Source organism: Cololabis saira, chromosome 18, assembly GCF_033807715.1.
Source record: "Cololabis saira isolate AMF1-May2022 chromosome 18, fColSai1.1, whole genome shotgun sequence".
Lineage (NCBI taxonomy): Eukaryota > Metazoa > Chordata > Actinopteri > Beloniformes > Belonidae > Cololabis > Cololabis saira.
In genome coordinates this window covers 36449669-36593847 of record NC_084604.1, presented here as the reverse complement: position 1 = coordinate 36593847, position 144179 = coordinate 36449669, and the positions used below count along the sequence as shown (strand labels likewise).

The following is a 144179-nucleotide window of genomic DNA, read 5'->3' as shown; positions in this document are numbered from 1 at the left end:
CAATTTATGTACCTTTATTATAAATAAGAATTCCCAAAACCCATTAACTAGTCAACATCTTTATTGGCCAAAGCTGATTCAACATCTTGTATGCAAACTGGTAAAGGACACATCTCTGCCAGGCTTGAGACATCTTAGCATTTCCTGCAGAAGTCTAGGAGGCAGCTTGGAAGACCTTTTTCTGCTGCACAGAACCATGGTTGTCAGAAGCATGCTCTTTCAAGTAGTGGATGGCCTGAGAGTAGTCTTTGCCAGTCTCATGGTGCTGGCTGAAGGTAGTCTGGGTGCCAGGAGGGTACAGGCCATACAGGAGGTTGTAGTCAAAGTATGGATAGGGGTAAGCTGAGAAACCAGACACACCAAACTGGGGAACCACCACACTTGTGAATCCCTGCTGTCCTTGGTCCAGTAGGTCAGCAGGGTAGCCAAATTCTTCCGTCTGCTGCTGGAAGTTGCCAAGTTCAGCTTCCCTCGTAACACTGGACGCTTCTCCTGCCTGGAAGCTCGGTTCAGGTTGTGGTAGAGGGGCTGGGAGTAGAAAGTCACTGGCACCCATGGTCTGGGCATCATCTGCTGCTTCAGTCAGGCTTTGGGGAGGAACAGCCCACTGGGTTTCTGTGGAAAAACAAGTCAGAATAAACTACCCAACTACAATAGTACTATGGCTCTACAGAATTTGGTGGACGAGACTGACCAGCTCCAGCTGGTCCTGGACCAACAGCTCCTGCTTGAAAGGGTACAGCCGAACCTGAGACAACATAGCCAGGCTGAAAGGGTACAACTGAGGCAGTGCCGACAGCTCCAGTCTGAAGGGGCATAGCAGACCCAGAACTGACGGCTCCAGTCTGAAGGGGCATAGTAAAGCCAGTACTGACGGCTCCAGTCTGAAGGGGTATAGCAGACCCAGAACTGACGGCTCCAGGCTGAAGGGGCATAGTAAAGCCAGTAGTGACGGCTCCAGTCTGAAGGGGTATAGCAGACCCAGAACCAACATAGTATCCCACAGCAGGTGCAGTTGAGTCCAGGCTGCTCACTACTGGAGTTGTGTAGCCAACATGATGATGGGGGCTAGCATCTTGGACAAATACTGGTGCAGAGACCAGTCTAGGAGCATTGTACAGTACTGGTGCTGAACGACCTGTGGATGCTCCCTGGTAGGAGGCAAAGTTACCACCAGCACTGCCGTCACCACCACTCTGTTGGTGAGATTTTGATCCTGAGGAAAGAAAAACAGATTTAAGCCAAGTGTGATACAACTACACGTCGTGTTTTCAGCAGATCAAAGCCTACCTTTCAAATGCATCCCACATGACGTTTCAAACAACAATGAACAGAGGGAAACCCTGAAAGCGTTAAAAACAAGAACACAAACGAATTAGAAACTTCCAGAACCAGCCGGAAACAGTTACTTCAAACCAAGACCTCAACAAACCTCAGGAAGAAGCCTGCAGTCTTCATAGTGAAAGCCAGAAGTAAAGAAAGGAGCACGGCTGATAGTTTTTAGATGTTGCCAGAGACCAGTTCTGACCAATCACAGCTTAACGGGCCAACGACACACAGCTGCTGTTGTCTGCCTTCCAGTAACCGTTGTCACCTCAGCTGATGTTCCAACTGTCTACATTTACATTGCAGTATATCTGACTCCACCTTTAAAACCAAACTTAAACATTTTGGGTAGTTAATGTAAACTCTGTTAATGTAATCATAGCTGTAGCTACAGGCCGAGACTAAAACGGTTCATCTTAAAGATAGCTTAATCATAGGTCTACTGCTGACATCCTGACCTGCAGTTCCACCCTTTGACCACCTCAGTGTCTGCTGTTTACAGCTGTTTGTATAGTCATCCCTGGAGTGCCCTAGTTAGCCATTGTGTCTCTCCTTTCTCTGTCTGTCCTCTTTTCCTGCTCTGCCCAGCTGGCCTTCGGCAGACGGATCCCCCCTTATGAGCTAGGTCCTGCTCAAGGTTTCTTCTCTCGTAAGGGGGAGTTTTTTCTTAGCACTGTTTGGCTTTAGGTTTTTTTGCCACTAGGAGTTTTCCCTCCATTTATGTAATATTTGCTTGGGGGTCATGTTCTGGGTCTCTGGAAAGTGCCTGGATACAATGAAGTTTGTTTTCAGTAAGTAACAATCACATTAAGGTAGGTGGAGTAAACTGATCATAAACTACATTTTCATGGACAACGGCAAACTGATTGACTAACCAAATTAAGACAACATTCTGATAACTTTTACATGACTTGGTTTAAATGTATTCCCTTCATAATCCAGCTTTACGTTCTTGAGTGGCTATGATTTTAGCACTTTCCAAATCTCGTGGATGAGGCAGCTTTTCAACAGAGGGTCAAATGAATAAAATGTTAATATTTCACCTTAGTGTTGGTGTTAATGCACTAATCCTCCTCAAATGCTCAGACTCCTTTACATGCATCTTGCCCCCGTACAGGTCTTTCACTCCTGACAAATTCACATTTTTAGGTTTAATATTTTCATGTCAGTTCAATGCTGTCTGGATCTACACCACCATGGCCAGCTTTGTGAAATGTCTTTTTTAGAGAGGCTTTAACGTGTTAGCATAAAGAGACATTTTAACGGAAAAACAAAAACGGGATGGGAATTCCCCAGTCGTATGTGTGTAGGCATAGCTATATAGAACATTTGAACCATTGCCTGCACATGCATGTGGTAGTACACCATGTACGGTCCTGTGGTAATGTTTGCTGTATTGGTGAAACGCTTGGCGTGTAGCTATCCCACTGCAGGCTTATATTAGCCATCTGCTTCTCCCCATTTGACTAAACCAACCATCTGCAAGCCATTCAAGTCAAAGTATGAGCAACAGCCACTCTTGGACTGCACAGCTATGCTTCCACCCTCAGGATATGACATGCAATGCCCAACTTTTGGTGTGTGGCAAGTAGGGCAACCTGCAGTACATTCCCAATTTGCATTGGTAAGTTTAGTTTACCTCCCCATTTAGTCAGCTAGTTTTAAGTTGTCTGTTAACCAAAGACTCTGGTCACAGGTGGAATGACCAAGAGTGCCAACATGTAGCTGCAAGGCGAGTCCTTTCCAGACCAACTTATTCTGTGGAATTGGCCTACAACACAGCAGGTCCCAATACAGTCTAGTGACCTCTAGACAGGCCTTGCCCAGGTCCTCACTGGTCCCCCAATTTATGTACCTTTATTATAAATAAGAATTCCCAAAACCATGTACTAGTCAACATCTTTATTGGCCAAAGCTGATTCAGCATCTTGTATGCAAACTGGCAGAGGACATGTCTCTGCCAGGCTTGAGACATCTTAGCATTTCCTGCAGAAGTCTAGGAGGCAGCTTGGAAGACCTTTTTCTGCTGCACAGAACCATGGTTGTCAGAAGCATGTTCTTTCAAGTAGTGGATGGCCTGAGAGTAGTCTTTGCCCTTCTCATGGTGCTGGCTGAAGGTAGTCTGGGTGCCAGGAGGGTACAGGCCATACAGGAGGTTGTAGTCAAAGTATGGATAGGGGTAAGCTGAGAAACCAGCCACACCAGACTGGGGAACCACCACACTTGTGAATCCCTGCTGTCCTTGGCCCAGTTGGTCGGCAGGGTAGCCAAATTCTTCCGTCTGCTGCTGGAAGTTGCCAAGTTCAGCTTCCCTCGTAACACTGGACGCTTCTCCTGCTTGGAAGCTAGGTTCAGGTTGTGTTAGAGGGGCTGGGAGTATAAAGTCACTGGCACCCATGGTCTGGGCATCATCTGCTGCTTCAGTCAGGCTTTGGGGAGGAACAGCCCACTGGGTTTCTGTGGAAAAACAAGTCAGAATAAACTACCCAACCACAATAGTACTATGGCTCTACAGAATTTGGTGGACGAGACTGACCAGCTCCAGCTGGTCCTGGACCAACAGCTCCTGCTTGAAAGGGTACAGCCGAACCTGAGATAACATAGCCAGGCTGAAGGGGTACAACTGAGGCAGCTACAGTCTGAAGGGGCATAGCAGACCCAGAACTGATGGCTCCAGTCTGAAGGGGCATAGTAAAGCCAGTAGTGACGGCTCCAGTCTGAAGGGGTATAGCAGACCCAGAACCAACATAGTATCCCACAGCAGGTGCAGTTGAGTCCAGGCTGCTCACTACTGGAGTTGTGTAGCCAACATGATGATGGGGGTTAGCATCTTGGACAAATACTGGTGCAGAGACCAGTCTAGGAGCATTGTACAGTACTGGTGCTGAACGACCTGCGGATGCTCCCTGGTAGGAGGCAAAGCTACCACCAGCACTGCCGTCACCACCACTCTGTTGGTAAGATTTTGATCCTGAGGAAAGAAAAACAGATTTAAGCCGAGTGTGATACAACTACACGTCGTGTTTTCAGCAGATCAAAGCCTACCTTTCAAATGCATCCCACATGACGCTTCAAACAACAATGAACAGAGGGAAACCCTGAAAGCGTTAAAAACAAGAAAACAACCGAATTAGAAATTTCCAGAACCAGCCGGAAACAGTTATTTCAAACTAAGAACTCAACAAACCTCAGGAAGAAGCCTGCAGTCTTCATAGTGAAAGCCAGAAGTAAAGGAAGGAGCGCGGCTGATAGTTTTTAGATGTTGCCAGAGACCAGTTCTGACCAATCACAGCTTAACGGGCTAACGACACACAGCTGCTGTTGTCTGCCTTCCAGTAACCGTTGTCACCTCAGCTGATGCTCCAACGGTCTACGTTTACATTGACCACAATAATCCAATCATAATCAGAACAAGGAAAGACTCGGATTAACAAACTTTCATGTAAATTAAAAAAGTAATTAAGTCTCTTTGCCGTAACGTATCACCGCAATTCCTGTTTGTTGTTTGCAGTCTGTTGCTGTTTGCACGGTGTCACGGGCTCTGATTCTTCAAATCTTTCTGCAAAGCTAGAACAGTTTATTATTCATCGTTGATAGGCGATAATAAAAGTAACCCACTTTTCTGTTCAGCACTGTAGCCAGGCTGACAAAAAGTCCCAACTCTGTTGAGCCATGAATTCCTGCAGCTCTCAGTGGTGAAGACTTCCTGAGCTTCTTAAACAGAAAAAAATAATCAAAATTAGAGAAGAAATAAACCAGGACCACCCGGTAGCAGCTGTGGGCATTTGTTCAAATTTAGCGACTTCCTCAGGCTCTGACTTGCCTCTAGAGTCTAGACTGTTTCGATCCTGTAGACCTCCTTAGCCAAGCATACAAAGGTTTGGTGGACAGCATCCTCCCAACCAGTATCACTGTGTGCTACGGTAATACCACCCAGGCAGAGAGGATGGCTCTTCAGAGGGTGATCAAGACTGCAGAGAGGATTATAAAAACAAAACGTACCCCTATGGACACCATTTACACACAACGCTGCATGAAGAAGGCACATAGCATCATCAGAGACACACATCACACAAACTCCTCAAACATACTGTAAACACTCTACATTACAGCCTTAGAAGAGCAGAACGAACAGTATCATCACGCGAAAGAATTTTACAACAGTTTCTACCCTGCTGCAGTGAAACTGATGGAAAAAGCAAAGTACCATCAGACCTCTTGACTAATCTACCTCTGGCCATTGACAATCAACTGGCAAACCGGGGAGTATTGTGGTCAGTAAACGTCGTGGATAGTTGGAGCATCAGCTGAGGTGACAACGGTTACTGGAAGGCAGACAACAGCAGCTGTGTGTCGTTGGCCCGTTAAGCTGTGATTGGTCAGAACTGGTCTCTGGCAACATCTAAAAACTATCAGCCGTGCTCCTTCCTTTACTTCTGGCTTTCACTATGAAGACTGCAGGCTTCTTCCTGAGGTTTGTTGAAGTCTTGGTTTGAAGTAACTGTTTCCGGCTGGTTCTGGAAGTTTCTAATTTGGTTGTGTTCTTGTTTTTAACTCTTTCAGGGTTTCCCTCTGTTCATTGTTGTTTGAAGCGTCATGTGGGATGCATTTGAAAGGTAGGCTTTGATCTGTTGAAAACACGACGTGTAGTTGTATCACACTTGGCTTAAATCTGTTTTTCTTTCTTCAGGTTCAAAACAGAGTGGTGGTGACGGCAGTGCTGGTGGTAACTTTGCCTCCTACCAGGGAGCATCCACAGGTCGTTCAGCACCAGTACTGTACAATGCTCCTAGACTGGTCTCTGCACCAGTATTTGTCCAAGATGCTAGCCCCCATCATCAGGTTGGCTACACAACTCCAGTAGTGAGCAGCCTGGACTCAACTGCACCTGCTGTGGGATACTATGTTGGTTCTGGGTCTGCTATACCCCTTCAGACTGGAGCCGTCAGTACTGGCTTTACTATGCCCCTTCAGACTGGAGCCGTCAGTACTGGTTTTACTATGCCCCTTCAGACTGGAGCCGTCAGTTCTGGGTCTGCTATGCCCCTTCAGACTGGAGCCGTCAGTTCTGGGTCTGCTATGCCCCTTCAGACTGTAGCTGCCTCAGTTGTACCCCTTCAGCCTGGCTATGTTGTCTCAGGTTCGGCTGTACCCTTTCAAGCAGGAGCTGTTGGTCCAGGACCAGCTGGAGCTGGTCAGTCTCGTCCACCAAATTCTGTAGAGCCATAGTACTATTGTTGTTGGGTAGTTTATTCTGACTTGTTTTTCCACAGAAACCCAGTGGGCTGTTCCTCCCCAAAGCCTGACTGAAGCAGCAGATGATGCCCAGACCATGGGTGCCAGTGACTTTCTACTCCCAGCCCCTCTACCACAACCTGAACCTAGCTTCCAGGCAGGAGAAGCTTCCAGTGTTACGAAGGAAGCTGAACTTGGCAACTTTCAGCAGCAGACGGAGGAATTTGGCTACCCTGCCGACCAACTGGGCCAAGGACAGCAGGGATTCACAAGTGTGGTGGTTCCCCAGTTTGGTGTGGCTGGTTTCTCAGCTTACCCCTATCCATACTTTGACTACAACCTCCTGTATGGCCTGTACCCTCCTGGCACCCAGACTACCTTCAGCCAGCACCATGAGAAGGGCAAAGACTACTCTCAGGCCATCCACTACTTGAAAGAGCATGCTTCTGATAACCATGGTTCTGTGCAGCAGAAAAAGGTCTTCCAAGCTGCCTCCTAGACTTCTGCAGGAAATACTAAGATGTCTCAAGCCTGGCAGAGATGTGTCCTCCTCCAGTTTTCATACAAGATGCTGAATCAGCTTTGGCCAATAAAGATGTTGACTCGTACATGGTTTTGGGAATTCTTATTTATAATAAAGGTACAGAAATCGGGGGAACAGTGAGGACCTGGGCAAGGCCTGTCTAGAGGTCACTAGACTGTATTGGGACCTGCAGGCCAAATCCACAGAAAAAGTGGGTCTGGAAAGGACTCGCCTTGCAGCTACATGTTGGCACTCTTGGTCATTCCACCTGTGACCAGAGTCTTTGGTTAACAGACAACTTAAAACTAGCTGACTAAATGGTGAGGTGAACTAAACTTACCAATGCAAATTGGGAATGTAGGTTGCACTACTTACCACGCACCAAAAGTTGGGCATTGCATGTCATATCCTGAGGGTGGAAGCATAGCTGTGCAGTCCAAGAGTGGCTGTTGCTCATACTTTGACTTGCAGATGGTTGGTTTAGTCAAATGGGGAGAAGCAGATGGCTAATATAAGCCTGCAGTGGGATAGCTACACGCCAAGAGTTTCACCAATACAGCAAACATTACCACAGGACCGTACATGGTGTACTACCACATGCATGTGCAGGCAATGGTTCAAATGTTCTATATAGCTATGCCTACACACATCTGAATGGGGAATTCCCATCCCATTTTTGTTTAAAATGTCTGCACGTTACAGAATTTTTTTTCAAAAAGACATTTCACAAAGCTGGCTATGGTGTAGATCCAGACAGCATTGAACTGACATGAAAATATTAAACCTAAAAATGTGAATTTGTCAATAGTGAGACTCGTACGGGGGCAAGATACATGTAAAGGAGTCTGAGCATTTCTGAGGATTAGTGCATTAACACCAACACTGAGGTGAAATATTAACATTTTATTCATTTGACCCTCTGTTGAAAAGCTGCCTCATCCACAAGATTTGGAAAGTGCTAAAATCATTGCCACTCAAGAATGTAAAGCTGGATTATGAAGGGGATACATTTAAACCAAGTCATGTAAAAGTTATCAGAATGTCTTAATTTGGTTAGTCAATCAGTTTGCCGTTGTCCATGAAAATGTAGTTTATGATCAGTTTACTCTACCTACCTTAATGTGATTGTTACTTACTGAAAAAAAACTTCATTGTATCCAGGCACTTTCCAGAGACCCAGAACATGACCCCCAAGCAAATATTACATAAATGGAGGGAAAACTCCTAGTGGCAAAAAAACCTAAAGCCAAACAGTGCTAAGAAAAAACTCCCCCTTGAGAGAGAAGAAACTTTGAGCAGGACCTTGCTCATAAGGGGGGATCCGTCTGCCGAAGGCCAGCTGGGCAGAGCAGGAAAACAGGACAGACAGAGAAAGGAGAGACACAATGGCTAACTAGGGCACTCCAGGGATGACTATACAAACAGATGTACACAGCAGACACTGAGGTGGTCAAAGGGTGGAACTGCAGGTCAGGATGTCAGCAGTAGATCTACGATTAAGCTATCTTTAAGGTGAACCGTTTTAGTCTCGGCCTGTAGCTACAGCTATGATTACATTAACAGAGTTTACATTAACTACCCAAAATGTTTAAGTTTGGTTTTAAAGGTGGAGTCAGATATACTGCAATGTAAACGTAGACAGTTGGAGCATCAGCTGAGGTGACAACGGTTACTGGAAGGCAGACAACAGCAGCTGTGTGTCGTTGGCCCGTTAAGCTGTGATTGGTCAGAACTGGTCTCTGGCAACATCTAAAAACAAGCAGCCGTGCTCCTTCCTTTACTTCTGGCTTTCACTATGAAGACTGCAGGCTTATTCCTGAGGTTTGTTGAGGTCTTGGTTTTAAGTAACTGTTTCCGGCTGGTTCTGGAAGTTTCTAATTCGGTTGTGTTCTTGTTTTTAACGCTTTCAGGGTTTCCCTCTGTTCATTGTTGTTTGAAACGTCATGTGGGATGCATTTGAAAGGTAGGCTTTGATCTGTTGGAAACATGACGTGTAGTTGTATCACACTTGGCTTAAATCTGTTTTTCTTTCCTCAGGATCAAAATCTCACCAACAGAGTGGTGGTGACGGCAGTGCTGGTGGTAGCTTTGCCTCCTACCAGGGAGCATCCACAGGTCGTTCAGCACCAGTACTGTACAATGCTCCTAGACTGGTCTCTGCACCAGTATTTGTCCAAGATGCTAGCCCCCATCATCAGGTTGGCTACACAACTCCAGTAGTGAGCAGCCTGGACTCAACTGCACCTGCTGTGGGATACTATGTTGGTTCTGGGTCTGCTATACCCCTTCAGACTGGAGCCGTCAGTACTGGCTTTACTATGCCCCTTCAGACTGGAGCCGTCAGTACTGGCTTTACTATGCCCCTTCAGACTGGAGCCGTCACTACTGGCTTTACTATGCCCCTTCAGACTGGAGCCGTCAGTACTGGTTTTACTATGCCCCTTCAGACTGGAGCCGTCAGTTCTGGGTCTGCTATGCCCCTTCAGACTGGAGCCGTCAGTTCTGGGTCTGCTATGCCCCTTCAGACTGTAGCTGCCTCAGTTGTACCCCTTCAGCCTGGCTATGTTGTCTCAGGTTCGGCTGTACCCTTTCAAGCAGGAGCGGTTGGTCCAGGACAAGCTGGAGCTGGTCTGTCTCGTCCCCCAAATTCTGTAGAGCCATAGTACTATTGTGGTTGGGTAGTTTATTCTGACTTGTTTTTCCACAGAAACCCAGTGGGCTGTTCCTCCCCAAAGCCTGACTGAAGCAGCAGATGATGCCCAGACCATGGGTGCCAGTGACTTTCTACTCTCAGCCCCTCTAACACAACCTGAACCTAGCTTACAGGCAGGAGAAGCTTCCAGTGTTACGAGGGAAGCTGAGCTTGGCAACTTCCAGCAGCAGACGGAAGAATTTGGCTACCCTGCCGACCAACTGGGCCAAGGACAGCAGGGATTCACAAGTGTGGTGGTTCCCCAGTTTGGTGTGTCTGGTTTCTCAGCTTACCCCTATCCATACTTTGACTACAACCTCCTGTATGGCCTGTACCCTCCTGGCACCCAGACTACCTTCAGCCAGCACCACGAGAAGGGCAAAGACTACTCTCAGGCCATCCACTACTTGAAAGAGCATGCTTCTGACAACCATGGTTCTGTGCAGCAGAAAAAGGTCTTCCAAGCTGCCTCCTAGACTTCTGCAGGAAATGCTAAGGTGTCTCAAGCCTGGCAGAGATGTGTCCTCTGCCAGTTTGCATACAAGATGCTGAATCAGCTTTGGCCAATAAAGATGTTGACTAGTACATGGTTTTGGGAATTCTTATTTATAATAAAGTATATCTGACACCACCTCCACCTTTAAAATCTAACTTAAACATTTTGGGTAGTTAATGTAAACTCTAGTGCAGTGGTCCTGGTCCTTGAGAGCAGCTGTCCTGCATGTTTTTGATGTTTCCCTGCTCCAGTAAACCCTGATACAGATGACTGTCACCAACAGAACTGTGCAGACCTGGAGGAAAGATTGGTGATGACCACTAATTAGAATCGGGTGTGTTGATGCAGGGAAACATCAAAAACATGCAGGACAGCAGCTCTCGAGGACCAGGAGTGAGGACCACTGCTCTAGTGTCAGGGCCAGTAATCGTAGCTACAGGCCGAGACTAAAACGGTTAATCTTAAAGATAGCTTAATCATAGATATACTGCCATAGGCCTACTGCTGACATCCTGGCCTGCCATCCCTGGAGTGCCCTAGTTAGCCATTGTGTCTGTCTCCTTTCTCTGTTCTTTCTGTCTGTCCTCTTTTCCTGCTCTGCCCAGCTGACCTTCGGCAGACGGGTCCCCCCCTTATGAGCTAGGTCCTGCTCAAGGTTTCTTCTCTCATAAGGGAGTTTTTTCTTAGCACTGTTTGGCTTTAGGTTTTTCTGCCACTAGGAGTTTTCCCTCCATTTATGTAATATTTGCTTGGGGGTCATGTTCTGGGTCTGTGGAAAGTGCCTGGATACAATGTTTTCAGTAACAATCACATTAAGGTATGTAGAGTATACCGATCATAAACTACATTTACATGGACAATGGCACACTGATTATTCCATCCATTATACCTGCTTTATCCTTTGCAGGGTCACGGGGGTCTGCTGGAGCCTATTTTTCAGGCGAGAGGCAGGGGTTACACCCTGGACAGGTCGCCAGTCCATTGCAGGGCCACATAGACAACCCATAGACATATATAAAGGCTAGATGACTCGTCCGCGCTGCTGCGACGTCGACACACGGCAGCCATCTTGCCACAGGAGAGCTCACTCACTTTAACATTGTGTTTAATGGTGCATGTACTGCAAAACAACCTTAACTTACTCAATTCTCAACAGATTTTCAAACAGTTTGGTTTCTTATGAACGTCAGAGATGTAGTTATGACACTGCATACTTGTGAATAATTATAAACATTGAAAAAGGTACTTTTATATGAAAATAACCAGAAACAGATAGCTATGACATGGTATTTATATTAAATGAATATTTCTATAGTATTCTTAGTAATATTTATATTTACATTATAACATATATACATATATTATTACCTTATAACATGTGTGTGTGTATATATATATATATATATATATATATATATATATATATATATATATATATATACATACATACATTATAACATGTTTATATATTATTACATTGTTTTTTATATTATGACATAACATGTGTGTATATATATACATGTTATAAAGTAATAATATATGTATATATGTTAAAATGTAAATATAAATATTACTAAGAATACTATAGAAATATTCATTTAATATAAATACCATGTCATAGCTATCTGTTTCTGGTTATTTTCATATAAAAGTATGTTTTTCAATGTTTATAATTATTCACAAGTATGCAGTGTCATAACTACATCTCTGACGTTCATAAGAAACCAAACTGTTTGAAAATCTGTTGAGAATTGAGCAAGTTAAGGTTGTTTTGCAGTACATGCACCATTAAACACAATGTTATGAGTGAGCGAGTCTCCTGTGGCAAGATGGCCGCCATGTATGCATTGGCAGCAGTGCGGACGAGTCATCTAGCCATTATATATGTCTATGAGACAACCAGACACACTTACACCTACGGGCAATTTAGAATCTCCAATTAACCTAGCATGCATGTTTTTTGGACTGTGGGAGTAAACGCACGCAAGCACGGGGAGAACATGCAAACTTACTCCACACAGAAAGACCCTGCTGGGCCTGGGAGTCAAACCAGGGACCTTCTTGCTGTGAGGGAACAGTGCTAACCACTAAGCCACCGTGCTGCCGCTGATTATTGACTAACCAAATTAAGACAACATTCTGATGAAAACTTTTACATGACTTGGTTTAAATGTATTCCCTTCATAATCCAGTTTTACATTTATTATGGAGTTGAGACGATTTTAGCACACTTTCCAAATCTCGTTGTGGATGAGGCAGCTTTTCAACAGGGTCAAAAATGAATAAAATGTTAATATTTCACCTCGGTGTTGGTGTTAATGCACTAATCCTCAAATGCTGAGACTCCGTTACATGCATCTTGCGCCCGTACGAGTCTTTCACTCCTGACAAATTCACATTTTTAGGTTTAATATTTTCAGGTCAGTTCAATGCTGTCTGGATCTACACCATGGCCAGCTTTGTGAAAGGAAGCCTCTAACTAGGTGTTGTGCTAGCATAAGAGACATTTTAACAGAACAAAAACGGGATGGGAATTCCCCATTCAAATGTAGGCATAGCTATATAGAACATTTGAACCATTGCCTGCACATGCATGTGGTAGTACACCATGTACGGTCCTGTGGTAATGTTTGCTGTATTGGTGAAACTCTTGGCATGTAGCTATCCCACTGCAGGCTTTTAGCCATCTGCTTCTCCCCATTTGACTAAACCAGCAACCATCTGAGAGCCATTCAAGCCAAAGTATAAGCAACAGCCACGCTTGGACTGCACAGCTATGCTTCCACCCTCAGGATATGACATGCAATGCCCAACTTTTGGTGCGTGGGAAGGTAGTGTAACCTACATTCCCAATTTGCATTGGTACGTTTAGCTTACCTCAGCATTTTGTCAGCTAGTTTTAAGTTGTCCGTTAACCAAAGACTCTGGTCACAGGTGGGATGACCAAGAGTGCCAACATGTAGCTGCAAGGCGAGTCCTTTCCAGACCAACTTATTCTGTGGAATTGGCCTACAACACAGCAGGTCCCAACACAGTCTAGTGACCTCTAGACAGGCCCTCACTGGTCCCCCAATTTCTGTACCTTTATTATAAATAAGAATTCCAGAAACCATGTACTAGTCAACATCTTTATTGGCCAAAGCTGATTCAGCATCTTGTATGCAAACTGGCAGAGGACACATCTCTGCCAGGCTTGAGACATCTTAGCATTTCCTGCAGAAGTCTAGGAGGCAGCTTGAAAGACCTTTTTCTGCTGCACAGAACCATGGTTGTCAGAAGCATGCTCTTTCAAGTAGTGGATGGCCTGAGAGTAGTCTTTGCCCTTCTCGTGGTGCTGGCTGAAGGTAGTCTGGGTGCCAGGAGGGTACAGGCCATACAGGAGGTTGTAGTCAAAGTATGGATATGGGTTAGCTGAGAAACCAGCCACACCAAACTGGGGAACCACCACACTTGTGAATCCCTGCTGTCCTTGGCCCAGTTGGTCGGCAGGGTAGCCAAATTCTTCCGTCTGCTGCTGGAAGTTGCCAAGTTCAGCTTCCTTCGTAACACTGGAAGCTTCTCCTGCCTGGAAGCTAGGTTCAGGTTGTGGTAGAGGGGCTGGGAGTAGAAAGTCACTGGCACCCATGGTCTGGGCATCATCTGCTGCTTCAGTCAGGCTTTGGGGAGGAACAGCCCACTGGGTTTCTGTGGAAAAACAAGTCAGAATAAACTACCCAACCACAATAGTACTATGGCTCTACAGAATTTGGTGGACGAGACTGACCAGCTCCAGCTTGTCCTGGACCAACGGCTCCTGCTTGAAAGGGTACAGCCGAACCTGAGACAACATAGCCAGGCCGAAGGGGTACAACTGAGGCAGTGCCGACAGCTCCAGTCTGAAGGGGCATAGCAGACCCAGAACTGACGGCTCCAGTCTGAAGGGGCATAGCAGACCCAGAACTGACGGCTCCAGTCTGAAGGGGCATAGTAAAGCCAGTAGTGAAGGCTCCAGTCTGAAGGGGCATAGCAGACCCAGAACCAACATAGTATCCCACAGCAGGTGCAGTTGAGTCCAGGCTGCTCACTAATGGAGTTGTGTAGCCAACATGATGATGGGGGCTAGCATCTTGGACAAATACTGGTGCAGAGACCAGTCTAGGAGCATTGTACAGTACTGGTGCTGAACGACCTGTGGATGCTCCCTGGTAGGAGGCAAAGTTACCACTAGCACTGCCGTCACCACCACTCTGTTGGTAAGATTTTGATCCTGAAGAAAGAAAAACAGATTTAAGCCGAGTGTGATACAACTACACGTCGTGTTTTCAGCAGATCAAAGCCTACCTTTCAAATGCATCCCACATGACGCTTCAAACAACAATGAATAGAGGGAAACCCTAAAAGCGTTAAAAACAAGAACACAACCGAATTAGAAACTTCCAGAACCAGCCGGAAACAGTTACTTCAAAACAAGACCTCAACAAACCTAAGGAAGAACCCTGCAGTCTTCATAGTGAAAGTCAGAAGTAAAGGAAGGAGCACGGCTGATAGTTTTTAGATGTTGCCAGAGACCAGTTCTGACCAATCACAGCTTAACGGGCCAACGACACACAGCTGCTGTTGTCTGCCTTCCAGTAACCGTTGCCACCTCAGCTGATGCTCCAACTGTCTACGTTTACATTGACCACAATACTCCAATCATAATCAGAACAAGGAAAGACTCGGATTAACAAACTTTTATATATAAAAATGTATTTATTTATAATTTTGATGATTGAATTGTTTATTGGTTTCATAATATATTCTAATTTTTTGAGATTTTCTATTTGGGGTTTTCATAAACTGTGAGCCATAATCACCAAAATTATAACAAATAAAGGCTTGAAATATCTCACTTTGTATGTAGTGGGAAATAATATTTGTTTCACCTTAAGTTGAATTTACTACGAATGAAGTTTTGCAATATATTCAAATTTTCCGACCTCCACCTGTATATTATTACACAAATAAATAAGAGCATAATATGTGTCTGTATTGGTTCAATACGGAACGCAACTTTTAATTCCCAATTACGGAACAATTCCGTATTTCAAAGGACGGGTGGCAAGCCTACATAAACCTGTCCGAGCCATCAAGGAGGAGTTCCACAGGATTGCAGGTGAATGATGTAGAGATCTGTTAAATTAATTCTACATTATATTCTGTGCTGCGGTTACTCTTTTTTTGAAAAACATGTTCAAATTCGCCGTATGCGCGCATTAAAATCTCTAATTCCATTCGGGTGAAAAAGGACACGGCGTGAAGTATGTGGATCTTCAGATGCAAACTAATGTTTCCTCAAAGGGATTTTGTAAATTGAAATGTTAAATAAAGTTTAAAAAAAAAAAAACGAAAAAGTATGTGGATCTTTTGTTGTCGCCGGTTGCCATAGTGGCTCGTCGAATCAGGGCTCCATTGATGCTGGCTTTTTATAGTTGTGGTGCATGCGCTTAACTCCAGGTGAAACTACTTAGAGTTGAGTAAATTAACTCAAATGCGCTGTTCTGGAAACGAAAATCAGAGTTTCCGATCTCAGAGTAGATCAACTAAGAGTTCAGGATTAGATTCAGAGTTTGCAACAGTTCACGCAATGAACTGTGGGTAATTCCCTTTCCAAAAGTCTGCGGAGATGCCGACTTACGGTAAGTGAGCAGTAAGGGCTCAAAATGTCTGCCGGGAGCCCTCGCGCACTTAACGACTTTAGGAATGGGACAGCCCTAAACACTTGAGCGCGAACGTAGGTGTGTGAGTCTGTGAGGGTGGAGATTGGAATTCAGCCTAAACGTAGACAGTTGGAGCATCAGCTGAGGTGACAACGGTTACTGGAAGGCAGACAACAGCAGCTGTGTGTCGTTAGCCCGTTAAGCTGTGATTGGTCAGAACTGGCCTCTGGCAACATCTAAAAACTATCAGCCGTGCTCCTTCCTTTACTTCTGACTTTCACTATGAAGACTGCAGGCTTCTTCCTGAGGTTTGTTGAGGTCTTGGTTTGAAGTAATTGTTTCCGTCTGGTTCTGGAAGTTTCTAATTTGGTTGTGTTCTTGTTTTTAACGATTTCAGGGTTTCCCTCTGTTCATTGTTGTTTGAAGCGTCATGTGGGATGCATTTGAAAGGTAGGCTTTGATCTGCTGAAAACACGACGTGTAGTTGTATCATACTCAGCTTAAATCAGCTCAGTACGAGCGGAGGGGGCAAAGGCTGTGGCGGCTAGAGAGCCAGAGGACAGCGACTAATCAAAATCTGCATTGACACACGCACCTCCATTGCAAATTGGATTGCATGCAAAAAGAGACTTGGACATAAAAATAACTGAACAGTGGACACAGTAGTAAATCACAGGAACGGTGATCAGGATGAGTGGACTGGACATGTGTACAAACATACATGCTATCTGGACTGTGAAGGATGAAATTAGACAAATTGCTATATGGTAAACTATGTATCTTACTGAATTCTGTTGTTGATGTGATCATGAATCTTACATAGAACGGGGTGGGACTTTGATAAGCGTCAGCTTCTCCCGTACCCTTTTCGTCATGTGTTGAGTATGCAATGTATAATGTTCTGGAGATGAAATGTGTCTATATAAACATGCCGAAATAAACGAAAAAAAAAAAAAATCTGTTTTTCTTTCTTCAGGATCAAAATCTCACCAACAGAGTGGTGGTGACGGCAGTGCTGGTGGTAACTTTGCCTCCTACCAGGGAGCATCCGCAGGTCGTTCAGCACCAGTACTGTACAATGCTCCTAGACTGGTCTCTGCACCAGTATTTGTCCAAGATGCTAACCCCCATCATCATGTTGGCTACACAACTCCAGTAGTGAGCAGCCTGGACTCAACTGCACCTGCTGTGGGATACTATATTGGTTCTGGGTCTACTATGCCCCTTCAGACTGGAGCCTTCACTACTGGCTTTACTATGCCCCTTCAGACTGGAGCCGTCAGTTCTGGCTTTACTATGCCCCTTCAGACTGGAGCCGTCAGTTCTGGCTTTACTATGCCCCTTCAGACTGGAGCCGTCAGTTCTGGGTCTGCTATGCCCCTTCAGACTGGAGCCGTCAGTTCTAGGTCTGCTATGCCCCTTCAGGCTGGAGCCATCAGTTTTGGGTCTGCTATGCCCCTTCAGACTGGAGCTGTCGGCACTGCCTCAGTTGTACCCCTTCAGCCTGGCTATGTTGTCTCAGGTTCGGCTGTACCCTTTCAAGCAGGAGCTGTTGGTCCAGGACAAGCTGTAGCTGGTCTGTCTCGTCCACCAAATTCTGTAGAGCCATAGTACTATTGTGGTTGGGTAGTTTATTCTGACTTGTTTTTCCACAGAAACCCAGTGGGCTGTTCCTCCCCAAAGCCTGACTGAAGCAGCAGATGATGCCCAGACCATGGATGCCAGTGACTTTCTACTCCCAGCCCCTCTACCACAACCTGAACCTAGCTTCCAGGCAGGAGAAGCGTCCAGTGTTACGAGGGAAGCTGAACTTGGCAACTTCCAGCAGCAGACGGAAGAATTTGGCTACCCTGCCGACCAACTGGGCCAAGGACAGCAGGGATTCACAAGTGTGGTGGTTCCCCAGTCTGGTGTGGCTGGTTTCTCACCTAACCCCTATCCATACTTTGACTACAACCTCCTGTATGGCCTGTACCCTCCTGGCACCCAGACTACCTTCAGCCAGCACCATGAGAAGGGCAAAGACTACTCTCAGGCCATCCACTACTTGAAAGAACATGCTTCTGACAACCATGGTTCTGTGCAACAGAAAAAGGTCTTCCAAGCTGCCTCCTAGACTTCTGCAGGAAATGCTAAGATGTCTCAAGCCTGGCAGAGATGTGTCCTCTGCCAGTTTTCATACAAGATGCTGACTCAGCTTTGGCCAATAAAGATTTTGACTAGTACATGGTTTTGGGAATTCTTATTTATAATAAAGGTACAGAAATTGTGAGGACCTGGGCAAGGCCTGTCTAGAGGTCACTAGACTGTATTGGGACCTGCTGTATTGTAGGCAAATTCCACAGAATAAGTTGGTCTGGAAAGGACTTGCCTTGCAGCTACATGTTGGCACTCTTGGTCATCCCACCTGTGACCAGAGTCTTTGGTTAACAGACAACTTGAAACTAGCTGAGGTAAGCTAAACGTACCAATGCCAATTGGGAATGTAGGTTGCACTACTTACCCACGCACCAAAAGTTGGGCATTGCATGTCATATCCTGAGGGTGGAAGCATAGCTGTGCAGTCCAAGTGTGGCTGTTTATACTTTGCCTTGCAGATGGTTGCTGGTTTAGTCAAATGTGGAGCAGCAGATGGTTATTAAGCCTGCAGTGTGACAGCTACACGCCAAGAGTTTCACCAATACAGCAAACATTACCACAAGACCGTACATGTTGTACTACCGCAGGCAATGGTTCAAATGTTCTATATAGCTATGCCTACATTTGAATGGGGAATTCCCATCCCGTTTTTGTTTTTCTGTTAAAATGTCTCTTATGCTAGCACAACACCTAGTTACAGGCTTCCTTTCACAAAGCTGGCCATGGTGTAGATCCAGACAGCATTGAACTGACATGAAAATGTCATGTCAGAAAATATTAAATCTAAAAATGTGAATTTGTCAGGAGTGAAAGACCCGTTCGGGGGCAAGATGCATGTAAAGGAGTCTGAGCATTTGAGGAGGATTAGTGCATTAACACCAACACTGAGGTGAAATATTAACATTTTATTCATTTTTGACCCTTAGTTGTTGAAAAGCTGCCTCATCCACGAGATTTGGAAAGTGTGCTATAATCGTCTCAACTCAAGAATAAATGTAAAACTGGATTATGAAGGGAATACATTTAAACCAAGTCATGTAAAAGTTTTCATCAGAATGTTGTCTTAATTTGGTTAGTCAATCAGCGGCAGCACGGTGGCTTAGTGGTTAGCACTGTTCCCTCACAGCAAGAAGGTCTCCGGTTCGACTCCCAGGCACAGCAGGGTCTTTCTGTGTGGAGTTTGCATGTTCTTCCCGTGCTTGCGTGGGTTTCCTCCCACAGTCCAAAAAACATGCATGCTAGGTTAATTGGTGATTCTAAATTGCCCGTAGGTGTGAGTGTCTGGTTGTTTGTCCATGTGGCCCTGCAATGGACTGGCGACCTGTCCAGGGTGTAACCCCTGCCTCTCGCCTGAAAAATAGCTGGGATAGCAGACCCCCGTGACCCTGCAAAGGATAAAGCAGGTATAATGGATGGATGGATGGAATAATCAGTGTGCCATTGTCCATGTAAATGTAGTTTATGATCGGTATACTCTACATACCTTAATGTGATTGTTACTTACTGAAAAAAACTCCATTGTATCCAGGCACTTTCCACAGACCCATGAACATGACCCCCAAGCAAATATTAAATAAACTTAAACAATGGAGAAAAACCTAAAGCCAAACAGTGCTAAGAAAAAACTCCCTTACGAGAGAAGAAACCTTGAGCAGGACCTAGCTTATAAGGGGGGACCCGTCTGCCGAAGGTCAGCTGGGCAGAGCAGGAAGAGAATAGAGAGAAAAGAAAAAGAAGAGACACAGACACAATGGCTAACTAGTGAACTACAGGGATGACTATACAAACAGATGTACACAGCAGACACTGAGGTGGTCAAAGGGTGGGACTGCAGGCCAGGATGTCACCAGTAGGCCTATGGCAGTATCTCTACGATTAAGCTATCTGTAAGATTAACCGTTTTAGTCTCGGCCTGTAGCTACGATTACTGGCCCTGACACACTAGAGCAGTGGTCCTCGAGAACCGCTGTCCTGCATGTTTTTGATGTTTCCCTGCATCAACACACCTGATTCTAATTAGTGGTCATCACCAATCTTTCCTCCAGGTCTGCACAGTTTTGTTGGTGACAGTCATCTTTATCAGGGTTTACTGGAGCAGGGAAACATCAAAAACATGCAGGACAGCTGCTCTCAAGGACCAGGGGCCTCATGTACTAAGAGTGCGGCGCACAAAAAACGTGCGTACGCCACTTTCAACGCTCACGGTCGGATGTACAAAGAATGACGTGAACGTAGAAAGCTGCGGTTCTTCACTCACACACCAAGGCTGTTGTACGCACTTTTCTGAGGTTTTGTCCGTTGGCGACACTCACTGGTGATGCAGTGAAGTGCAGAATATGAGGAAACATGACGTCAACAATAAGTTCACGACCACGTGAAGGACATGACAGTCCCCACATCACCAGATAAATTACACAAGAGTGGAGCTGCAACAATCTCACAATCAACCACATGATCTGAACAAACAACTAAAGGAGCTCAACGATGGAACCTGCAAATCCCGATGGAGCTTTGGCTCCGTTAGAGGAACCTGCTGATGGCAGGATCAGGAGCGAGTCCTCAGGCACCAGACTGATCTGCTGGTCCAGGACTAAGACTGGACCATCAGCTGGTTTAGTCTGGACCTGCTGGTCCAGGACTAAGACTGGACCATCAGCTGGTTCAGGTACCAAGAGGATCTTCTGGATCTCTGCCCTGAACTGGACCAGCTGCTCCGGTTCAGACCAACATGATGCTTCAGCTGGAGCTGCAGGTCGGACATCTGTCTGTCGTCATGACGACCGTATGGGAGGACTACTGATAAAAGCCAGATCCTAAACATCCCATAACTGTGTCTGGACAGAAATACATTAAAATTAATTTTGAAGCAAAAACCGCGTTGTGCCAAAAAGTGATTGCCTGCCAGAATCTGATTTCTTCTGATTTCTGGCCGCAGGAGCGCGCACAGCAGCCCGCTGAACGACAGCGCTAAACCGTCAGATTTCAGATTATGAAGCTCAAGAATGAGATCAAGTCATATTTAGGCAGAAACAACCTTTCATTAACTGTATTTGGCCTTCAATCACTTTTTGGCACGACACCTGTCTCTCCTCCTGCGGATGCAACACTCCGAGTTACAGCAATTTTGCTCTTTATTTCTCACGTTTGCACCTCGATAATCCCGTCGGCACAAATTGTCTTTATTTCTGCAGCGGAGGAATCAGATCGTAATGCTTCATGTTTTAAATATAAATGTATTTTGTTCACATTGTTATACTTATGAGAGGGGTGATCGCGGACATCCATAATGTGTAAGACTATTTAAAAGTGTACATTGGTCTTAATCCGTTAGTATATAATATGCATGACAATAAACAACGAGGAGCCGTTTTTCATCCACCAAAAATTCTGGTGTCGGTTCTTAAAATACAAACAAGAAAAGCAGAGTGTAATGATGCACTAACGCTGCCCATAAACATTAACAAACCCGTACGATCATAATAAAACCACAACTCTTCACCGAACGCAACGTAAAGCAAAGAACAGCATAATTTAGGTGTCAAACTGAATCCCAGAAGGGCCGGTGTCCTGCATGTTTTAGATGTTTCCCTGCTTTAACACACCTGATTCTAATTAATCATCATCACCAACTTGTCATCAAAGTCTGGATAGTTCTGTTGATGACACAGTCACTTGTATCATGGTGCAATGAAGCAGAGAAACATCTAAAACCTGCAGGGACACCGGCCCTTGAGGACTGGAGTCCGACACCCCTAAATGCCCCAAAATGAATTATTTATTCCAGCTCAGAGCATTTTCTTGTTAGGATGAGCGGTTTTTAATGGATAATTATCTTCATATCATATTCAAACATATATTTGAGGGAGGAGACAAGGCGGAGTGTTGTGCTCCCGCATGTGCGCTCAAATCCACGCTGATTGGGATGTACAGAGAAACCTGCGTGGATTTGGGCGTACGCACAGCTTTGTACATATGAATTTTTGCGGTCTTGTTAATTCCACGCACGGATTCACGTTGAAATCCACGCACTCTTAGTACATGAGGCCCCAGGAGTCAGGACCACTGCACTAGAGTTTACATTAACTACCCAAAATTTTTAAGTTAGATTTTAAAGGTGGAGGTGGTGTCAGATGTGTGTAGGTTACTGGAAGGCAGACAACAGCAGCTGTGTGTCGTTAGCCCGTTAAGCTGTGATTGGTCAGAACTGGTCTCTGGCAACATCTAAAAACTATCAGCCGTGCTCCTTCCTTTACTTTTGGCTTTCACTATGAAGACTGCAGGCTTATTCCTGAGGTTTGTTGAGGTCTTGGTTTGAAGTAACTGTTTCCGGCTGATTCTGGAAATTTTAATTCGGTTGTGTTCTTGTTTTTAACGCTTTCAGGGTTTCCCTCTATTCATTGTTGTTTGAAGCTTCATTTGGGATGCATTTGAAAGGTAGGCTTTGATCTGCTGAAACCACGACGTGTAGTTGTATCACACTTGGCTTAAATCTGTTTTTCTTTCCTCAGGATCAAAATCTCACCAACAGAGTGGTGGTGACGGCAGTGCTGGTGGTAGCTTTGCCTCCTACCAGGGAGCATCCACAGGTCGTTCAGCACCAGTACTGTACAATGCTCCTAGACTGGTCTCTGCACCAGTATTTGTCCAAGATGCTAGCCCCCATCATGTTGGCTACACAACTCCATTAGTGAGCAGCCTGGACTCAACTGCACCTGCTGTGGGATACTATGTTGGTTCTGGGTCTGCTATACCCCTTCAGACTGGAGCCGTCACTACTGGCTTTACTATGCCCCTTCAGACTGGAGCCGTCAGTTCTGGGTCTGCTATGCCCCTTCAGACTGGAGCCGTCAGTTCTGGGTCTGCTATGCCCCTTCAGACTGGAGCTGTCGGCACTGCCTCAGTTGTACCCCTTCAGCCTGGCTATGTTGTCTCAGGTTCGGCTGTACCCTTTCAAGCAGGAGCTGTTGGTCCAGGACAAGCTGGAGCTGGTCTGTCTCTTCCACCTAATTCTGTGGTACTATTGTGGTTGGGTAGTTTATTCTGACTTGTTTTTCCACAGAAACCCAGTGGGCTGTTCCTCCCCAAAGCCTGATTGAAGCAGCAGATGATGCTCAGACCATGGGTGCCAGTGACTTTCTACTTTCACCCCCTCTACCACAACCTGAACCTAGCTTCCAGGCAGGAGAAGCGTCCAGTGTTACGAAGGAAGCTGAACTTGGCAACTTCCAGCAGCAGACGGAAGAATTTGGCTACCCTGCTGACCTACTGGGCCAAGGACAGCAGGGATTCACAAGTGTGGTGGTTCCCCAGTTTGGTGTGTCTGGTTTCTCAGCTTACCCCTATCCATACTTTGATTACAACCTACTGTATGGCCTGTACCCTCCTGGCACCCAGACTACCTTCAGCCAGCACCATGAGAAGGGCAAAGACTACTCTCAGGCCATCCACTACTTGAAAGAACATGCTTCTGACAACCATGGTTCTGTGCAACAGAAAAAGGTCTTCCAAGCTTCCTCCTAGACTTCTGCAGGAAATGCTAAGATGTTTCAAGCCTGGCAGAGATGTGTCCTCTGCCAGTTTTCATATAAGATGCTGACTCAGCTTTGGCCAATAAAGATTTTGACTAGTACATGGTTTTGGGAATTCTTATTTATAATAAAGGTACAGAAATTGGGGGACCTGGGCAAGGCCTGTCTAGAGGTCACTAGACTGTATTGGGACCTGCTGTGTTGTAGGCAAATTCCACAGAATAAGTTGGTCTGGAAAGGACTCTCCTTGCAGCTACATGTTGGCACTCTTGGTCATCCCACCTGTGACCAGAGTCTTTGGTTAACAGACAACTTAAAACTAGCTGAGGTAAGCTAAACGTACCAATGCCAATTGGGAATGTAGGTTGCACTACTTACCCACGCACCAAAAGTTGGGCATTGCATGTCATATCCTGAGGGTGGAAGCATAGCTGTGCAGTCCAAGTGTGGCTGTTGCTTATACTTTGCCTTGCAGATGGTTGCTGGTTTAGTCAAATGTGGAGCAGCAGATGGTTATTAAGCCTGCAGTGGCATAGCTACACGCCAAGAGTTTCACCAATACAGCAAACATTACCACAAGACCGTACATGGTGTACTACCACATGCATGTGCAGGCAATGGTTCAAATGTTCTATATAGCTATGCCTACATTTGAATGGGGAATTCCCATCCCGTTTTTGTTAAAATGTCTCTTATGCTAGCACAACACCTAGTTAGAGGCTTCCTTTCACAAAGCTGGACATGGTGTAGATCCAGACAGCATTGAACTGACCTGAAAATATTAAACCTAAAAATGTGAATTTGTCAGGAGTGAAAGACCCGTACGGGGGCAAGATGCATGTAAAGGAGTCTGAGCATTTCTGAGGAGGATTAGTGCATTAACACCAACACTGAGGTGAAATATTAACATTTTATTCATTTGACCCTCTGTTGAAAAGCTGCCTCATCCACGAGATTTGGAAAGTGCTAAAATCATTGCCACTCAAGAACGTAAAGCTGGATTATGAAGGGAATACATTTAAACCAAGTCATGTAAAAGTTATCAGAATGTTGTCTTAATTTGGTTAGTCAATGATCAGTTTGCCGTTGTCCATGAAAATGTAGTTTATGATCAGTTTACTCCACCTACCTTAATGTGATTGTTACTTATTGAAAAAAAACTTCATTGTATCCAGGCACTTTCCAGAGACCCAGAACATGACCCCCAAGCAAATATTACATAAATGGAGGGAAAACTCCTAGTGGCAGAAAAACCTAAAGCCAAACAGTGCTAAGAAAAAACTCCCCCTTACGAGAGAAGAAACCTTGAGCAGGACCTAGCTCATAAGGGGGGATCCGTTTGCCGAAGGCCAGCTGGGCAGAGCAGGAAAAGAGGACAGACAGAGAAAGGAGAGACACAATGGCTAACTAGGGCACTCCAGGGATGACTATACAAACAGCTGTACACAGCAGACACTGAGGTGGTCAAAGGGTGGAACTGCAGGTCAGGATGTCAGCAGTAGACCTACGATTAAGCTATCTTTAAGATGAACCGTTTTAGTCTCGGCCTGTAGCTACAGCTATGATTACATTAACAGAGTTTACATTAACTACCCAAAATGTTTAAGTTTGGTTTTAAAGGTGGAGTCAGATATACTGCAATGTAAACGTAGACAGTTGGAGCATCAGCTGAGGTGACAACGGTTACTGGAAGGCAGACAACAGCAGCTGTGTGTCGTTGGCCCCTTAAGCTGTGATTGGTCAGAACTGGTCTCTGGCAACATCTAAAAACAAGCAGCCGTGCTCCTTCCTTTACTTCTGGCTTTCACTATGAAGACTGCAGGCTTATTCCTGAGGTTTGTTGAGGTCTTGGTTTGAAGTAACTGTTTCCGGCTGGTTCTGGAAGTTTCTAATTCGGTTGTGTTCTTGTTTTTAACGCTTTCAGGGTTTCCCTCTGTTCATTGTTGTTGTTTGAAACGTCATGTGGGATGCATTTGAAAGGTAGGCTTTGATCGGTTGAAAACACGACGTGTAGTTGTATCACACTTGGCTTAAATCTGTTTTTCTTTCCTCAGGATCAAAATCTCACCAACAGAGTGGTGGTGACGGCAGTGCTGGTGGTAGCTTTGCCTCCTACCAGGGAGCATCCACAGGTCGTTCAGCACCAGTACTGTACAATGCTCCTACTTTGGACTGGTCTCTGCACCAGTATTTGTCCAAGATGCTAACCCCCATCATCATGTTGGCTATACAACTCCATTAGTGAGCAGCCTGGACTCAACTGCACCTGCTGTGGGATACTATGTTGGTTTTGGGTCTGCTATGCCCCTTCAGACTGAAGCCGTCAGTTTTGGGTCTGCTATGCCCCTTCAGACTGGAGCCGTCAGTTTTGGGTCTGCTATGCCCCTTCAGACTGGAGCTGTCGGCACTGCCTCAGTTGTACCCCTTCAGCCTGGCTATGTTGTCTCAGGTTCGGCTGTACCCTTTCAAGCAGGAGCTGTTGGTCCAGGACAAGCTGGAGCTGGTGAGTCTCGTCCACCAAATTCTGTAGTACCATAGTACTATTGTGGTTGGGTAGTTTATTCTTACTTGTTTTTCCACAGAAACCCAGTGGGCTGTTCCTCCCCAAAGCCTGACTGAAGCAGCAGATGATGCCCAGACCATGGGTGCCAGTGACTTTCTACTCCCAGCCCCTCTACCACAACCTGAACCTAGCTTCCAGGCAGGAGAAGCTTCCAGTGTTACGAAGGAAGCTGAACTTGGCAACTTCCAGCAGCAGACGGAAGAATTTGGCTACCCTGCCGACCAACTGGGCCAAGGACAGCAGGGATTCACAAGTGTGGTGGTTCCCCAGTTTGGTGTGGCTGGTTTCTCAGCTTACCCCTATCCATACTTTGACTACAACCTCCTGTATGGCCTGTACCCTCCTGGCACCCAGACTACCTTCAGCCAGCACCATGAGAAGGGCAAAGACTACTCTCAGGCCATCCACTACTTGAAAGAACATGCTTCTGACAACCATGGTTCTGTGCAGCAGAAAAAGGTCTTCCAAGCTGCCTCCTAGACTTCTGCAGGAAATGCTAAGATGTCTCAAGCCTGGCAGAGACGTGTCCTCTGCCAGTTTGCATACAAGATGCTGAATCAGCTTTGGCCAATAAAGATGTTGACTAGTACATGGTTTTGGGAATTCTTATTTATAATAAAGGTACAGAAATTGGGGGACCAGTGAGGACCTGGGCAAGGCCTGTCTAGCGGTCACTAGACTGTATTGGGACCTGCCGTGGTGTAGGCCAATTCCACAGAATAAGTTGGTCTGGAAAGGACTCGCCTTGCAGCTACATGTTGGCACTCTTGGTCATCCCACCTGTGACCAGAGTCTTTGGTTAACAGACAACTTAAAACTAGCTGACAAAATGCTGAGGTAAACTAAACTTACCAATGCCAATTGGGAATGTAGGTTACACTACTTCCCCACGCACCAGAAGTTGGGCATTGCATGTCATATCCTGAGGGTGGAAGCATAGCTGTGCAGTCCAAGCGTGGCTTTTGCTTATACTTTGACTTGACTGGCTTGCAGATGGTGGTTGGTTTAGTCAACTGGGGAGCAGCAGATGTCTATAAGCCTGCAGAGGGATAGTTACACGCCACAAGTTTCACCAATACAGCGAACAGGACTGTACATGGTGTACTACCATGTGCAGGCAATGGTTCAAATGTTCTATATAGCTATGCCTACACACATCTGAATGGGGAATTCCCATCCTGTTTTTTTTTTTTCAAGGCATTCTTTCAAAAAGACATTTCACAAAGATGGCCATGGTGTAGATCCAGACAGCATTGAACTGACAAAATATTAAATGTAAAAATGTGAATTTGTCAGGAGTGAAAGACTCGTACGGGGGCAAGATGCATGTGAAGGAGTCTGAGCATTTCCGAGGAGGATTAGTGCATTAACACCAACACTGAGGTGAAATATTAACATTTTATCTATTTTTGACCCTCAGTTGAAAAGCTGCGTCATCCACGAGATTTGCAAAGTGTGCTAAAATTGTCTCAACTCAAATGTAAAGCTGGATTATGAAGGGAATACATTTAAACCAAGTCATGTAACATTTTTCATTAGAATGTTGTCTTAATTTGGTTACTGTGATGGTCGCAGATGCGCCCACACCACGGCAACCACCAACACCGTCTGCCTGTCGGTAACCCCTCCCGTTCACACTCAGTTTGCTTTATTAGTATAATTTACACATTGCACATTAGGACCTGCACACATCACAACATGATCAGTAAACAAACACGACAGTCTTGATTTCATACGTCATAGACTATTTTAAGCACATCATGGTCACACATTTGCTAGTGCACACATGTGTTGACTATGGGTTTGCTTTTGTTAATTCTGTTTATTTCCCATGCCCACTGTGGGGGTCCTGAGTCTGGACAACTCGGCATCCCAGTGGTGTGCGTCAGCGACTGGTGTCCGGGCGGAAACAGCAAAAGCAGGGGCAGAAAGGTTCCTCCAGTTTAAGACCTGCTGGGCACGATCCATCTGCTTTGCAGTCGTGGGGCGATTGAAGATTTTATGTTTGATCCAAGTTAGATAAATGTATATATGTAAATATTAGTTTTAAGTGGTTATTTCTGTAGAAAGATTTAGTTTGTCTTTTCCACAATGTTTTGTTCCTTTTGTAAGCTTAAATGATTTGGTAATTACCCCCAGGCAAATATTACATAAATGGAGGGAAAAGTCCTAGTGGCAGAAAAACCTAAAGCCAAACAGTGCTAAGAAAAAACTCCCCCTTGAGAGAGAAGAAACTTTGAGCAGGACCTAGCTCTTAAGGGGGGACCCGTCTTCCTGTTCCTGCCCAGCTGGCCTTCGGGAAAGAGAATAGACAGAGAAAGGAGAGACACAGACACAATGGCTAACTAGGGCACTCCAAGGATGACTATAAACAGATGTACACAGCAGACACTGAGGTGGTCAAAGGATGGAACTGCAGGTCAGGATGTCAGTAGATATACGATTAAGCTATCTTTAAGATGAACCGTTTTAGTCTCGGCCTGTAGCTACAGCTATGATTACTGGCCCTGACACACTAGAGTTTACATTAACTACCCAAAACGTTTGGTTTTAAAGGTGGAGTCAGATATACTGCCCCCCCCCCCCATTTCTGTACCTTTATTATAAAAAAAAAAAGAATTCCCAAAACCATGTACTAGTCAAAATCTTTATTGGCCAAAACTGATTGAGCATCTTGCATGAAAACTGGCAGAGGACACATCTTAGCATTTCCTGCAGAAGTCTAGGAGGCAGCTTGGAAGACCTTTTTCTGCTGCACAGAACCATGGTTGTCAGAAATATGCTCTTTCAAGTAGTGGATGGCCTGAGAGTAGTCTTTGCCCTTCTCATGGTGCTGGCTGAAGGTAGTCTGGGTGCCAGGAGGGTACAGGCCATACAGGAGGTTGTAGTCAAAGTATGGATAGGGGTAAGCTGAGAAACCAGCCACACCAAACTGGGGAACCACCACACTTGTGAACCCCTGCTGTCCTTGGCCCAGTTGGTCGGCAGGGTAGCCAAATTCCTCCGTCTGCTGCTGGAAGTTGCCAAGTTCAGCTTCCCTCGTAACACTGGAAGCTTCTCCTGCCTGGAAGCTAGGTTCAGGTTGTGGCGGAGGGGCTGGGAGTAGAAAGTCACTGGCACCCATGGTCTGGGCATCATCTGCTGCTTCCGTCAGGCTTTGGGGAGGAACAGCCCACTGGGTTTCTGTGGAAAAACAAGTAAGAATAAACTACCGAACCACAATAGTACTACGGCTCTACAGAATTTGGTGGACGAGACTGACCAGCTCCAGCTGGTCCTGGACCAACAGCTCCTGCTTGAAAGGGTACAGCCGAACCTGAGACAACATAGCCAGGCTGAAGGGGTACAACTGAGGCAGTGCCAACAGCTCCAGTCTGAAGGGGCATAGCAGACCCAGAACTGACGGCTCCAGTCTGAAGGGGCATAGCAGACCCAGAACTGACGGCTCCAGTCTGAAGGGGCATAACAGACCCAGAACTGACGGCTCCAGTCTGAAGGGGCATAGTAAAGCCAGTACCGACAGCTCCAGTCTGAAGGGGCATAGTAAAGCCAGTAGTGACGGCTCCAGTCTGAAGGGGTATAGCAGACCCAGAACCAACATAGTATCCCACAGCAGGTGCAGTTGAGTCCAGGCTGCTCACTACTGGAGTTGTGTAGCCAACATGATGGGGGTTAGCATCTTGGACAAATACTGGTGCAGAGACCAGTCTAGGAGCATTGTACAGTACTGTTGCTGAACGACCTGTGGATGCTCCCTGGTAGGAGGCAAAGTTACCACCAGCACTGCCGTCACCACCACTCTGTTGGTGAGATTTTGAACCTGAAGAAAGAAAAACAGATTTAAGCCAAGTGTGATACAACTACACGTCGTGTTTTCAACAGATCAAAGCCTACCTTTCAAATGCATCCCACATGACGCTTCAAACAACAATGAACAGAGGGAAACCCTGAAAGAGTTAAAAACAAGAACACAACCAAATTAGAAACTTCCAGAAGCAGCCGGAAACAGTTACTTCAAACCAAGACCTCAACAAACCTCAGGAAGAAGCCTGCAGTCTTCATAGTGAAAGCCAGAAGTAAAGGAAGGAGCACGGCTGATGTTTTTAGATGTTGCCAGAGACCAGTTCTGACCAATCACAGCTTAACGGGCTAACGACACACAGCTGCTGTTGTCTGCCTTCCCGTAACCGTTGTCACCTCAGCTGATGCTCCAACTGTCTACGACGTTTACTGACCACAATACTCCCCGGTTTGCCGGTTGATTGTCAATGGCCAGAGGTAGATTAGTCAAGAGGTCTGATGGTACTTTGCTTTTTCCATCAGTGTCACTGCAGCAGGGTAGAAACTGTTGTAAAATTCTTTCGCGTGATGATACTGTTCGTTCTGCTCTTCTAAGGCTGTAATGTAGAGTGTTTAAAGTATGTTTGAGGAGTTTGTGTGATGTGTGTCTCTGATGATGCTATTTGCCTTCTTCATGCAGCATTGTGTGTAAATGGTGTCCATAGAGGGACGTTTTGTTTTTATAATCCTCTCTGCAGTCTTGATCACCCTCTGAAGAGCCATCCTCTCTGCCTGGGTGGTATTACCGTAGCACACAGTGATACTGGTTGGGAGGATGCTGTCCACCAAACCTTTGTATGCTTGGCTAAGGAGGTCTACAGGATCGAAACAGTCTAGACTCTAGAGGCAAGTCAGAGCCTGAGGAAGTCGCTAAATTTGAACAAATGCCCACAGCTACTACCGGGTGGTCCTGGTTTATTTCTTCTCTAATTTAATTATTGTTTTCTGTTTAAGAAGCTCAGGAAGTCTTCACCACTGAGAGCTGCAGGAATTCATGGCTCAACAGAGTTGGGACTTTTTGTCAGCCTGGCTACAGTGCTGAACAGAAAACGTGGTTTACTTTTATTATCGCCTATCAACGATGAATAATAAACTGTTCTAGCTTTGCAAAAGCTAAGTTTAGACTAAAAAGATTTGAAGAATCAGAGCCCGTGACACCGGGCAAACAGCAACAGACTGCAAACAACAAACAGGAATTGCGGTGATACGTTACGGCAAAGAGACTTAATTAGTTTAAAGTTGCTATTTACATGAAAGTGTGTTAATCCAAGTCTTTCCTTGTTCTGATTATGATTGGATTATTGTGGTCAATGTAAACGTAGACAGTTGGAGCATCAGCTGAGGTGACAACGGTTACTGGAAGGCAGACAACAGCAGCTGTGTGTCGTTAGCCCGTTAAGCTGTGATTGGTCAGAACTGGTCTCTGGCAACATATAAAAACTATCAGCCGTGCTCCTTCCTTTACTTCTGGCTTTCACTATGAAGACTGCAGGCTTCTTCCTAAGGTTTGTTGAGTTCTTAGTTTGAAATAACTGTTTCCGGCTGGTTCTGGAAATTTCTAATTCGGTTGTTTTCTTGTTTTTAACGCTTTCAGGGTTTCCCTCTGTTCATTGTTGTTTGAAGCGTCATGTGGGATGCATTTGAAAGGTAGGCTTTGATCTGCTGAAAACACGACGTGTAGTTGTATCACACTTGGCTTAAATCTGTTTTTCTTTCCTCAGGATCAAAATCTTACCAACAGAGTGGTGGTGACGGCAGTGCTGGTGGTAGCTTTGCCTCCTACCAGGGAGCATCCGCAGGTCGTTCAGCACCAGTACTGTACAATGCTCCTAGACTGGTCTCTGCACCAGTATTTGTCCAAGATGCTAACCCCCATCATCATGTTGGCTACACAACTCCAGTAGTGAGCAGCCTGGACTCAACTGCACCTGCTGTGGGATACTATGTTGGTTCTGGGTCTGCTATACCCCTTCAGACTGGAGCCGTCACTACTGGCTTTACTATGCCCCTTCAGACTGGAGCCGTCAGTTCTGGGTCTGCTATGCCCCTTCAGACTGGAGCCGTCAGTTCTGGGTCTGCTATGCCCCTTCAGACTGGAGCTGTCAGTTCTGGGTCTGCTATGCCCCTTCAGACTGTAGCTGCCTCAGTTGTACCCCTTCAGCCTGGCTATGTTGTCTCAGGTTCGGCTGTACCCTTTCAAGCAGGAGCTGTTGGTCCAGGACCAGCTGGAGCTGGTCAGTCTCGTCCACCAAATTCTGTAGAGCCATAGTACTATTGTGGTTGGGTAGTTTATTCTGACTTGTTTTTTTTTCCCACAGAAACCCAGTGGGCTGTTCCTCCCCAAAGCCTGACTGAAGCAGCAGATGATGCCCAGACCATGGGTGCCAGTGACTTTATACTCCCAGCCCCTCTACCACAACCTGAACCTAGCTTCCAGGCAGGAGAAGCGTCCAGTGTTACGAGGGAAGCTGAACTTGGCAACTTCCAGCAGCAGACGGAAGAATTTGGCTACCCTGCTGACCAACTGGGCCAAGGACAGCAGGGATTCACAAGTGTGGTGGTTCCCCAGTCTGGTGTGGCTGGCTTCTCAGCTTACCCCTATCCATACTTTGACTACAACCTCCTGTATGGCCTGTACCCTCCTGGCACCCAGACTACCTTCAGCCAGCACCATGAGAAGGGCAAAGACTACTCTCAGGCTATTCACTACTTGAAAGAACATGCTTCTGACAACCATGGTTCTGTGCAGCAGAAAAAGGTCTTCCAAGCTGCCTCCTAGACTTCTGCAGGAAATGCTAAGATGTCTCAAGCCTGGCAGAGACATGTCCTCTGCCAGTTTGCATACAAGATGCTGAATCAGCTTTGGCCAATAAAGATGTTGACTAGTACATGGTTTTGGGAATTCTTATTTATAATAAAGGTACAGAAATTGGGGGACCAGTGAGGACCTGGGCAAGGCCTGTCTAGAGGTCACTAGACTGTATTGGGACCTGCTGTGTTGTAGGCCAATTCCACAGAATAAGTTGGTCTGGAAAGGACTCGCCTTGCAGCTACATGTTGGCACTCTTGGTCATTCCACCTGTGACCAGAGTCTTTGGTTAACAGACAATGTAAAACTAGCTGACTAAATGGTGAGGTAAACTAAACTTACCAATGCAAATTGGGAATGTACTGCAGGTTGCCCTACTTACCACACACCAAAAGTTGGGCATTGCATGTCATATCCTGAGGGTGGAAGCATAGCTGTGCAGTCCAAGAGTGGCTGTTGCTCATACTTTGACTTGACTGGCTTGCAGATGGTTGGTTTAGTCAAATGGGGAGAAGCAGATGGCTAATATAAGCCTGCAGTGGGATAGCTACACGCCAAGAGTTTCACCAATACAGCAAACATTACCACAGGACCGTACATTGTGTACTACCACATGCATGTGCAGGCAATGGTTCAAATGTTCTATATAGCTATACCACACATCTGAATGGGGAATTCCCATCCCGTTTTTGTTTTTCCGTTAAAATGTCTCTTTATGCTAACACGTTACAGGCCCCCTTTCAAAAAGACATTTCACAAAGCTGGCCATGGTGGTGTAGATCCAGACAGCATTGAACTGACATGAAAATATTAAACCTAAAAATGTGAATTTGTCAGGAGTGAAAGACCCGTTCGGGGGCAAGATGCATGTAAAGGAGTCTGAGCATTTGAGGAGGATTAGTGCATTAACACCAACACTGAGGTGAAATATTAACATTTTATTCATTTGACCCTCTGTTGAAAAGCTGCCTCATCCACGAGATTTGGAAAGTGCTAAAATCATTGCCACTCAAGAACGTAAAACTGGATTATGAAGGGAATACATTTAAACCAAGTCATGTAAAAGTTATCAGAATGTTGTCTTAATTTGGTTAGTCAATAATCAGTTTGCCGTTGTCCATGAAAATGTAGTTTATGATCAGTTTACTCCACCTACCTTAATGTGATTGTTACTTACTGAAAAAAAACTTCATTGTATCCAGGCACTTTCCAGAGACCCAGAACATGACCCCCAAGCAAATATTACATAAATGGAGGGAAAACTCCTAGTGGCAGAAAAACCTAAAGCCAAACAGTGCTAAGAAAAAACTCCCCCTTACGAGAGAAGAAACCTTGAGCAGGACCTAGCTCATAAGGGGGGATCCGTCTGCCGAAGGCCAGCTGGGCAGAGCAGGAAAAGAGGACAGACAGAGAAAGGAGAGACACAATGGCTAACTAGGGCACTCCAGGGATGACTATACAAACAGATGTACACAGCAGACACTGAGGTGGTCAAAGGGTGGAACTGCAGGTCAGGATGTCAGCAGTAGGCCTATGGCAGTACATCTACAATTAAGCTAGGTTTTAGTCTTGGCCTGTAGCTACAGCTATGATTACATTAACAGAGTTTACATTAACTACCCAAAATGTTTAAGTTTGGTTTTAAAGGTGGAGTCAGATATACTGCAATGTAAACGTAGACAGTTGGAGCATCAGCTGAGGTGACAACGGTTACTGGAAAGCAGACAACAGCAGCTGTTTGTCGTTGGCCCGTTCAGCTGTGATTGGTCAGAACTGGTCTCTGGCAACATCTAAAAACTAGCAGCCGTGCTCCTTCCTTTACTTCTGGCTTTCACTATGAAGACTGCAGGCTTCTTCCTGAGGTTTGTTGAGGTCTTGGTTTGAAGTAACTGTTTCCGGCTGGTTCTGGAAGTTTCTAATTTGGTTGTGTTCTTGTTTTTAACGCTTGTTTTTAACGCTTTCAGCGTTTCCCTCTGTTCATTGTTGTTTGAAACGTCATGTGGGATGCATTTGAAAGGTAGGCTTTGATCTGTTGAAAACACGACGTGTAGTTGTATCACACTTGGCTTAAATCTGTTTTTCTTTCCTCAGGATCAAAATCTCACCAACAGAGTGGTGGTGACGGCAGTGCTGGTGGTAGCTTTGCCTCCTACCAGGGAGCATCCGCAGGTCGTTCAGCACCAGTACTGTACAATGGTCCTAGACTGGTCTCTGCCCCAGTATTTGTCCAAGATGCTAACCCCCATCATCCTGTTGGCTACACAACTCCAGTAGTGAGCAGCCTGGACTCAACTGCACCTGCTGTGGGATACTATGTTGGTTCTGGGTCTGCTATGCCCCTTCATACTGGAGCTGTCACTACTGGCTTTACTATGCCCCTTCATACTGGAGCCGTCAGTTCTGGCTTTACTATGCCCCTTCAGACGGGAGCCGTCAGTTCTGGGTCTGCTATGCCCCTTCAGACTGGAGCCGTCAGTTCTAGGTCTGCTATGCCCCTTCAGACTGGAGCCGTCAGTTTTGGGTCTGCTATGCCCCTTCAGACTGGAGCTGTCGGCACTGCCTCAGTTGTACCCCTTCAGCCTGGCTATGTTGTCTCAGGTTCGGCTGTACCCTTTCAAGCAGGAGCTGTTGGGCCAGGACCAGCTGGAGCTGGTCAGTCTCGTCCACCAAATTCTGTAGAGCCATAGTATATTGTGGTTGGGTAATTTATTCTGACTTGTTTTTTTTTCCCACAGAAACCCAGTGGGCTGTTCCTCCCCAAAGCCTGACTGAAGCAGCAGATGATGCCCAGACCATGAGTGCCAGTGACTTTCTACTCTCAGCCCCTCTAACACAACCTGAACCTAGCTTCCAGGCAGGAGAAGCGTCCAGTGTTACAAAGGAAGCTGAACTTGGCAACTTCCAGCAGCAGACAGAAGAATTTGGCTACCCTGCTGACCTACTGGACCAAGGACGGCAGGGATTCACAAGTGTGGTGGTTCCCCAGTTTGGTGTGGCTGGTTTCTCAGCTTACCCCTATCCATACTTTGACTACAACCTCCTGTATGGCCTGTACCCTCCTGGCACCCAGACTACCTTCAGCCAGCACCATGAGAAGGGCAAAGACTACTCTCAGGCCATCCACTACTTGAAAGAACATGCTTCTGACAACCATGGTTCTGTGCAACAGAAAAAGGTCTTCCAAGCTGCCTCCTAGACTTCTGCAGGAAATGCTAAGATGTCTCAAGCCTGGCAGAGATGTGTCCTCTGCCAGTTTTCATACAAGATGCTGAATCAGCTTTGGCCAATAAAGATTTTGACTAGTACATGGTTTTGGGAATGCTTATTTATAATAAAGGTACAGAAATCGGGGGAACAGTGAGGACCTGGGCAAGGCCTGTACTAGACTGTATTGGGACCTGCTGTGTTGTAGCCCAATTCCACAGAACAAGTGGGTCTGGAAAGGACTTGCCTTGCAGTTACATGTTGGCACTCTTGGTCAATCCACCTGTGACCAGAGTCTTTGGTTAACAGACAACTTAAAACTAGCTGACTAAATGGTGAGGTAAACTAAACTTACCAATGCAAATTGGGAATGTAGGTTGCACTTCTTACCACGCACCAAAAGTTGGGCATTGCATGTCATATCCTGAGGGTGGAAGCATAGCTGTGCAGTCCAAGAGTGGCTGTTGCTCATACTTTGACTTGAATGGCTTGCAGATGGTTGGTTTAGTCAAATGGGTAGAAGCAGATGGCTAATATAAGCCTGCAGTGGGATAGCTACACGCCAAGAGTTTCACCAATACAGCAAACATTACCACAGGACCGTACATTGTGTACTACCACATGCATGTGCAGGCAATGGTTCAAATGTTCTATATAGCTATGCCTACACACGTACGACTGGGGAATTCCCATCCCATTTTTGTTTTTCTGTTAAAATGTCTCTTTATGCTAACATGTACATAAATGGAGTGGGAAAACTCCTAGTGGCAGAAAAACCTAAAGCCAAACAGTGCTAAGAAACCCCCCCCCCCCCCTTGAGAGAGAAGAAACTTAGAGCAGGACCTTGCTCATAAGGGGGGACTCGTCTGCTGAAGGCCAGCTGGGCAGAGCAGGAAAAGAGGGCAGACAGAGAAAGGAGAGACACAATGACTAACTAGGGCACTCCAGGGATGACTATACAAACAGATGTACACAGCAGACACTGAGGTGGTCAAAGGGTGGAACTGCAGGTCAGGATGTCAGCAGTAGATCTACGATCTTTAAGATTAACCGTTTTAATCTCGGCCTGTAGCTACAGCTATGATTACTGGCCCTTACACACTAGAGTTTACATTAACTACCCAAAATGTTTAAGTTTGGTTTTAAAGGTGGAGTCAGTTATACTGGTCCCTGTGGAAACAGCCACTGCTTCGAAACAATGGCTGAAGCTCCAGCCGGCCGAGTTAGTTGTGGGCGTGGTTTCAGCAGCGGAGGCCAACCTATGGAAAAGATTCTGAACGGTTCGTAGAAGTCACATGACACTGGACGGCTCATCCGGGCGGCTGTACAGACACTGCAGAATTTGGTTGCTTTCCACCTTCTCTGTGTTGGCAGGCTGAGGGGAGACCACTTTATATATGTTAAAGCAAGAAAAAACGTGTTTTTCATAATAGGTCCCCTATAAGTCTCACCTAAAATGGCCGCAAGGAAAAGACTACAAACCCAGCGGGCTTGGAGGTGTGAACAAAGTGCGGCGCCTGAAACGGCGCGCGTCCAGGAAACTGTGATCTGCCGGCGGGCCTTGATGACGTCACCCATGGGCGTGGTAGTGGGGGGAAAAGTCGACCTGACTACCCAGGGCCCGAGTAGAGAGAGGGGCCCATGAAAATCCTGATTTTTTTTTTTTGTGATGTTTTTATTTCAAATTAATTAGTCTTATTTATTTCAAAAATATTGATAACATCAAATGAGAGAAGGAACTTAATGTCACAGTTCTCCCAACATATTAGACATTCTGGGGCCCCCCTCTTGGAGATGCAAAATGGTTTAGTCCGCCCAACAACGACCGGCAACAGGTCAGACAGTGCGCCCAGAGATCAGAGACCTGTGTGCAGGACATCATGCCGCCCAAAAAACATAAATCGGGCTATCAGAAAAAGAAAGAGAGGAAACAAAAAGAAAGACGGCAGAACGAGGGGAGGCAGCTGCTGACTGCTTTCTTTCCCAAAGGTGAACCAAGTTAGCTTGTCATGCAAAGTCTAATTAAAGTTTAACATAGTCCACTCCACAGTAATATTCATGTAAATAACAGTAAAATACGTTATAAATGGAGCGTTTTTGGAGAACTTTGTATTGCTTTGAGAATTTTCTGCACACTTCCTGTCACAGTTGCAGGGGGTGAACGGGCTTTCAGCAAGTTGAAGCTGGTTAAAAACTACGTTAGATCAACAATGGGCCAGGATAGACTGAACAGCCTTGCCATTCTGTCGATTGAAAGCCAATTAGCCAAACAATTGGACTTTACAGATCTTATTAATGACTTTGCAAACAAAAAGACCCGTCAGTGGGCATTTAGTGGGATGTAAATTACATCTTTACATTTCATGTCAGCAAGCCTTTATTTCTTTTTCTGCAAGATGAAAAACAATTTGACAGTTGACATTTTGTACTATTGCAGGCTCTATTGATAAGATGACATAGGCCTTTGATGTAAAAAACAGAAACCAGTCACAACTTCTTTTTTACACATTGAAACTTAATATTTTTCTGTTCATTTCTACTGTACCTTCTCATTACATTTGATTTGATTCTGAGTGTACAGTTGTCTCTTGTTCTCCTGTTCAAGAATAAATGTTTTACATCAAAATTTGCACGAGTGTCATGGATCAAAATGTTAGTACACAAACCAGATGTAGCCTAATGTTTTAGGTATTTGAGCACAAGTAGGCCAAATGCATCAATTCAGAACCACTCATCAATATAATCTGATCTGATTGTAGTTGATTGTAGTAGATTGTATAAATACACCGAGCCGAACCGAGCCGAGGGCTTTCCCCAACAACCTGGAAAAGTTTGCAGACCCGGAACCAAGGGAGGCGTGAGGTTCCTGTTTTGGTTAGTCAGTTAATTTAGCGGTGTAAAGAAATTGTGTTTAATGTAACGTTGTATGCATATTATTCTGTAATGCCGGCTACTACATGCAGCGCGGCTTGTTTATTTTTGTGGCGCCGTTTCACCAGTTATTCGCGGTTTAAATACCGTGTCCGCCATTCTCTTTCATTTCATGTGGCGTGACGAGGGCGCCGCCATCTTGGTCGGGGCACGCAAAGCCACGTTGTTTTGAGACACACGCAGTCGATCGGAAGATTTGCATCACATGATTTATTGTTTTGATTTATCTCCTTTACGTAGTTAACGGTTTATTGTTATTTTTCTTTATAGTTAGTGTTTTGTGTTTTCCTATGTAGTGAGCCATCGGAATTTTTCCAAGGTGTCGCTTTTTCATCTGCTTGACATCTAATGTAAATAAATTCTGATTGATGTTAATGAGAGAAGTTGTTTGTGTTTGTTTTGCACATGTTTTGTTACAAATGCTGGTTTGACCGGAGTCAGTGTTAAACTCGTAACTGCCTTCAATATTGTTCTGTAGAATAATCCATACTTTGAGACTGATTCTGCTGTTAAAGTTATCATTTTCCTGGTGAGACCAGGTGGTGCCCCGTTTTGATTAAGTCATTTTGATGATTTAATTTGATAAATAATCGGGGGCGTCAGCAGCACACAGCAGACATCCACGTAGGCAGGTGGAAGCAGCAACGGGATGACCGGGGATGGGGGGGGGGCCAGAACGCAGGCCAGAACGCAGCTCCCGAGGCTCCGGCCTGCAAACATGCACAAAAAAGAGAAAAGGGGGGCAAGCACAAGAAACTACAGGAGCGATGGACAAAACGATAAGAGATGGATGGATCTGCATCCGTATTTTCATTCTGTAAATTGATCACATTTTGGTTGGTAGGCTGCTAAATCGAAGGTAAACCTCCTCTTCGCCAGTTAGTACTATATTTTAATTACTTGATGACTGAATATTCTGTGAAAAACCAAAAAAATCGTTGACGATGCACGCAATGAGGCACCTGTGATTTATTTATTTATTTCCAACCATCCTGTAGATAAGTGTATTTACAAAATAACACAGCAAATGAGAGCAAACTAACTAAAGTCCATGATTTTACACATTTTTGCACAGCTTTTAATGTTGTTTTTTTCCTTCGAGAGATCAAATCATTGACACCTGTTTCAACTGATTCTGTGATTCTCTATGAAGTTTATCTGCGGGCCTGATACATTGGAATTTTTATATTTTTGTGTTGTCAGATTCACGTCTCTCGGCTACACATATTTGAAAGGTGCCAAGTGAACAACATCAGCTGCTCTGCTGTTATTTAAGTGTTTATTAAAGTTGTCTATAGTAGCTTTGAACGGGAACAGCTTGGCCTCTGCTCCAGCTACCCGCCATCGTCTCCACTTCAACTGTTCTCAATCTTCGGCCCCTTTTTATAATATCCCCCCATTTTATGAAAAGAAAAAAGCCCCCCCCCCAAAAAGCTATTTTTCTTTCTAGAATTAGGGCCAGGCAGAATAAAAATAATATTTTAGAGGAGGAAGATTTTTTTTTTCGTTATGCACTTCAAGAAAAGTACAATTTTGAGAAAAAAGTCGAAATGCTGAGAAAAAAGTCAACATTTTCGTGAATATGGTTGAACAACAAGGTTCAGAATATAAGAATTGGCTTTACGATATTGACTTGAAACACATATCACACATATGCAGTTGCATAACTTCAGAAACTTTCCACTCCAAGGATGTAAATTACCGTATTTTCTGGACTATAAGCTGCTACTTTTTTCATAGGTTTTCAACCATGCAGCTTATACAAAGGTGCGGCTATTCTGTGGATTTTTCTTCCACCGCTCGGGGCGCTTTAACCGGAATTAAAACTAAGACAAAATAAATGCAAAGAAGAATACGCTACTTCTGATTTAGCAGATAGAAGTAGGTAGAAACAGATTTCAAACAGATAAATAGATAAATAAATACCGGTTATTTTCTCTTGGTTCTGTCCCGTTTTAATCAGCAAAGTTGCTGCCGTGTTAAAAGACACTGTTAGGAAAGGATCTATTTAAGTACAAACATGTACATCATTTACAGTTCAAAATCCTTCTGTACATGTAGTAAATATCTAATCTAACAACATAAATATCTGCGGTTTGCATATCTTTTTTTTTTAAATAGAGCGGATGCGGCTTGTATATCTTTTTTTAATATTTTTTTAAAAAATAGAGCGGATGCTGCTTATATGCAGGTGCGGCTTATAGTCCAGAAAATACGTTAGTTAGTTACTGCTGCTGCTGCATAGCTGTCAGTCGCTCTGCTAACTGGATTTGATGGGCCAGAGGAGACATTTCCACTTTATTCACAAAATTGTATTTCAACATTAATCTCGACATTTCGACTATTCACGAAATTTCGACTTTATTCTCGAAGTGCACAATAAAAAAAAATCTTCCCCTCTCAAATATTTTTTCTGCTGCATGGCCCTAATATTCTTCAGTAATTTTGAGATAAATTCCTTCAGGCTTTGGGTTTTTCTCGTAAATGTTTATGCTTTCATTCCACACGCCCACATGAACAAAGAAAATCCCTGATAAAAACTAAACAAGGAAAAAGAGAGCAATGATTAAACCTGTTTAGCCACCTCAGCCCATGTGTGTGTGTTTGTGTGCGTGCGTGTGTGTGTTTGTGTGCGTGCGTGTGTATGTGTTTGTGTCTGTTTGTGTGTGTGTGTGCGGGCCCCTTACAGGATTTCAGGAAGTTCTTTTTCTAAAGCTTTTGAAGCCTCTCTGCTCTGCAGGTGACCAGTATGTCGTTGTCTCTCACAAACAGAGGAGCATCACACGAGAACGAAGGAAGTTATGGTAAGAAGACAGATTCTTCTTACTTCTATTAACGTTGGATTATTTCCAAGTAGTTGATCATTTACACTCTGATCTCTTTTAGCGAGTTAAGATTGAGAAAGAAGTCCATGAAATCTGAATGTTCGGCATGATCATTGATGATAAATTAAGTTGTCTAGTTATCACTGAAGTTCTTTATTCATTTAGGTTTAAATACATTAATTGTTATTTTTAAAGTTGTTATTGCAGTGCATCTTTATGCACTTTGGAGACTTTAACCTCCAAGTATCTGAGTAAAAACTAATGTAAATGTTTTATTTTGCATAAAATATTCTGTCTTTTCATCAGTGTGAACTCACAAAGTCTCTCTGAAAAGCTGAGTCACTAGTGGGTCAAGAGTTATTTAAAGGAGCATTATGGAGCTAAAACAAGTCCATGGTCTGTCATTAGATGTAAACTTTCATCAGGGATGAAAACAAAGTGAAATCGAAGCAGTTTTGGGTTGTAATGAAACAAATGTTTGCAGAGAGATTGTAAAAGTAATTCCCCTTGTGATTGTCTGCACTAACAGAAGTCATTTTCAGTTTGTGTATGTGCAGAAAGTGCGTGAGAAAGCACTGTTTGTGCAACAACAGACCTGGTGTGAATCTTCTTATTAAACTCTTAACATGAATGGAAAAAGAAAAGTCCAAATATGAATGGAAAAAGAAAAGTCCAATTTTGCGAGGTTCCTTAAAAGTATATCTTTAAAAGTATCTTAGATACGACTGAGCTGTGAAGTACGATGCTGCGATTTCATCTAATCCGATTCCTGGTCCTCGAGGGCCGAGTCCTGCATGTTTCAGATGCTACCCTGCTTCTGATTCCATTAAAGATCATTATCAGCATGTCAACACGATCTAAAAACATCTAAAACATGCAGGACGGGAGGTCCTGAGGACCAGGAATCGCTCCCCCCGTGATCTAATCAGTTCTTGCTCAGCGATGCTGAGATCTGGGCCGATGATCTTCTGGAAATATTTACTCAGAGTGACTGGTGTCTCAGAGTGATCAATTACACGCATGTTTTCTATGTAAACCTTTATCTTGTTTATTTGTTTATTTATAGGATCCCCATTAGCTGATGTCGCAACATCAGCTATTCTTCCTGGGGTCCCCAATGCAATTTTAAAAGAACGTAGTCCACACATACACACATTTATCACTGTTACGGACCACTGTAACACCGAGTCATAATATACACTAACAGCAAACTTTAAGTCTAAAATACATCAGTGGTGAAAAAAAAAAAAAAAGGAATCATACAGTCATACCAATACCACGAAGTATAACCAACAAATAAATTTCTGTAATAAATTATAGCATGTGATATATTTGTTACTCATTGAATTTTATGTAAAAAGTATTTTGCTTTTAAAACTGTGTTTTGATGTAATATTTCTGATGTTATAAGGTAATGCGTTCCATCCTGTGATAGCTCTGTATATAACAGTATTAAAAAAGTTTAAAAAAGTTTGTTCTTGGCTTAGGTGCCAGTAAATGATCGTAACATGATTGTCTGGTTGGATATTTATTGACGTTTCTAGTGAACACTATCTGATCTGCGAAATATTGTGGTTTTTTACTATTAATCAGTTTCCTCATGAAAGTAAGGAGACTTAATTTTAATCTGTCTACAACCAACAGCCATGATACATGCTGATACATTTTTAAGATATTTGCGTGCAGTGAACAATTTAAAGCAATTCTAGCTGCTTTGTTCTGTGCAATTTGAAGTTTATTGACATCTTTGGTGCCTGCAGATGACCAAATCATTGGGCAATAGTCCAGATGGGACAAGACTAGAGTGTTAATTACTTGGTTCAGAGTATCCGGTTCAACATACTTGGAGCACTGTCTTGTTACTGTAATACTTTTACCCATTTTCTTCGTAATGTGATCGATTTGTTCTGACCATGAAAGTTTGTTATCCAATACTATTCCAAGTAACTTGATCTTGTTAACTTGCTCAATTTGTGTTCCATCAACTGACAGCTGTAGTTGAGGATCATTTACTAATGCATGTCTGGAACCAAATATCATGCTTTTTGTTTTAGAGATATTTAACACCCATTTATTTTTATGCACCCAGTCAACCACTTTCTCGAGTTCGATATTCAAGATTTCAATAGCTCAATATTTGTCGGTGCAGCACTGTACATGGTCGAATCATCCGCATACATGACAACTTTTGCATTCTTCAACACTAATGGAAGATCATTTGTAAAAATTTAGTAAAAAATAGGACCAAGGCAGCTCCCCTGTGGTACCCCACAGTGCAGCTCCTTGCTGTCAGACAGGCTGCCATTAAAAAAAACACTCTTTGCCTTCTGCAGCTCAAGTAACTTCTCACCCAGGACAATACATTTGGTTTAAAACCATAAACTCTCAGTTTTTCAAGCAAAAGACAGTGATCAATAACGTCAAAAGCAGCACTAAAATCTAGCAGTAAAAGTACTGCTACTTTTAGGTTTTAGTCAACAGCTGTGACGTTTGTGTGAAGCAGTAACGTTTACCTGCTAACTGGTTGAAATGAAATTATTTTCTTTCCATGTGTAAAATATCCAAGCACAGCGTTAAATTTGTATTTAACCGTCACAATCTGTTGATTGTTTTTCCAAGAATGACCGTTAATGAGTTATGGGACAGCGGTTCCTTTGTCTGCACTGCACCTGTTAACTTAACGACAGCACGACAACGGCACCTCGGTCTCGTTGTGCCAACAAAAGCACATTAAACTGCACTCAGATGAGTTTGTCCGTAGTGGTAATTAAAAGTACACGAACCGTCACGGCAGATGAATTTGGGCCTAATCTGGACTGCTTTTGTTCAAGCACAGAGCCGTCAGTCATGTGATGGTCATGCTAAAATGATTTTCAGACCCATGGCTGTTTAACGGCATCTAAACACAGAGGTGTCAAGTAACAAAGTACAAATACTTTGTTACCTTACTTAAGTAGAAATTTTGGTTATCTATACTTCACTGGAGTAATTATTTTTCAGACGACTTTTTACTTTTATTCCTTACATTTTCACGCAATTATCTGTACTTTTTACTCCTTACATTTTAAAAACAGCCTCGTTACTCTATTTCATTTAGGCCTTTAATAAAAACTATCCAGTTAAATTGCTCCATCCGGATAGAGTGAATTTGGTTGTGGTTGTTTCAGATGTTCTTGTCCAGTTTTGTTCTTACATCCGTTCCCTCAGATTCCTGCAACTAAACTTGGATGTACATTCCAATAAAGGTTAGGATAAATGATAACATGAACATGAAGTTTGACTTTTTGCACCATTACAATACTTATAGGCAACTAGTCATCATATCTCCTGCTCTCTGAAACACATGTTAATGCTCAATAGTACACATATATGCTTCTTTAATATATTTATATTAACACATGTTAATGCTCAATAGTTCACATATATAGTTCTTTAATATATTTACATTATACTAAGATGCTTCATTTTCAATGGCTTTTGTCCTTAATGGCTTTTTTCCCCCTTACATTACTTTTACTTTTATACTTTAAGTAGTTTTGAAACCAGTACTTTTATACTTTTACTTGAGTAAAAACCTTGAGTTGATACTTCAACTTCTACAGGAGTATTTTTAAACTCTAGTATCTATACTTCTACCTGAGTAATGAATGTGAATACTGAAGACACCTCTGTCTAAACGTTTGTTTGAGTTCTCCCTCCTGCTGGGTTTGTATGGAGGTAGATTTGTGTCTTTATTATTCAATCAAAAAAACGATTGCTTCACTAGAAATATATATATTTTCAATAAAAAAAAAATCACTTCAATCAAAACAAAAATTTTCAATCAAAGAAAAAAAGTGTTTGAATAACAAAAAATATTTAAGACTCAAAAAAATGCATTTGAACACTGTCTTTCTTTGGTTGGAAATGTTTTCTTTGATAGAAGTGAAGTTTTTTTAGTTTGAAGCAACTATTTTGATTGTAGTAGTGTTGTTTTGTGTTTGGGCCATACTGTATTATGGGTAGGACATTTATGTCTTTATCATTTAATCAAAAAGGAAGGTGCTTAAAAAAAAAAACAATTTCAATAAAAAAATACTTTTTCAATCAAAGTGTTTGAAGTGAAGTTTTTGTGTTGGAAAGGCATTAAACACAGATTTGAGGAGGTACATTAGGACCAAACCTGGATTCTGGCAGTGATGGGAAAAAAGTGCTTCTCATACTTGATGAAAACAAAACTGCTGCGGACCTCAGGATACAGCCTTGGCCGACTAAAGCACTCTTTTTTTAGACACTTTTTATTTTTATTTATTTATTTAAATTTTTCTATCTTTGTATTTATTTTATTATTTATAATATTTTTATTATTTATTTATTTATTTAATTATTATTTATATATTTTATTTTTACCTTTTTATCTTTATATGGGTGTCTCTTTTTTGGGGTGTTTGATTTGTATATGACAGTGCTGTGTGAGTGAGATGGAGATGTCAATTCCCCCCAGGGAACCTCTCGAAGGGATTCATATAGTCGTCTGAATCTGAATCTGAGACTCGTACTCCCATACGCCCAAACTAAGATTAGCGGTGGGAACACCAATGTTTCGTCTACTAGAATGCATCATCCTCTACGCTTTAAGATCAGTATCTTCCTCTGTTTCATTGTCATTCTGCATCGAGACGCCTGATGTATGTTCTGACCCTTCTGCATGAAACCGTTTAATTAAATCTACTAAAATCTGAATCATCTTTCAAGTACCGGTATTATTCTTGGTAACTTAGATACTCAGTTTCAGTAGAGGAGATTCAGGAGATTGACCTAGTTGGAAAGAACGTGTTCAAGACGTTTAGCAGGTTTTTCCACCACACTGACGATGAGATGACCATGCAGGTTTGAACAGGTTACATAGTCACCTGTCTTGAAAAGATAAGAATAATTAAAGCTGCAAGCAGCGATGAACGGGCCCTCGCACTCATGGCCACCGCCCCCCATAAGCATATCAGAAATGACACCACCCACGACTTCCTATGTTAAACCATTCAAAAGTTATGGCTGAAAATAAGAACTATGAAATATCGACCAATCAGAAGAAGGGGCTTGGCTAATTTGCGAGGCCTGGCTTGGCATGCCAAAATTTGGTGACTTTTGGGGAACTATCAAATATGGACCAATCAGATGAAGGGGGGGCGCGCTTTTTGGCATCTAGCGTTGCCACGGTAATGCTTTTGAAAGAGAAATGTAATGTGCGTCGTCGCAGGATGTAAACGCACATTTTGATGTATAACACACCTGGGTGAACGTTACGGTTCGGGGCGTATTAACTGCCGAAGGAATGGCATAAATTGCGTCAAAATTACGCGATTAATTCAAAATGTTCAAAATGGCCGACTTCCTGTTTGGTTTGGGCCATGGCGCCAAGAGACTTTTCTTTAAGTTGTGACATGATACAGGTGTGTACCGATTTTCGTGCATGTACGTCAAACCGTATTGTGGGGCTTGAGGCACAAAGTTTTCTAGGGGGCGCTGTTGAGCCATTTTGCCACGCCCATTAATGTAAACCATTAAATATCACATTTTTCACCAGGCCTGACTTGGTGCAAAATTTGGTGACTTTTGAGGCACGTTTAGGGGGAAAAAAGGCCTTCCTTTCGTCAGAAGAAAAATTCCTACGGATACAATAGGGCCTTTGCACTGTCAGTGCTCGGGCCCTAAAAAAGGGGCTGGCATGGCGGATAGTCACCTTTGTCATCCAGTGGGTCGCGCCAGGGCTGTGTTTTATCACCAATTTTATTTGTTTCATATACAAAAGTGTGCCATGAGCGACATGCGGGGCATCGCAGACGCACGTTTGCTGATGACTCTGTTGTTTCTCTAGTGAGCCGTGACAGTCTGGACTGTTGCCCGGCGGAGGCAGAAGTCTTAGACTGGTGTAAGTCTTTCCCTTTTTATCTCTGAGCCAAAACTAGAGGTAATTGTTGACTTTGGGAGAATTCCCGCTTTCACACTGACACTTTCTCTGCTGTTGAAGGCGATCAGGCAGTGGAACTGTGAACCTCGGTTTGAGGCCGTGTGGAATCAAATCAAATCAAATCAAACTTTATTTATATAGCACTTTTCATACACGAGTAACGCAAAGTGCTTTGCTTAATAAAATCAACATTTAACATTGAAAAACTCACGGTTAAAAACACACATCTGGGATCCCTTTCACAAAGCAGGTTCAACAAACTCTGGGTCTAATCCTGAACTCTTAGTTGATCTACTCTGAGATCGGAAACTCTGAGTTTTCGGTTCCAGAACAGCGGATTTGAGGTAATTTACTCAACTCTAAGTAGTTTCACCTGGAGTTAAGCGCGTGCACCACAACTATAAAAAGCCAGCATCAATGGAGCCCTGATTCGACGAGTCACCATGGCAACGGGAAAGAGGAGGTCTGCTTTTTTCACCCGAATGGAATTAGAGATTTGAATGCGCGCATACTGCGAATTTGAACATGTTTTTCGAAAAACGAGTAACACCGCAGCACAGAATATAATATAAAATTAATTTAACAGATCTCTACATCATTCACCTGCAATCCTGTGGAACTCCTTGATGGCGTGGACAGGTTTATGATAATAGGCTTGCCACCCGTCCCTTGAAATACGGAATTGTTCCATAATTGTGAATTAAAAGTTGCGTTCCGTATTGAACCAATACAGACACATATTATGCTATCATTTATTTATGTAATAATATACAGGTGGAGGTTGGAAAATTTGAATATATTGCAAAACTTCATTCGTAGTAAATTCAACTTAAGGTGAAACAAATATTATTTCCCACTACATGCAAAGTGAGATATTTCAAGCCTTTATTTATTTAATTTTGGTGATTAGCCTATGGCTCACAGTTTATGAAAACCCCAAATACAAAATCTCAAACAATTAGAATATATTATGAAATCAATAAACAATTCAATCATCAAAATTATAACAAATAAAGGATTAACATATATTGCTTTGCCTGTAATGAGACTATGTAGGCTACTGTAATATACATGTATCACGCGGTCTGATAACCATCTCCCGACGAATATTTAATTCTCTGCGCATTCATTCTGCGGCTTCATCAATTGTGTCTTCATCAAAAGGACATGCCATGTTCGTGACAATGGACTTCTAATATATATACTGACTCTGTTTTTAATGACAGACGGCAGAACTTCGCCAAAACTCAACTGCTGACTGAATGAATGAGGGAATCTAATGTGCGTGCGGCTCTGAAAGAGGTGGAGACACAGAGAAACTCCAGGTTCATTGAGATAAACCTGTATTTAACAATTTCTAAATACAAATTTTTCTTATTATTATGAACGTGTTCGGTAGGTTCAAGTAGTTTTATAATTTTTTGGTTATATAAAAATATTTTTTTCCCGTTTTTGATTATGGGATGGCACAGAGGTCTCAGAAATTCATACATGGAATATGATACACCTGATACACGTGGCTTTACAGGGTTAAGGATCTCCACTGGAGAAAACAGCTCCAGATGATCATCTTTATTGTCTGGATGAAGTGATGTGGTTTAACAGATGGACTTCACCTCTGTCTCGTTCTGTGTTTTTCTTCTCCAGCCGTCATGACTCTCAAAGCCTTTCAGCTGGAGTTCTGGTTCGTGTGTTCGTCCCCGGGAGCCTTCACCCGGTGATCAGGACACGCATCCGTCCAGGAGGTACGTTAACACAAACTGTGATGTTTCAAAAAAGTCCTTATTCACATCTAATATCCTCTGAGTGATTTCAAACTGAGTTTATTTTTTTATTAAAAAATAATCAGAATACATAAAATGTATATACCAAAAAAAAAAACATAAGCAAAAAAAAGCAAATTAAAGAGACAAATCTATATGTAGATAAATACAGGACTGTCTCAGAAAATTAGAATATCGTGATTTTCTGTAATGCAATTACAAAAACAAAAATGTCATACATTCTGGATTCATGAAAAATCAACTGAAATATTGCAAGCCTTTTATTATTTTATTATTGTTGATCATGGCTTACAGCTTAAGAAAACTCAAATATCCTATCTCAAAAAATTTGAATATTCTGGGAATCTTAATCTTAAACTGTAAGCCATGATCAGCAATATTAAAATAATAAAAGGCTTGCAATATTTCAGTTGATTTGTAATGAATCCAGAATGTGTGACATTTTTGTTTTTGTAATTGCATAACAGAAAATAAAGAACTTCATCACAATATTCTAATTTTCTGAGACAGTCCTGTATTTCCTGTTTGAAAGGGTGCAGGATGAAGTTTCAAAACACTTTTCTAGTCCTACCCCTTCTAATATTCTGTTTTTACAATTTCTTCATTTCACAGAACTCCAAAAGAAAAGCATTAGAGAAAGAAAAGGTGGTTCAGCTGAGCAAGGCACTTTGGTCATTGGCTGTTCATCTTTGCAGTTGTTCCAAAGATTAACTCCCATCACTGATACACAATGGGTTTTGATGTTTGTTCCTACATGCCTGAGATTGTGTTTATGTTCTTTTATTTGAAACATCTTCTGAATGTCTTGTGGCAACTGATGCTGATTCGCTTTGTGCATGATTTGTATAGTAAAAAGACGCTAGCCTTATGACCTAGTGAGCAGCTGCTACGCTCCAGAAAGGACGAGATCCTATCAGCGGATAGTCTGAGAAAAAGGATAAAAAGACTGTGATGGGAACTCTTAGAGCCGACAGCTGGAGAACAAAAAAAGCAAACAGAAAAGGAGTTATACTAGTAGGCCTGTGTTGAAAAAATTGATTTCCCAATTCTAAATCGATTCTCATATTAATTCCTAAAAATCGATTCATATGTCTAAAGATCGATTTTTTTAATTAATTTTTTTTATTTTCCTTTATTTATTTATGTATTTTTTTTTCATCATTACAAACAACTTTTGGTTATTTTTTTGTTTATCCCCAAAAAAGGAATGTTTTGTTGGACACGAGAATAACTGGTGCCATGTTTTTGCCTTTAAATATGTTTAAAAGGTATGAAAACATTAAAGTGTTAGGTTATAATTGCATAAATTGTCTATATTTCATTACTTTATATACTGTCTTGGGGTTACATTTGCAAAAAATGCTAAAAACCAAATTCTCAAAAATTAAAAACCAAAATAGACCGAAAATGGAACAAATAAAAATGGAATGTGGGAAAAATTAAAACCGATTTCATCCGTCTCTGTTTCCTCCCTGGATCTGTTTGGTAATTCTGACCCACGATGTTTCTGTTTCAGTTCTATCAGCATTCTGGGAGCTGATTGGTCCTTACAGCATCATTAGCTGCAATACTTGCTGTTGAATCTCAATATAATACTAGTAGTAATATGTTGCAGATCTACAGTCATATAATTCATGCAACAGGTGAAAAAACTGTTTTAATAACACTAACCCAAATCAATATCGGAATCGGATCGAATCAAATCTTGATAATCGATTCTGAATCTTAAGAATCGCAATCGAATCGATTCTTGACATTTGAATCGATCCCCAGCCCTAGAAACTAGTATTAGTCATTTCTAATGTCCAGCTCATAAATCATTTTTCCAGTGAAAATCCCGGCTCCGTTCATGCAGCCCAGAGTTCTAGTGTTAAATCAAAAACAGTGTTGCTGCTTCAGGTGTTCGTGCCACCAGTAGGTGAATACGAAACTCTAAAATACAGAAACCGAAAGAGGGTTTGCTACGACCTCAGGGTCAGTTTAATTTTAAAGTTCCCAACAGACGCACAAACACTGAAGAGCCTCTGTATTATATATGTGTATATATATATATATATATATATATTATATATATATATATATATATATATTATATATATATTATATATTATTATATATTATATATGTCGACCTGCGGATGAAACTGTGGAACAGCCGGAACATGGAGATAAAACAAAGTTAAAACATATCACAGTTTAAAAAAAGATACAAGGAAACATTCTATTCAAAATACAGATGCGATTAAACATGTAGATATGTACATTTATTAACATATGTAGATATATAGACATATATTATGGATATAGATATGTTATGTGTAGGTATGTATATGGATATATTGAGTTGTATTATACGTACCGTATTTGTGTATCTATATCTCTATCAATATATAATGATTTATAGTTATATGTCGATATATAGATTTATAGTAATTTTTATGTATATAATTGGAGGTAAATATATGAACCAGTGTATATAGCATATCTACTCTTACATATTTTTATAAAAGTACATTAATATACCATTGCTGTCTATTATTCTTTATTATATTGTAGTATTACAGGAAAGTAATGATAATGTAATACTATACATTAAAATTACTTCTATTAGTACATACATACATAGTAGCACAACTAAATGATGGGCGTTTGTTTTGTTTTCATTTTTACTATATTTATATATACATATAATTGAGTATTATATCACTGTATTGAACAGTTATTAAAGTAGATATGGGTGTTTTATAAGTAAGTTTATTGAAACTCTTGTTATATGTAAGAATGTATGTCAGATTCAGGAGTAGGACTGGATAAGTGTTTACTCTATAGATATCTATAGATTTGTTCTCTTTTTTAACATGCATGTTCGAAATAAAATCTTCAAATCAAAATCAAAAAAAAAAAAAAAAACACATTCAGCACGCACAGAATATGAGAATGTGTCCTCCATTCTGGTTGGTCGATACCTGAGGTGAGCTGGTTTTGTGCTCATTGATTTTATCGGGTGTGGAAATTCCACAGAGCTGCCAGTCGGGCAGATCTATCAATCTGCTGCCGAGATATGACCTTAATCAACACCAGCCGCTCGCCAAGTCCTGCCACGGCACAAACACTTAAGAGATGAAGAGATACAAACCAACCTGACTCGGTTATATTTCAAAGGACTTATTTAATGACATATTTATCAAATAAAACAAGGTTTACAGTTTGGTATCTGCCGGGAAACATCTAAAACGTGCAGGACAAGGGGCCCCGAGGACCAGGATTGGGAAACACTGATGTAAACGGTTGATAGGTGCACAGTTTTTAAGAGAATAAATAAATAAATAAATAAATAAATAAATAAATAAATAAATAAATAAATAAATAAATAAATAAAGGTTTTATCTGTTTCTGTTTGGCCAAACCAGGGATCAGCAACCCGCGGCTCTAGAGCCGCATGCGGCTCTTTAGCGTCGCCCTAGTGGCTCCTGGGGCTTTTTCAAAAATGTTTGACCTTTTTTTCTTCTTGTTTTCTTTTTTTTTCCTTTTTTCCTCTTTTTTTTTGTTTTTTTTTCTTCCTTTTTTTCTTTTCTTTTTTCTTTTTTTTCTTCCTTTTTTTCTTCTTTTTTCCATTTTTTCTCTTTTCTTCCTTTTTCCTTTCCTTTTTAATCTCGACATTTCGACTTTTTTCTCAAAATTTTGACTTTTTTCTCGACATTTCGACTTTTTTCGCGACATTTCGACTTTTTTCTCAAGATTTTTTACTTTTTTCTCGACATTTCGACTTTTTTCTCGAGATTGTACTTCAACATTAATCTCGACATTTGAAATTTGTTCTCGACATTTTGACTTTTTTTTCAACATTTCGACTTTTTTCTCTAAATTTTGACTTTTCTCTCGACATTTCGACTTTTTTTTCAACATTTCGACTTTTTTCTCTAAATTTGGACTTTTCTCTCGACATTTCGACTTTTTTCTCAAAATCTTTGACTTTTTTTTCTCAACATTTCGACTTTTTTCTCTAAATTTGGACTTTTCTCTCGACATTTCGACTTCTTCTCAAAATCTTTGACTTTTTTCTCGACATTTCGACTTTTTTCTCGATATTTCGACTTTTTTCTCGAAGTGCATAATGAAAAAAAATCTTCCCCCAGTTCTAACTAATATAGCTACATGCAGCATGTGTTGCCTTCATTCTAAGGCTGATACAAGACTTGCGGCTCCAGACATATTTGTTTTTTGTGTTTTTGGTCCAATATGGCTCTTTCAACATTTTGGGTTGCCGACTGCTGGGCCAAACAAAAGACCGAATTTCCCTGAAGAACTAACTAATATGTCAACGCTGGATGTAGTGAGTTTTTTGCTCATTTGTTTCTTGTCTCCTTTACAGGAATGGCGATATCGAAGAATACTTTGACCATCCTCGTCCTGCTAGGGACGCTGCTGCTTTTTAAAACCAGGAACGTCAGTGACTTTTCCTGCCTGCTCTCAACCGTAGGTTTCACCGTCCTTATTTACTGTACTCACCAGAACATGTGGGATCTGAGCGAGAGTAAAGGTGTTTTCATTTTAAACCTTTGTTTTGTCTCAGGAACACCGTGAAGAAAGCTTTCTGTCTCACACGCGGGAGAAAAGGAGCGGTTAGTCTGAAATACAGAAATACAGACATTTACTGTACACCACCGTGATTTCTGTGTGTTAAATAAGAAGCAACCCTCCAGAATTTCCTAAAATAAAATAACTAGTGCTGTCAAACGATTCATGTTTTTAATCGTGATTAATCGCATGTTGTCCATAGTTAACTTGCGATTAATCGCATATTAATCACACATTTATTCACACATTTCTTGCTGTTCTAAATTACCTTAAGGTATTTTTTAAATGTTTTTAATACTGTTAATAACATGAGAAATGGCAAATATGCTGCTTTATGCCAATGTTTATTCAACTTTCCAGTTTGAATGTAACATTCCTTCATAAATACAAACACAATGTAGTCCCCAACTTTACACTTGTAAAGACTAACTTAAGATTCCTTGTTTTTTTAAGCAGCTCAATGTAAAACAATGAACCATATGCATCACAAACATTGTACAAGAAGTGCATTGGTCAGTTACATTTTCCATGTAATTATGTCTAACCTCATATGGAGGAAAATAAAAGGCTAAAAAAATATCCCCTTCTAAGTGGGATCAAAACAGGGGGATACAAAAATAAATTACAAACAAATAAAGTGCACATGTAACAGCAGGGAGTAACTCAACCTATAAAGTGCAGTTGGGCTATAATAAGCTAATACTTTAGATTCTTTGGAACGAAATGTCCCTTTTCATTCTCCATCTTTCCTCGCTTTTCAAAAAAGGAAAAAAGAGAAAAAAGGAAAAAAAAAAGAAAAAAGAGAGAAAAAGGAAAAAAGAGAAAAAAAGGAAAAAAGAAAAAGAGAAGAAAAAAAGGAAAAAAGAAGAAAAAAAAGGAAAAAAGAGAAAAAGGGAAAAAAGAAGAAAAAGAGAAGAAAAAAGAAAAAAAAAAAAAAGGAAGAAAAAAAGGAAAAAAAAGGTCAAACATACAACAGGGAGCCACTAGGGCGGTGCTAAAGAGCCGCATGCGGCTCTAGAGCCGCTGGTTGCCGACCCCCGATCTACAGGGTTTCAGCCAAGGGAGACCTGGAACTAACTGAAATAATCATGTTAATAATGGGAGCTGCCATTTAGCGCACAGACTTAACGGTGGTACCAAGCTTTCCTTTCAGCCATAAATGTAGGATTCTTATCTTATGCTTGTGTATAATCACGTGTATTTCTCTAATTAACCTCTGCAGTGCTGTCAGGGCAGCAGAATTACACGGTTGACATTGTAGTGAACTCGTCTACCGTTGGAACCTTGGAGAAACTCTTGTCTGCGCTGAACGCCACTGGTTCACCCATACAACTGGCCAACAACACAGAGATCGACCAAGTTAGCGTCACCACAGGTGAGTGACGTCGTCCGCCTTTCTTTGAACTATTTCAAGGCAAGGCAAGTTTATTTATATAGCACAATTCAACACAAGGTAATTCAAAGTGCTTTACATTGACATCAAAAGCGGCAAGACATAATTAGACAGTAAATAACAAATAAGATTGATTAAAATCATGAATAAGATGATAAGAAAAGTAAAATAATAAAAAGCACAAGCTGTTAAAAATATGCAGTAGAGTCCAGCAGGTAAGTAGCAGCAGCTTCATAGGAACTAACAGATCAACCATGGATTTTGGTCCAAGACCATTCAGTACTTTGTAAACCGGCAGTAAGATTTTAAACTCTATCCTTTGACTCACTGAAAGCCAGTGTAGTGATTTAATGACCGGTGTAATATGGTCCAGTTTCCTGGTGTAATACGGTCCAGTTTCCTGGTGTAATGTGGTCCAGTTTCCTGGTGTAATACGGTCCAGTTTCCTGGTGTTTGTAAGGACTCTGGCAGCAGCGTCCTGGATCAGCTGCAGCTGCCTGATAGATTCTTGTTAAGGCCTGTAAAGATGCAATCCTACTGAACCAAACTACTGAAAATGAATGCATGAATACGTTTTTCCATGTCTTGTTTAGACAGAATCCCCTTAATTCTAGCAATGTTTTTTAGGTGGTAATAGGCAGATTTAGTGATAAACTTTAGATGGCTGTTGAAGTTCAGGTCTGATTCAATAATTACACCAAGATTTCTGGCTTTATTTGTAGCTGTCAATGACATGGAGCCAAGGTGAGCGCTGATCTTTTCCCTTTCATTTTTAGGGCCAAAAATTATCACCTCTGTCTTTTCTGCATTTAGCTGGAGAAAATTCTGGCACATCCACTATTTGATTTGATGAATACAGTTACTCAATGAGAGTAGGGGACTGTAGTCACGTGGTGACACTGAAATATAAAGCTGTGTGTCATCGGCATAAGTATGGTAGGAAATGTTATGATGTTCCATAATCTGAGCTAGCGGTAACATATAGATGTTGAATAGAAGCGGTCCGAGAATGGACCCTTGAGGAACCCCACGTGATCTTGGTTCTCTCTGACTCATGGTTTCCAATTGACACAAAAAAGGCCCTATCTTGCAATTAAGATTTAAACCATTGAAGCACAGTGCCGGTAAGTCCCACCCACTTTTCCAATCTGCTGAGAAGAATGTTATGATCAACTGTGTTCACACCAAACACGAGGCATGATAACGTTGCAGAAACGTCTTGTCTCCTACTTTCCTTGCAGTGTGCGTCTACAACCAGACGGCCGTCCAGTGTAGGTGCGAGGATCAGTTTGCTTGGCCGTACAGCGTCTGCGTCCAATACGGAGCCTGTGATGTCATATCCAACGGCGTCTGTAAATGCGTCAACGCAATCCCAGCTGGTGACCTTTTCTGCAGGCCGATCTCAGGTATTGCAGCCCCTGAAATAAGCCCAATTTCCCTAAATTGAGTCAAATTGTCTTATATTGAACAAAATGAACTGCCAGTGGTATATGGAAAACGCTCTCGCCTAGATTACTTGAAAAGTGGGAAAAAAGACTGGCCACTAGTAGGAGTAAGTAAGTAAGTAGTAAGTAAGTAAGACTAATTTTTTTTTTTTGAGTTTTTGCAGTGCAGCAGAAAATGTTTGTAAATGTCATTTAATGTTTTTTCCAAATGAAAGTAAATATCATGTTCCTCTGAGTATTAGCAAACAATATCTTTTGGTATGTTTCCTGGGTCGGGATTTATTTTTTATTTATTTTAAATTTTATTTGAGAGGGACAATGTGCAATTAAAAACATAAATGTAAACATTTGATGCATTGCACCAGAGTTAGCCTTAGGCTGATTTGCATCAGTCCCTGGGTACAAATAAATACAGCACAGATAAAAAAACATCTAACATTATTATTTTTATACTATTATACAATTTATTTTAGTCACATTTGACAGATTAACAGATTTCTATAATGGAGACATAATGGCTGACAGGATCCCATGGTAGTTTGATTTATGCTAATCCGCACATACAGAACATACACGAAAAGTCTCCCCTTCAGTAACTCTTCACAGTTGTGCATGCAGCGCTGCGATAAGAAATACGATAACAGTGAAGCTTCTGAAACGGTCTTTCAGAGCTGCTATCTCCTGTGGAGTATGAAGTTGTTGTGGAACTGAATGTCACAGACATCAACACCGTGGACCTTCTGAGAAAACTACTGAGCAATGACAGCTACTTCCCCGCTTTGGGGCCAACGGCGAATGTCACGGACATCGAAATGACCACAGGTAAGAAAAGGGAATCGCTGAAAACTACAAGCCGCAATTTGTGAGCCTCACATACTAACACAAGATCTTTTATGGAAGTTATCTTGGAATTTTCAACTGGAAGAGCCGTTGTACAACACAAGATTCAATCCAGGTCCTGTGTTTTTTATCTGTGTCTGTGGGTGAAAGCCGTGTAGTAGTCAGGACACTGCAGAGGGAGGGAGAGGCCATCCGTGATGCAGATGAGTTTTGGCAACATCTTTGTTTCCGCTGGCATGTGTCAGTGGCGTCATACGATCACCGAGAACCAGAGAAACCAGAGTTGTTTTCCTTGTACTCTGCTTAGGGTTTCTCTGGATACTTCAGTCCAAACACTTGCATGTTAGGTTGCTTGATGGTCCTAAGTTGCCCATGAGTGTGAGCACGTATGGTTGTTTGTATATGTGGCCCTTCGATGGACTGGGATAGGCTCCAGCAGACCCTCATGACCCTGTGTAGGATATGTCGGGTATAGAATAGTGGGGATTAATGATTAAGACAGATGCAACATAAAAAAGGAGCACTTAGATTGTGATTTATTTGGTCACAAACAAATGTATCCGACAAAGCAGTAAAAAGCCCTCGAGACGGTGATGATGACAGAGTTAAAAGAATCAGGAAATGGGATGAAAAAGGTTACTTGTTTGCACTGGACCTGCTCGGAAACACAGTGAAACAGGTTTGTGAAGTGTTATGTCAGCAAACCGCTGGGGTTTTCACACAGAGGTCATGCAAGGTGTGTGCACACACCGACAAGTTAAAGTTTAATAAGGAGCAATGGCATTAAAACCAAACAAAAAAAAAATCTATTGTAACTAAGCTGCACAGGACAAGTGTTTGCAAATGATAAATAACGCGTGGGAGTGTCCAGTTCTGCAGGCGACTTCCCGAAACTAAATTACACTAATCTACAAACATATTAATAATTAATATTAACAATGTTCTTCAACTTAACTAATGTAATGTAGCCTATTTAGCCTGAAAATAATAATGCAGAACTTTACACCCTTAACCCTTACCCTAACCCTAACTTTTGACTCATACCGTGAATCTGCTCTATCCCAGCTCTCTTCAGGTGAAATGTTAAAATATGTGGCCTTGTGATGGAGACATCACCAGTCCATCACAAGGCCACGCATTCAGACCGACAACCACACATGCTCACTCCATTGGATCATTTCGAATCACAGGTGAAAATTCAAACCAGGAATTTCCTAGCAGGGATCGCCACCAAGCTGATGTGAAATGATCAAATCGTACCCACGGGTCAATGAATCGTACCCATGAGTAAATTAAGTGGCACCCATGGGTCAATGGATCGTACCCACAGGTCAATAAATTGGTACCCACGGTCAATGAATCGTACCCACGGTCAATGAATCTTACCCACCAATAAATGAATTGTACCCACCGATCAATGGATCGTACCCACGGGTCAATGAATTGGGACCCACGGTCAATGGGTCGTACCCACGGGTCAATGAATCGTACCCACGGTCAATGCATCGTACCCACCAAAATATGAATTTTACCCACCGATCAATGAATCGTACCCCTGAGTCAATTAAGTGGCACCCATGGGTCAATGGATCGTTTATGAATACCAGATCGTCGTTGAGCTCAACACGACTGACATGAGCCAACTCAGAGACACGCTGAAAAACCTCTCTTTCCCTCTCCAGCTCAGCTCTCGTGTAAACGTCTCACAACTTGTCATTACAACAAGTAGGAGCAGGAGTTTCATCCCTCAGATTTGATCCCGGTACTTTTTATTAAGTAAAATAAGGTAAAATGTGCTGCTCTTTTTATAGTTTGCAGCCCAGATGTTTCTGGGTTCCAGTGCCGCTGTGAGAACGGCTACCTCTGGCCGTGTGACAAGTGCGCCACCTATGGGAAATGTGATGGCGATGCAGACAGCACATGCAGCTGCATTAAAAGCATTCCCACAGACGGGCGCTACTGTCAGCAGAGTAGGTGTCAACTTAATTAACGTATGATCAGTTTGAATCAGTGGATTGTCACAGGGATGTTTGTCTGTTTCTGGCTGCAGATGTTACATCATGTCCTCCTACAACTATCGCTCCATCATCAGGTAAAGCTGAAAATATCTCTTTGGGTTTAAACACATTTGCTCAGCAATTTAATGCTCAGTTAAAACATTTTAATGTGGAATGTGGAAAATGATTCAAAGATTTTATTTTCTGTCTCTGAAGCTCCTCCCGCCAGCAATTCTGAATACCTCATATCTATTGAGCTGAACACCACTGATGTGGCGGCGATAAACAAACTGAGGAGCATTCTGGGAAACTTCAGCTACCCACTCAGCATCAGCAACGACACGCAGGTGTCTGCTCTCAACATTTCCACTGGTAGGAGGTTTACATTTAAAATGTTACATTCTGATGATGAAAGCTAATTAAAAAAGTTACATTTATTAGGGCCCGAGCACTTACAGTGCGAATGCCCTATTGTATCTGTAGGAATTTTTCTTTCTTTCTTTCTTCTGACGAAATGAGGGCCTTTTTTCCCCCTAAACGTGCCCAAAAAGTCACCAAAGTCACCATTTTGCACCAAACCAGGCCTGGTGAAAAATTTGATATTTAATGGTTTGTATTAATGGCCGTGGAAAAATGGCTCAACAGCGCCCCCTAGAAAACTTTGTGCCTCAAGCCATACAATACGGTTTGACGTACATGCACGAAAATCGGTACACACCTGTATCATGTCGCAACTTAAAGAAAAGTCTCTTGGCGCCATGGCCGAAACCGAACAGGAAGCTGGTTATTTTTAATGAATTGTGTAATTTTGGCGCAATTTATGCCATTCCTTTGACAGTTAATACGGCCCGAACCGTAACGTGCACCCAGGTGTGTTATACATCAAAATGTGCGTCTCCATCCTGCGACTACGCGCATTACTTTTCTCTTTCAAAAGTGTTACCGTGGCGACGCTAGACGCCAAAAAGGGCGCCCCCCCTTCATCTGATTGGTCCATATTTGATAGTTCCCCAAAAGTCACCAAATTTTGCATGCAAGCCAGGCCTGGCAATAAATGTGATGTTTCATGGTTTGCATTAATGGGCGTGGCCTAACGGCTCAACGGCGCCCCCTAGAATACTTTTCTCTGCCATAACTTTTGAATGGTTTTACATAAAGAGTCGTGGGTGGTGTCATCGGACTCGGTATTGAGTCCTTGACCATAATTGGTGAAAACTAGCCCCGCCCCTTCTTCTGATTGGTTGTCCCTATTTCCTGCTATAACATTTGAATGTTTTGACATAGAGAGTCGTGGATGGTGTCATCGGACAATGTATTGAGTCCTTGACCTTCATTGGACTGAATTAGCCCCGCCCCTTCTTCTGATTGGTTGTCCCTTTTTTCTGCTATAACTTTTGAATGGTTTGCTATAGGAAGTCATGGGTGGTGTCATGTTGCTTATAGGGAACGGTGGCCATGAGTGCGAGGGCCCGTTCATCGCTGCTTGCAGCTTTAATTCTCAGTGTTTTTCTAAAGATCCACTTGAACAAAAGTGTTTTAAAAAATCTCTACAAATGGTGAACTTTTTCTTTTCTTGAAGGTTTTATAAATAATAATAAAAGAAGACGTCGTCGTAGATGATCCTGACATTTATTTAATCTGTCTCCAGTCTGTTCTCCAACCAGTGGTGGTTTCCAGTGCAGATGTGAGGATCAGTACCGCTGGTCATGTGACCAGTGTCTAGCGCACGGATCATGTGACAACATCACTGACGACACATGTGGATGCATCAACGCTCTTCCTCCTGATGGACAGTACTGCCAGCTGGTGCATCAGATGAGTGAGTCGTGTTCCATCTAACATGCTCTGATCTTCATGTGAGGGATGCAGTGAATGTTTTAAACTCTTTCTTCTTTAGTTTTGTTCAGTTTTTTTAGTGTATAAAGAAGGGTAGAATGTAAATGCAGGTGGCTGTTGTGCATCTGATTCAGCATAATCTCTCATTTTACTTCCAGACTCAACATCCTGTCCTGTTATAACACCTGCTCCAACAACAACTGCTCCAACAAGTACGCCTGCTCCAACAACCACACCTGCTGCAACAACTGCTCCAATAACAACACCTGATGCAACAACAACACCTGATCCAACAACTGCTCCAACAACCACACCTGCTTCACCAACAACCACACCTGCTTCACCAACAACCACACCTGCTCCAACAAGTACACCTGCTGCACCAACAGCACCTGCCGTAACAACAACACCTGCTTCAACAACCACACCTGCTCCAACAACATCTGCTTTAATAACCACACCTGCTACAACCCCTGCACCAACAACCACACTTGCTACAAAAACTAAACCTGTTCCAACAAGCACAAGTAGGACTGACAAACATGTTTATCATGTTCATAAAATGAGAAAAGAGCTCAGAAAAAAATAAAAACATGGATTTCCTTTGGTCCGCAGCGTCTCCAGCTGTCTATGAATACCTGCTTTCTGTTGAGCTGAACACCACAGATGTTTCAGTTGTAGCATTGCTGAGAAACATCAGTTACCCCCTCAGCCTCAACGGAGTCACGCAAATCTCCTACATCAACGTTTCTACAGGTAAGAATAACATAATTTATCATGATTCATTCACTGCCCTGCTGTTATCTGAAAAAACGTACAAACTTTATCTGTGTCTTTCATGTCGTCAACTTAAATCATTTATGGGTGTGGCTCATCTTTATTATCCTACAGTGTTGCCTTCCGGTCTTTCATTCATTCACTCTGAACCTCTTCGTATCCGTCCGTTCTGCAGGTCAAAGCATCAGAGCATCTTCATAGCACAGGTTTTAAAGTTAAATTCTGTACTTTAAAGACTCGGTTTTCAATTCCGCTAAACACAAAAACATGTTCATGTTCATGTTAAGGACATCCGTTTTAATTAGTTCTCCTTCGATTATTACATGTTATTAATGCTCAGTAGGCACAGGAGGTTTGTTATGTATTGTTATGAGGCACCAAACTAACGTCTGTCTGATCAGGGGATGCCCCCAAACAACATATAAAAAATTCAGACTCCTAGCTAAAGGCGTTAGTGAACTATGCAAAAAAAGACACAAAATAGGCCCTGTTCCATTAGTCAGGAGGCTCTCAGAGCTAGAGGTTTCTACACCCTCCTAACCAGCCAGAACGTTTTAGAGGAAACACTGTTGCAGAAGTCATAGAAATCTGAATTTTATATGTTGTTTGGGGGCATCCCCTGATCAGACAGACGTTAGTTTGGTGCAGATCAGACCTGTACTTTTCGATGGGCGGGGCTTTGAAACGTCACCTTTTCCAACATTCGAACGGACAACGTTGCCACAATATTTGACCAAACCAAGTAAAACTCGACCTGTGGCCTCCATATGGGGCTTAGATTGGGCTTGCCAAGTCTCAACTCTGTGAACCCTCTGCAATGCCAACTAGCTCTGTGGAAGTCGTACAGCCACGGGACCAAAAGATCCTAGCAAAGGGCCTTCTGCATTGCAACATAGTCAAAAATCAGCCTCCCAGCTCAAAGCGTTAGTGAATTATTCAAAAAACATTTCAAAGGCCCGAAAAAGGCACCACACACGGTGACCTTTGGCACTTCCGAAGGTCGCACGGGTCTGGACCTCGGCACAGGGGATGAGAGTCACCTCCTGATACAGAGTCTAGAATTTCAGTCTCTTAGCTCAAAGCGTTAGTGAACTATGCAAAAAAAGACACAAAATAGTCTTTTCAGGCCGAAAAGCAACAGACGCGGTGACCTTTGACACTTCCGAAGGTCACACAGATCTGAAAATCCGCACAGTGGATGAAAGTCCCCTCCTGATACAGAGTCTAGAATTTCAGCTTCCTAGCTCAAAGCGTTAGTGAACTGTACGAAATAGGCCTCATAACAATACATTAAACCTCCTGTGCCTACTGAGCATTAATAACATGTCATAATCGAAGGAGCACTAATTAAAACGGATGTCCTTAACATGAACCTATTGTATTATTGAATTATCAAGGACACTTTCGTGTTTTTGTGTTTAGAAATGTTAAAATAGTTATATATAAATATAAATATAAATTAAAGCTGCAAGCAGCGATGAACGGGACCTCGCGCGTGCAATTTGACTTGACTGATGATGATGGTGGTGGCGATGGGGATGATGATGATGAAGGTGATGATGAAGGTGATGATGAAGGTGATGAAGGTGATGATGATGAAGGTGATGGTGATGATGAAGATGATCAAGGTGATGATGATGATGATGAAGATGAAGATGATGAAGATGATGATGATGAAGATGAAGATGATCATGATGATGATGATGAAGATGATCATGAAGATGATCATGAAGATGATCATGATGATGATGATGATGAAGATGATCATGATGATGATGAAGATGAAGATGATGATGATGAAGATGAAGATGATCATGATGATGATGATGAAGATGATGATGATGAAGATGATCATGAAGATGATGATGAAGATGATCATGAAGATGAAGATGAAGATGATCATGAAGATGATGATGAAGATGATCATGAAGATGAAGATGATGATGATGATGATGATGATGATGATGAAGATTATCATGATGATGATGAAGATGATGATGATGATGATGATGATGATGATGATGATGATGATGATTCTAAAGTCACACTTAAAATCCAGACACATGCGGGTCACTGGTTCAGCTGACGGATGAGAATGTATGCAGAAAGCAGACCTGGCTTTATGTCACATGTGAGCTGGACTACCAAAGGCGCCCCGCCGAGTTCCGGCGACGGATATCCAAACTCGGGGAAGTCGGCCAGGAACTGCGCGGCTCTGTCGGACACACGCACCGGGTCCGGGGGCGCGCTCTCCTCCTCCGGGGCACAGCCGTCCTCGACGCAGGACCTTCCCCGGGGCTTGGTTCGGATCCTCAGCGGCAGCCTGCACTCTATCCCCCGGCAGTCCCGGGTGTCATTTCCGGGCTGGATGGGGATGGGGATGCGTCTCCCCGAGCCGGAGCAGTGCGCGCCGGAGCATCCTCCAGCGCCGGCAGCGCTGGAGGCGCTCGCAATCCGCGGCCGCGCATCCTGCTGCTGCGCCCCGGCGGGGTGCGCCCATCTCCCCCGGGTGCTGCCCCGGGGTGCTGCCCATGGTGCTCGGGGGTCTGGAGCCCCCGCCGAAGCAGTGCGTCCCCCGGCACGTCTCCGCCGCAGCCCATGGAGAGCAGCAGCGACAGCACCGGTGTCAGTAAAACCATTTTACGTCTCATATGTTGACCTGCAGATCAGGAAAAAACAGATTTACAGCTCCGAATGGAAACCACAAAGACATCCTTGCAACATTTTGCCGCTGCATCCTTTAGAATAAAGCCTGAATTATGGTCCGCGTTGAATCGACGCAGAGCGTACCCTACGCCGTAGGCTCTGCGTTGGTGTAACGCGGAACCATGATGCTGTGAGCGGCTTGAAACGACGCCGCCGGGTTACATTAGAATCTGTTGAGAGCCCACTGCGTCGGTGCATGACGCTGAGGGCGACCTTGTGCGTCAGAAACTGACGCCTAAGGGCCCTGACCAAGCGTCGGTTTTTGACGCGCTGGGAGTGAGACTGTGTTGGTTGAAGCCGAGACATTTATTTAGGCAGGACACAAACTGTTAAATATCAGCTGTTAACGGTGAAACTTAGCTATGAAAGGGCAGCTAAACATGGTCAAAACTAAGTATATCACACTTTAAGACCGGTTTTAACCTTTGGAAGTCAGAAAAAGCACCACATGTGCCCTTTAATGTCTGGAAATGTTATGTTTAGTTTCACATCTTATAAAATGTCTGTGTCTCATAACAGAAAACCAGAATCAGGATTCAGACTTTTGCAATGAGCTCATCTCTTTTGGTGAATTTAAAACATACATAAATACTTCTTACATGATGCTTGTGTTTGTCTCCAGTCTGTTCTCCAACCAGTGGTGGTTTCCAGTGCAGATGTGAGGATCAGTACCGCTGGTCATGTGACCAGTGTCTAGCGCACGGATCATGTGACAACATCACTGACGACACATGTGGATGCATCAACGCTCTTCCTCCTGATGGACAGTACTGCCGGAATGTCCATCAGCAGCGTAAGAAATTTGTAATCGTTGAACTAAACTTTGAAATTTAAAACTTACTTTTACTAGGTTAATATTGGTAACTACCAGTCAATTTACCATGTAATTACTGTGAAATTACATTAATTATTTCTAAGTAAGTACCAGGTAATTACTAAGTATTTTTCTGCAAACTACCAGGAAATTATAAGCTATATTTGAGGTAGTTACCAGCTAATTACACTTCAATGACCATGTAGTACCTTGTATTTACTATACATTTCATGGATAACTACCGGGTATTTACCCAATAAGTACAGAAATTTTTACCTGGCTTTTATTCAGTAATTAAAGTGAAACTGGACTGTAAAAGAAAGCGTGTGTTGTTTCCATAATATTACCTGGTACTTCCTCATTAAGTACAGAAATAATTACCTGATATTTAGCTGTGTAATTAGCTGGTAACTACCTCAAATATTGGTTATAATTTCCTGGTAGTTTGCAGAAAAATACTTAGTAATTACCTGGTACTTACTTAGAAATAATTCATGTAATTTCAGAGTAATTACATGGTAAATTGACTGGTAGTTACCAATATTAACCTAGTAAATACCTGTAATTTCCCTCATAGTTCCCATCTAATGTCTTTGTAATTACCTAGTAATGTTTAGTTTAAACAACCAGGTATTTACCATGTTATTACATGGTAAATACACATAATTACATGGTACGTACAAGAAAATACGTAATAATTACCTAGTGCTTACTGGGCAAATTACCCGGTAGTTACCATGTTATTACCTTGGTATTACCTGGTTATTACTGTACTGTAAAAGAAAGGGTTACCAAAATTTGAAATGTTGTGAAAAATTTGAAATGTCGAGATTAATGTTGAAGTACAATTTCGAGAAAAAAGTCGAAATGTTGAGAAAAAAGTTGAAATTTCGACTTTATTCTCGAAATTTCGACTTTATTCACGAAATTTCTACTTTATTCTTGAAATTGTATTTCAACATTAATCTCGACATTTCAACTTTTTTCTCGAAATTGTATTTCAACATTAATCTCGACATATTGACTTTTTTCTCAAAATTGTATTTCAACATTAATCTCGACATTTGGACTTTTTTCTTGACATTTCAACTTTTTTCTCGAAGTGCACAATAAAAAAAAATCTTCCCCTCTCAAATATCTTTTCTCCTGCATGGCCCTAATACTTTTCCGTAAAAATATGATGAACATGAAAGCAGCATTTTTATCTTCCTAGCCTGAACTCTTCTTTGCAACTCTGCTTCTTTCTTCACAGACACTGCGGTTTGTCCGACTACATCACCGTCTCCACCACCAACATGTAAGCGTTGTCCTTCAAGAGCTTGGAATTCATGTTCATCCCTTAAAATCCCTTGGATTGGTACTTGACCCCCAATTTAAATTCCATAAACATATAAAGAAAATCTCGAAAACAATACAAAGTAATTTAAACTGCTTTAAGTTAATCAGACAGTACATACCTAACCAGGTCACTATGCTCTACATGCTATGATTTTCTCACACATCTCATACTGTATGACAGTTTGGGCTCAAGCAGCTCCCACGGCAACCAAACACATCTGTTCTCTATATAATCAAACTTTAAAAATAATGGATAGAAAACCAGTCAGGTTGCGTTCAGTTCAACGTTTTCACAGAAATGAACGTGTTCAATGAACGCATTCATTTGAACTCGTTCATGCACAACACTAACCATTGGGTATATCCTTCCTTTAAATGTGTGAGCGGAAAAAGCAGATAAATACATTTAAAAGACTTAGATTTCCTCTAAGTTGGACAAAACAAAACAAATAAAAGAAAGTCCAATTGCGTCGTTTCAAACGTTTGACAGTGACCTGGACGACTGAGAGTCTGCGCCAGCACCCCCAGGTGAACATATCTCATTTCATAATTAAAATGTTTTTTCCCAGCTTTCACAACAGGTCTTTCAACAGCGGCTCTAACAACCCCAACAACATTTCCGACACGTAAGTGCTTTAAAATCATTTTGAAAGAGCCTAATTTGAGCTTTTTTCATTTGTTGGGGACCAAATCATTTGTTTCAAATGCAGGAGAGTATTTTTTCATTTGTCTGGTGGGTTTATTTGTGTAGTTTTATTTAGCGAATATGTGAGAGATATTATTTGTTTGTCCTTAAAGGATTAATAATTATTGGTGCAATGATCCTTTTAATTTACCTCTTATTAAGCCACTTCAGCACCCACAAGTATGTTTTTATCACCTTTTCGTTTTGTTTCTCATGTAACAGATTTCACTTACTGCATTCTGTTTCACAGACGACCCGCCTTTTGCCATAACAACCATGAGCACAACTACAGCTGCAACAACATCTGTAACAAGTAAGGCATCTCAACACAAACTGCTTAAACCTTATGGGGTTTACTTTGAGTCAGGTACCACCACTGCCACATCCTCAAAAAATATAACTTACTAAGCTTTGAAAGCTTTAGTGATTTATGTTTTCTTAAATTAATTTTTAAGTGTGTAAACAATTTAGCGCCTGAGCCACTTTGTCGATTTGTTGGGAGACAAAACAGCAACAGAGTCCCCAGAACCTCCTCAAACCACAATTGCAAAATCCCGTTCTACAGGACAACTTTGGGACAGTCAGCCTTCTCATATAAGAGCTGTAAACTCTGGAAATCACTGCCTTCCGAAATTAAATCCATCTCAGAGTTTAACATGTTCATCACCAAAACTAAAATCTGGTTAAAGAAAAATCAAAACTGTACTCATTTGTAAATAGTGTGTATATTTGTGTGGGCGAGTAAGTGAGGGAAGATTTTATATCATGTAAATGCAATATTGCATTGTATTATAGAATTGTATGTAAGGGATAATGCTTCGCGTCGGATGGTTCACGCCCCGGCACAGTACATCCAAGTGATCGCCGCGACTTTGTGGCGCTCGAAACCCGGAGACTGTTGGCGGGGGGCTGATAAGAGGTGGGGGCCGAGGAAGGCGTTGAGTTGAGGGAGGTGTGGTTATCAGCAAGTGTGTGTGTAGCGATAAGTCCATGAACTTCGCTCAGAGCTGCTCTCAGCCAATGTCCTTGATGTTATCAGGCAGCTCGGTACAGTTCTGAAAACAGGTCCACAGATGTTCCTGAGAGGGGAGGGTTAGTGGGGGCAGAGTCACCTTGTTTACATTCCACCAGGAAGATTGTGACCAGGGTGATCGGCCAAAACCGCCCTGTCAAGGCCAGATTATAGAATCAACAATTATATTGCAAAAACAGACAGACTCCGTAATTTTGTCTGCCTTTGGTCTCTGGTTCATCAATGGCGACTCCAATCAAATGAATTTGTGATCAATTTCCACCAAGCCGAGCTTCCAACTTCTCCAAGTTCTTATCCATCTTGCCAATGAGCTCAAAGACCACCGCCAGCCTGCGATTCTGTTCGAGAATCGCATCCAGCTTACGGCTTTGCTCCCCCAACGTTAAAGTTTGAGTTGGAAATTGGAAGATTATTGTGATCTTGACATATTAGAATAAATATATTTTATTGTTTTTTGTCGCTCAAAATAAACGTCATACTCGCGAAAGCCGGTATAGCCGCCAAAATGCCATCCATTTGTCGCAACTTTCAACCCCAGCAAGGCCAAGTATGGAGAAATGTAAGAAAATAAAAACATCTGAAGAAAATCGAACATTCAATGATGCCTGGGCATATTCATTTGCATTTACCTCTGATGAGAGTGGCCTACCAGTATGCTAATTCTTAAGCCAATCCTAGACCGGCGCATTGAGAATACTCCCGGTTCTCCCAATGGCCAGTCCGGGCCTGGCGGCTGCTTACCGTAGTTGCGAGACCTGTTGCGACTCAATATTGATCCTTATATAAGGCGCACCGGATTATAAGGCGCATGGTCAGCTTTTGAAAAAAATGAAGGCTTTTAGGTGCGCCTTATAGTGCGGAAAATATGGTATATGAAATTTATATTATACTGCAATGTTGTGGAAAAGCCCAACTGGGGACCGGAGTTGAGAATTAGAATTAGCTATAAACTCTACATGCATCACATCAGCTGCAAGCTTGTATCTATGTTTGACTGCATTGTCCCTGTCAAATAAATAAATAAATAAATACAAAACACTTTCTGATGCGTCTCTCTGCAGCGCCTCCAGTTTTCTTTGAGTACCAGATTTCTGTGGAGCTAAACTTTGTCGACGCGACAGCGATCAATGCTCTGAGAGGAACTCTGACAAACATCAGCTTCCCCGTCAGCGTCGACAACATCCTCATCTCTCATGTCAACATCTCTACAGGTGGAAACATTGACGTCTAGCTAACCGCAGTGTGCCGTCGTCTCAAGTAAAGAACGGCATTGAACTTGGGTTTTGTCTCTCTGATTGTAGTGTGCCACCCCAACGGTACAGAATACCAGTGCAGATGTGAACCGCAGTACGGCTGGCCTTGTCACATGTGCAACACTTTTGGTGACTGCAGTGAGACATCTGATAACACTTGTGGATGCATCGATGCTCTTCCTGCAAACGGGACTTTCTGCGAGCTGCTGACAGGCAACTCTCATAACTCTCTTTGAACGTTACCTGCACATTAAACTACCACTAGATACTAATTTTTACGTATTTCATTACTCCATCTTTCTCTAACAGATGATCTGTTCTGCCCATCGCCACCTTCAACGACTGGTATGGAATACTTTTTTTTTAATTACATTATGCCATTGGCAGTGTTTTGCAAGTTCATACTTCTCATGAACTAGTTCAGTTCAGTTACTTCAGTTCACATAGTTTAAATGAACAGTTCACGTTCAAAGTTCACCATTTTCACTTTGAACTAGTTCAAATTCAGTTCATTTCAATATTTTTAGGTGAGAAGTACGAATGAAATGCCACCGTATCCTAAAAATGTTCACTGTATACAATGATGTATTGTCCTAGTGGCTTTTCAACTTTACTCAGAGGCTGTAAATCTCCAACAATATAGTCCATTATCAGTTTGTCTACCTGTTGCTGGGAAATCAACCCCCTGAAGGAGCAGCAGTGAGACTGGTGTCGTTTGGGGCTGTTGGGTCTTCTTGGTCTTTCCTGATGACTTTGTTTGATCGTCAAGGACTTGCAGATATTTTCTCACACTGGACGGATGTTTTAACTCCACATGACGTTTCAAATTTGAAGTTGACCAAGCAGACGCTCAGACTTGTTTTCTCAGCGCAGGTGGACATAATTTGCACAGAAAGGTTAGATTTTTACCGTCGGACTCTTTGGGAGACGATGTGTAAAAGTCCTGCAGATAATGTTAAACGGATCATCATCTGTCACTGGTCATCGTAAAGACTGCACTGGGCTCGGGCCACCGTTGCCATGGAGCTGGTGCCCGTTGCTATGCTAGTGTGTGCACTGCATTGTGGGTAATGTAGTGTGAAGTCGTCGTCTCGTCGAGTATTTTAAATGTGGTGAAATGTATTCCATAATAATTGGACCTAAACAGTGAAGATGAAACTCACATAATCTCAACAGTTCAAATTCCAGTTCGTTATCTGCAGATCTGAACAAGTTCATGTTCAAGTTCTTTATTTGCAAATATGTTGCGTTCAGTTCAACGTTTTCACAGAAATGAACGTGTTAAATGAACGCATTCATTTGAACTCGTTCATGCACAACACTGACCATTGGGTATATCCTTCCTTTAAATGTGTGAGAGGAAAAAGGAGATAAATACATTTAAATGACTTAGATGTCCTCTAAGTTGGACAAACCAAAACAAATAAAAGAAAGTCCAGTTGCGTCGTTTCAAGCCTTTGACAGTGACTTGGACGACTGAGAGTCTGCACCAGCACCCCCATATCTCATTTCATAATTAAAATGTTTCTTCCCAGCTTCCACAATAGGTCTTTCAACAGCGGCTCTAACAACCCCAACAACATTTCCGACACGTAAGTGCTTTAAAATCATTTTGAAAGAGTCTAATTTGAGCTTTCTTCATTTGTTGGGGACCAAATCATTTGTTTCAAATGCAGGAGAGTATTTTTTCATTTGTGTGGTGGTTTTATTTGTGTAGTTTTATTTAGCGAATATGTGAGAGATATTATTTGTTTGTCCTTAAAGGATTAATACTTTTTGGTGCAATGATCCTTTTAATTTGACCTCTTATTGAGGCCCCGTTTACACGTAGCAAAAACGGTGGTGTTTTCATGCGTTTACACGAAAACGAAGCTCAAAGTCACCAAAAACAATCAGTTCTGAAAACTCCAGCCAAAGTGGAGATTTTCAAAAACTCAGTTTTTACGTTTGCTTGTAAACGGAGAGAGAAACGGAAATTTAGGCTTCAGAACGTCACATTATGCAACAGAAACATCACCAGCGTCATGTGTGCGACCTGTGTTTACAATTTGTTTGGCCACCGTCAATATTTTCTTGTATTTTACCTGTTTTATATTCTAACGTCACACTTAAAAGTAACTCCACTTCTCTGTCACTCCAAACGAAAGACTCTCGTTCATCTTGGAAGTAACTGGCAGTCAAGGCTGATTTATGGTTCCGCGTTACACCAACGCAGAGCCTACGGCGTAGGGTACGTGGCGACGCACACCGTACGTAGGCTACGCCGTCGATTTAACGCGGAACCATATTATTCAGGCTTCACACGTGTCATTTGTTGACGTTTTTTATTAGCATGACTTTATCTTCTCGTTACACTGCCCCCTGCAGGTTTGGATGCTCATAGCACCTTAAAAGCGTATTTATGCGGGCTCGTGTAAACGAGGGTATTTTTCAAAACGTAGAGGGGGAAATATCCGTTTTTGTAAATACCCGGGCTATGTGTAAACGTGGCCTCAGCCACTTCAGCACCCACAAGTATGTTTTTATCACCTTTTTGTTTTGTTTCTCATGTAAATGATTTCACTTACTGCATTCTGTTTCACAGACGACCCACCTTTTGCCATAACAACCATGAACACAACTACAGCTGCAACAACATCTGTAACAAGTAAGGCATCTCAACACAAACTGCTTAAACCTTATGGGGGTTACTTTGTGTGCTTTGACACATATTCATGCTTCTGTTTCACAGATTCAACATCTGTTGCCACGACAACCATTGAGACAACTACAGCTGCAGCAACATCTGTAATAAGTAAGGGCTTCTGTGAAAGTTTTTTTCATTATATTTCCAACTTAGAATTTGACTACAGATGTTACTTACTAAAGTTCCTGGAGGCATTTTGGGTTTAATGAAGTGTTCTTTAACTGATATTAGTCATATATTTACATGTTTATTTATATTTTATCTTAAGATTTCAAAGTTAGAAATTTGCTGCAAAACAACCTCATTTGGGTGATTTGGGTTTGATGATGCACATTCATGCTTCTGTTTCACAGATTCAACATCTGTTGCCATGACAACCATTGACATGACTACAGCTGCAACAACATCTGTAACAAGTAAGGGCTGCTGTGAAAGTTGTTTTTTTCATTTAACATGTACCTGGTACAAGTTATCTGCAGATAACTCATGTCAAAGTCATTTCGGGTGACTTGACTTTGATGACACTTGTTAATTATCTGATCTTTGTAAACACGCAGATGAAGAAATTCACCAAATTTGGCAATAAGCTTCCAGAGTAACTTTATATCAACAGAAATTAGACATATATAAGAGACCTTTTGAACCAATAGATTTGATGATGATTTATCTGCACTTGTAGTGTTAAATAAAGGGTGAAATAAACTCGTCACTCACCCAAGTCCCCATCATGAACGCGACGGCAGCTGCAACAACAGCAATAACTAGAAAATTTCAGGAAATTTTGATATGGGCATGCCTTACTGCCCATTCGTCCCCTCTTGCTGGTTTTGTTTGGGGCTGTAGTGGTTGTGTTCGGGGTGGTTCTATGTCCGTTTGAGGTGTTTATGGTTGTACTGCATTAATTCCTGTGCTCCCCACTGGGGGTTTGGTTTAGGGTTGTTAATAAACCACACCCCCGTCTTCGGGGTTTTGTGGTTTAGGGTGGTTAATAATGGCCAAGAATTAGTTGAGGGTTGTTAATAAACCGTTAAAGGTTGTTAATAAACCGTTAAAGGTTGTTAATAAACCTTTGGGGATGGGGGTATTAGGCAGGCATTTTGACTTAAAATTCATGTAAAACACAACTTCATGAAATTTGAATATGTTGTAGTCCACAGCGAGGCGAGTTTTGAAACATTTGAATCAAGTCCCTACGATAACTTGTTGCCTAGCAACAAGCGTCCAAAGTCAAATGGAAATTTTTTTTTTTAATTGAAATTTTAATATCTCAAAAACTGTAATAATTGGCATAATGAGGTTGAAAGACCTTTTGGTCATAAGAAAACCGAGTCTGAATGATCTCTACAATAAAGTTCGGCCGAGCAATAAGCGCCACGATTTTCGCCATTTTTTTTGGTAACACTTTTGACTTTTGAGAAAAGTATTGCCCTTCGAGGCCACGATGGATCCACATGTGTTGATGTATGCTATGTGTGGGTGCACGTTCTGGTTCAGGTAAAAAGCCCCTTCCGAATGAATGGGGCCATTTGGCATGGATTTTGATATAAAATTTCCTTAAATGACAGCTTCATGAAATTTGAATATGTTGAAGTCCACAGTCGGGGAACATTTGTTCGATGTCTCTACAATAACCTGTTGCGTAGCAACAAGCGTCTAAAGTCAAATTGATTTTTTTTTTAAATTGAAAGTTAAATATCGCAAAAACTGTAATAATTGGCATAATGAGGTTGTCCTTTAGTGACAATTGGGCCGAGTGTTTGAAAATTTGAACGATGTCTCTACAATAAAGTATGGCCGAGTAAAGAGTAATGGAATTTTTGCCCTTTTTTTTGCTTGCTAGCCGCTAGCGTTGCCACGGTAACACTTTTGACTGAGAAAAGTAATGCCCATCGAGGCACGATGGAGATGTATGCCATGCATGGGTGCTCGTTGTGGTTCGGTCCACATTAACGGACGAAAAAAGCGTAAGAATAAGAAGAAGAAGAAAAGGGAAACCTTTTCTGTATACTAATAAATCGCCATCATTTTCATGTTTTTCCTCGTTTTTTTGGGCGTGTTTTATTTTTTGGGGATTTTCTTTTTCCACATCAGAGCGGGGTCTTGCGGTACACCGGCTGCTGCGCAGGGGGATGTTTTGCGACTTTAGCTTGCTAGCAAAATGCTAGCAACATTGCCCTTTGGGCCGTTTTGGACAATTGTGATATGGTCATCCCACTACTTGGCATGCCCATAACAAGTCAAAGCCTGTGTTGAGTTTGGATATTCTTCAGTGCTTGTGAGCGTTTTCTAGTGTATTTCACCGTGCATAAACCATGCGTGCTTCGGAAACATCTGCTGGAGATGAAGGTGTGCATGGTGCAGCCCTCAGGAAATAGACTGGGCTCGAAGGTGGTATAGACATGTAATGACTGGTTAAAAATGTGTCTTTAGATTCGACAGCGGTGAATACAACAGCAGTTACTACAACAACGGCGACATTTTCCACTGAACCGACAACAACAGCGACAGGTAAGTGCTTCAAAATAACTCAGACATGATTTGATCCATCCATTATATTATTTGTGGTATATTTTTTATTTTAAAATGTAAACTTGGGGATACGTCTTATGCAATTATTTTGTAATTGTTGTTATTTATTCGTCATATTTTCAGACTTAATGACTAATGCAACAAGTCCAGCACCTGCAATTAGTAAGTACTTGCTTTTACATGTTAAACATAATCCTGTTGACTGAAACACCTACATTTCACGTAAAAAACAAATTAAAATTGTTTACACTCAGATGTGAGAGATGTGATACTGGATCATTTGATGATGTTTTTTGATCAAACTTATTAGGAAACAGCTCATTCTCAGGAGTTTCACGCTCGATTAACATACCAAACATAACAATGTCTTCATTTTTGCATTTGCAGCTACAAGTATTACTAGCGAGACCACAGCACCCAACACCACTGCTGTCTCCTCTGTCCCCACCACGACCAGAACCACAACTACCGCCTCGATTACCAATAATACAACTACTGCCTTTGTCCCGACACCAACGAATGCCACAGCTACTACACCTGCCCCCACCACCACGAATATTTCAACAACAACCACTATTGCCCCCACAACTAATACTACAGCAGCTATCACTGACCCTACAACGGCTAATATTACAACTACAACAACAACCGGTAACCCCACCACCACTACTGTTATGATTGTTAACACGACTGCTACCAGTACTCCAACCGCAACCAACATTACAACCGCTAACACGATCCCTACCACAAACAACATTGTGACAACTACCACAACCTCCCCCACAATCCACCCCACAAGCAATGCCACAGTCCCCACCGACATCCCCACCATGACCAGTACCGTGACTGCTAAGACTTCCCAGTCCACCTTTACCACCACCACCACTATCTTAACCACAACTAGTACCATGACTAATACAACCACCCCGCCCAGCTCCGATGTTGCGACTATTGCGACGATCCCCACCACCATCGCTACCACCGATACATCTACAACTCCCTCTACCACAATTGGCACGACTGTGGCTACTACTGCTGACCCAGCAACATCCGATCCCACAACCTCTACCACTGTCTCAACTACAACAACAACTTCTCCAACCACTGCTCCAACCACTGCTCCAGCCACTGCTCCAACCACTGCTCCAACGACTGCTCCAACCACTGCTCCAACGACTGCTCCAACAACTGCTCCAACAACTGCTCCAACAACTGCTCCAACCACTGCTCCAACAACTGCTCCAACCACTGCTCCAACCACTGCTCCAACCACTGCTCCAACCACTGCTCCAACCACTGCTCCAACGACTGCTCCAACAACTGCTCCAACAACTGCTCCAACAACTGCTGCAACAACTGCTCCAACAACTGCTCCAACCACTGCTCCAACAACTGCTGCAACCACCACTCCAACTGCCGCTCCAACTGCCGCTCCAACCGCCGCTCCAACCACCGCTCCAACCGCCGCTCCAACCACTGTCCTCCCCACGGTTGTAAGCACAGCAGCTCCCACTGTACCTGATCCAACTTCATCTACGGCAACAGGTAATGACATTCCCTTTAATTCCACTGTGAATTAGAGGGCTGCATTGGGATTGGGTCCCGCCGGGTCCCGCTGGACCCAGCACAAATCTAGCGGGAGCGGGCGGTTTGAACTTTGCTGCGGGCGGCTAAAAAGAACACTGCGGGATCGGGATGTAGCCTAGCATTGTCTATTTTATGTTATTTATTATTGTTATTTGATCCATTCACAGCCTACTCTCGTTGCTATAACCTCAATCACATAATTAATGCGTGCGCGAAAGGCGAAATAGCTTGTGTGATGATGACAATGATGGATTTGCATCTAACTTTCTGTCAGGTGGCCTATGAACTGTCAATTATCCATCAAGCTCCACAATGATCATGTTAACATTAAATCAGATTTGTCCAGGACATTTCTCTTGCGGGACGGGAGAAGACACAAAATCAATGCATCTCTATTTTTGTGCGGGCATAAATTCTCAGACTTTTACACAAAACCTTAATGCACAAAACCACCTTGGGTGGAACGAGCAGGCCCCGGAAACTACTGGGAACACACCCACCTCCGTTCATTTGCCTCAAGTTAGCTAGGTTGAGATAAACTGTATTGAGATACTGTCGCAGCAGTATCTCAATACAGTTTACAGCACAACAACAACGATTATGCACTGTTAAGCCCCAGATATACTTGCAGTTCAGAACGCGTACGCATCATGGCCGCCACGCGTATCCTGCATTCATTTGATGCGTCGACGTGCACATTCTCGCTCTGCCCGCGAGTGCTGCTGGTCCCGGTCTGATACCAGCTGGTCCCGGTCAGATACCAGCTGGCCACAAGTGACGACACAGAGGTCGCTGGCGCCGTTTCCTTTGCAACCAAAGCAATGTTATAATCTCCTCTTCAATCCAATGTTGTCATGTTAATTTGTTCGTTGTTCTAATCTGCTTCTGCTACTACCGCTACTAGTAAATATTTAATCACTTTTCCAACTGTTGCGCTGATTACTGCCCCCTATCGGTCACCGCCGGTACGACGCGCTCTCCTAGCGTACTACGCGAGTGACGTTGCAGTTGGTGGTGCACATGAACGGACGCGAACGCAAGCACCAACAGCAAGTCAAGACAGGGCTAAGCGCTAACCATTGGTTATAGTCAGCTGTCAACCAGAGACTTCATCCCTAGTTATGCATATATTTGTGGTTTTATGCACTTTCTATGGACTGCATACAGCCTGATTCTGTCTCTAATATGTTATATTTGTAACTGTTATATTTTATATAAACAGCCGTTGACATGGAAATGTCTCTTACCTTTGACATGGACTTCGTACCGGACTATGACAATAAATTCAGCCCTGCATACCAAGAGCTTGAATCAAAAGTTGTCGTAGTGGTACGTATTTTCTTCTCCCATCAAATCCATTCCAGTGTTTGGTCATCTGCATTTTAGGACTGATCTTATTTCCTATGTTTTTTTCCTTTCCTCCACAGCTAAGGGAGCAGTACAGCCATATCCCTGGATTTATTAATGTTTATGTGACAGGATTCAGGTGCTAAAATTCTCCGCATCAATTATCTACAAAAGAGGTTGAGAACAGTCTTACTCACAATGTTTTGATTTCTTTTGTGTTCATACAGAAGTGGAAGTGTAATTACAGACTTTGTAGTCCAGACAGCAACCGTTAATGAGGCTCAAATGATCGAAGCAAACAAGAATCTCACAACAGCAGCAGGCTCGATTGCCCCCGTCATCGGCTCAGTTGTTACAAAGTATAACAGTACGTATAAATTGGTCGGTTTATTGTTTTTTGGGGGTTTTTTTTTGCTTAATGCAAAGGAATTACTAACTGATCTCTTTCTCCAAAGGTAAAACCACAATCAGTTTTCCAGATCACACGTTCACTGGTGGAACAATGCAGCTGATTTGTAGTCCTGCGGAGATTAACATGGGAAGGATTTCTAAAGCTGAGTGGAAGTTTAATGGCCGGAAAATTAAAGGAGAGAGGTTTCAAATATCTCATTCTGACACACGGTCCACGCTAACGGTGAAGAGTGTCATCCTTGCTGACGCTGGTGAGTCAAAACCACCTTCATTTGCTCCTGAGAAATCCTCTGTACTTCATCCGAGTGTGTATCAAAGTTCATAGTACAGCAATACAGTCAGTAATCCATTCTTCTTTTGACCGCAGGACTCTATGAATGTACTCTGTCTGGAGACGATTTAGCTTTCTCCCAAAAGGGAGACGTGTTGGAGGCTAATATCCGTGCGGCTCCTGTTGTGCGGGTATCAAACGAAATTAACACTGAATGCAAAGTGAATGAGGTTCAACCGCTCAAGTGTTGTGTGCAGGCGACCTACAAAGTCCAGTGGTATGATGGTTCAACGCCTTTAGAGACGGGTAAGGAAGAGGAGCAGCCTTCAGTGCAGCCAGTCTGGCCAGCCGTAGCCATTCACCTTGTTAGATGTGTCTGGTATCCCTTTTGACTTCCATCGGCATTAAACATAACGGACCTGTCACGCGACGACAAAGAGCTGCTCTATGTAATAACTCACAAGGGTAGGGTTGCCAGCTCCCTGAAAAATAAATAAGGGACACCTCATCGGCAGGGCCGGTCAACCCCATCGCCTTCACCCTTCCTGGCGTGCTGAATTTTTTTAGCTCCTTTTTTTGTGAGTTAAATGATTTTTTTTAACAATTTGACTCGAACCTGAATGGAATTAGATGCATATTTTTGAATGCCATTAACATATGGAAAACAAATCCTTATCCAGCAATTCACTTTAATACAAAATAACAAAATGAAGCGAATAAAATGAGTATCTTTCTTAAACAGAAACCTGTCCTGCTTAACTTAAAATTGTATAAATTAATATAAAACAATAGAAAGAACCGCCACCTTACTGTGGTGGAGGGGTTTGTGTGCCCGAGTGATCCTAGGAGCTATGTTGTCGGGGGCACTTTCGCCCCTGGTAGGGACTCCCATGGCAAACAGGTCCTGGGTGACGGGCCAGACTAAGAGCGGTTCACAAGCCTACCATGATGAGAAGAAGAAAAGCAAGGACCGTTACGTCGCCCGGATCAGCGTCACCGGGGCCCCGCCCTGGAGCCAGGCCTGGGGTTGGGGCTCGTAGGCGAGCGCCTGGTGGCCGGGTCTTTGCCCGTGGGACCCGGCCGGGCTCAGCCCGAAACGGCGACGTGGGCCCGCCTTCCTGTAGGCCCACCACCCGCAGGAAGGACCATGGCAGGCCGGTGCAATGTGGGCTGGGTAGCAGTCGTGGCGGGGTGCCTCGACGACCCAATCCCTGGACCAAAACCCTCACAGTGGGGACATGGAATGTCACCTCGCTGGGGGGGAAGGAGCCGGAGCTTGTGCGTGAGGTTGAGAGATACCGGCTAGAGATAGTCGGGCTCACCTCCACACATAGCTTGGGCTCTGGAACCCAGCTCCTTGAAGGGGGCTGGACCCTCCACTACTCTGGAGTTGCCCAGGGTGAGAGGCGGCGGGCTGGTGTGGGCTTGGTTATAGCCCCCCAGCTCAGCCGCCATGTGTTGGAGTTCACCCCGGTGAACGAGAGGGTCGCTTCCCTGCGCCTTCGGGTCGGGAAAAGGTCTCTCACTGTTGTTTGTGCCTACGGGCCGAACAGCAGTGGGGAGTACCCGGCCTTCTTGGAGTCCCTGGGAGGAGTACTTGATAGTGCTCCAACTGGGGACTCCATTGTTCTACTGGGGGACTTCAACGCTCACGTGGGCAATGACAGTGATACCTGGAGAGGCGTGATTGGGAGGAACGGCCTCCCCGATCTGAACCCGAGCGGTGTTTTGTTGTTGGACTTCTGTGCGAGTCACAGTTTGTCCATCACGAACACCATGTTCAAGCATAAGGGTGTCCATCAGTGCACGTGGCACCAGGACACCCTAGGCCGGAGGTCAATGATCGACTTTGTGGTCGTTTCATCTGACCTTCGGCCGCATGTCTTGGACACTCGGGTGAAGAGAGGGGCTGAGCTGTCAACTGATCACCACCTGGTGGTGAGTTGGATGCGCTGGCGGAGGAGGAGGTTGGACAGACCGGGCAGACCCAAACGGATTGTGAGGGTCTGTTGGGAACGTCTGGCCGAGCCCTCTGTCAGGGACATCTTCAACTCCCACCTCCGAGAGAGCTTCTCTCGGATCCCGGGGGAGGCGGGGGACATTGAGTCCGAGTGGACCATGTTCTCTGCCTCCATTGTCAACGCGGCGGCTCGAAGTTGTGGACGCAAGGTCTCCGGTGCCTGTCGTGGCGGCAATCCTAGAACCCGGTGGTGGACACCGGAAGTACAGGATGCCGTCAGACTGAAGAAGGAGTCCTACCGGGCTATGTTGGCCGGTGGGACTCCTGACGCAGTAGATAGGTACCGGCAGGCCAAGTGGGCCGCGGCTCGGGCGGTCTTGGAGGCAAAAACTCGGGTCTGGGAGGAGTTCGGGGAGGCCATGGAGGAAGACTTTCGGTCGGCCTCGAGGAAATTCTGGAGGACCGTTCGGTGCCTCAGAAGGGGGAAGCAGTACTCTGCCGGCACCGTTTATGGTGCTGGTGGGGAGCTGTTGACCTCGACTGGGGACATTGTCGGACGGTGGAAGGAATACTTTGAGGATCTCCTTAACCCGACAGACATGCCTTCCACTGAGGAAGCAGAGGGTTGGGGCTCGGAGGCGTGCTCATCCATCACCCAAGCCGAGGTCACCGAGGTGGTTCGTAAGCTCCTCGGTGGCAGGGCACCGGGGGTGGATGAGATTCGCCCTGAGTACCTCAAGTCTCTGGATGTCGTAGGGCTGTCTTGGTTGACACGCCTCTGCGACATTGCATGGAGGAAGGGGACAGTACCGCTGGGGTGGCAAACCGGGGTGGTGGTCCCTCTGTTTAAAAAGGGGGACCGGAGAGTGTGTTCCAACTACAGGGGGATCACACTTCTCAGCCTCCCGGGGAAAGTCTACGCCAGGGTACTGGAGAGGAGATTACGGCCGATAGTCGAACCTCGGATTCAGGAGGAACAATGCGGTTTTCGTCCCGGTCGTGGAACACTGGACCAGCTCTATACCCTCCGCAGGGTGCTCGAGGGTTCATGGGAATTTTCCCAACCAGTCTACATGTGTTTTGTGGATCTGGAGAAGGCATTTGACCGTGTCCCTCGTGCCATTCTGTGGGGGGTGCTGAGTGAATATGGAGTCCGGGGCCCTCTACTAAGGGCTGTCCGGTCTCTATATGATCGGAGCAGGAGTTTGGTTCTCATTGCCGGCAGTAAGTCAGACTTGATTTTGTCCTGTTGGCTTCATCAGACCGGGACCTCCAGCATGTGCTGGGGCGGTTTACGGCCGAGTGCGGCAGGGATGAGAATCAGCACCTCCAAGACCGAGGCCATGGTTCTCCATCGGAAAAGGGTGGCATGCCTTCTCCGGGTGGGTGGAGAAGTCCTGCCTCAGGTGGAGGAGTTCAAGTATCTCGGGATCTTGTTCACGAGTGAGGGAACAATGGAGCGTGAGATTGACAGACGGATCGGTGCAGCGTCCGCAGTAATGCGGTCAATGTACGGGACCGTCGTGGTGAAGAGGGAGCTGAGTCGAAAGGCGAAGCTCTCGATTTACCGGTCAATCTACGCCCCTCTGCAGGGTGGCTGGACGCTCCCTTAGAGATAGGGTGAGGAGTTCAGTCACCCGGGAGGAGCTCGGAGTCGAGTCGCTGCTCCTTCACATTGAGAGGAGTCAGCTGAGGTGGCTTAGGCATCTGTACCGGATGCCTCCTGGACGCCTCCCTAGGGAGGTGTTCCAGGCATGTCCCACCGGGAGGAGACCCCGGGGAAGACCCAGGACACGCTGGAGAGACTATGTCTCTCGGCTGGCCTGGGAACGCCTCGGACTCCCCCCGGAAGAGCTGGAGGAAGTGTCTGGGGTGAGGGAAGTCTGGGCATCCCTGCTGAGGCTGCTGCCCCCGCGACCCGGTAACGGATAAAGCGGGAGAAGATGAGTGAGTGAGTGAGTGAGTGAGTGAGTGAGAAAGAAAGCAGAACATCCATTCTGTAATAGTGCACATTTTTAGTGCAACAACAAAAATGCAAACAGAAAGTCTGTAGAAAACTTGTAAACATATTTGTGCCTCAAAGGCCATGACTGTAGGATACAGTTGTAGTAAAACAGAAAAAAAAATAACTTGTGAACTCAACAGCTCAATGCAATTTTCCATTGGCATTTTATGACTATTTTTTGACTCTCACAGTAAGACGGGACAAAGTGCGTCCCTTTTCAGCTCAATACGGAATGCGTACTTTAGGTTATAAATACGGGACGATTCTGTTTTTCAAGGGACGGGTGGCAACCGTAGACAAGGGAGCGCCCAAGAGCCACTTTTCAAAACAATAGTGTGCCTGATTGGTTGTTCTGTATGCCTCTCCAATGGCATCTAGAGGCAGTTTCTGCTGCGTCCGTTGGTTCTGCATCCTGGATATCAAAATTGAAATCAGACCAACTCTTTGTTACAGTAAAAAGAAGAATGAGGATGGCTGACCAAGCTAGCGATAAACTGGTGACACGTTCATTCAAACAGAAATGTTAAATGTTCACAGGTATTCCTGATGACACAAACTGCATCCAGCTTAATTATGAAATAAAAAGCTGCGATGGACCAGAAGAAAGAACATTTACGTGTAAAGTTGATGGCGGAGAAAGTTTTACAGCAACAACAAAGCTGATCATTTTCACGGAACGTAAGGTCAACGTTTAAACGATAATTACACATTTTTACTGGTTCACTGTTGTTTTGACTGAATTGTGGTTCAAACTTTAAGGATTGACATGTGAGGATGGCGTCTATGGGACTGGGCGAGTGGGCGACAAATCAAGCATAATGTGTGAAAAAGGTCAAGAGGGGAAGAAAACTGCGGTGTGTCAAGAAACAGGAGTGTGGGAACTGAAGGAGGACACCTGCATCATTACCACAATCAATGAACTGCTGATTGATTCACAGGTAGGTGATTAACTGGTAAACTATAGACAAACTCCTCCAGGGATGCTGAATTATGTATTTTATTGTGTTTATCTATCTTTACTTAATTTTTTTATTGAACTTTGACAGACTTAGTCAAACAAATCACATTTTTTCAAACAGGAAAAAAGGCTTAGAACATCTGGAGAGAGACAGTTTTGATCGGAGCTGCAGTAGCAGGCCGTCACTTGGAGAACTACTGTACACTATTACCTAGGGTTGTCCCGATCAGGACTTTTTAGCTCCCGATCCGATCCCGATCACTTGAGTTTGAGTATCTGCCGATCCCGATTTTTCCCGATCCGATCACTTTTTTTGGCTCCCGATACAATTCCGATACTTTTTTCCGATCAGATACATTTTGGCAATTAATTAAGTTAAAAAAAAAAGAGGACTAAAACTCAGATTGTCCCGAGTTTCTTTTATTGTTCATTCTCTCCAACATGGACGTATATTTCTGTTCACTGACTGCATCATTTGATCAAAACAAAGCTTATCAGCACTGGTGCAACAAAATGTAGAAACATGAAATTGTAAACTAAAACAAAAAGTGCAGAATAGTGCAATAACAAAAATAAACTAGACAATTTCCTTGCAGAAATTTCGAGAGTGCCACGGCGGGCTGCTGCCCATTTGTGTACATTGCTTTATTTTGCAAGCAATAAAGGTGAAGGACATACATATCGGGCAATCAGAAGAAGGGCGGGGCTAATTTGCACCAATGAAGGTCAATGACTCAATACCGAGTCCTATGACACAACCCATGACTCTCTATGTCAAACCATTCAAAAGTTATTGGACTATAACATATCGGCCAATCAGAAGAAGGGGCGGGGCTAATTTGCACCAATGAAGGTCAAGGACTCAATACCGAGTCCGATGACACCACCCATGACTCTCTATGTCAAACCATTCAAAAGTTATTGGACTATAACATATCAACCAATCAGAAGAAGGGGCGGGGCTAATTTGCACCAATGAAGGTCAAGGACTCAATATCAAAATATATATATATATATAAATCCCATGAACCGGTTCCCAGCAGGACTGGGGATCGTCTAAGGTCAAAAGGTCAGGAGTCAGATTTCTCCATTACAGGTTAAAGTATATGAAGTCTGTACTGACTGAGTCATGTGACCGGTTTTGGCTCAGTCAATCAGTCAGCAGCTGAGCTCTGGTTGCCCCGGCAACAAGAACCTCGACTTGAGGAACATTCCGGTATGGCTGTGAGTTCTCAAAGTTCTCAAATAACTCAGATTTGTGAGAAAACCGTAGCTCCTAGCAGAAAAACAAAGACATCGTGAGAGACACAGAACCCGGCAGATTCTGACAATCTTAATTTTATTCAGATATTCCTTAAAATGTGTTAGTAACGGCAGTGCAAAAACCAAGTGAGATTTTTTTGAAGAAAACTTTTGATTACATTACAGTCAATGGAGACCGAGGCAGGAATTTGCGCCGCTTTAGTCCCCCCCGTTTAAATTTTGTGCATACCCCGCCTGTCAAAGTCACATTTTATTTTTTTTATTTTTTATTTTTTATTTTATTTATTCTGACCAAAAATTATTGGTCTCCGTTTAAGGTTTGGCCGTGACCTCGAGTTACAAATAAAAATTAAGGTTATTTTTTTACTGTCTCTCACACTCTTGAAAATGACAGCTCCACTTTAGATTTGACAAAAAAGTGATTTCCAGTCCTCGCTTGAGTGCTCATATCTTGAAAAGTGTACATTTTAGGAAGAAACCGTTCGGTGTTTTGGAGAGAAGATACGTTTTCCTCCGTTTTGAAGTATGAATGACATTTCTACGTGCAGGTATGGGAAAGTTATATGACACAGAAAAAAGGTGATTTTTTTTTTTGACGTTTTCCCATCCGCTTTGAATGGGGTTTTTTGGCCGGTTTTTTGGGAATAACTTTGGGAATTTCTTTTGGGAATTTCAACACCAAAAGTCATAGAAACATGATTCCCGGTCGAGACAGACGTTTTGATATATGATTTGCCTGGGTCCTCCGAAATCTGTAGGAGGAGTAGCGAACCGAAATCTGTCCGGACAATGAATAATATGATGAAAAATAAATCCACACAATAACAATAGTGCCTCTGGCTGTGCCAAGAGGCACGCCTCCTCCATAGCTATTCCATAGCAATGGAGGAGGAGTGCCTCTGGCACAGCCGTGGCACTAATAAATATCTCTTCAAAAGAGGTAGTTTAACTACTAGGTTCAAAAGTTGAATGACATCCAGTCAAACTCACAATCAATAAGAAAATTAAATTAAAATACATTTTGGCTTAACCTTAGTGCAGAATTCTCAACAGCATGAAGTGAATAGCAGCAGCATTTCATCGCGGCTGTTATAGTTTTCTGTCACTGTGTTGTAATGTTGTCACGCAGAGCGTAGGAACCAAGTGTGGTTGTTCAGACATGGACCCTTTAGACCGTAACACTAGCCCGCAAAATAGCAGTCCATCATCCCTGTGTTGTGAGTCAAACAAGTGGAACAAAAGATGATAAACGAGTAACGGATAATCATTTACATAACACTAAGGTCACTTTTCTCCAACAGCTGTTCTTTCTTTTTAAAACTTTCTTTGATTGTCGGCTGTCTCCGTGCAGCAGCCTTTGTACTCATTCTGTCTTTTCATGCTTGGTTTTCAGGTGTCAAATAAGGTTTGTCGTATTGAACTTGTTGGTTCCTCCACGCAAAATGTCCACCTGACAAACATTGCATTTGGCTGTTGGACTGCCTTTGCTTTCAAGTTTATAGTGTTTCCTCACTTCGGACATTGTCTCCATTTATCTGATTGTAGGCTGGCTGTTGTTAGTTTTCTGTTAGTCGCGCTTCTTTCCCCTCCAGCACAAACGTCTCTTCCACCCAAAAGCAATATCTTATAAACACACATCAACTGTCTGTATTGTTTAATACAGTTGTTAAATACAATTATAAAACAATGTAATAATTAATATTATGTATGTCCCAATACATTTTTGGCCGATACCGATGTTTTGAAAATGACGTGATCGGGCACGATCAATCAGCTACCCGATCGATCGGGACTACACTACTATTACCCATAGAGTTGGAATAAAATATGTTTTTACCTTTTCGTGATATCATTCTAAATGGAAACAGAATTAATAAAAAGCAGGATTTTTTTCTAAAAAAATAACAAAATTGTTCCGAACAGTGTATTAAACAACCATGTTCAAAAGTGTTTCTTTTGGAGTTGAAAAAAAAAGCTTCCTTAAGCTGAAGGCTGTGTCATAAAGGTTTGTTTTGTTCTTCATTGTCACTGTTCATACTTCCAGGATCTGGTTGAAGAAGAGGTGGTGCAGTTTGTTCGGAACGTCAGTGAGTCTGTCAAGAAAGAGGAATCGGAAATCGCAGATTCTTCTGCAACAATAGTGGCGATTGTCGACATCTTAAATACCATTGCAAATGTTTCCACCACCGTCAACGAGGAAGTCATGCAGGTAAACAACACTTCCAACTTCATGGCCTCTTTATGACAATAGCAATGAATATTGTTGCGTTTTTTCTTCTCATATGTTGATGGAATTGTGTCCTGATGATGAAAACTCTCTCCATGTGCAGGATGTTCTTGACACCGTTGATGTCATCATTAGTGAAGATGCAAAAGAATCCTGGGGATTTCTGAATTCAAATAAATCCCAAAATGCGAGCTCGGAGCTCCTGAGTTCACTGGAAACCCTCTCAAATGAACTGAATGGGACATTTGCAATCGAGACTCAACGCATCCAGTTCAACAGAAGCACGTTCAACAGCTCTTTCAATGGAGAGCTGACCGCCAACACTTCCATACTAATTCCAACCGATGACAACCTCGTTAATGTCTTCATCACCACCATCGTCCTCTCCACGCTCAACAACGTCATGCCAGCTCGAAACTCCACGTTTGACCCCGACCTCTACAATACGACCACCAATGAAACCGTAACTGACAACGCCATCAACGGCGCCGTTGTGCTTGTCAAAGTAAGCGAGACCATTCGAAATGTCACCCTGAGCTACACCAAGCTCAACGGAAGCCTGTCATTGGACCCACAGTGTGTCTTCTGGAATTTCACACTGCTGGATAACCTGGGCGCTTGGGATGAGCAGGGGTGTACGTTCGTCTCCGACATAAACAACACAGTAACCTGCAACTGCACCCACCTGACCTCCTTCTCCATTCTGATGTCGACAGACATCCCTGAAGCAGTGAGAGAAATCTTGGATATAATCACTTACATCGGAGTTGGGATATCTCTGGCAAGCTTAGTTATATGCCTCATTATTGAGGGATACGTGTGGAAGGCCATGACCAAAAATAGCACGTCCTTCATGCGACACGTAGCCATCGTTAACACAGCAGTGTGTCTGCTGATCGCTAACATCTGTTTCATCATTGGTGCCTCTATTTCTAAGAACCCATCTGAAAACCCGGACGAGGACCACGACGTTCCAGTCAACCCATGTTCAACGGCAACGTTCTTCATGCACTTTTTCTACCTTGCTCTGTTCTTCTGGATGCTCGTGTCGGGGCTTTTGCTCTTTTACCGGACAGTCATGGTCTTCTCCCACATGTCCAAGTCCACCATGCTGGCCATCGGCTTCTCTTTGGGTTATGGCTGCCCTCTAATCATAGCCGTCATCACTGTTGCTTCAACAGCCCCGGGAAGTGGATACATAAGGAAGGATTATGCTTGTTGGCTGAACTGGGATCGGACGAAGGCCTTGCTGGCCTTGGTTATACCTGCCCTGACTATTGTTTTGATCAACATTTTGTTCGTGATTGTGGTTTTGTACAAAATGCTGAGGAGGGGCGTTGGAAACAATGCCCAGCCAGAGGAGAGACATACACTTGTGGTCATTCTAAGATGTGTGGCCATTCTGACTCCTTTATTTGGCCTGACCTGGTCTTTGGGAGTTGGAACCATGATATCGTCACACGATAGAGGAATCCACATTGCTTTTGCATTCTTCAACTCACTGCAGGTATTTACACCCATGGAGAAATGAAGCAGTGATTTAATGCTAGGGGTGTAACAATATATCGTGCCACGAAATTTTCCGACACAAAAACGTCACGATACGTGTCGTGGAGGTGACAAACTGTAGCGCGATATTGGGACAAATTTATCCAGTCAATACAAGCAGATGCTGATTTCTTTTTCAATGTAGTGATTTTGTTTTAACACAAGAGGGCGTTCTGAGCAAGTGGGTGACTAATCTGCGCCGCACCACCCTCTCCCATCTTTCCAATGCTTGTTGTTTCAGTGGAGTGTGCGTGTAGGATTTACAAGTAGAATGGAGAACAACGTAGCAATAGAAGACGCCCCCGCCACATTTAAGTCACCGGTATGGCGGCATTTTGGATTTCCAGTTGTGGATAGAAACGGCGACCGAGCGGCTGACAAGACGCAAACGATCTGCAAACATTGCCAAAAAATGTGGATATGCGAATATTCCTGAAGAAGAATATGTCCATCTTTTAGGCTGGGAGCATGTGGCTCTTCAGCCACATAATCCCAGCTCTGTCATAAGCTAAATAACAGTCATGTTGCATTTTGAGTTTGGGAGTTTTCATAGTTTTTTTATTTACTTTTATTTATTTATTTAATTTTAGTTGTTACATTCCTGGAAAAGAAAAAAAGTCAAGTCAAACATGAGAGAAACTATTCAGTTTGTGGCAAAATATTTGTACTTGTATGAAACTGAAGATGCATAATGCAAACCTGACATTTACTTTTAGTTCAGTTTGTGGAAAATGTTTGGCCTGGCTTTCTCTTTAAAACTTAAACAGTTATAAAGCATTACAAACTGTAACAATAGGGCAAACACACAGCATTGTTTTGTATTTTGTGTCTTTCAAATAAAAGACAATTTTTTCCAGTCATATGTTCCTCATTCAAGGTTGTTAAAAAAATACTGCTATAATATCGTATCGTTATCGTGACCTCAATATCGTGTATGTTACCGTATCGTGAGATTAGTGTATCGTTACACCCCTATTTAATGCAGACATTCAATTGTATCCGAATGTGTTCTTAACGCTCTGTTAACAAAGAACTGTTTGGCTTTCCTCAGGGTTTCTTCATTCTTGTATTCGGGACGCTGTTTGATTCCAAGGTAAGTTGACATGAAAGAAAAAGCATTAGCAAGAATACTTTGTAATACTTTCAGGGTGATGGGGGTTCAATCTGAGCATTCTTGCAGAGAGAAGCTTTAGCTCTGGATACACTTTTGTATCTCACCGTCCCCTGTGGTGGCACGGCAGTTGGTGCGATTGGCCCCCAATCAGAAGGTTCCAATTCAGTTCCTGGCTGTGTGTGTGTGGGGGGGGGGGGCAGATAATTTGTGCTGATTACAAATAATATTATATTACAAATAATAGCAGTGACCAAAACAGCTGCAGAAATACTGCAGGAATGACATAGCAGCAGTTAAATGCAGCCTTCTGTAAGCTTTAAATATCCACTGGGCTTACATCAAATACATCAAAACACAACAATAAAAAACACTTTTCTGAACTTATCAATATGACTCTGTCCTTCACAGGATAAGTAAAATGGATCACTGCAAAAACTCACAATCTTAACAAGAATATTTGTCTTATTTCTAGTTAAAATGTCTCATTTTAGTAAAAAAAATCTCATTACACTTAAAACAAGACTCATCACTGGAAAAAACAATAATTTTCACCTTTTTCAAGTAGATTTTCACTTAAAATAAGTAGAACAATCTGCCAGTGGAACAAGATTCTTTTGCTTGTAATAAGAAGATAAATCTTGTCCCACTGGCAGATTTTTCTACTTATTTCAAGTGAAAATGTACTTGAAACAGGTGAGAATTGTCACATTTTCTGGTGTTATTTTTCTGGTGATGACTAAATGTTGAAATAGCAGTAAAACCACATTCATTGATGAAATGACATAAGGGATGGAAAGGAGGGATGGCAGTTTTACAGGGGGGATGATTTGGACCGTTTTTATTTCAGACGGGAATGCCATCCCCCCTCATCCCCCCTCAACTCCAGTACTGCCAATACGGTGGCAATGCTTCAGTTGACCATCTAAAATACAGGACCATTAACTTATTTTTCTTTGTTTGTTTGTAGATTCGTTCTCTCCTCTCTAAACGAGCACCAACGCCAGGCTCTTCCTCAAATACAACGAGAGTAAGTGATTCTTTTTATGAACATTATTCCATCTAGTCAGACTTTTGCTTCTTACTCAATTCTACCAATCATCAAATAATAAAAAAAAAACAAAATAAAAACTCAAACTTAAACGTACTCACGCATTCTTTCTACTATAGAGCACAAGTGCCGGCGTTTCCTCTTTGAGTGGAACTAATTTGTTCAGTCGACTCCGTGGAAGAAGAAGTGAGTTATTTTATGTCCAGTAGCTTCCCGGTTTACTTACATAAACTGAGTTAACATTTTGCTTTTGTCTTCCAGATGTCTACCATGTTTCCCAGGCTGCAACCTTGATCCATGGCAACAGCTCATCTGAGTCATTTAACAGTATCTAAATCACTGCAATAGTTTGTACACATGTAAGCATTTATGTAATTAGTCATGTTTCTATTTTATTGTACAAGCAGCTCTATACAAATAAAACAGGTGCAATATATCTTAAAGCCACTCTATGTAGTATTACCACTTCTGAGCACAAGGGGCAGAGATGTCTGCTGCCTTGACAGAAGAATGGAGATGTGTATTGTAATACCACTTTTTACCACTAGAGGTGCACATCAATTGCGTGTCATGTCTAGACACATGATGATTCTTCAGATCAGGAGTGGGAAACCTTGGTCCTCGAGGGCCGGTGTCCTGAATGTTTTAGATGTTGCCCTGCTTCAGCACACCCTGATACAAATGACTGCCGTCAACAGACTTCTGCAGACCTTGATGACGACCTAATAACAACCGTTAATCTGAATCAGGTGTTCTAGCAGGAAAACAACTAAAACATGCAGGACACTGCTTCACACTGCTTCAAATGTGCTGCCCCCATGTGGTCAGAGGTGATATTCCTACAGAGGGTGATTTAAATTGTTTAAAGGTATAGTCTGTAATCGTATTCAAAAACATTTATTGTTATACTGGGTGAAATGGTCCTTCCATCCTGAGAGTAGCCAGTGAATAATGTGTTCAGAAAAAGGAAAGAAAAAAATCCGACCTCTCTGACAGCTTTAATCCTGTAAAAACTCTGACCAATCTGTTTTTTTGCGCACCGAATGGCACGGATTGGTCAGAGGACCAGAGGATTGGCAGGGGGGAAAGAACCAATCAGATGCCTTCATTTTAAGTCCCGCCCACGCTCCCCTCTGTCCCATGCGCGCACTTGTCATGTTGAAAATGTTGCCGGAAAACCTCACACACTCGAGTCACGTTTGCTGAAGAATGGCGCAGAAAACGAGAAACGAGGGGTCTCCATCCCGGCGAGGGCGGAGAATGCCGGTGCGGGTGGCGGTGCGGGTGGCGGTGCGCTGCGGTGCTGTGCAAGCTCTGGAGCCACGGCTACGCCGTAGCCTATGCCGTAGCCTATGCCGTAGCCTATGCCGTAGCCTATGCCGTAGCCTATGCCGTAGCCTATGCCGTAGCCTATGCCGTAGGGTACACCGTAGGCTACGCCATAGTGTACGCGGCGACGCGCACCATTCTGCGTTGGTGTAACGTGGAACCATAAATCAGCCTTTAGTGTGTGCTCTGTGTGCTGTTCTGAACACTTCGTCCCTCCGCCGAGACACAACTTTTGCGGTATGCGCTCATTGTTGTGTCTAAAAATGATGCCCAGTGCCCACCCAATCAGCAACGGTACAGATATTCTGTGATATTTTTTCATATTTATAAAAAAATAAAATTATAAAAAAATAAGGGTCCCCATAACTTTGTTTGGGTGGGCACAGCCCACCCCTGCCCCCCCCTAAAACCGGCATCGCTTACAGGTGAATGAGACATGGGGTAGTTTTGTTGAAAATCTGCTGTCCAAAATGTCCTGGAAAACTCGACTCCTGCAAATGCGCGTTCCCTAAAGTTTGTGGGGGCGTGGCTTTGGACGGAGCGCTGACGGGAGGGGGAGGAGGGGGCGGGGCTTAGAGGAGGTGCCACTTTCAAATCTTGCTAGCTCTCCAACATTACTGACTATACCTTTAAGTTCGATGGTAAATATCAGAAAAGAAACTGTGAAATCATATTTTAATATTTTATGACTACTTGAAACAGTATTGCTGATAAAAAAAGATCTTAGATACGAAACAATTAATGACGTGTCTTATGCGACTATTTAGCAATGGGAACTATCAGTTTTATTGACCTTGTCTTAAACTGTTTCCACAGTTTGAAATCACCAATAGTCACTTTTGCATTTTCTTTGTAAAAACATTAAGATGTCACCTTAAAAGAAAATGTTAGTAATCAATGAATTTCTTTGTGTGTTTCCTGTGGTCTAAAAAAATCATCATGTTGAGAAAACTTTAATAATATTAATACACATAAATGATGATATAAATTGTAAATAAAAACTGTGAAAATGCTGTCTGTAAAAAGTGCTGTCAGTGTTTTAAATCGCTGGGATCAGAGACAACAAAAGTTTACTCCTGGTTGGAACCTGGATGGAACCACTGAAACTCTAGTTGGAAAACAACTTGTTATCACATCCAGGATGAAAGCCAAGGATCAGAACAATAAAACAAGCACAGAAATCGTAATAAAACACAATCCAACAGAAAGTCTGACAGCACGTGTACAGAGGGGAACAGGAGATGCTTTTTTTCAAAAAAAAAATTTCTTTTTTTTTTTCGTTTTTTCCCTCATAAATATCAACAGTCACGTTCCATTACAGACATAAATGTGTACTAATCTGTGCATATCAATAAATACAGTATATGTGCAATGATGCACGTGTCTGTTGTTGAATACAATTGCGTCAGACCAAGCGCAGACACAAGCTGCTCTGATCCAGACGGGTGGAGTGTGGAACAAACTGTCACACAATGTTGAGAGAACGAGACAAATTCAGGACATTTCCATCAGGGGAGGAAAAAAGGAAAAAACTAAAGAAAATGGAAGAGTTTAATGCCTCTCTGAAAGGCTCGTTTGATAAATTTGTTACAAAAATCACCGATCCAACCGGGTCTCAAGCAGCCGCGGGGCCCCGTGTCGAGGCAAGAGATGATGATGATGAGGCAGGGGAAGGTTTCCAGTATTTTGTTAATTGGAGAGTTAAAATTGCGCATATAGACACCGATCGGACCCGAAAAAACCCCAAATTTTGCGAGGGCCCCCCCTGGCCATTTCGCACAGGGCCTCGCAAATCTCCCAGACTGCTCTGCTGCCAGGACATTTAAGCTGATTTGAAATGGTTAGATTGAAAACCCAAACCCACAAAAAAAGAACTAAAATATCTGGCCAGAGTAATAAAATAAAAAAATAAAAATAGTTGCAGGTTTTAGTTCTGTTCTGTTGTGCACAACCCCTGCTTTTGAGTTCAGTTTAATTCTTCCTCTGTTTTATTTCACTCCTGAAGATCCCGCAACATGGACAGATCTTACTGTACGGAGCCGGGAGGAAGTACCGACACGGGATCATAAGATTTGTTTGAATCAGCCTCTGTCCTCCAATCCCGTTCTTCTCTCTTCAACAGGAATCCAGCCACGCCTGACACTTCTCCTGGTTGCCCGCGCCACAACTCTCACAGCCAAGGCTGTTTTAACAGATAAACTTATTCAGACACTCCTTAGACACCTTTCCCTGATCTCATTTTACTCTTTTCTTTCAGTAGCCGTTACTTTCCGTTGCTTCTCCCTCTGCAGCAACTTCAGAAAGGAAGACCAAAAAAGAAAAGAAAACTACTACTCGGCTAAATAACAAAAATTCAAATGATTTTAAAATACCTGCTTAAGCTCAACACAGTGAAATAATATAACACTTACCATATAACCGTATTTTTGATACGTCTTCGCAATATCTTTAAACACGATAATGAACAGAAGCACAAAATGTCTACGCTGACGTTTTCAATACGTACGTCACTCGGGAAATGCGCGGTAAAATTTAAATTTAAACAGATATAGAATGAACAATTACAAAAATAGAAAACACAAGAGCTTGCCTATTTTAACAGATAAACTTATAGACAGACTGCTGCGCGGTGCAAGCGCCACCTAGTGGCTGCTGCCATAAAGCGTTTGCCAACTGCTGAAAATTGTGGAAAAGATAACAAATGCTTATTAATGTAAAGGATAACTATCAGGATTTTAATATCAAAGGGCACATTAAAATAACATTTATCGTGTTATCTATGCTGAAGAGTTATACATATATCCACCATTTTTGAGACACAACCCAGATAGACAAATAGGTGTGTCGAAGCAGGGAAATATCTAAAACATACTGGACAGTAGATCTCGAGGACCAGGGTTGATGACCACAGATCTAAGGGTGCTTTCACACCTGCGGGGGACCTTGTGCTCCTGGACCCTCCCCGAGCCAGGCATGTTCCCCAGAAGGGGGATTCTAGCTCATCCGGGGATTCCAGCTCATCCGGGCACCGCCAACCAGGAATAGAGAGTTCCGCCTCCCGGTACACGATGTCCCAGAAGGCGGAACTCTCTCCCGCTGGGTCCATACTGGTGGTTCCGTTCTGTCAGGCTGGTGTGGTGAGGACCCAGATGCAGGAGAGCGAGAGGCAGGAGTTCAACGAAAAAGGGTTTATTCCAAAAAAAGGCAAGGACCAAAAACCAAAGCGCTGCTTAGCAGGATCAATACACAGAAACAAGGATCGGAAAACTGGAGGAAAAACTTGGCAAGACATATGGAGGAAAACACAGTACGGAACCACAAGGAGCAAGGGAAAGACAAGACCAGATATACACAAGGGGGTAACGAGACACAGGTGTGAACAATCAGGGCAGATGGAAGACAGGCGGGACAAAACAGAAACACAAACTGGGGGAAATGTCACACACTGACATAGTGCTCGTTTTGCAACTGGAAAAGCAACTTTTTCTTGTAACAAAATGTCAGGGGTTAAGCTCGAAACAACTTAATTTAGATCTGTGAAACTGATTATATATATATATATATATATATATATATATATATATATATATATATATATATATATATATATATATCAATATATCAATATATCAATCTGTATCACCCTCAAACAGTGTTCTGGGGGTCTTGATGGATGGATGGATGGATAGGTGGATGGATGGATGGATGGATGGGATTCTCCAAAGTGACTGTTTTGGTATTTGACGACTCTAAAATAGAATAAGCCTTGTTCATGAAACCATCCTGAGTAGCAATAAATCATGTGGCCACGTGGGGGCAGCATATGATAAATGTGCCCTCACACTTTCCTGATATGTAAAAAAAAACATACCCAAACGGATAAAAAAAACATATTGTTGGATTTTATCAGCAACCTTCCATTTGCTCATAGCAATAATATGTCTGAAGAAGAGGAAATATGGTCAGTGGGGGAGTAGATCTAAATATAGTTGGGTGTCCCACTCAGCCACAGCTAACCTCCCGTCACTGATGTCATGACCTAATCATGTGACACACGTGAATTTTCCTCTTCTTTAGTCACTTGTGTCCTCAGACCAATGGTGTAATTTTTACTGAGAAAAGAGAACTTTACTTTAAATAATGAACCAAATGTTTATCAGACAGAATGAACAAAACATATTACTAAGACTAAGCTTATTTTATCTGTCCCTTTTATTTAATCTGTCCCTTTTTCCTAAGAAATCAAATTTCAATTAATGTAATAATAAAAAACAAAAACAAATGACAAATTACGCAATTAAAAAAAAACACTTTCCAAAAAACATTTAAAAAAAACTACAACAAAGTTATAAAATAACACAAAATGGCTGTCGTCAAACACAGATAGTCGTATTCTTTTTTGATTCAAAGAAAAAAAATATGACAATGGTGCTAAAAAGAGAGAGAGAAAAAAAAAGAAAACCAACCTAACTTAACAATTATCATGATATTTCTTCATCAAACTGGCATTTATTATTCTTTTAAATGTAATGTTTGATTTGCATTCTTTGTCTTCTGTATCCAGATTGCTCCATAAACTGATACCTTTTACAGAAAAACAATGTTCCATTAATTTTGTCCTGAATTTTGTTTTTTTAAAGATCTCTGTTCCTTTTAAGTTATACTTATTTTTTCAAAATTTTTCTGTATATTGATTGGATACATTTTCTCATGAGCTTTCCACATAATTTGCAGAATTCTGTGATCCACAATTTTAAAAGTTTTAACTGAAGGAATAATGGATTTGAAGGATCTTACTCATAAAATTCCTAAAAGACCTCAACTCCAACATTGCTTCAGTTTCTGTCATCTCATCGGTTTGTTTTCTGGACAACGGAGTAGATGCCGTTGTTTAGATCGGGGGCGGCTCCAGCGGCAGCGCGATCTTGAACGGTGCTGTAGATCACACCGTCATGTTGAGGATATCTATCCTGAACCTGGGAAACAAAGCAAAGAAACACAGCAGACCATGAACCAAACTTTACCGTCCATCAGGTCATTTGTGCAGCATATTTCATGCCTTCAGCTGATGACACATGGACAGGAATAAAGACCAAATAGACAACTTTTACCTGGGCGCCTCTGTTGACGTTGCAGTGGTTGATGGTGATGTAGGAAACCTCGTCTTCAGGGTCCATCTGCACATGAAGACAATCACCATTTAACATTTACTCAAATAGGTTTAAATTGCATTTTGCAAATTGCATTTACAAGACAATTCAAAGTGCGCAACGTGCACCCATGCATGGCATTCATCGTTAGATGCGTCGCCATCGTGGCCTCGATGGGCATTACTTTTCTCACTCAAAAGTGTTACCGTGGCAACGCTAGATGCCAAAAAGCAAAAAAGAAAATGGCGAAAATTGCAGCGCTTATTGCTCTGCCGAACTTCATCGTATACATCATTCAAATTTTCAAAGACTCGGCCAATTGGCATTAAAGGACCGTAAAACTTCATTAAAAAACCTTAAAAAATGTCAATTTTATTTTGGACGCTTGTTGCTAGGCAACAGGTTATCGTACAGACATTATTACAACATTGACAAACCCGGGACGCGTTGTACTACAACTTATTTTAGTCTCATCATGCTAGCTATTATGCTTTTTGAGATATTTAACTATTTTTTGGACGCTTGTTGCTCGGCAACACTATATCGCAGAGACATTGATCTAACGTTAAAAGATACGGGACGATGTGAACTACAACATACTGAGGTTTTGGCCCTGTACCAATACTCCCACTACCCCTCGTTTTCATCCCTACCCCTAAATTTTGCGCGTTCCTGTGAGGGTAGTGGTGTCCCAATTCCTCTTTCCACCTAGGGGGAGTGAAGAAAAGTAGTGTAGTGGCTATGAATCTGTCCCTACGGATCGAGGGATTTCCGATCCTCACTAGTTTTCTAGGGACAGAAAAATTTCCCAGAATGCTTTTCGTCATCGGCGTAGGTTACATAACCTACGCCATAGGCTACGCCGTAGGCTCTGCATCGATGTTACGCGGCGATGCGCGCCGTACGCCGTACCCTACGCCGTAGGCTCTGCGTCGATGTTACGCGGAACCATAAATCAGCTCCGGAGCCGGCAGGCAGAAATCTCAAAATTTTCGGAGCAAATTTCTTAACAGGCGTAGCTACAACTGTTAGATTTCATCTATTAAACCAACATTTATCTTCCTAAATGATTTATTTCAGCCAGCGGTAATTCTCCACAGAACTGCAGGTTTCTCCCTGGGACGGCGGCGCAGGTTGACCCGGCGATCACGTCTGTACGTGAGATGCTGCTGCTGCTGCTCCGAGCCGGCGGCTCTTATCATCTCCGAAAACATCGGGTCAAATTTCTTAACAGGCGTTATTTGGATAAACTGAGCACAGGTTGAGGATCTTAACGGTTACTTTTACAAAAATATTAAAACTTAATAAAGTGGCATATTAACAGCGCTATTTATTTATAATTAAAACAGCCTTTGGCTCTCAGCTTCCTGATTTTAGTGGTGGTGCTGAAAGTAGGAGTAGGGGGAGTATTGGGACAGACCTGGGAAGATTTCAAGTTCCCTAAAATCTGTCCATTCATTTTTAGGGGTAGTGAAGAAAAGTAGGGCTAGTGAAAGAAAGTAGGGGGAGTATTGGAATTGGGCCTTTATCAGGCTGTTGTTTACAACTTTTGAAATATTGAAGCCAAATTGTCCCATTCTATCCTATAGGGCTTGTTACCATGGCAACAAAAACCTATGCATTTGTATGGGGGAGTATGAATAAATCATCTGTTAATGCGGCCCGAACCGCAACGTGCATCCAGGCATTGGTTTGGTTTATTGGCCATTATTAATAACCCCAAACATGGCCAGAACCACCTCCGACACAACCAAAACAACCTTAAACACAACCTTAAACACAACCAGTACCACCTTAAACACAACCAAAACAACCTTAAACACAACCTTAAACACAACCAAAACAACCTTAAACACAACCAAAACAACCTTGAACACAACCAGTACAGCCCCAAACCAAAGCAGCAAGAGGGGACCAATGGGCAGTAGGGCCCATTTCAAAATTTCCTGAAATGTTCTAGTTATTATTAATGATCTTCATCAGCTTGTCATCAAGGTCTGCACAACTCTGTTGATCTGTTGATGACACAGCTACTTGTATCTGTGTATGGTGAAGCAGGGAAACATGTAAAACATGCAGGACAGCGGCCTTGGAGTATGGATTTTGGACACCTCTGCCATCGACTGTGTCGGTGACATCATGGAGCTTTACCAGTAGCTGTCCTTCCTGTGAATGTGGCCCCTCTTGTCTGTTGAAGAATCTGACTGATCAAGACGATCCCCATGTCAGGACAAAGTTGGGTCGAGTCCCGAGACAAAGTCTTGAGCCACGGAGCTTGTGAGACTCGGCTTCACTGTCAACAACCCCCTCCAACACCTCCTGGTCTCAGTTTGCAGAGAAACAAGAGTGAAGTGTTTTTTCTCTTTCAGCAATCAGACTTCTCTGCCCCGTCACGCTTTCTTGCCACACGTTTCATCTCTCGCACTTCCTTTTTTGGTTAATCATTTCTCCTTTTTGTGTTCTTCTGGTGTTATTTTCTGTCTGGCTTTTGATGACGAATAAACAAACAAATTCACTCATTCCTTGACTTTTTTGGACTCTAATTTAGCTACTTCTTCTTTTGTTGGTCCTGAACACGTATTTACAGTAAAGTCCCATTTTGAAAAATAAATCATGATAGAGGTAAAAATGATCTTAAAAAAAGGAAAAAGCAAGTCTCACCGTGTGCCCACTGGATTCTGGACCAGACCGAGCGGCTGCAGGGTTTACGCTCGATCCCTGGAGAAAACATGGTCGAATCAGAGTTTTCTCTGTTTTGCAACAAAGTACCAGAAAAATCCACAGCGCAAATCAACGATGAGACTTTTTATTGAAAAACTCACACTTTTAGGACCCATCTGTTGTTTCCCCTCTGAACAGATAACAGAGTCAGTCAGGTTCAGTCTGAGCATGATGGGTTTAAACTGTTATTGGTAGAAGTGCAGTCTGTAAATGTTCTCACCTTTAGTCTTCCTCCATCTGACGACAACCACAGCGGTTATTATTAGGGATGCTATCACAACCGCGGCTACAATGACCAGAATCGTCGTAACTGCAACACGGACAATGGAAACAGAAAGTGTCATAAAAGATTTCTAAATTCTCAAACAACTATTCTTCCAAGCCTACGAATATTAGTTTAGTTCTCACCTGTAATTCGATCCTTTTTTGTTGGGTTTATGATGCTTGTAGATGTTGTGGTGGAAGTTTTGACCGTTGGTTTATTTGTCGCTGCTGTTTTGTCCTTTTCTACAATGAGGCAAGGCAAGTTTATTTATGTAGCACAATTCAAACATCAACATTAAAAGCGGCAAAGATCTTTACAAGGATGGTATCTTTCGCAGCTTTGCAGATCTCTCAGGTGAATTTAATCTCCTGCCTTCTCATCTCTTTCGATACTTTCAGATTAGACACTGTGCTAAAGCTTTGTTTCCAGTTTTTCCATCCTCTCCGCCGACTCTACAGTGGGAGGTGCTTTTAAACCATGATCCACTTCAAAAATCACTGATCTCTAAGGTTTACGATGATCTTCTGTCTTTGGATCTCTCTCCAGTTATTAAAGTTAGGGCTGTCTGGGAAGATGAACTGGATCTAAATTTGGAGGATGACTGGTGGGACGCTGCTCTTAAAAAAATGTACACAAGTTCATCCTGCGCTCGTCTTACACTTATACAGTTTAAAGTACAGTTTAGAGTCCACTTTTCTAAAGCTCGACTCTCACAGATCTATCCCAGTGTCACTGACGAATGCGACAAATGTCATGCCTCGTCCTGCAATTTAACCCATATGTTTTACTCTTGCCCACTACTTTCTCGCTTTTGGTCGAATTATTTTGACACCATGTCAAAAATACTCTCGGTGAATATAAAAGTCTCCCCCCATGTTGCCATATTCGGGCTCCCAGAGGACCATGGCCGGTTTACTTCAAACCAAATAGACATTTTGGCTTTTACTTCCTTACTGGCAAGACGCCACCTTCTTCTCCACTGGAAGTCGACTAAGGCTCCTTCTAGTACCCAGTGGCTCAACGACACCATGTTTTTTCTGAAGCTGGAAAAGATTAAATATTCACTGAAGGGTAGTTGCAACAAATTTTATAATAAGTGGCTTCCCTTTCTTACATTCTTCCACTCTCTCCAGTCCCTGCCTCCTGATTGACGGATCCCCCCCCTCCCTCTCTTCTCTCATTCCTTTCTTTCTTCCTCCTTTTTATTTATCTTTTTATTTACTTTTCTTTTGTTTTTGGGTTTTTTTTTTTTTTTTTTTTTTCCCCCTTTTTACTCATCTATTTTTTTAATTCATACTGTTTAGCTTAAATACTTAAATATTACTTATATATAAGAATATAATAATTTTCGTGTATTTGTCATTGTTTTGTGTGGATTTTCTGTTCTGTTCTTAATCCCCAAAAAAAAAAAAAAGGAGGTAGACTGTATATCTTTTTTTTGTTTATTCCTGTTCAACTGTGCCTTACCCCCTAATAAAAATATCAAAACAAAAAGCGGCAAGACACAATTAAACAGTAAATAACAAATAAAATGAAATAAAATGATAAGAAAAGACAAAAAATAATAAAAAGCACAAGTTGTTAAAAAGTAAGGGCAGTAGAGTACAGCAGGTACACATCTCTTTCTTACAATGGCAAGAATTACGTTTCTATACGGTCAAAACGTATAAAGACCGGGTCAAATACAGTATTACAAAAGTAATCTGTTACAATTCGTACGGTGAATTAAACCAATTTGACAATTCTATGTCACAATGCCTGCATTCAGGGCTTATCCATGACTGTAAATAAACAATTTCAGGGTAGGATTTCAAACTTAAACCCTCCTGAAACTATGACAGTCGCTTTAGATTTGGTCCAGTTGAAAAGGACCAAACGACCCGGCTGATGATGATGTCACACGTTTGCATGGTTCAACACAGTCACCATGTCTGGATTTACAAGTTCCTCACTGCAACAATTATTATTTGAGCCTTCCAGGGTTTATATGATGAGGCAGTTGAAGTGATAGAGTTACTCACCAGTGACAGACAGTTCAACGGCAGAGTCTGTGACTGTTTCTCCTGGTCTGAACTGTCTGCAGGTGTATAAACCTTTATCTTCAACTGTGACTTTCTGTAAAACCAGTAAACAGTCCTCCATAACTCTCAGTCTGTCTGATTTATCTCCAGCGTCTTTGTGAATCCTCCCATGTTCAAACAATGCAACTGATTTGTCTGAATCAGCGTAGATCCAGGTGGTACTGTTGCAGTTATCACGAAGGTCTTTAATATCTTTACAAGGTAAAAGGACGTCATCTCCAACTCTGACAGCTCTGAACTCGATGTTGGGTATTTGAGTTTCTGGCATTGAGAAACACAGAAACAAACAGATATGGTCAGATATGGTCCTTCATTTTATTTCATTTTTCCTTTGGATGCCTGTTTGTTTGTTTTATCTAGGATCCCCATTAGCATTAGCATTAGCTATTCTTCCTGGGGTCCGACATACACACAACACACAAACTAACACTTAATACAAAACACACACACATTATACATGACAAACAAAACAATAATAGACACAACTCCCTTAGACCCCGTCCACACGTAGCCGGGTATCTGCTAAACCAGAGATATTTTCCTACGTTTGGACCTGTCGTCCACATGAAAACGCAAATAAACAAATGTTTAAAAAAACTCCGGGCAAAGTGAAGATTTTTGAAAACTCCGTTTATGTAGATGCGTGTAGACACACACAACCGCAGTTTTGCGTTTTCGAACGTCACATTATGCGCCAAAACAACAACAAATCTGCTCTGACGTCTAACGTGCGACCTTTGTTTACTACAGAACTACAGATGATCCAGCATCTGTTCTCCAAGCTATTTATTAAATAAATGGTCTCTGGTCTGGACCAGCGTTTACTGCGTTACACCGACACAGAGCCTACGCCGTACCCTATGCCGTAGGGTACGCGGCGACGCGCACCCTACGGCGTAGGCTACGGTGTAGGCTACGGCTTAGGGCTGCGTCGATAACGCGGCAGCTCCATGGCAACCGAGAAGGAGACGCGCCTGCCGGGGAAGCTGCGCCGCGGAGGCGCAGCTTCCCCGGGAGCCGCAGATGATCTACAGGTTAGAATGCTTATGAATGTGGTCGAAAACGCAGATCTTCGGTTATGTGTGGAAGGGTTTTTTTTTTAACAACGATGTAATGTGGATACAAATTATTTTATAAACGGAGGGGGGTAAATATTCGGTTTTAAAAATACCTGGCTACGTGTGGACGGGGTCTTAGTCACAAACAACACAGAGGATGACTAAATCACCATCATTCTCAGACATAAATACATAGAAATGAAATCAAATAAAACACCTTCATAAACAATACCTGCCTGAAATTACCTTATCTTAACATTCTTGAGCACTTTTCACCTTTATTGTGATAGGGTTTTAGTCACCTCCTGTTCAGGAGTTCAGCTATAGTTCAGTCTCCATGTGCAACTCAACTGTTTTACGACTAGGCTGTTAAATATTGTTTCTTTAGGTGAAGAAAATGAAGAGAAACATATGTTTTAACACTGATGGATCTCATCCGTTATCCGGGTTGACATCTTAAGTAGGAAGCAATAAACAGGGACGTACGGCTGAAGGTCTGATATGTTTGGCAGATGGGGTTCACGTACAAAGAACACCTCCTTTTTTAGTATAAATAGGGCAGGACTGATGGGATGACACCTTGCTCAGACCTTTTCTTAACTGATTTAAAATGGCATGTAAAAAAGCTTAAACTGTGCATAAATGAACTACTAAATGTGACATAAAACATGAACTAATCCTGTGTAAAGCAATGAGAAAACTATGTTAGAATATCAACATCTTCCTGTCAAATGGTTCCTCTCAAGATTTTAGTGCTAGCATGTAAATATTTAAAATTATTGAGAAGATTAAGGTCATACTTGGTACCTAAACAGATAATGTCATTATATTTTGCTTCCTTACCTGTAAATGTCCCATGAATCCACGTGAGGAGAAGAAGTAATTTCAGTGATTGTATTTCAGACATAGTTCTGTCCTCCGTCGTGCTTCTACCAGAGCGCCGCCGGCTTCCTGTGATCACTCTCACATCCTTTGACTCTTCTGTCCTTTTTTTCTCAGATGAATACAGCTCTTACTCACTTCTTTTTTCGTTTGAATGACTTAACAAGAAGGAGAATAGCTCACGCTTTATCGTCTGAGAACCGTTGCTTCCTCTTTTATTCTGTAAAGTCACTTTGTTTTCAGAGCTAAAAGGGGAAGTTGGGTGAAAATGTTGCTTCAACAGCAGCAGGAGTTAAAATATGTTTCACACAGTGGCGTGAGCTTCATCATTTTGAAATTACAAATATAAAAACGCACATGTTGATGAACATTTATAGAAAGTAAGATCCATTTCGGTCGTAGTTGATGAATGAAGCCGTCTGGGTGGATTTTTGGTGTAATTATGGCATCATATCCTTTTCCACGTGCAGATGTATCACTTATCTCGACTTATTTTTCTTAGAATCATATAAAAAGAGAGAAAACATTAATCCCCTCTAAGATTTGCTTATAATTGATCACATTTCATTGCAAGATCTGCAGCTTCTCTCTGTCCTCTTTCAATTTCGTATCCGTCATAGTGGAAGAGTTTTGTTTCTTTGTGGTTTTGTTAAATTAGTTTTAGTTCCCCTTTATGTTTTTTACTAAACAATGTTTACTCAGTACTGATCTCTCTTTTTTTAGACGAAAAGTTTTATTTTCATTGTTTTAAATTTCAGCTGGCTTACAATCAGTCTAAACAAGCAGGTATTTGGATTTGTAGAGGATCTCGGCCTCACTTTTGAGCAACTACTATCTCAGACAAATGATAATGTACTGTATAACCTTTTACTTTCATTTTCCTATAGAGGGAATGTGCATGACGTCACAGATGCAACTTCACAGCGGGTTACGCCCACTGAGTGTCAGAAAGACTGAGTGTCAGAAAGACTGAGTGTCAGAAAGACTGAGTGGCAGAAAGACTGAGTGTCAGCGTAAACTTTCAGTTTGAGCAACTTGAAAACATCTAAAATGGGAAAGAGCTGTTGTGCGATCGACTGTACTCATAGATTTAGCAAGAAATCGGAGTTATCGTTTTAAAGACTGCTGAAAAATAAGCTTAAGAGAGACAAATGGATCGCTGCAATTCACAGAAACAACTGGATTCCAGGCACCAAAACGTGGATTTGCGGTTCCCATTTTGTATCAGGTAATGTAGGATTTTTGGGTAGCTAACGTTAAACGGTCAAATCATAAAGTTCGGTGTCCTCATCACTTTAATTTCAGCCATTTTTGCCACTCAGTGTGAGTAAGGGGGTGTGGTCCCGTGGGGAAGTGACGTCAATGCAGACCCTCTATATTTATTTTATAAAATAAAATAAAATCATTAAGACTAAGTTGCAGCCAGGTGGTATTAATGATCAGGGGCCTCATCTATAAAGCTTGCTTGCGCAGAAAATGCGCCTGAAAGTTGCGGAAGCCGCCTTCTACGCAAAGCCTCGGATCTAAATAGAAAAAACTAACCGAAAAATCTGCGTATCTTTACGGCAACTAGGACCCTCCCGTAAGAATTTACTTAAGACACGGGGAACTGCCGACGCAGGCTGTGAGGTGGTGAAATGAAGCCAGATTCATGTCATACTCTTAATAATGTCATCACATATCACAACATATATCAGACTTATAATAAAATAGTGCTGATAACGGAGCGGGGGGGGGGGGGGGGGGGGGGGAATGCCGCTCCGAGCCCACTACTCCACGCCGAAGAGGAAAAAAGAAAGTGTTCTGATTAAAATAAGGAAAGTTGGACTATATAACAATTGCGTTCATAAGGATAAAGTTTTTAAAAAAATAAACATTAAAGAAATAGTCTCTTCTCCCCGTGTGTGTCTGCCTGTCATGCACGGGTACGTGCGCTCATGTTGTGTTTACTTTTAAGCCGGAATTATGGTTCTGCGTCACACCAACGCAGAGCCTACGCCGTAGGGTCCGGCGTAGGGTGCGTGTCGCCGCGTACCCTACCCCGTAGGCTCTGCGTTGGTATAACGCGGAACCATAAAACAGCTTAGAGCAGCTCTGAGGGGAGACGGGAGGGAGGAGGGGGAGCGGGGCTGCCGGGCCGCCGTCCCGAGTGTCTTGATGATTTGCTGAGCCTACCGTTAGTTTTTAAACTGTAAAAAGTGGAGGGGACAAATACATCATTTTGAAAAGTGGGGGGGACATGTCCCCCCTGACATGTCCCCCCTGCCCCCAGTGGAAATTGCGCCGTGTGATCGTGGCACTAACGGGCAGCAACGACGTGCTGCCACTCACTCGCTTTATTTTATACTATTTATATACTTTTCCTACTTTTACTGTGACCACAAAATAATCTCGTTTCACTGTCCTCTCTCCACATCATCCACAACATCTCGATCTCAGATCTCAGCGAAATTCAGTGGCACGGTGGCTCGACACGTTCATTCATTCTGACGCATTCATCCGGATTCATCCCTAACAGGCTGCAGGAAGCCACTGCGCATGCTCAGTAGGCTCATCCATATGGATTTATGGGCGTGTTGAGGGCGGGATATGGGGCGGAGTCAGCTGCGCAGCTTTCCAGGTGGACTGTGATTCATAAAGGGAACATTGCGTGGAAGTGTGCGTGCACGCGGTTTTATAGATCCGGATTTTTTTTTGCGCCCGCCATTTTCGGCTTTTGGGCGTACGTGCACTTTTAGTATGAATCCTACGCACTCCATTTTAAATGAGGCCCCAGCTCTGGTTGTGAACTGCTCATCAGCAGGTGTGCAGGCGTTTGGGCAGGTGGATGGTCTGGAACACCTAGATGTGTTTTGCAAAAGGGGAAGACATACGTTTTGGTCTTAGAGATCAACTGTTGCTACACATGAGACTATGTCTGGATGGAAGGACATTTCCCATGAAGTTACTATTATATTATATTATATTATATTATATTATATTATATTATATTATATTATATTATATCATATTATATTATATTATATCATATTATACCATATTATATTATATTATATTATATTATATTATATTATATTATATTATATTATATTATAGTGTAAAGACAGTACTAGTAGTAGTAGTAGCAGTAGTATCAGTAGTAGTAGTAGAAGTAGTAGTATTAGTAGTAGTAGTAGTAGTAGTAGAAGTAGTAGAAGTAGTAGTAGTAGCAGTAGTAGTAGTAGTAGTACTACTACTACCTGGTATAATACTAGTAGTAGTAGTAGTAGTAGTAGTAGTAGTATTATACCAGGGGTCTTCAGTTCCAGTCTTCGGGGGCCGGTGTCCTGCATGATTTAGATCAGGGGTGTCCAAAGTCCTCCAGCCTGTTTTAGATGTTTCCTGCTTCAGCACACCCTCATACCCGCACTGTCATTTTATTTATTCTTAATTTAGCCTTAATTTAACCAGGTTAGTCCCATTGAGATCGGGGGTCTGCCAAGATAGCAGCAACACGGTTACAGAATTAAAAGATAAAAAACAAACAAACAAATAAATTAATTACATAAAAACATAATTAATTAAAACACTTGCATACAGACAGTCCGAACTCCACTGTTTTCATCAGAGCTTTAAATTCAGTCACAGGTATGAGGTTTTTTGTAAATGCAGTTGGGATTGAAGTTTATTCCAAGCATCTGGTGCTGAAAACCTAAAAGCTTTTCTTCCCAAATTCTGTTCTCATTTTTGGAAACAACCAAATGCAAAATGTGCATTGAGCGGAGATTGTAACCTCCTTGTTTTGTTTTGACGATCATTAGCTATTTGTCATTAGGGAGTCGTCTTAAACCTCCAGTACTGGCTTCTGTTCACCGCTGATGATGAAATCAGTCTAAAAAGGAAGCATATGAGTCGTGACTTTACTTTTATGAAAAAGAAAAAGGTTACTGTTGACACCCTGCAGGGTTTCCCAACCCTGGTCGTCGGGGGCCGTGTTAGTCCACATGTTACGCCATGTGGCCACAGCTACTCTCTTCCTTTGCCAATGCCAATGACTTGCTTGCTTTATTTGTTTATTTGCACAATATCAGAGGCGTGTAAAATACATTTTTCTCAGCTCAGAAAGTTCTGCATAAAAATTGAGAGGCAGGACTCCTACCACTAACCATCACAACAATTGGAGGCCGGTGTGCTTGAGGCTTTTTAGGGGTTGTGAATGAACGGATTAACCCGCATGTGTTTCCTTTTAGAGGTTCAAATTCAGGGAATAGTACGGTGGCCAAGACCCACCATTGCTGAAAATAAAAGTAACGCTGCGGAGAGGGGCACGGTGGCGCAGCTTGTAGTGCAGCGTCTCACAGCAAGAAGGTCCTGGGTTCGATTCCCGCCGGGGATGCTGTGGGCGCTGAGGTGCGTGTTAGTTCCCCCATGACTTCAGTGCCCACACCCTGGGTGGGGTTGGTGAAAGGGCCTTTCTGTGTGGAGTTTACATGTTCTCCCCGTGTTCCCTTGGGTAGCTAATGTGAGCTACCCTCACAAAAACATGCGACAGTCCTGGGCTATACTGCCCCCTCTGGCCAACCGGGGCGCCAGATGGGGTGGGGAGGATTCGGCCGTAATTCCTTCCACGCGCTATGTCCGGCCGGAGAAACCCCACCCTGTCTGGTGAAAAGATGCGGCCTGCTCACTCCTCAGGTTAAAGGGAAAGTTCAATTTTTTACAACCTGGGCCTTATTTCTGGCATTTTTTATGGTCGTATACTCACCCAGAAAAGTTTGGCGTCATTTGGAGTCTTTCGGAAGATATTAGGAGTTTTGTGCGAGCCGCTTCTCCATATAATGGTAGTGAATGGGGGCACAGCGGGACACAGACGATGCAGCGTCTAAATAACACATTATTGCCGCGAAACTCATTAATTTCTTTTATGAATCACTAGATCTGCTTCTGCGCGTCTTCCAGGACCTGTTGCGGTGGTGTGTGCGATGAGTCCGTCCGTGAACCCCCGCCCAGAGCTGCTCTCAGCCAATGTCCTTGATGTTATCAGGCGGCTCGTACAGTTCTGAAAACTGGGTCCACAGGTGTTCGTGGGATTCCACAGGGAAGATTGTGACCAAGAGCGATCGGCTTAAGACTGCTCTGTCAAGGGCAGATTATAGAATCAGCAATTATTTTGAAAACAGGCAGCCTCAGTAATTTTCCGTCTGCCTTCAGTCTCTGGTTCATCAGCGGCGACTCCAATCAGACGAATTGTGATCAATTCCGGCCAAGCTGAGCTCCCAACTTCTCCAGGTTGTTATCAATCTTGTTAATGAGCTCAAAGACCCCCGCCAGCCTGCGGTTCTGTTCGAGAATCGCATCCAGCCTGCAGCCCTGCTCCCCAAACGTAAAAGTCAGAGCGTTGATCGCTTTGCTTGATCATTCTGCCACGTCCGGCAGCTTTGAAAGAGTCGAGACGGCTGCCGACGACTTACGCGTTTGTCGATACATCAGGAAACCCCCACCTCCAATCATGAGGATAATCAGGAGAAATCCTGCAATCATAAATCCAAATATGAAGGCGTCTTCGACGTCCCTGATGGACAGAATCGCCATACACAAAGGCTTCCAATATTTGTAGGAATCCATTGTATATCCAGCAAAAAATGTCCCATCCGGGCAAGAGGGCTCCCTTACCCCCTGTCTTCTTGTTGCAAAAATTTGGTCAATTGTGCTGAGAGACCAGTTAATCAATTCCATAATTGTATTTCGGAAAAGTAAAAAGAAGAGAACTCTGAAGACGAGACAAGCAAAAAGCAGTAGCAGGGAAGGTTGATAAGGGAGAGGAGCAGAAAAAGCATCCGCCTTCGCCGAGAGCCGGAAGAAAAAAGTTTAGCGTGTTAATTCAGGCTGGAGCAGCTCCGCTGATAGCAAAATTCTTTTTACAAAATGTACAAATCACCGCGTTCTTGTTGTAGTCCCGTCTTCTTTCTTTTTATACATAAACTTGCCGTTCAAAGGCCCAGCAAAGATCTGCTGAGTCGCTCCCCTGAGTCGTCCAGGTCTGTCACTGCCTTGTTAGTTTGACTAGCAGCAGGAGGGAAGTCGTGGTCTACGGGTCCCTCAATGGGTCAAATTTAAAATACTGGCGCATTTTGCCACTCATAATTAATTGCGTTCATTTTCATAACACGTTAATTAGCAGTGTAAATAATTAATCTAATTAACGCGGTAAACTGACAGCCCTAGTCAAAACATGATCATTGACGTCCCACCTGACCCATAAACAAACGGCGGCCTGCAGCGGATATCAAGCAGAGCCAGAGCTCCTACGACTCCGTCTACTCACTAGTCAAGTTAAATGCAACTGGGAAAGATGAAGTAATGAGCTCCGGTACCAGGGCCGGCCCAAGCCTCCATGGGGCCCTAAGCAAAATTTGATTATGGGGCCCTCTATTACTGGCAATAATACTGATTATTGATCATTCACACACCCACTATAAACTTATTTCATGTTCTTCCCTGTCATTACAAATACACTTGTAAAACTAGATGTAAGAACTTTTTGTTGTAGTTAGATTGTAAATTAAGACCATGGAAGCAACAACAGATTAAGAAATTTGCAGAATAATCTTTCAATTAATATTTTGCAAAGTCAGCAACTACTGGCCACACAGAGAAGCAACAGGTCAAAGGTCAAAGAGCTGCACAGTTGCAGCAGTGTTGTTTCCATCATCCTACTGTCAGCCTGGCATGTTTTTACCATCTATGGTTTTTAATCTGAAATTGGAGCAAATTCAGCTACAATAGTGGCCTGGGGTTGATTTACACTTAATATTTAAAGTGATATAGTACTAAGTGTGATACTGAGTGTCATCTACAGTGTAGGCCGACTAAAAGAAACAAAATAATCAAATAGATCATTTATAAACCATTTAGTGTAAACACATTATCTACTCTATTTTTGGTTTTAAATAAACTGCAACAAAAATGTCAGAAAAGTCTACTCTAGTCTGTTAACATGATATTGTTTATGTAATAATATTAATTATTGTGTTTTTGTAAAATAAACTGCAACAGCAATGTGCAACAACAATTTGAAGTGCAACAACAAAGTACTACAAAAACTAGAACTAGAATTGAAATCACTCAACTTACATAAACAGTACCTTGTCAATATGTGTATATATGTACGGAAGAATATTAGGGCCAGGCAGGAGAAAAATAGAAATAATATTTTAAAGGAGGAAGATTTTTTTTCATTATGCACTTCGAGAAAAAAGTTGAAATGTCGAGAAAAAAATCGAAATGTTGAGAAAAAAGTAACATTTTCAAATTTTATTCTCGACTTTTTTCTCAAAATTGTATTTCATCAATCTCGACATTTCATTTTTCTCTAAGTGCACAATAAAAAAAATCTTCCCCTCTCAAATATTTTTTCCCCTGCATAGCCCTAATACTCTTCTGTAATTTATGTAAAAAAAAAAAAAAAAAAAAAAAAAAAATATATATATATATATATATAATTTTTTTTTTTTACTCTTGGGGGCCCCCTAGTGGTCGCGGGGCCCTAAGCAGCCGCTATGTTCGCTTATGCCTTGGGCATAAGGCTCTGCTCCGGCACAATTCCTTCAAAAACAGTGAAACAGAAAAGAAACAGAGCATTACGAGACTCTGAGAAAGAATCACGTTTCGCTCAAGTTTGGTAACAGGAGTCAGCACATTGTAAGTGTGGGCTGGATCACATGACGGTCACCACACGCTCTGTCTGCAAAACTGTTTCTTCTCCTGAATCATGACCAGAAACACGTGAAACTTCACTGATGAAAGCTGCTGCAGACTGGTTTCTTTTCACTCTTGCACAGCTTGTTTGGATCTAGCCGGCTTAATGTTTGATGAATTGATAAAACAAAGCTGAAAATGCAGAATAATACACAAAGGCTTTGCTGCGGTGGGTTGAAGCAGGAGGACGTAGCTGGTCACTCCAAACAAAGTTCCCCGTGTCACACACTCACGCCCGTCATTTCCTCCTGCAGGAACCTCCACGTCAACGACTGTAAATATGATGCAACTTGCAGTGAATTACTTCACTCATATTACCATTACTATGGAACCAACTTCCAATCTGGGTTAAGGAGGCTGACACCACCTCCACCTTTAAAACTAAACTTAAAACCTTTCTGTTTAGCAAAGCCTATAGTTAGTGTTTAGTAAACCTCTAGCTGGTGTTGGTAAATCTCTAGGTAGTGTAAACTCCAGTGTGTTAGAGTCAGTAGTCATAGTTGCAGCTATAGAACAAGACTATAATAGTTAGTCTCAAATATAGCTTCGCGGTAGATATGCTGCTATAGGCTTATGCTGCAGGGGGGCACCGACATGATCCGCTGGGCGGTGCCTCTCACCCTTCTTCTCCTCTCCTTTTCCCTTCCTCTCTTCTCCATTACCATTTTTATTTATTATAAATATCTCATAGCTATCATGTTTGTCCATCGTTCCTGTAGTTTCTTGTGCTGGCCCTCCTTTTTTCTCTTTTGTGCATGTTTGCAGGCCGGAGCCTCAGGAGCTGCGTTCTGGCCTGCGGTCCCGGTCCCCCCCCCATCCCCGGTCATCCCGTTGCTGCTTCCACCTGCCTGCTGTGTGCTGTTGACGTCCCTGACCCCCTAGTCTAGCCCTCGGCAGGAGGGTCCCCCCTTATGAGCCTGGTCCTGCTCAAGGTTTCTTCCCTCCTAAAGGGGAGTTTTTCCTTGCCACTGTTTGGCTTAAGGTTTTTCTCCCACTAGGGGAGTTTTTACCTGCCATTGTTTATATAATAATTGCTCAGGGGTTTATGTTTATGTTTATGTTCTGGATCTCTGGAAAGCGTCTAGAGACAACATCTGTTGTATTAGACGCTATATAAATAAAATTGAATTGAATTGAATTGAATCATATCTCAGTAAATACTTTAACAGTCATTTTGTCACACCGTGGTGAGGTTGTCTTGTCTTGGATTTGTTTTGTCCTGTCATTTCCTGTTCTGGTCCATGTCCACAGCCATAGTAAGCCGTATGTTCCTCGTTCCTTACCTTAGATTCATAGCCCTTTGTTTATTCCTCGTTAAAGAGTGTTTTTTTTGTTTCTTAACATATCACAGCTTAGATTCATAGTTCTTTTTTTTTACTCTTTAAGAGTGATTTGTGTTTGTGTGATTGTGTTCCAAATTATTTTATATAGGCAGCTTTTCCCTCATACGGAGAGTTATTTTTCCCTCCTTTGAGTGTTTATTCTTCTATCTATAGTCAGAGTATAGTGTCTAGATTTGTTTATAGCCATTTGTTTGTCACTCGTCACAAAACAGGGCTGCATGCGATGTTCTTAGTTGTAACTGGACGACATGCGTTATTAAAATGCATAAGAATCTGGGTTGGTTAATGGTTAGTGACGGATTACTTTACTCATTATCATTTATTAGAAATATGTCCATAACAAAGACTCCTCAGGTATTATACCAGGAGGATGTTACAGCTCTGACTATCATAAATACATCACCAGACATGCAGCTGGAGGATATTTTGCTGACAAATGTGAATTCTAATGCTGGTAAAAGGACTGTTGTGTACAGGGCCATGTATGAGTGGAATTAATTTCCCAAACACATCACACAAACAAACAGCATAAGAACATTCAAATTATTAGTTAAGCAACAATTATAGAACATTGAACTAGAGATCACTTAAACAAGCAGCTTGGTGAGACTGATGGTCTGACATGCTGGGAATGCAAACATAGTTAGTTATGACTGTTGTTGAATCTATTTTTTTCTTTCTTTTTTTCTGTATTAGATCAGTTGTGAAATTCTAGACTACAAATGCAATGAAATTGTGGACTGCTGTTCAGACATTTTGACGACCTCAGATGAACTCTTAACTGTGCAGTGTTTGTGTTTTGTGTTATGTTCTCATGTCGCTGTCTTCATTTTGTGGAATATTTCTGCTTTTTTTTGCAAAGTATTTTTAATTTGATATTCTTTTTACTTAGTGGACATTTATTTTGTTTGCTTTTATTATAGTACTGTATTATTTTAAAATGTTGGCAGACCCCAGGAAGAATAGCTGCAGTCATGCTGTAGCTAATCGGTATCCTAATTAAAGGGGACCTATCTAATACCTATTTTAAACAGGCCTTGAATGTCTTAAAAACAAGCTTTTGATATTTTTTGCTAAATAAATTAGAAATTCAGCCTCTGAGCCATGTCTTTATCTTCCCATTCCCTAATCTCATTATCTATGCAGGATTCTGAGTGGGCGGGGCTATGATAATGAGGCTCTGTGCTGATTGGCTGCCTGGATGACACGTAGAAAATGGCAGAAGCTCCGGCCGAGAACGGGGTTGTTGTTGTTCCGGCCAGAGTTAGTTGTGGGCGTAGTTTCACGCATCGGAGGCCAACCGATGTCGTTACGTAACGACGGGAGCAGAATCTGAACGGCTCGTAGATCCACATGACACTGGATGGCTTATCCGGGCGGCTGTACAGACACTGCAGAATTTGGTTGCTTTCCTCCTTCTCTGAGTTAGCAGGCTGAGGGGAGACCACTTTATATATGTTAAAGCAAGAAAAAAACCTGTTTTTCATAATGGGTCCCATTTAAACAATTAAACTCGGTCCGAGGTCTCCGGTGAATTCAATGAAAGCTTTTTGTTATCTAATATCTCTGTATCTGAGTCTTGCTTTGAGTCTGGGCCTGACAGTAGGCCAGAGTGTTCTGTCAGGCTGAGACTCAAAGCAGGACTCAGATAAAGAGATATTAGATAAATAAAAAACTATGAATCTAAGCAGGATATAAGTTAACAAACAAAAATCACTCTTTAAAGAGGAAATAACAGCTTACTATGGCGATTACGGCTGTGGACATGGACCAAGGCTCTGGTGCAGGACGAGGGGAACACAGACTATTTAAACACATGGAGGGAAATAGGGGGCAGGTGGAAACACTTAAAACAATCAGACACATAAAGGAATGTCAAGGGACCTGAAACGAGAGGAGAATTACTTTTCAAAATAAAATAGGAAATGACAGTACAAAACAAACCCAAGGCAGGACAACCTCACCACGGTGTGACAGGTATTAATTTCAGGATGTGTGTGAAAATGACCAGGATGTGTGTTTTTAACCATGAGTGTGTGAGTTTTTCTATGTTAAATGTTGATTTTATTATGTAAAGCACTTTGTGTTATTAGTGTATGAAAAGTGCTTTATAAATAAAGTTTGATTTGATTTGATTTAATGTGTTAACATTGTAATGATTCAAATTAACATTTGCAGAAGGCAAAATCACCTTTATACTGTAAATAATGTGGTTAAAACATGTTGGTTTTTGTTTATTGGGTATAACAGTGTTTCATCTGGTGACCTCAGTCCTGTAACACAGGAGTTAATGAGTGAAACCAAATATTTATGGATTAAAAACATTATCTATTCCCACTTTTTCTTACTTGAGGTCACCTAGGTTTCATAGGCCTGAAAATTTTTTAATTATTAAATTCCACTAAACATGACATGTTTTCTGACTTTTAGATTTAACACTGATCTCCTTTATTCTTAGTTTTATTTCATGAAAATCATATTTTTTTACATAAAAAAACCTGCTGCATTCATGTCTGCTAAAATGTTTTGAAATCATGACACTTGACTTTTAAAACTTTATTTTGAAGGTTTGGTGGACACACATTTGAGATTTGAGAACTCATTTTACAACACCCACTCTGGATTTGATTTCATTTTATTTTCATCAGTTTGAGTTGAACCTTTGAAACCCCGACTCCCTCGGGGAGGAGTTTCTCAACGGTTGTCGTGTCTCTGCCGAAGGACGTTTCAATCACGGGCAGTTTCAGGTGGGATTGATGACTGAGCAACACACACACACACACCTCACTTCCAAGCTAATAGTATTCTTTCTCTACGCTTATGACAAATACTGTATACAAAGAAAACACAGAAATGAGATTCAGCAGCAGTTTTTATTCTGCCTTGTTTTGAACAAGCAACTTAAGATGTACATGCAAGCAGAGCCGGCCCAAGGCATAAGCGAACTAAGCAGCTGCTTAGGGCCCCGTGACCACTAGGGGGGCCCCAAGAGTTAAAAAGTTCAAACGAATCTTTAAAAACAATACTCTGTATGGATACAAAATGGAAATGGACACATGAACTGACAGCCAATGACCAAAGTGCCTTGCTCAGCTGAACCACTTTTTCTTTTTCTTTTTTTTATGCTTTTCTTTTGGAGTTCTGTGAAATGAATACATTGTAAAAACAGAACATTAGAAGGGGTAGGACTAGAAAAGTTTTTTGAAACTTCATCCTACACCCTTTCAAACAGGAAATATTTATTTACATATAGATTTGTCTCTTTAATTTGCTTTGTTTTGCTTATGGTCTTCTTTGTTTGTTTTTTTTCGTTATATACATTTTATGTATTCTGATTATTTTGTTTTTGTTTTAACCTGTTTGAATAAATAATTAAATTAAATGAAAATGAAATGAAATTAAAAAAATATATATATTTTTTTTTAATGTGTGAGTGATGATTCATACATTATCAAAGGTATGTTTTGTATGCTATTGTACAAAAACACAATAATTAATATTATTACATAAACAATATTATGTTAACAGACTAGAGTAGACTTTTCTGACATTTTTGATGCAGTTTATTTAAAACTAAAAATAAAGTAGATAACGTGTTTACAGTAAATGGTTTATAAATGATCTATTTGATTATTTTGTTTCTTTTAGTATCACACTTAGTACTATATCACTTTAAATATTAAGTGTAAATCAACCCCAGGCTGCTCTTGTAGCTGAATTTGCTCCCATTTCAGGTTATTTATATACATATACAGATTATTTTATAATTTAGTAATAGATAAGATGTGTGTTGATCAGCCGCCGATCAGCCGCCCTAGTATCATGGATCACAGTTCAACCTGTAAAATTGGTTGATAACCATAAACATGGACTCCGCGGGTTGAGGGTGACACCTGGTGGACACATGTGTTACTGCAGCTGCAGCCTTGACAACTGTAGGAGATAAAACATATGTAATAACAGGCACCAGCATTCCCTGCTGCTACATACTAAAACATATTTAAGAAAGGATCAACATTAAAGGTAATGTTGAACAGGTGACATCAGTATTATAAGTTGAATAAGGATATCTATTTCAGAAATTAATTTCAACAAACATCAGGGACAAAATATATATAAAAAAGATGAAGACTACAATCAAAATAACACAATATTCTACTACGGAATAGTTGTACAGTATTACAAATAATAGATCATACAAATAGGCAAGGCAAGTTTATTTGTATAGCACAATTCAACACAAGGTAATTCAAAGTGCTCTACATCAACATTAAAAGCGGCAAGATACACTTAAACAGTAAATAACAATTAAAATGAGATAAAATTATAAGAAAAGAGGTAAAATAATAAAAAGAACAAGTTGTTAAAAAGTAAGGGCAGTAGATCCAGCAGGTACATCTCATTCTTACAATGACAAGAATGACGTTTCTATACGGTCAAAGCGTACAAAGACCGGGTCAAATACAGTATTACAAAAGTAATCTGTAATAATTTGTAAGGTGAATTAAACCAATTTGACAAATAAATAATAGCTTCACATTAAATACTATTTAACTACATATTTCAACGAATATAATGTTGAACTATTTTCAAAACAGCAATAAGAGGAAAAATAATGGTAAGAATATTTCAAATAGTGGAGGTAAGTTCCCTTAAGAAAAGCATGTGATGTTATTTTATTGTGTGGTAAGGCAAAACATCCATCCATCCATCCATCCATCCATCCATCCATCCATCCATCCATCCATCCATCGTCCGCCGCGTTATCCATTCCCGGGTCGCGGGGGCAGCAGCCTCAGCAGGGATGCCCAGACTTCCCTCACCCCAGACACTTCCTCCAGCTCCTCCGGGGGGAGTCCGAGGCGTTCCCAGGCCAGCTGAGAGACATAGTCTCTCCAGCGTGTCCTGGGTCTTCCTCGGGGTCTCCTCCCGGTGGGACATGCCTGGAACACCTCCCTAGGGAGGAGGGACATGCCTGGAACACCTCCCTAGGGAGGAGGGACATGCCTGGAACACCTCCCTGGGGAGGAGGGACATGCCTGGATCACCTCCCTAGGGAGGAGGGACATGCCTGGAACACCTCCCTAGGGAGGCGTCCAGGAGGATCCGGTACAGATGCCCAAGCCACCTCAGCTGACTCCTCTCAATGTGAAGGAGCAGCGGCTCGAACTCCTCACCCTATCTCTAAGGGAGCGTCCAGCCACCCTGCGGAGGAAACTCATCTCGGCCACTTGTATCCGCGATCTTGTCCTTTCGGTCACTACCCAAAGTTCATGACCATAGCTGAGGGTAGGGGCGTAGATTGACCGGTAAATCGAGAGCTTCTTCTTTCGACTCAGCTCCCTCTTCACCACGACGGTCCGGTACATCGACCGTATAACTGCGGACGCTGCACCGATCCGTCTGTCAATCTCACGCTCCATCGTTCCCTTACTCATGAACAAGACCCCGAGATACTTGAACTCCTCCACCTGAGGCAGGACTTCTCCACCCACCCGGAGAAGGCATGCCACCCTTTCCCGATGGAGAACCATGGCCTCGGTCTTGGAGAAGCTGATTCTCATCCCTGCCGCGTCGCACTCGGCCGCAAACCGCCCCAGCACATGCTGAAGGTCCCGGTCCGATGAAGCCAACAGGACAACGTCATCTGCAAAAAGCAGAGATGATATCCTGAGGTTCCCAAACTGGAACCCCTCCGGCCCCTGGCTGCGCCTAGAAATCCTGTCCATAAAAATTATGAACAGGACCGGTGACAAAGGGCCAGGCAAAACATACAGTAGTTGTCAATTAAAGCCCCTTTAAGGATCGAAAAACATGTTCCAGTGTCGTATCTGGTATCTGGGTACATTTATATTATCGTTGTACATTTGACTCTATCAATTTCTGACTTAGTTATACTTTTGACACTAGAAGGCGCTAAATATTACACACAAAATTACATGCAAGAATAAACTTGGGATATTTGGCGCCATCTGGCGGCAAAATTCTGGTACAGCTTCTCAGTCGTCCGAAACAAAAAAAAAATGAATAAAACCTGAATGGAGAAGTTGTTGAACTCAGCTGTCAGATACCACAGAAAGTCTGGACTGGATCAGTGACTCTCATTCCTCCACTTTGCAAAATTCACATGTGGGAAACAAATCAAAGGAGATCAATTACCTTGAGGAGGTGACTGGCTGTAAAACTTAAAGCTGAAGATCTACTGGAAAATAACATTTAATTTTCCAAATGATCCATTCATACCTTCCTCAGATGAATGGATCTAGTTTCTCACTATGACGTTTATGTGGTATGTGAGAGATTTGTGAAGCCAAATCATCTTTTATTTCTTTATATTAAAACACATTTTTTTATTATTATTATTATTATTATTATTATTATTATTATTATTATTATTATTATTATTATTATTATTATTATTATTATTATTATTATTATTCTGAAGTATCCACATACACATCCCTCACTCTGTAAAGCCCTGTCTCTACAGATTTGGTTTGTCTTTTTTAGATTTTTCCTTTGTTCATAATATTAACCAGATCCACTGGTTTCGATTGAAAATTAAACATCTCAGTGTTTTACATCCCACCTTACAAGTCTGAGCAGGATCCTCTTAATATGACAGGAAGCTAAAAACACCAGGGGCTCAAGAGTGTGTGGATTTCATTGTGAATTCTTCCACAGAAATGTTGCGTATCTATTGTTTCCTTGCTGCCTGGACGGTGGAGTAGAAGTTGTCTGGATCAGTGGAAGCTGCGGCGGAAGAGGAGTGAAGTTTGACGGTGCTGTAGGTCACAGTATCATGAGGAAGATTTCCAGCTTGAACCTGAAAGAAATGCAACCAATCTTTCAGGGTTTACTTAAAAAAAACATATATATATATATATATATATATATATATATATATATATATATATATATATATATATATATATATATATATATATATATATAATATGTATATATATATATTTTTTTTTTTGGGTGTGGGGGGGTGGGGGGGTGACATCCGCTGCTAAACCAGGAAGCAAGAACACATGGAGGCCTCACGTCAATCACTGGAAATCTGCAACAAAAACCACAAACGAAACACGAAACCGACACGGAACCGACCCAAACACAGTCTGAGCTAAGCTACCGCGATTAACTAACCCCAAAAACTACAGAGCAAGCATGCAGGTGAATAAGCCAATGTGTATGTCTATGTGTGTGTGTGCGTGTATGTGTGTGTGTGTGTGTGTGTGTGTGTGTATGTGTATATGATAGATAGATAGATAGATAGATAGATAGATAGATAGAACTTTATTCATCCCCAGAGGGAAATTCAACCGTCCAGCAGCTCATCAAAACGTAAACATAAAAAATCAACCACACAATAAAAACACATTCATAATATTAAAATAAATATGAAATATAAGGTTTTTAAAACAAATATCAAGTAAAGTGCAAACTAAAATATAGTCCAGTTGTGGCAGAGGTGAGTGTGTGAGACTGAGTTCAGGAAGAGTTAAACATGTATATGTCTGAGTGGCTATGTGTGTGTGTGTGTGTGTGTGTATATCTGTATGGTCATGTATATGTGTGTGTGTACGTGAGTGCGTGTGTACGTGAGTGTGTGTGTGTGTGTGTGTGTGTGTGTATATATATATCTATGTGGCTATGTGTATGTACGTGTGTGTGTGTGTGTGTGTGTGTGTGTGTGTGTGTGTGTCCTATCAAAGCTCCACCTGAAGTGTATCTGTAGTGGGGGATGGGGGGGGCAACCCCGCCACCCGCGAGACCAGAGGCCGACAAGGAAGAACCCGGAACCCAGGCCCCCAGCAACCCCACAGAGGGCGAGAAGAAGTGTCCCCCCAGGACCAAAGGAGCGCCCCGCCGCAAAGTCATGCATTTCTAACACATTGCCTCTTATGGAGACTGAAGTACAAGGCGAGCTGCTCCATTTTGAGTTAACTGGAGTTTTGACATTTATTTTTGTGATGCACAAGACCAGATCGTGGGACAATAGTCCAGATGTGACAGGACTAGAGACAACAACAGAGACAACAATTTTTAGACATGACTAAATGATGTTGATGGGATTAAAGGGACAGCTCTATGTTGGTTTAAATCATACCTATCTGACAGGTTCCAGTTTGTTCATGTACATGAGGTTTCTTCAGAACAGTCAAGGGTCTGTTATGGTGTTCCGCAGGGTTCAGTGCTAGGGCCAATCTTGTTCAGTTTATACATGCAGCCGTTGGGAAGTATAATCCAGAATCACGGCATACAATTTCATTGTTATGCTGATGATACGCAGCTCTATTTGTCTATGAAGCCGGATGAAACAGAACCGTTAGTTAAACTTCAGGCATGTCTTAGGGACATCAAGGACTGGATGTCCAGAAATTTCCTGCTTCTAAATTCAGATAAAACAGAGGTTATCATTCTTGGTCCAGAGCATCTTAGGAAGGGATTAGATGGTGTTGCGATGGCTTCCAGTGCAACTGTGAGAAATCTTGGTGTTATTTTCGATCAGGATTTGTCGTTTAAACCATATGTCAATCAGGTTTGTAAAATAGCCTTTTTCCATCTCCGTAATATTGCAAAGATTAGGAAAATCCTCTCACAGAGTGATGCAGAAAAACTAGTTCATGCGTTTGTATCTTCTAGACTAGATTACTGTAATGTGTTGTTAGCAGGATGTCCAAGTAATTTGCTGAATAGGCTCCAGCTGATCCAAAATGCAGCAGCACGAGTACTGACAGGAATTAGCAGGAGAGACCACGTCTCTCCAGTGTTAGCGTCGCTCCATTGGTTACCCGTAAAATTCAGAATCCAATTTAAAATTTTATTACTTGCGTATAAAGCCCAAAACGGCTTAGCTCCGCATTATTTGCAAGACCTGATAGTGCCTTATGTTCCTGTCAGAGCTCTCCGTTCTCAGAGTGCAGGTTTACTCGTAGTTCCTAGAGTATCTAAATGTAGATTTGGAGGGCGGGCGTTCTGCTATCAGGCGCCACTACTATGGAACCAACTTCCAATCTGGGTTAAGGGGGCTGACACCACCTCCACCTTTAAAACTAAACTTAAAACATTTCTGTTTAGTAAAGCCTATAGTTAGTGTTTAGTAAACCTCTAGCTGGTGTTGGTAAATCTCTAGGTAGTGTAAACTTTAGTGTGTCAGAGTCGCTCCTGTGGTTTCTTGTGCTGGCCCCCCCTTCTCCTCCCTTTTCTCTCTTTTGTCCATGTTGCAGCATCCTTTGCCGGACACCGGAACCTGCAGTGTGGGAGTGAGGGGGGCAGGGTAACGGCCCCTTTTGGGCGGGGGAGAATGTTCGTCCCTCAAGACTCCTCTCCCTGGCCCTGCCCCTTCTCAACCTTTCCCCGACCCTGCACCCCAACCTGGGACTTGATGATTGGGCCGGAGCTTCGGGAGCTGCGTGCTGGCCTGCGGTCCCCACCCCTGGTCATCCCGTTGCTGGCCCCCCCTTCTCCTCCCTTTTCTCTCTTTTGTCCTGCAGGTGGCCGTGGGTGGCTTGTAGCTTGCATTACGGAGCACAAGTCTTTTCCTGACCCTGCACCCCAACCTGGGACTTGCTGATTGGGCCGGAGCTTCGGGAGCTGTGTGCTGGCCTGCGGTCCCCACCCCCGGTCATCCCGTTGCTGCTTCCACCTGCCTGCTGTGCTGTTGCCGTCCCTGACCCACCAGTCTGGCCCTCGGCAGGAGGGTCCCCCCTGATGAGCCTGGTCCTGCTCAAGGTTTCTTCCCTCCTAAAGGGGAGTTTTTCCTTGCCACTGTTTGGCTTAAGGTTTTTCTCCCACTAGGGGAGTTTTTACCTGCCATTGTTTATGTAATAACTGCTCGGGGGTCATGTTCTGGGTATGGGTCTCTGTAAAGCGTCTAGAGACAACTCTGTTGTATTAGACGCTATATAAATAAAATTGAATTGAATTGAATTGAATGACTCATCTAAGAGACTAGCACTTCTCTTGATGATGGAAATACCCCGACTCATTTTCGTGACTACGTTACAAATATGAGATGTCCATGACAGTGTTTCATCTATAGCAACTCCGTACAGTTTAGCGTCCCTGACATGTTCAATATCAGTATCATTTAGGGAGAGAGAAGGTTTATGATCCAATCTTAAGGCATATTTCAAACATAGCATTAAACATTTGGTTTTAGAAACATTCAATGTCAATTTGTTTTCATTAACCCATTCTGAAACCAACATAATTTCCTTTTGAAGTTTATTATTGACCTGTTCCGAGTTTAAGCCTGATGCAAAAATGGTGGTGTCATCAGCATAAATCACCATGCCCGCATTCTCATGGAACATGGAAGACAGGGGTCCCCAGGACAGGAACGGAGAAACGGTGTCCTAACCAGACGGCTTACCCGGGTCCCCGTGTTGGTGTTGGGGTAGTTGAGGGTGGCATAGGGAACATCCTCTTCAGGATCCGTCTGCACCTGAACACAGCCAGTAAAGGTGAGCACATTTATTCATCTCTGCATGTTACTCAGTCATTTCTCTGATTTATTTATTTAGCTGGTACTCGAGGGCCAGTCATTTTAGACCAGGGGTCTCCAACCCTGCTCCTCGAGTGCCGGTGTCCTGCATGTAGATGTTTCTCTGCTTTATCAAACGTGATAAAACGTGCAGGATTGCGGTCCTCAAGGACCAGGGTTGGAGACCCCTGTAATATATACTACACTTTGATTCACTTCAAGATATTTTTGATTGACTACAGAAAATGAACAGAAAAGATGATCTGAGATCTTAGTTCTTGTTTATGCGTTTTTAAGTCACCGCTCACCACTACAAACCCTTTTTTCGTCAGGCCAAGACTCAAAGCAGGACTCTGATGCAGAGATATTACATAACAAAAGGCTTTTATTGAATTCACCGGAGACCTCGGACCGAGTGACAAACAAATGGCTATAAACAAAACTAGACATTATACTCTGACTATAGAGAGAACAATAAACACTCCAAGAGGAGGGAAAACTCTAATAAAGAGAAACAAACACAAAACGCTCCGTATGAAGGGAAAAACCTGCCTATATAAAATAATTTGGCTACAAACACAAATCACTCTTAAAGAGGAAAAAAACAAGAACTATGAATCTAAGCTAGAATATAAATTAACAAACAAAAAAAAATCACTCTTTAACGAGGAAATAAAGGGCTATGAGTCTAAGCTATGGTAGAAAATTGACATGCCTGGAACACCTCCCTAGAGAGGAGGGACATGCCTGGAACACCTCCCTAGGGAGGAGGGACATGCCTGGAACACCTCCCTAGGGAGGAGGGACATGCCTGGAACACCTCCCTAGGGAGGAGGGACATGCCTGGAACACCTCCCTAGGGAGGAGGGACATGCCTGGAACACCTCCCTAGGGAGGAGGGACTTGCCTGGAACTCCTCCCTAGGGAGGAGGGACATGCCTGGAACACCTCCCTAGGGAGGGGGGACATGCCTGGAACACCTCCCTAGGGAGGAGGGACATGCCTGGAACACCTCCCTAGGGAGGGGGGACATGCCTGGAACACCTCCCTAGGGAGGATCCAGGATGATCCGATACAGATGCCCACAGATGTAGTCTAGTGGCTACAGAGGTGGGCTTGGGAGGATCCAGGTTCAAGCCCCCAAATGGCAACCAAGATGAACCACCTTGGGCCCTTGAGCAAGGCCTTAACCCTAATTGTTCCATGGTGTGTGTGTGTGTGTGCGTGTGTGTGTGTGTGTGTGTGTGTGTGTGTGTGTGTGTGTGTGTGTGTGTGTGTGTGTGTGTGTGTGTGTGTGTGTGTGTGTGTGTGTGTGTGTGTGTGTGTGTGTGTGTGTGTGTGTCTCAGATGTAAGTACCTTTGGATAAAAGCGTCTGCTAAAATGAATAGTACAGTAGTTCAGTCACCATGGTGACAGAGAAACTGGGCAAGTCAAATTGCCCAGTTTAATAACTCACCTCGTTGCCCCCCGGCTGTGTTTCCCTCTCTGAAGAGACAAAAGAACCAGAGTGAAGTTCATTCATACAAATCTGGGTTTCAGAAAAGCTTTTGTCTGTAAAAGTGTCTATTGATGATGGTTCTCACCTTTAGCCCTCCTCCATCTGATGATCAACAAAACAACCAGGACAATCAGGAGCGGTGGTAAAATAACAGCGACTATGATCTGGGGCGTACCTGCAGAATAATCATTAAAAACAGAATAATGGACATTTAGAGGAAATTAAGTATTAAACAGAAAAAAAAACATTTCTTTATAGTGTTTACTGGATTCTCTGAATGCTCCTCACGTGAAAACACAAACTGAGACTGATGCTCAGTTTCATTACCGGGTCATTTTACGTACATACCTGTACTTGTATTGTTTTCTGTGGTGGCTGTTGTTGTTGTTGTTGGTGTTGTTGTTGTTGTTGTTGTTGTTGTTGCTGTTGTTGTTGTTGTTGTTGATGATGATGATGTAGCTGCTGAGAGAATTTTTAGTTAGTTGGTTTTGTTTGAAGTAGTGTTGTTTTGTGTTTGGGCCATATTATGGGTAGGACATTTATGTCTTTATCATTTAATCAAAAAAGAAGTTGCTTCAAAAAAAAAATATATATATATATTTTCAATAAATAATTGTGGGTCTCAAACACTTTTTTTCTTTGATTGAAAAATATTTTTTTGGTCGAAGTGAAAACATTTTTTTTTAAATATATTTTTTGATTGAATAATTAAGAAACACATCTACCTCCATAATAAACTGGCCACTAAAGTAGATTCTGATTAGAACTACTTTGAAACAGTAGAGAGAAGCTTTCAGGGTGACATCTCACATCAGGACAGAAACTATTCATGTTTATACCACGGTCTGTGTTAATACTCGATTCTGATTGGCTGGCAGGTGTCCATTAAAGTGATAATCTACACCTAGAAAACAAGTTCGGTCAAATTGCCTGATATCTTTAATATCATTGCGCTGTATCAACTGCCAGGTGGTAACCACGGCAACGGAGATTCAGAGAAGAAGAGCCGGCTACCGCAGGACGGCCACGTGAGGGATTTTGTAATTTCTTTTAAATTATTTGGTAAATCTAACAATTTTGATGACTGGGATGCAGAAGAGGAGAGAAAAGAAAATAGCTGAGCTGAGCTGGAATATCTCCAGTTGCTGAGTCGTATCTCAGGTCCGTCCTAGTTACTGGAGAATCAACACTGTGTCCATTAAGGACCTTATGGGACGTAGTGATTGTTCCAGGTATTAGTCAGACCCTCAGGTGTTAGGGCTGCAGACGAGAGATTAAATAGTCGCTCAGCCGCTCAGCCCGGCTTGTTATAAAACTAATGATTTCAACTGAAAACACATTAAAGCATGAATAACTGATTTAATATTTATGTCTTTTGGTAAGTGACCGTGGTATAAGCTGGATAATGCCCTTTGAGGTGTACATTATCATAAATATATGGACTTCTTCCGCTTCGCGTCAGACGGTTCACGCCCCCGCGTCGTCCATATATTTATGTTAATGTACACCCCATGGGGCATTATCCTTTACATATTTTAGATTTAAATTGCTTAATAAATACACAATAACCGAATCATCACACGTTTACACCGTGATGTTTAAACTTTAAATAAATCAGTCGATTTATGTTCAAGTTTCACTGAAACCAAAATAATTTTAATGTTATAAGTTTTTTTTTTATGAGAAAGTTCAAGCTGAAAATACTATTATATAAATACTTACTGATGTTAACAGACAGTTTGACCTCAGAGTCTGTAAATTGTCCTGAGCTGTACCGTCTGCAGGTGTAAACACCTTTATCTTCAGCTGTGACTTTCTCTAAAACTAGAGAACAGCCTTCTGTAACTCTCAGTCTGTCTGATTTATCTCCAGTTAGAATAATCCCGTGTTCAAACAGTGGTACTGATTGGTGAGAAACAGCGTAGAGCCAGGTGGTACTGTTGCAGTTATCATGAAGGTCTTTAACATCTTCACAAGGTAAAGTGACGTCATCTCCAACTCTGACGCTGATGATGGTGGATGTTTCTGCTGTTGAGAAAACAGAAAAACACAAAACTAAATACAATAGCCTACATTGTTCTTCATTTAAGTTATTACTTTAAATATATTGGATATATATTTGAAGAATCCACTGAACTCATCACGTTTAAACATCTTGGTCTTATAAAGTAACACATGAACACAAGTCTTCCTGTTATTGTTATAAATCACATATCTTCTTCATGTCTTTACGTACTTCTACTGTAGTATTATGACTTGTACTTTTATCACCACCCAAACATTTGGCGTGTCAATAATGATGCAGACTAGCACAGAACCGGTACAAGGCATAAGAGAACTAAGCGGCTGCTTAGGGCCCCGTGACCACTAGGGGGCCCCCAAGAGTTAAAAAAATAGATAAATACAAATATTTTTACATAAATACACATATTGACGAGGTACTATTTATCTAAGTTGAGTGATTTTAATTATAGTTCTAGTTTTTGTAGTACTTTGTTGTTGCACATTGCTGTTGCAGTTTATTTAAAACCAAAAATAAAGTAGATAACGTGTTTACAGTAAATGGTTTGAAAATTATGTATTTGATTATTTTGTTTCTTTTAGTAGGCCTACACTGTAGATGACACTCACCTCCACATCCATCTATTTCCTGCTTGTTCACTTGTCATGGATATTTTGAGAATCATTAATTTACTTGATATTTGTTTGAATGTTCCTCACATATAAAACCCATGTTCACACAGAAAGACCCAGACAGAGTTTAGAGAGAAGAGTCTCCTCTCGTTGAGGCGACACTGACTACGTTTCCATGCATCAATTACCCTTTTAAAACCCGAATATTGGCAATAACCCGGTTTTGCACGGGCATGTAAACACCAATAACCCCTTTGAATAACAGGAATTTGCTCATATTCCGGTTTTTAAAAACCCGAATATGACCCCTGGGTTACTCCTTTTAAAACCCGAATATTCGGTCATGTAAACGCTAAACGGAATATCCCGATAAACGGAACATGAATTTGTTTTCTGCACATGCTCTGTGTCAGGGTTTGACACTTCCCCCCAGTTTTTGAGTTTTAGTTCTGTCCCTCCTGTTTCCCATTTGCCCTGATTGTGTCTGCACCTGTGTCTCGTCGTGTCTCGTTATCCCCTGTGTATATCTGGTCTTGTCATTCCTTTGTTCCCTGTCGGTCCGTACTGTGTCTATTGTTTATTATTTATTGTTTATTGTTTTGCACAGTTTTTAAAAATATACAGGAAATATCAATGATAAACACTATACGGTGCAGGAAGAGGCAAAAAACCCAATGGGCTTATTTGAAGCCTCCACCGAAGATATTAAAATTTCATGTCAAGATTAACATACAAAAAACAGAAAGTATAACTACACAAAAGTGATGGCAAACTAATAATGCAATATATAAATAATAAAGAATAAAGACAAAAAATAAGTGTGTGTGAGTGTGCATGGGATATTGTTTTTACAACTTATATTGTATTGATTCCTGAGCAAATAAGACTGTACATGTCACTATGAGTGAAACACAGAAAAAACAAAAAGAACATGGATACATAAACAACAATACATTGGGAAAACAGTTACAAAACAGCAGTCAAGTGGTCCTTTAAACGTCTTTTGTAAAATTTCAGAGAGGACGAGCTTTTTGCCAGGTGGGAAAAATCATTCCACAATTTAGTCCCTAAATCTCAACGAAAATTGACCTCTGCAAGTGAGAAATTTAGGAGGATGAAGATCTGAGGATTGTCGAGTTGAATAAGAATGAATCTCTGAAATTAATTTAAAGTAAGTCTTGAATTGTCCAGGAATATTGCCTTCACTTGAATTTAGCTTATAAATAAAAACGCATATCTGAAAAATATTGATGTCATAAATAGTAAGAATCTTGAGTTTTTGAAATAAAGGAGTAGATGAAGCGAGTGACTCTGATCGAGTTGCAATCCTAACAAAACGTTTCTGTAGGACCAGAATTTTGTGAAGATTTGTAGGAAAAGTATTTGCCCAAACTATATTACAATAAGAGAGATAAGGATAAATTAAACTATAATAAAGTGTAAGGAGACAACTCGTCGTGACAAGATGACTAACACGCCTTATAATGCCAATGGATTTATTGATTTTTTTGGTGACCCAATCAGTTTGTTCTCTCCAACTCAAACTCTCATCAACAATAATACCCAGGAATCTTGTGGTTGACACCTGAGGCATACTAACAGACTCAATATTAATTTTGCATGAATCCTTAGGGTATGATTTTTTGCCACTAAAAATTATGAAATTTGATTTCTTTATATTCAAGGATAGTTTATTTAATCTGAACCACATAGCATAGGCAGTTAAACCGGCATTGGCGTCCTTAATTAGTGAGTTGAAGTTTGAATGAGAGAGCACTAGGGTTGTGTCATCTGCAAACATTATTGGACAAAGGAAATTTGAAACATTAGGCAAATCATTAATATAAATAAGAAATAATAATGGTCCAAGAATGGACCCCTGCGGGACTCCACAAAGTAATCTGGCCTTATTGGAATAGCAACCATTAACACAAACAAATTGCTTTCTATTTGAGACATAATTTTTTAACCATTTGTATGCAGTATCGTGAAAACCGTACTTATGTAACTTATCCATTAAAATTTGATGGTTAACAGTATCAAACGCTATTGAAAGGTCGATAAAGATACTACAGGTAAATTCATTTTTCTCAAGTGCAGAGGTAACTTTGTCAATAAGGTGAAGCAGAGCCATATAAGTAGAATGATTTTTCCGAAAACCATACTGATGTTTGTAGAGAACTGAATTAGAATCTAAATGAAAAAGAATCCGTTTATAAATAATTTTTTCTAATATTTTTGAAAAACATGGCAAAATAGAAATGGGTCTATAATTATTGAAACAACATGGGTCATCAGCTTTAAACAGAGGAATAACTTTTGCAATTTTTAAATCTTCTGGCACAATGCCTGTTTTCAAAGACAAGGAAAAGATATAAACAAGTGGCTGCAGTATTGTCTGTTTCACCTGTTTGACAAGGAATGCAGGTATATTGTCATGACCGGCTGAAGATGTTTTCAGTTCATCAATTATGTCACTTATTTCTTGAATATTTGGGAGCTTGAATGACGAAATAATAGGAAAATCTTTAGAAATAAAATCCAGTGGATTACCATGACAAGTAGAAATTTTATTTGACAATTCATAACCAATATTAACAAAAAAATCATTAAATCTTTGAGCTATATCAAATGGATTGTTGAAAGAATTTTCCCCATCCAAGAAAACTGAAGGGAGCTCTGGGGTAGTCCTTTCTCTTTGCAACAACTGATTTATTACTTTCCACGTGGTTTTAATATCTTTTGAACAACTATTGAATTTTTCACTGAAATATTTCTTTTTTGCAAGCCTAATGGAGTGAGTATATTTATTCCTCTACCTCCATGTCTCCTTGTAGTTTTTGTCCTTCATGATCCTGGTTTTTGTTGATCCTGCTCTGCAGCGCTTTTAGTTCTTGTTTTTGTAAATAAACCCTTTTTTTGTTGAGAACTCCTGCCTCCGGCCTCCTACTCTGCTCTCCTGCGCTTGGGTCCTCATCTAACCATATCACAACACTCTGTTCACAAGGAATCCTGGTCTTTTGAGTCCAGGAAGTTCTTATAAACACGGAGAAACACAAGACCAGGAGGAGACTAATCACTTCATAAATGTAATGAAGGATATGAACATTTCTGCATTTGTAGACGGTAGAAAGTACCGGGATAGCAAGATTTACAAGAAGGTGAGAGAAAAGTTGCGCGAAGCAGCATTTGTTTTGAATTTGGATACAGGAAGAAGAAGCGGAAATGACGCTAATTGCGTCATCAAATTCTTCGCGCGTCGCTGGTTTGATCGGGATATCCTGAATGATTAATCACCATGTATACAGGGATAACCCAGTTTGCTCACGCATGTAAACGTAATATAAAAATAAAACGCAATAAAAAGGGCTCCAGTGTAGCAGTGTGAGTGCCACGGGGGCCTGACCGACAGGATGGAGAGACACGGAGCTTCGTGCAGAACCCTTTTTATTGCAGATCACCGCCACACACGTGCAGAAGCACCTTCACACAGCTTCTCAGAAGCCCCGCTCCTCCGACCAGCTCTGCCCTATAAGGCAGGCAAGGTGGAGGGGCCGCAGCCACTCAGGCGGATGGGACACAGGTGCGCGTGTCCCATCAACCTCTCCACCCTGCCACATTAAGTACTCAAGCTGTGTATAAATTACACAAACTACTGTTTTATTCTTGCAGTAAACAAAGTCATGAGAACATGCTGATTCAAAGAAATAGAAAACATTTGTAAATAGGCATTTCCTTACCTGTAAGTAGAAGAATTAATGTTGTCAACATTTATAATTCAAATGATCTAACCCCCCCCCTCCCCCCCGTCCTACATGTTTTAGTCGGTCCTCCAGGGCCGACGATAAACGCCTCATCTTCCTCCTGTGGTTAATATTTCCTCGTCCCCGTGACCTCAGAGGGTTTTTTCAACCAACACCAGCTTATCTGATCTAACTTGTCTTGTCTTGGTCAACTTTTGATGTGTCAGGACTTTTAGTTCCTCTTTTCACCTCTGAAGTGTTTTCGTGAAACGTGGCTTCAGCAGCATCGGAGAGAGAGATGTGGTTAACACGTTGAGCTTCATTTTAACTCCGATGGTGCTTCCCACGCCCCACTTGCTATCTTTAATAAAACTCAAAAAGAAAAAAAAAAACAAGAAGAAGAAGAAACAGCCTGTGACCGAGTTTCAAAGTATGGAAGAGTATTAGGGCCAGGCAGGAGAAAATTAAAATAATATTTTAGAGGAGGAAGATTTTTCTTTCATTATGCACTTCGAGAAACAAGTCGAAATGTCGTGAAAAAGTCGAAATGTCGAGATTAATGTTTAAGTACAATTTCGAGAAAAAAGTGAAAATGTTGAGAAAAAAGGCGAAATTGCACAATAAAAAAAAATCTTCCCCTCTCAAACATTTGTTCTCCTGCCTGGCCTTAATACTCTTCTGTATCAAAGAGCAGAATTTAATGGATGGATGGACTTGTTTCAGGTTCTTCTTCTCTACTTTGATTTGGGTCAGTTTATTTTTTATGTTTTAGAGTTTGTTGTCTTGTATTTTCTTTAGATCTTCTTCTTCTCTGTGTCTCTCATCTGTGATCTGTTGCTGAATGAACACATTTCTTTTTTAAGTTCCCTTTAGCATCCTTCAAGATTCATTAGAAATTAATTTTAAATAAACACTTTCATGTTCATGGATTAATAACTCTTATTTTGACATTCTTCCTGTTGAAAAGATAAATCCATCTCATACTGGTTCATCAGAGGGTTAAGGTTTTAATGTTGTTCACCGAGGCCACGCTGAATAAAAGAGATGCTTCTTTTGATAGAGGGTGATGCATATGTCATTTTTTTCTATCTCCACATGGTCAGAGGAGTCAGTGCACGTCCCTGTTTCTTGCTTCAATTCCAGTCCTTCAAAATTTAAGATGTTTCTCTGATTCTAATCAATGGTCATCATCATGACTTCAAGCTCTGCACAACTATCTGACACAGATACTTGTATCACGGTGTGCTGAAACAGAGAAACAACTAAAACATGTCGGACTGCGGCCCCCGAGGACCCAAGTTGCCCATCCCTGATGTAGACTTATCAATAATAAATAAAGTAATATTTCCTTACCTGTAAGTAGTGGGATCCATGTCACCAACAGATATAATGTGGATGACCTGAAGAAAACCATTTTTCTCCTCCGCTGTCGTACGAGCGTCTGCACTGAGCCTCAGATTAAAGATATCTGTTCTTCTTCCTGTATTTAATGTGTCATCCTCGATGTGACCTCAGTTTTTTTTTTCTTCAAATAAACCTCATAATGTCTTCCGTCTTAATCTTTATGTGGCAGATTAAGAAAAGAAAGAACCGTTAGTTCCTCATATCACCTCTGAAGTCATTTACTCTGAACGAAGATGTTATACTGTGACTAGATGAGTGTTGCAAGCAACTTTTGACCTATGGAATTAAACTGGAAGAGTGTTGGAAGAGGCACTTTTGCCCTATTGAATATAACTACAGGACTGATTGTGATAGTCATGATTGAATCAGATGAACCTTGGAGACAACTGAATGCTTAATTGGAGTGCAGAAACAAATTTCTCCAACAGACTATAAAGAGGAAGCGTTTTTGTGAGGATGTGGCTTCAACCGCAGCATCAGGCAGACGTGTTAATGTGAGTTTCCTCTGTATTTCACCTCTGAATGTATCTAACACCTGACCACCTATGTGGAAGTGGGGGCTGTGGTGACTAGTCGCTGGCTGGGCCCATGATATGTTGAAAAAAAAAAAAAAGTCAGCCCTCATATCACCTCTGAAGTAATTTACTCTGAACTATAAAGAGGAAGCGTTTTTGTGAGGATGTGGCTTCAGCCGCAGCATCAGACAGACGTGTTAATGCTATGGTGCATGTCCAGCAGGATATGCATGATATGTTGGCAGGTTCAGTATGACGGGCCCTCTGCCACCTCCGGGTGTCCGCTGTTCCTCCCCTTGTGCCAGCCCGGGGGTGGTGGACACCCGGACCTGTCCTGTATCCCATAAGGGTCTGTGGAGACGTTTTATTGTTTTATGATTATGTTTCTTGGCCCAAACCCTGGCCACCACGGTAAACTGTCTCTCTCCACCACTGCTAGTAATCAACCAGCAGCAGCTCTGCCTCCTGTAGGTTTGGTGCAACCTGATCTCACAAAAATCCGTGAAATGCCCACGACCTCTCACCACTATTTTCCGTGGTACCAACACGGAAAGTGGTATAATTCCGTGTGTGCACCACGGATATTGTACCATGCAAAGTCAAGGGGATCCGTGGTCGTGATATATACACAGATTATGACATTATTATTATTTATATATTATTCTTTGTTATAGTGGCTAAATGATGCGTTTTTGTCGCGTAAGGTACTGTTTGTTACTGTTAGTTTGTAAAAGCATGTTTTTAACGCTGTTTGAGCAGTGTTTTATTGAGGTTTTAATAGGAGCACCACGGATATATTACTATGCAAATTCAATGGGATCCGTGGTCGTGATATATACACAGATTATTACATTATTATTATGCATATATTATTATTTTTTATAGTGGCTAAGTTATACGTTTTTGATGCGCAAATTACTGTTTGTTACTGTCAGTTTGTAAAAACAAGTTTTTAACGCTGTTTTAGCAGTGTTTTATTGAGGTTTTAATGGGAGCACCGCGGATAGTACTATGCAAAGTCAATGGGATCCGTGGTCGTGATATACTGTATACACGGATTATGACATTATTATTATTTACATATTATTCTTTGTTATAGTGGCTGAATTATGAGTTTTTGTCGCACAAGGTATGGTTTTTTACTGTCACTTTGTAAAAGCATGTTTTTAACGCTGTTTTAAACTTAAACTTAAACTTAAACTTTATTTATTTATATAGCACTTTTCATGCAACGGCCCGTACCCTCATTCATAAGACATACACACACATACACACAGCATACTATACAGATGCAGACCCACCCGGCACCCCCCACCCTTGTGATAAAAATGGAGTATGGCTGAGCACTGATAGACAAGGTGAGGAAACACCGTCCTATGGGAGCCATCCACACCGAGAGCTGTCCAAGCCCACGACTACAGGGGACGCCGCTGCAGAGACCCCCCGGACCCAGACAGAGAGGGTCCCACACCACGACTATAAAGCCCTGGAGCAGGACCCCAACGTTCCAGGCCTTGGAGCAGGACCCCCAACTATCCAGGCCAGGACAGCAGGACCCCCAACTATCCAGGCCCTGGAGCTTGACCCCCAACTATCCAGGCCAGGACAGCAGGACCCCCAACTACCAAGCCCACGACAGCCCCCTGTAGGCAGACCAGCGTGGCGTGGAGGGCCCCCATTAGGAGAACACTGGCGCTGAGAACTAAGAAACAATAAACAAGATATTAACAGAACTAAAAGGAGTGTAAAACATACTAAAAACAGCATGAATGAATGTTAATATAAAAGATAACTTATGGGCACTAACAGTGCCCATAAGTACACTGACAGTAGAAGCAACATTAAAAAATAAATGAGTAAATAAGTAATAAAATAAATAAGTAATTAATAAAAGCTTTAAGAGGAATAAAATGACATAGAGGAAAACATTAATAAGTAGTGCTAAACAAGTAAAAGGAGATTCAGTTAAAAGCTAATTTAAAAAGGTGAGTCTTGAGCCGACCTTTAAAAGCATCGACAGTCTCTACGGCCCTGAATTCCTCCGGCAGGCTGTTCCACAGGTGTGGGCCATAAAAATGAAATTAAGCTTCACCAAAGGTTTTGGTTCTAACTTTGGGAACAGATAAAAGGCCGGTACCGGAGGATCTCAGGGTCCGTGAGGGCCGATATGGTAAAAGCAGGTCTGAAAGATAAGAAGGGCCAAGGCCGTTAAGACACTTAAAAACAAGTAAAAGAACCTTAAAATCGGTTTTAGCAGTGTTTTATTGAGGTTTTCAGACTCCTAGCTAAAAGCGTTAGTGAACTATGCAAAAAAAGACACAAAATAGGCCCCATTCCATTAGTCAGGAGGCTCTGAGACCTATACGTTTCTACACCCTCCTAACCAGCCAGGACGTTTTGGAGGAAACACTGTTGCAGAAGTCATAGAAGTCTGATCGGACCTGTACTTTTCGATGGGTGGGGCTTTGAAACTTCACCTTTTCCTTGCCACAACATTTTACCAAACCAAGTAAAACTTGACCTGTGGCCTCCATATGGGGCCTAGATTGGGCTTGCCAAGTCTCAACTCTGTGAACCCGTACAGCCACGGGTACAGAAGTCGTACAGCCACGGGACCAAAAGATCCTAGCAAAGGGCCTTCTGCATTGCAACATAGTCAAAAATCAGCCTCCCAGCTCAAAGCGTAAATGAATTATTCAAAAAACACACAAAAAAAGGCCCAAAAAAGTCACCACACACGGTGACCTTTGGCACTTCCGAGGTCGCACGGGTCTGGACCTCGGCACAGTGGATGAGAGTCACCTCCTGATACAGAGTCTAGAATTTCACCCTCCTAGCTCAAAGCGTTAGTGAACTATGCAAAAAAAGACACGAAATAGGCTTTGCAGGGCCGAAATGCAAAACACGCGGTGACGTTTGACACTTCCGAAGGTCATACAGATCTCATACTCGGCACAGTGGATGAGAGTCACCTCCTGATACAGAGTCTAGAATTGCAGCCTCCTAGCTCAAAGCGTTAGTGAACTGTGAAAAAAAAGACACAAAATAGGCTTTGCAGGGCCGAAACGCAACACACGCGGTGACCTTTGACACTTCCGAAGGTCACACAGATCTGAAACTTGGCACAGTGGATGAGAGTCACCTCCGGATACAGAGTCTAGAATTTCAGCCTCCTAGCTCAAAGCGTTAGTGAACTGTGCAAAAAAAGACACAAAATAGGCCCCATACCATTAGTCAGGAGGCTCTCAGACCAGTAAGTTTCTACACCCTGAGCATTAACTTGTCATAATCGAAGGAGAACTAATTAAAACGGATGTCCTTAACATGAACCTATTGTATTATTGAATTATCAAGGACACTTTCGTGTTTTTGTGTTTAGAAATGTTAAAGATATTAAAAGAAAACCATAACACAATGAGGAAAATACCGTGGCGAACAAGTCGTGCCCAGAGCGTGTCTCGAACCACAGTCTCCCAGACCACAGTCAACTGCACTAACAAATCGGCCAAATGCTGATGTGTTGCCCAGGCGGGCAAGGCCTTATCTATCTGTGGTCGTTACACTATGTTCCAAAACGTATTGTTTTTAATGGACAAGATCCGGCATTTTACGTTGAATTCTATTGTTCAGGTTTTAAAATTCTAGCTAAATACATAATAAAGGGAGGTGAGATGTGAGCTTCATAACAAAACTTCTGTACCTACTGAGCATTAATAACATGGAGTTAGCCATAGAAAGGGGCGATAACAGCCTCCTGCGCCTACTAGTAGGTAGAGTAGGGCCCTACTGGCCCATATCTATGGGATGATTGTTATCGTTTTGTCCTTCATTCAATGGTATGACAGCAGTCAAATCAGGTGATGGATCCCATTGATCCCATGTTGGTTCCCCCCTGCAGTCTAGGTCTACAGGACTGTCTCAGAAAATTAGAATATTGCACAATATTCAAATTTGAGACAGTCCTGTATAGCAGCATATCTACATCGAAGCTAGTTTGAGCAACTGTAGCTGCAGCTATGACTACTGGCCATAACACACTAGAGTTTACACTAATTAGTGGCTTTACTAAACAGAAAAGTTAGGTTTTTAAGGTGGAGGTTGTTAGGAAATGGTTGGAGTGGACCCAGATGCAGGAGAGCAGGAGGCAGGAGTTTTCCAAAAAAGAATCGCAGGCTGGCGGCGGTCTTTGAGCTCATTGGCAAGATGGATAAGACCTTGGAGAAGTTGGAAGCTCGGCTTGGCGGAAATTGATCACAAATTCGTCTGATTGGAGTCGCCATAGATGAACCAGAGACTGAAGGCAGACGGAAAATTACTGGGGCTGCCTGTTTTTGCAATATAATTGTTGATTCTATAATCTGGCCTTGACAGGGCGGTTTTGGCTGATTGCTCTGGTCACAATCTTCCTGGTGCTGCAGCCGCAGCTGCAGCTCACAGCGGGGCTGCTGGCAGCTCCAGGCGACTTGGTCTTATTTGTTTGCTTGTTGCTCTGTGCCTATGTTTTAACATATATCAATTATGAAATTGTGTTACAATTATATTTAACAATACAGACAGTTGATGTGTGTTTATTATAAGATTTTGGGCGGCGCCGGCGGCTGGAAAAGACGTTTGTGCTGGAGGGAAAGAAGCGTGGCAAACAGAAAGCTAACAACAGCTAGGCTACGCTCAGATAAACAGTCTGAAAGTTTTAAAAAAGAAAGAAAAGCTGTCGGAGAAAAGTGACTGTAGTAGTATGTAAATGATTATCCGTCACTCGTAAATCATCTTTTGGTCCACTTTATTGACTCGGTAACAACACAGGGATGACGGACTGCTATTTTGCGGGCTGGTGTTACGGTCTAACCGTCCATCTCTGAACAACCACACTTGGTTCCTACGCTGGTGTTACGGTCTAAAGGGTCCGTGTCTGTACTTTACTTTTTTACTTAATTCATTGCCAAAATGCATCTGATCGGGAAAAAGTATCGGAAATGTATCGGGAGCCAAAAAAAGTGATCGGATCGGGAAAAATCGGGATCGGCAGATACTCAAACTCAAGTGATCGGGATCGGATCGGGAGCTAAAAAATCCTGATCGGGACAACCCTACCTCTAACGCATATCTTTAACTTATCATTGCAAACGGGTCAATTCCCCAATGGTGTGAAAATAGCTAAAGTTATGCCGTTGTACGAAACTGAAGACAAACACCACTTCACAAATTACAGACCTATTTCTCTTCTCCCAAAATTCTCAAAAATGTTAGGAAAACTATTTACTAACAGATCTCATAGATAAACACAATTTACTCTCTGAAAGTCAGTATGGATTCCGAAAAACCAGAACAACAGCACAAGCTGTAACTGAACTCATTGAAGGAACCACAAATTCCATTGATGAAAAGAAATAGGCAATTTGTTTATTCATTGATCTAAAAAAAGCATTCAATACAATAAATCATGAAATATTATTCAATAAATTGGAACTATATGGGATAAGGGGTTGGCATTACAGTGGGTTAGAAGCTACTTAAAGAACAAGAAACAATTTGTAAAGATGGGAGAAAATCAGTCACAATGTTTGGACATTGAGTGTGGAGTCCCCCAGGGGTCAGTGTTGGGTCCTAAACTATTCATCATCTATATCAATGACATATGTAAAATATCACAAATACTGAAATTCATACTATTTGCAGATGACACAAATATATTTTATTCTGGTGAGAATTTACAGCAACTTTTGGACAATATTACTTCAGAATTTGGCAAAATTAAAAAATGGTTTGACAATAACAAGTTATCATTAAACTTGAACAAACCAAAAATGATGGTATTTGGAAAAAATAAAAACAATCAAGCACAGGTACAGATTGAGGGTGTAAACATTGAAAGAGTACATGAAACTACATTTGTTGGGGTAATTATAGATGACAAGATTTGCTGGAAATCTTCTATTAAACACATCCACAACAAAGTGTCTAGAGGCAGCTCAGTTCTGGCCAAAGCAAAGCCCTAGTTTTGCCTTATTTAAGTTACTGTTTAGAGGTTTGGGGAAATACTAATAAAAGTTCACTGCAACCACTATTCATACTGCAGAAAAGAGCCATCAGAATAATTCATAATGCCGGTTTTTGTGAACACACCAATTCATTATTCTTCAATTATAAAATAATCACATTTTTTGACATAGTGGAATTCCAAACCACACAATTCATGTATAAATCTAGGAACAAGGTATTACCGTCTCACTTAAAGAAAATGTTTTATGACTGAGAGAGGAGGTATAAATTAAGGGGTTCTCTAAATTTTAGGACTCACAGAACACGAACAACTATGAAAAGTATATGTATATATGTATAGTATATATACATATGTGTGAATATGTATGTGTATATGTGTGTATGTAGATATATATATATATATATAAATATATATATATATATATATATATATATATATATATATATAGATAGATATAGAGCAGATGGAGTTAATATAGAGATAGCATGGTGTAAATAAGTATATTTATATAAATATTTATATGGGCATGTGTGTACAAATATATAGAAATACTCAACTATGTGCATGTATGTGTAGGTAAATGTGTGAGTACAGTGTGAGTATAATTATAGTATAGTTATTATGAATCCTTGCACATGTATATTAAGATATTAAGTGAAGTATGAAATTCTTTGTTTTGTTGGGTTTTTTTAATTTGTTTTGTTTTCTTATCTTCTCTTTTAATTGTATTCTTTTACATGTACAAAATAAAAATCTAATCAAATCAAAATGAAAAATGTTTATATGCTATATATTACATTGATTATAGATTAAAATGCATATATATGCTTTAGGTTTTTACCAACTTGGTATTAACCATTTATGTATGCAGACAAAATAAAATAAAATAATGAAAACAGTGTTTGTAAGAAAGTACTTTCATGGAATTTAAGCTAAACTAAAATATTTTAATTTACAAAAGACCAATTACTGAATGTAAAAGTTTATTTTTACATATTTAAATACTTTTTTTATTTTATTTATTATTTATTTTTATTTAATTGTAATATTTGAATGACTAAACATAAACATTGATGCTTTTGTGTTTTCATCAATGACCGAGGACAGATGAGGAGAAGCTGGATCAAAGATCATACTTTTAGACAAAGTTTCATTAACCGTTTCATGCACAAAGTTAGATGAATAAGTGGAAAGAAACAGTGGAACTGACTCACGTTATTTCAACTCTGATCACACAAAATGCAAATAATTGTTGATTCTAATTTCATATAATGATTCCCTCAAGTCCTGGTCGATTATCCTTTCATGTAATAACACAGCTGTTTCTCATAAAGATTTTGGAACCCGGCTTCTGGCAGGAAATATGAATATATCCAGCTTGATTATTTTGCTGATTTTGTCTCACTTTAGTCCCAGTTTATGCAGAAATACAGGAAACAAAGCCTTTTTTTTCCATTCTGTACCAAGTTAAGCTTCCGGCTCAGGTCAGATCTTTTTTTCCAGCTGATTTATTGATCTGTGGATTGAACAGAAGCAGGGGGGGCTTCGGTATTTTCATAGGTCACCACATCATCACCACCATCATCTTCATCACTGATCACCTGGAAAACACAGCACAGAGGTTCAGATACCCGTCAGTCTTTCACTTGGTGTCCACATTTCTTTGTCAGTCATTTACTTTCATCTCAGAAAAGATTCCCGATATTTTCAATATTATAATTTAACTGAAAATGAATAATGAAGATTTAAAACTCACAGTTTTGTTATGATCAGTCCTGTTACCTGAAAATACAAAAAAAAAGAGCCATTTTTAGTTTCCACCGAATCCAACATTTTCTTGATGAAAGTTTCATGTGTTCATGTTTTCACCGTTAGTTTTTGTCCAGATGTGAACTGACACGACGATGATGGAGAGAGCTGCCACACCCACGGGAACATAGACCCTTCTCCACCAAAGACCTTCCAACACAATCAAGTATTGGACAGTTTTATGCTGCTATAATCTGAAATCATTTGCCCATTTAAACTTAAATTCAGAAGAAACTACATGTTCCTGAAAATGTGGTTTCACTGGAACTTATTTAGCATAATCTTGCGTCTGCGAAGGCTTCAAGTCACGTAAATTAAACCTCAGGTTCCTCACACACGACATGTTAAAACCTACTGTTTTTAAATAAATAAATGAATATATAAATAAGCCAATGGATGGAAGCTGTGTGTACAAAATAGTTTTAAAATTAATTTTAAAAATAGCAACATGAGTTCCGCCACTACTGGAATAAAGATGTAATTGGCACCCAGAGGTTTCTTAACAAATGTACCTGATGAATTGCTCAACAGCCAGTTGGAGCATCTTTTACAAACAGTTTCTTTTTTTCATTTTGGTGTTTAACACAATGTCAAGTAGGAAAGACATCAGCAACAAACTTAAAGGAGAAACTGTAGTTTTCCAATCATTTTCCAAACTATCTGGACTCCATCAATCATTCCGATTGACGCTCTAAACGTGTAAATGTGATCTTCTGGTTCTGAAGAAAAACAAAATGAACCTGAAATACTCAAAAAACTGTCAAAAAACACCGGAAATGACACTAAAGCCATTTAAATAAAAATACACACAGATTGAAATTATTCAGTAACTAATGATGAGTTTAGTTATTGTGTTATCATAAATGACAAACCTGTATCATCATTTCTAGCAGAGGTGAATGTTGTTGATGGTGGTGGAGGGATTGTTGTCATCTTTGTGGCCGTTGAAGCTCCTGCAAGAACATTTAGTTTAGATCTGTTTGTTAAATTATGTTTCTCACTCAAACCAAAATTATTTAATGTTACAAGTTTTTTTGAATGAGAAAGTTCAAGCCGGACATACTATTATATTAGTACTTACTGATGTTAACAGACAGTTGAATGTTAGAGTCTGTGTATTGTTCTTCTGAACTGAACTGTCTGCAGATGTAACGACCTTCATCTTCAGCTGTGACTTTCTCTAAAACCAGGAAACAGTCCTCCGTAACTCTCAGTCTGTCTGATTTATCTCCAGCTTTTTTTTTAACTCTCCCGTGTTCAAACAGTGCCACTGTTTTCTTTAAATCACCGTAGATCCAGGTGGTATTTGTGCAGTTATCACCAAAGTCTTTAACATCTTTACAAGGTAAAGTGACGTCATCTCCAACTCTGACATTGATGGTGGATATTTGAGTTTCTGATGTTGAGAAAACAGAAAAACACAAACTTAGACTAAATCACAAATGACATGTTCATACATTGTTCTTCATTTAAGTTATTACTTTAAATATATTGGATATATGTTTGAAGAATCCACTAGCTCATCACGTTTAAACATCTTGGTCTTATAAAGTAACACATGAACACAAGTCTTCCTGTTATTATAAATCACATATCTTCTTCATGTCTTTACATACTTCTACTGTAGTATTATGACAGTTTAACTTGTACTTTTATTACCACCCAAACATTTGGCGTGTCAATAATGATGCAGACTAGCACAGAGCCGGCCCGAGTCCCCGTGACCACTAGGGGGCCCCCAAGAGTTAAAAAAATAGATAAATAATATTATTTTTACATAAATACACATATTGACGAGGTACTATTTATCTAAGTTGAGTGATTTTAATTATAGTTCTAGTTTTTGTAGTACTTTGTTGTTGCACATTGCTGTTGCAGTTTATTTAAAACCAAAAATAAAGTAGATAACATGTTTACAGTAAATGGTTTATAAATTATCTATTTGGTTATTTTGTTTTTTTTTAGTAGGCCTACACTGTAGATGACACTCACCTCCACATCCATCTGTTTCCTGCTTATTCACTTGTCATGGATGTTTTGAGAATCACTCATTTACTTGATAATTGTTTGGATGGTGGAAAGAAGCCAGAGTATCCTCACATATAAAACCCATGTTCACACAGAAAGACCAGACAGAGTTTAGAGAGAAGAGTCACGTTGAGGCGACACTGACTGCGTTTCCATGCATCAATAACCCTTTTAAAACCCGAATATTAGCAATAACCCGAATTTGCACGGCCATGTAAACACCAATAACCCCTTTGAATAACCCGAATTTGCTCATATTCCGGTTTTTAAAAACCTGAATATGACCCCTGGGTTACTGCTTTTAAAACCTGAATATT

General features: G+C 41.9%; 3 protein-coding genes and 1 long non-coding RNA gene across 8 annotated transcripts; 1 reads left to right on the top strand and 3 right to left on the bottom strand.

Moving 5' to 3' along the window:
* Window positions 1-41694: 41694 nt before the first annotated feature.
* LOC133464398 (adhesion G protein-coupled receptor F5-like) lies at window positions 41695-93852 on the top strand. Of its 4 annotated transcripts, XM_061746337.1 has the most exons (41): window positions 41695-41768; window positions 49384-49481; window positions 53892-53995; window positions 54093-54141; window positions 55320-55472; window positions 56732-56896; window positions 57605-57757; window positions 59587-59745; window positions 59826-59867; window positions 59989-60144; window positions 61421-61591; window positions 61767-61976; window positions 62224-62364; window positions 65714-65884; window positions 67158-67202; window positions 67813-67869; window positions 68179-68241; window positions 70023-70172; window positions 70263-70427; window positions 70524-70559; window positions 71750-71806; window positions 72799-72861; window positions 72946-73008; window positions 73254-73316; window positions 75331-75408; window positions 75553-75591; window positions 75817-75976; window positions 76016-76974; window positions 78239-78345; window positions 78444-78502; window positions 78591-78730; window positions 78819-79025; window positions 79142-79351; window positions 83548-83688; window positions 83770-83948; window positions 87276-87440; window positions 87562-88965; window positions 90058-90099; window positions 91088-91147; window positions 91288-91354; window positions 91430-93852. In XM_061746337.1, the coding sequence occupies exons 3-41, from the start codon at window positions 53894-53896 to the stop codon at window positions 91501-91503; spliced, it is 6525 nt and encodes a 2174-aa protein (XP_061602321.1). In that variant the 5' UTR covers window positions 41695-41768; window positions 49384-49481; window positions 53892-53893; the 3' UTR covers window positions 91504-93852. The 4 variants fall into 4 exon arrangements, with proteins under 4 accessions (XP_061602321.1, XP_061602322.1, XP_061602320.1 ...); XM_061746338.1 differs by having other exon boundaries at window positions 61767-61820; window positions 75817-76974; window positions 91430-93851; XM_061746336.1 differs by having other exon boundaries at window positions 75817-76974; window positions 91430-93851.
* Window positions 93853-95090: 1238 nt separating this feature from the next.
* LOC133464681 (uncharacterized) lies at window positions 95091-104797 on the bottom strand. 2 transcript variants are annotated; one of them, XM_061746803.1, is made up of 8 exons: window positions 104616-104797; window positions 102655-102975; window positions 100777-100875; window positions 100589-100678; window positions 100470-100498; window positions 100309-100365; window positions 97609-97674; window positions 95091-97473 (listed from the first exon to the last, which is right to left on the bottom strand). In XM_061746803.1, the coding sequence occupies exons 1-8, from the start codon at window positions 104677-104679 to the stop codon at window positions 97348-97350; spliced, it is 852 nt and encodes a 283-aa protein (XP_061602787.1). In that variant the 5' UTR covers window positions 104680-104797; the 3' UTR covers window positions 95091-97347. The 2 variants fall into 2 exon arrangements, with proteins under 2 accessions (XP_061602787.1, XP_061602789.1); XM_061746805.1 differs by lacking the exon at window positions 102655-102975.
* Window positions 104798-125674: 20877 nt separating this feature from the next.
* LOC133464822 (CMRF35-like molecule 1) lies at window positions 125675-128462 on the bottom strand. Its single transcript, XM_061747009.1, has 5 exons — window positions 128450-128462; window positions 127451-127756; window positions 126077-126190; window positions 125814-125903; window positions 125675-125715 (listed from the first exon to the last, which is right to left on the bottom strand). Exons 1-5 carry the CDS (start codon window positions 128460-128462, stop codon window positions 125675-125677), a joined length of 564 nt encoding a protein of 187 aa, XP_061602993.1.
* A 13022-nt stretch (window positions 128463-141484) lies between these two features.
* Window positions 141485-143118, bottom strand: LOC133418641 (uncharacterized). The gene is made up of 4 exons (XR_009770475.1): window positions 142916-143118; window positions 142707-142787; window positions 141782-141984; window positions 141485-141626 (listed from the first exon to the last, which is right to left on the bottom strand). It is a non-coding gene; the product is annotated as an uncharacterized LOC133418641 (long non-coding RNA).
* Between the last annotated feature and the right edge of the window lie 1061 nt (window positions 143119-144179).

Coding starts and splice junctions, on each gene's coding strand:
- LOC133464398 (XM_061746336.1), top strand. CDS start 53,894: ATGGCGATATCGAAGAATACTTTGACCATCCTCGTCCTGCTAGGGACG. Junction 78,346..78,443: donor AATCAAAAGTTGTCGTAGTG/GTACGTATTTTC, acceptor TTTCCTCCACAG/CTAAGGGAGCAGTACAGCCA. Junction 78,731..78,818: donor AGTTGTTACAAAGTATAACA/GTACGTATAAAT, acceptor CTTTCTCCAAAG/GTAAAACCACAATCAGTTTT.
- LOC133464681 (XM_061746803.1), bottom strand. CDS start 104,679: ATGTCTGAAATACAATCACTGAAATTACTTCTTCTCCTCACGTGGATT. Junction 102,976..104,615: donor GATTCATGGGACATTTACAG/GTAAGGAAGCAA, acceptor TCTCAATGCCAG/AAACTCAAATACCCAACATC. Junction 100,876..102,654: donor CGTTGAACTGTCTGTCACTG/GTGAGTAACTCT, acceptor GCCTCATTGTAG/AAAAGGACAAAACAGCAGCG.
- LOC133464822 (XM_061747009.1), bottom strand. Junction 125,904..126,076: donor AGAAAACAATACAAGTACAG/GTATGTACGTAA, acceptor ATTATTCTGCAG/GTACGCCCCAGATCATAGTC. Junction 125,716..125,813: donor CAGATGGAGGAGGGCTAAAG/GTGAGAACCATC, acceptor TTGTCTCTTCAG/AGAGGGAAACACAGCCGGGG.